The sequence below is a fragment of the Caretta caretta genome, chromosome 18, assembly GCF_965140235.1.
Source record: "Caretta caretta isolate rCarCar2 chromosome 18, rCarCar1.hap1, whole genome shotgun sequence".
Classification (NCBI taxonomy): domain Eukaryota; kingdom Metazoa; phylum Chordata; order Testudines; family Cheloniidae; genus Caretta; species Caretta caretta.
In genome coordinates this window covers 6,601,638-6,705,229 of record NC_134223.1, presented here as the reverse complement: position 1 = coordinate 6,705,229, position 103,592 = coordinate 6,601,638, and the positions used below count along the sequence as shown (strand labels likewise).

General features: G+C 55.2%; 2 protein-coding genes across 11 annotated transcripts; one reads left to right on the top strand and one right to left on the bottom strand.

The window, feature by feature from the left end:
* The first annotated feature begins 5,581 nt into the window (after nt 1–5,581).
* Nucleotides 5,582–36,967, top strand: MFAP2 (microfibril associated protein 2). 2 transcript variants are annotated; one of them, XM_048824814.2, is made up of 9 exons: nt 5,582–5,700; nt 18,629–18,735; nt 27,564–27,650; nt 29,505–29,531; nt 29,969–30,055; nt 30,585–30,623; nt 33,757–33,844; nt 34,492–34,565; nt 35,077–36,967. In XM_048824814.2, exons 2-9 carry the CDS (start codon nt 18,699–18,701, stop codon nt 35,178–35,180), a joined length of 543 nt encoding a protein of 180 aa, XP_048680771.1. In that variant the 5' UTR covers nt 5,582–5,700; nt 18,629–18,698; the 3' UTR covers nt 35,181–36,967. The 2 variants fall into 2 exon arrangements, with proteins under 2 accessions (XP_048680771.1, XP_048680774.1); XM_048824817.2 differs by having other exon boundaries at nt 5,587–5,700; nt 27,567–27,650.
* Nucleotides 36,968–38,234: 1,267 nt separating this feature from the next.
* CROCC (ciliary rootlet coiled-coil, rootletin) lies at nt 38,235–100,565 on the bottom strand. Of its 9 annotated transcripts, none has more exons than XM_075121127.1 (41): nt 100,521–100,565; nt 94,938–95,079; nt 93,676–93,827; nt 85,412–85,462; nt 84,643–84,693; nt 83,557–83,640; nt 81,803–81,988; nt 80,415–80,498; nt 79,719–79,816; nt 78,607–78,772; nt 77,862–77,968; nt 77,123–77,350; nt 75,890–75,986; nt 75,542–75,646; nt 74,235–74,483; nt 73,542–73,741; nt 73,123–73,305; nt 71,589–71,733; nt 70,375–70,521; nt 69,073–69,303; nt 68,345–68,538; nt 66,743–66,870; nt 66,184–66,353; nt 63,925–64,104; nt 63,418–63,552; nt 62,374–62,517; nt 61,813–62,051; nt 61,571–61,730; nt 60,617–60,784; nt 59,706–60,090; nt 58,847–59,058; nt 58,602–58,722; nt 54,139–54,302; nt 49,901–50,116; nt 48,784–49,008; nt 48,146–48,295; nt 47,207–47,407; nt 46,094–46,225; nt 44,493–44,534; nt 42,128–42,307; nt 38,235–41,843 (listed from the first exon to the last, which is right to left on the bottom strand). In XM_075121127.1, exons 3-41 carry the CDS (start codon nt 93,808–93,810, stop codon nt 41,757–41,759), a joined length of 6,180 nt encoding a protein of 2,059 aa, XP_074977228.1. In that variant the 5' UTR covers nt 93,811–93,827; nt 94,938–95,079; nt 100,521–100,565; the 3' UTR covers nt 38,235–41,756. The 9 variants fall into 9 exon arrangements, 8 of the variants coding, with proteins under 8 accessions (XP_074977228.1, XP_074977227.1, XP_048680754.2 ...); XM_075121126.1 differs by lacking the exon at nt 100,521–100,565 and adding an exon at nt 98,088–98,382; XM_048824797.2 differs by lacking the exons at nt 84,643–84,693; nt 100,521–100,565 and adding an exon at nt 98,088–98,382.
* Between the last annotated feature and the right edge of the window lie 3,027 nt (nt 100,566–103,592).

Here is a 103,592-nt window from a genome sequence, read left to right as displayed (position 1 = left end):
AACGATTCAACGATTGTATTATTCATACATTGCAGGACATTGCCACGAGCCACCTGTAAGTGGCAGTGGGCAGAAGCTCATCCCCTCACCCTGTAGTCCAGGAACCTGCCTTTGACCTGTGCAGCCACATCCTTAAATAGCTGTTCCACAAAAGTCTTGAGGAGGCAATCAGAGGACAGAGTCGTGGCTTGGAGGCCTGGTTTGGAGCAGATGGAGAGTAGGCATCACTGGTGACATACAGAGGATGCTGGTGCAGCAAGGTACATGTGCAGACGTTACAGAACGTATTTGCTTTCTGCAGGTCTGTAAGAGAAATATCAGTGTCATTGCAGTAGTGCCAAGGAGCCACGGTCGTGGCCCAGGCCCTCATTGTGCTAGACGCTATACAAACACAGAACAAAAGACCATCCCTGCCCCAAAGAACTGACAATCCAAGCAGATAGCAACAGAACCACATGTGGGCTAGTTTAAAGTTTCTTTGGGTTCACAGTTCCAGGCATCTGAATGTCTCTCAAAGGAATGCCCTTATGGAACATTCCTACAGAACTTAATAGGGATGAAACCCACAGGGTTCTATAGAAGTAACTTTAGAAACCTAGAGAATGGTATCGTCTCACTAGCATTTTTAAAGCGACTTACAGTCCTGGATAGAGAGCCCCATCCCTGTTACAGAGCTCTACAGGGTGGAAAAGTTACCATGCTCTGTTAATTTCTTTCCCCTGGATGCATTCTGGGGTTTCCTTTCACCTTCCTCTAAAGCATCGCCAGCTGTGGCTAAACTGGGATAGGAAACAGAACAGGGTGGACCACTGTTCTGAGATGATACAGAGAGCCTTCTTTCTTAGATGCGTGGCTGATGTCTTGCTCATATGTTTTGGGTTGTTCCTCATGTCCAAATTTGGGGTTGGGAAAGAATTCTCCCCCAGGTCAGATTGGCAGGGACTTTGGGGGGATTTCACCTTCTTCTGCAGCGTGAAGCATGGGTCACCTGCTAGGATCATCAACCTAATCATTTCCAGCTTCCAGCACCGGTGGCACTTCGGTCTCTCTTGGTCTCAGCCTGTAGCACACAACAGTCAGTCTCCTAAGGGCTGAAATGGTTTAGTCTAACCCAAGTTAACGCAGGGGTAACCAAGCCAAATTTAGTTGGGTGTGATATACAGGAGATGACCTAATGGTCCCCTTCTGGCCTTAAACGCTATGAAATTCCATAGGGCTTCTTGAGCAAATGTGAGGTTAACTAGACTTTAAATTGTTGACATTAAAATTTAATAAGCTTTAATTTAAACAAGTGCCTTTACTTGCTTATGTCTCTGATGTCCCCTGTTTTTCATGTACCTTTCAGCTGTATGAATAATTTTCTCTGGCAACTCGCATCTTTCATTTTAGTATGCAGTGTGGCTGTAGCTGTGTTGGTCCCAGGATACTAGAGATACAAGGTGGGTGAAGTGATGTCTTCTATTGGACCAACTTCTGTTGGTGAGATAGACAAGCTTACGAGCTTACACAGAGCTTGAAAACTTGTCTATCTCACCAACAGAAGTTGGTGCAGTAAAAAATATTACTTCACCCAACTTACCTTTCACTGTGCAAAGTTTTAAAACTTTTGTGTCAGTTGCTTTGAAGTTTTTATTTTTTCCAGTGAGAATAAAGCTCTCCTCCCTCATCTTGAGTTCTTCATCCTTATTACCGTCTAATGGATGCTCTCTTGGGGTGCATCTGTGAATATATGTATGTCCGGAAAACATAACCTTCCAAAATCAAAGTTTTCATACTTCCTATTAGGGCTGTCAAGCAATTAAAAAAATTAATCGGACAATTAATCGCGCTGTTAAACAATCATGGAATACCATCTATTTAAATGTTTTGGATGTTTTCTACATTTTCAAATATATTGATTTCAGTTACAACACAGAATACAAGGTGTACAGTGCTCACTTTATATTTATTTTTTATTACAAATATTTGCCCTGTAAAAAACAAATAGTATTTTTCAATTCACCTCAGACAGGTACTGTGGTGCAATCTCTTTATTGCGAAAGATCAACTTACAAATGTAGAATTATGTACAAAAAAAAACTGCATTCAAAAATAAAACAATGTAAAACTTTAGAGCCTACAAGTCCACTCAGTCCTACTTCAGCCAATCGCTCAGACAACCACATTTGGTTACAATTTGCAGGAGATAATGCTGCCTGCTTCTTGTTTACATCACCTGAAAGTGAGAACAGGTGGTTGCATGGGACTGTTGTAGCTGGCATCGCGAGATATTTACGTGCCTGATGCACTAAAAATTCATCTTCAACCACCATTCCAGAGGACATGCGTCCATGCTGATGATGGGTTCTGCTTGATAACGATCCAAAGCAGAGTGGACCGACACATGTTCGTTTTCATCATGTGAGTCAGATGCCACCATAAGAAGGTTGATTTTCTTTTTTGGTAGTTTGGGTTCTGTAGTTTCCGCATCTGAGTGTTGCTCTTTTAAGACTTCTGAAAGCGTGCTCCATGCTTTGTCCCTCTCAGATTTTGGAAGGCACTTTTGATTGTTAAACCTTGGGTCGAGGGCTGTAGCTATTTTTAGAAATCTCACATTGGTATCGTCTTTACGTTTGTCAAATCTGCAGTGAAAGTGTTCTTAAAACGAACATGTGTTGGATCATCATCTGAGACTGTTATAACATGAAATATATGGCAGAATGCAGGTAAAATAGAGCTGAAGACCTACAGTTCTTCCCCAAGGAGTTCAGTCACAAATTTAATTAACACATTATTTTTTAAGGAGCATCATCAGCATGGAAGCATGTCCTCTGGAATGGTGGCCGAAGCATGAAGGGGCATATGAATGTTTAGCATATCTGGCACGTAAATACCTTGCAACGCCAGCTACAAAAGTGCCATGTGAATGCCTGTTCTCACTTTCAGGTGACATTGTAAATAAGCAGGCAGCAGCATCTGTTGTAAATGAAACAAACTTGTTTGTCTTAGTGATTGGCTGATCAAGAAGTAGGACTGAGTGGACTTGTAGGCTCTAAAGTTTTACATTGTTTGTTTCTGAGAGCAGTTATGTAACAAAAAATCTGCATTTGTAAGTTACAGTTTCAGGATAAAGAGATTGTACTACGGTACTTGTATGAGGTTAATTGAAATTTTTTTTATCATTTTTATAGTGCAAACATTTGTAATAAAAATAATATAAAGTGTATACAATACACTTTGTATTCTGTATTGTAATAGAAATCAATATATTTGAAAATATAGAAAAACATACAAAATATTTAATAAATTTCAATTGATATTCTGTCAGTTTTCAAAGTAGCAGCCGTGTTAGTCTGTATTCGCAAAAAGAAAAGCAGTACTTGTGGCACCTTAGAGACTAACAAATTTCTTTGAGCATAAGCTTTCGTGTGAGCTGTAGCTCATGAAAGCTTATGCTCAAATAAATTGATATTCTATGGCTTAACAGTACAATTAATTGCGATTCATTTTTTTGAGTTAATCGCGTGAGTTACCTGCGATTGAGAGCCCTGCTTCCTATCCAGGTAAAGCCTGGAAGAAGAGGTAACACAAACAGATCCTCTGCTTCTGTGTTATTGGAATAGGTCCTGTTTGTACAACAAATGTAGTATCAGTTTAACACTCATGCAACCTCTACTGAGAGGCAATATGGACTATATTCTGCCTAGAGCTGGGCAGGAAATGGTTTTCCTGTCCAGTGAATATTTTCGGGTGTTCATTTTTCCCCCCATCTCAAATCAGGATCAAAAGTCAAAATTTCAGATATTTTGCAAACTGAAAATCCAATTTTTTTCCCCATGTCAGGTCCATTGAAACATTTGAATTTTGCTTTTTTTCTTTTCCATTTTTTTCAGTCTAATGGCTTACATTTCTAAATGAAAAGTCATTACAAACTAGAAAACTGGCATTTTTTGGGTGGAGAACGTCTTGACAATTTTTTTTTATTTTTTTTTTCCCTGTTGGTTTTCAAGGCAGGAAATGTGTCAAACCCAGCATTGTTTCGCGAACAAGTCGGGGTTTCAAAAAATGGGCATTTTTTTCAACAACAACAAAAAAGATTTGTCAAAAAAAAATCTCAGCCAGTAATATTCCTGCCTTTGCAGGGGGGTTAATTTAATCTTGTGTGTTCTATTTTTAGGGGAGCAGCGGGGCCAAGTGCTTTGAGAAATGGAGTCTGGGGGGTTCTGTTCCCAGTTTTTCTCTGACTTTCAGTGGGACCACAGACAAATCGCTCCCCTTTCTGTGCCTCAGTTCTCCCTTCTGTAAAATGGGGATAGTATCCAGTTTTGTGAAGTACTTTGCACTGCTGTAGTGCAGAGGAGCTTGGAGATCTGGGAATGGTCTTCACTTTCTTACTGCAATGTAGTGCTGCTAGTCTGTGGACTGCCATCCTCTGTTCAACCACAAAATGGAGCAGCCAAGGCCACAATAGTGCAAGCTCCCGCAGGCTGCTCTGCCAGCAGGGCCTAGGAGAAGTGACTGGGAGGGATGCCTCTAGGCACGGAAGAGAGCTCTAGCATGGAAAGAGGAATTCCATTCTGTCCTTGGCCTCTTTGCTCTCACTGCCAAACACTCAGAGCCTGATCCAAAGCCAATTAGACCAGCCATTCTCTGGGGCAGGGTTGGATGGTGGTTTGGTTGGGTTTGTCCAGCACTTAGCACAATGGGGGCCTGGTCCGTGGTGCAGGTTCCTAGGTGCTACCACGATACAAATCATCAGTAAGAGTGTATTCGGGTAGCCGACTCTGGGGCGAGATGCACACTGCACTGCCAGCCCAGCTGTGTGGGAGCCGCACTCGTGGACTCACTGTTTCCAGGCCTGAGCTCAGGCTGGACCCAGGCCTCTCGGCCGTCTGAACACATCCTTACTGTGCTACACGCAACTAATTTGGGTCTGCGGCTTGTCCTGCGTCCACACTGCAAAGTGACGGCTTGGCCCTGAGTCTCAGTGGGGCTCGGACGCTCACCGTCCCATCTGCAGCAGGCGCCGGGGACCTGAGCCTAGAGGGGCTCTTGGACCAAGGTCTGTGTGGATGGAAGGGGAGTTTGGGCCCAAAGCCAGGGTTTATGGTGCAGTGTAGACCTCTTAATTGGCCTGAGAAGGACTTTGGATGAATTATAATGGGGCCTTTGCTAGGTGCACACTAGTCTGCTGAGGCCTGAGCTAAAACCACCAGTGTTTTTGTTGTTCCTACTGAAAAGCTGGTGAAGGGGAACGATTCCTGACCACCACTGTGACCACCTGGGCTGTGCTGGCACCAGTGAGCCAGTGTGGGAGTGCTCTGCATCCCATTCCCAATCTGTTGAGCCTCTGTTCTTAGTATTTCAATTATCTGCCTTGCAAAAGTGCCTGAGAGCGCCCAATCATGGATCAGGATCCCATTGTGCTTGGCCCTGGACAAACAAAACCTCCAGCCCCTCTCTTCTTTCCTTGATCTCTCAGCCACTAGGGTTTGAGGAGTTTAAAAAATAATCCTGCAACTCAGAGACTGGCAGTAACTTCCATTTATATTTTCCCTTTAAAGGAAGCAGGACTGAGATTGCACTGGGTGTAGCATTAGGACCCAGTGGTGCAATCATGTTGGAGGTAGGAGCTACTTGTCCCATTTTGGAGCTTTTAGACCAGACAGAAGGGATCAGGGCATCTGGAAAGGAACAAACCGGCACATAGATCCCAAACTGGTAAGAGAATGAGAAGGGGTGAGAGGACACATTGGGATAATATCCCTTTGATTTGGGGAGCGGAATGCTTCCCAGCTGGAGAGGTGACATCTTTGGGTTAGACTTGGAGGGACGATGGGAGGTATGATTTTAGTGTATAGTTAGCTCAAAGTGCGGAAATGCAGAATTTCTCGGTTGAATGGGGGGGGGAGGGAAATCCCCTCAATTGCATTTTTTCTTCTTGCCAAATGTGTTTGTGTTTCTCCAGCCTAAGGTGGAGCTCAGCTCTGGAAAGCTGTACTCTGGGCTTTAAGCAAAAAGCAATTGTTCTGAGCAGCCAAAAAGTTTGATGGGGGGAAAAAGGTTTGGGGGGACGACGACATTTTTTAAATCTAGAACTAGACAATTGTAGAATTACAGATGTTTAGCCATGAAATAAATCTAAAAATATCCTAACTTTTGAAGGAAGCTCTAACTCCCCCCCCCAGAAACTAACTGTACAAAAGATAATTTAATGTCTCCCCCCATCCCCCAAAAAGTGTGTGCGGGATGGGGGGAATTAAGCCCACTTCAGTGAGTTTTACCTTTGGTCAGTGGCCAAAAAAACCTGAAACCTCTCTCATTCTCTTTGTTCTCTCACTCTCTGGCAGCTGGATTGCTGTGTAAAAAGTTGGGGGAGGGGGCCAGCCTTTTGGAAGGTGGGGTTTAACTGAATGAAAGAGGGCGACTGTGTTGTTCTTTCTCTGAGATTGATTGTTCCCAGATGTGCATTACAAAAACATCTGGTTTCTTGGAGCGCTAGACCCCTGCACAGAGCAGAAAGGAAAGTTCCTCCGTAAACTTGGGCAGATTTTCCCACTTCCAGCTCCCACCTCCCGCTTCCAGCAACAACCACATCTTTCATAGCAAAATCTATCCTCTTTCCAACTCTGCCTGGGTGTGGGGGTACATTTAATGGGGTTCTTCAGTTCGGTGAGTTGGAGCCTGGAGTGTGTATGTGTGTCTTGGTGTCTGTTGACTGATGATGTTCCATTGATTTGCTCCAAATGAGACACTGGGATGCATGTGGCTAGTGCCCGTCTATCGGGACCCTTCGACCACTCACTCTTAGTGGGGAGCAGGGGGCATGCCCAGAGTGAATGTAGCAGCATGTCACTGGGTGAGCTTCCCAAGAAGGGGCAGGGGCTGACAGCTGAAAGGATGAATTGAGGACTCAGAGCGGGGGAAGAGGGAGCTGGTGGCTCGAATGCGGCTTTGTGGAGAGTCAGAGCTTGTCTACACTTGGACGTTTTCTGGACTAAGAGGGATTTCAGTAAATTGCCAAGTGGAGACCGGCTCCAGCAGCTTGTGGAGACAAGAGGACAAGCTGTGACATTAACTAACCAGCAGTGGCCACCGTGACCAGTCTAATGGCTCAAAGGGCCATCCTTGGTCGTGGCCCTTTGTATCAGTAAACAGACCGTGCAGCCCAGGGACCAACTCTACAGAGCAATATTGTTTGGTTTTGGTATTATGGCAGTGCCCAGAGGTACTGATCAGATTAGGGCCCCGTTGTGCCATGTGGTGGCCAGACCCCTGATAAGAAATAGTCCCAGCCCTGAAGAGCTTAGAGTAGAAACGGGCAAGACAAAGGGTGGGAGAGGAAACAGGCACAGGGAGGTCAAGTGACTTGCCCAAGGTCACACAGCAGATCAGTGGCGGAACCGGGAATGGAATCCCCTGGCCCATGCTGCCTCCCCTAGGCAGGTTAGCTCAGAATTTTGACATCATTTCAGTTCGTCGCCAATCTTGGATGGCAGTGATGAAAATAGAGCTAATGGAGTTGATTTGTGCTTGCTGCACGGGGAAGTGCATTGGAAAGCTTATGCTTAAATAAATTGGTTAGTCTCTAAGGTGCCACAAGTACTCCTTTTCTTTTTGCGAATACAGACTAACACGGCTGCTACTCTGAAACCTGAGATAAATGCTGGCTTTTGAGGTGTAAGTGAATCTCAAAGAATTGATTAGAAAAAGATGAACTGACCGGGCGTTGCCACCCGCTGTTTAGGGATACGAATGTTCAGACGAAAGACGTGATCTCTGCCCACGTCCCCAGTCTACATCGCGCGCACAGCCACCCCACCTGAGACCGATTGATCCCTTTGTCACGCAGTCCTGGCTGAGAGGCTAAGGTCTGAATGGGCCGGCATGGAGCCTGTACTTACCTCTCGCTCCTGGTAGTGCTCTACCCACTGTGTGGATAGAGGACTTGGTGTGTGGGGTTGTCATTGTCCCTGTACCCTATGCCCACCACACTCGCACATGCTAACAACCCAACGAATTAACATATTTCAACCCTGTAACTTAAAGAAAAAAATAGAATAACATGACATCCAAAGTCTGGCAAATAGCAATAGCTGAAGCCTGGATTCGATCAGTCAGGGGGGCCCTTCCAGGCTGATGTTCCTGTGTGAATGGGCCCAGTTCTCCCATCTCTTTGTGAGAACTACGAGTCTGGCTCGGTGGAATTGAAGCACTGCGCCGCTCAGGACAATGCAATCAGGCTTGAAATCCAGGGAGGCAGAAGTCAGAGGTGGGAGTTAGATGCACCCTCCTGGATCCAGCCGCATGAGCGGTTGGATTCTGGGGTAGAAGAGATACAAGTGCAGCGCTGGACAAGTGCCAGGCTTGAGCTGTGCTTAAAAACAAGGATGAGTCCACGTGCTTCTCTCGTTGTGGCAGGTCAGGCTGAAGGATGGGGCTCCACAAGACCCAGTGCCTCTAGGGATGCCAAAGGAAGGGGCCCTGGGTCCATCTGGCAGTGGTGGGGAGCTGGGCAGGGAGGTGGCCCCATTTTCCTTCTCAGCACCCCCAGTTCTGGCAGCTGAATTCCAACGTCCCGTGCACGTGGGCTGACAACGGGGGTGTTCCTCCTCCTCACCTCACTCACTAGAAAAGGCGGGATTGGCCTTTTCCCTGCCCCTGTGGGACTCTGAATCTGTTCCCCTCTCCTTTATAGCCCTGGTGGGGTGAGAACTGGCTTGGAACCAGACCCCTCAAGCTTCAGAGCTCCAGATGCAGCCCGTGGGGGAAGGGTTTTTTTGAAACAGTGCCCAGCTCCAACTGGTCCCCCCTCCTGTGGACGTTTCCACCCCCTTGACCCAAGGCAGTTGCCCTTTCCTGTGATGCCACCCACATGCCTGTTCTCTGGGCTGCCAGCTGTGGGGTCCGAGCTGGCAGGTTTGCATGTGCAGACACATGTGTTGCACCCTGGGTGCGGAAGGCTCAGCCCTGGCGCCTTGACTCTGGGCTCTTAGGAGGAGTGAGAACAGAGCCTACAGACCATGTGCAAATCACAGCACCCTCGTCTATCGTAGACGTCAACGGGAGACCAAAGCAAAGCTTCGAGATGCTGCAGTACCCCTGCTGCATAGCCAGGGCACGGGCATTTTCTCCACTGGCCCGTGCTTTTGTGACGGGTGGTAACAACCTCCGCAGGTGTCAGCACCCATGCAGCTGCACCACTGCTGGGCCGTGGGCAGTAATCTTTCCGAGTGGAGATAAGGCCTGAAGGAGCGAGGACTGGCCAACTGAGGGCTTCAAAGACTCGCACCAAAACCTTGGAGCTAGTCCACTGCTGGCTGGGGTGGTGTGCGCTCTCATCAGCGGGTGTTGCCTACTGGGCAGGCTGCTGTCTGCTGGGTAGCTGAATCTTCAGTGTGAACCCCACATTAAGAGGCAAATGAGCCTCATTCACTCTGGTCTCTATGTGATCTTGGTCAACTCTCTTCCCTGGACTGTGCCTCAGTTTCCCCGTCTGTATAATGGGGACCATTATCCTTGCCTATCTCACAGGGGCCTTTGTAAGAGTTTGTGTCTGTAAAGTGATTGGACTCCTTCAGACACAAGAGGCAGGAAAAGAATTAAGTGTTTTATTAGGGCCAGGCAAGCTCATTTGGCCTGATTTCAAAGGCACTGGAACATGGTGGGCCTGGAAGTTTTGACTTGGATTTATTGGCTTCATATGCCTCTCAGAGGCAAGACTGAGACAAGAAAGGGAGAGGGGAGAGTGTAATTGGGAGGAGTGAGAACAGAGCCTACAGACCTTTAGGATGATGGGCTTGTCCCTAGCCAACAGCACAGGCTCCCTGTCCTGGAGCTAGGCCAGTGGTTATCACCTATTTACCATTGTGGGGAGCATCCAAGATGACCTGTGCCCCTGAGGAGGTCGCGTGGGCCGCAGCTGTGTGCTGATTGGGCTTCCAGAACGAGACACAAGAGGGTTTGCAAAACTCTAAGTGGCTTTGTCAAGCCAAAAACAAATGCCGGGGCTCTCAAACTCTGACCCCCATCCCCAGTGACAATATGTTGGAGGATTTTGTAGTCCTTGCTATTCATTCACCAGTGTTGTACAAGATGCAAAATACCCCTTGACACAAGGAGCATATGATCTAGGGGAGCAGTCGAACTCTGTCTGTTTCACCCCCGAGCGGGAGAAATCTTGCAATAAGCTTTCAGTAATGTTGTGTATTTCACTGCCAGCCGCAGGGGCTGCAAGTTAGGATGGTGGGGTGTAGAGACAAAGTGGTGGAAGGCCTAGGGCTGGAATAGCAGGAGGTGCTGGAGATCTGGATTGAGGTGTATTGGCAACGCGGTGGGTGGTGGAGGGCAGGACTGGAGTGCCGGGGAAGTGGGAAGTCGCAGGACAGGATTGAGGAGCGTGGGCAAACTGGAGGGGGAAGAGGAAAGGGTGGACCAGCAGGAGGCACTGTGTGTGGGGACTGAGGGGCATTGGCAGAACTGCATATGGAAGCTTTGCAGCACCTTCCGCGTTTCCACGGTTGCCTACAATTAACCATCAGTTGTTTGTCTCTTAAATGCAATTATCGAATCTCGCTTCCCAAAGCTATCCCGGCATTGCTTGTGCTTTGATGGGAGCCTGGCGTGACTCTCCAAAGCAAACTGCTCCTAGGAAGGGACACACAGAGCCTTCCAAGGAATCCTTCCCAAATGGGCTCAAATCTCTGCAAACCACTGAAAGCCAAGCACGTGCAAATAGCGAAGAACCTAGCATGGTCTTGTCTAGCCCGGTGTCCAGTCCTCAAATGCTAAGCTATCCCATCCTGCCTTGGGGCAAAGGCCCCACTCCCAGCCACCCCTGTGCTCAGACTAGGACTCCTGGCAGCCCAAGAGGAATCTAGCTTGCTTGCTTGAAAAGTGCTTTTCTGGATCATTGACCTCATTCTTTTTCCAGCTGACTGCATCAAGGGGGCGTTTGGCCCTGGATTAATTGATTGGAAGCTGGGGAGGGGCAGGGGTGGGGGGAGAAGAGCATCAGCATGGGCAGAAATGGCCTCCTTCGATGCTCTGCACACGCAAGCAGAGTTCCACAGCATTTCTTCAAAGGGGGGGAAATACCAGGAAACTTTCCTAAAGAACGAAGCGTATTACGTCCAGGCCTGTTTTAAGGACACTTTGCCCAGAGCATCGAGCAAGTATTTCCTTTTCGGTGAAGGACCTTGGGGGTGGGTAAGGGATGGGGGGGGGGAAGCATTCCAAGGAAAACGGGCATGGTCAGCGGGGGGAGAAAGAGGAAAGAAATTCTCCCCTCTGTAGCTCAGGAGAGCAAGTCTCTATTCATGCATGGAGAAATCAAAGGACACTTGGAAAGAGCTGCTGGATGCATTAGAAGTGGGACTTTCAACCTGTCCGCTGGCCCCTTAAATAGGAGGCTTTTGACCACAGCCTGTGCTAATTGCAGAGTTTGGCTATGTGATCCTACTCTACACACACCCACCACCCCTGTACCTCTGCTATTTCTTAAAGGGGCACACGCACTAAAGCGGCGATCTATGCCAGTGTATTTTTTCAGTTCACATCAGTCTGGAAAAGAATCTTTTAAAACATATCCTTCCCCCTCCCTCCCCATGTGATTTGCTGTTCCTGCAGCTGCCAGACTGTTTTTGGCTGCTGTTCTGCAAACCCCCACGCTGCCCTTGACTCATACAGTGGCTACTCCTGGGGGTTAAATTAAGCATGTGGGTAAGTGCATGGGGGAGCCGGGCCTTTGTTTTGAGGGTGGGGACTTGATAGAGGGGAATTCCCCCCCCCCTTTTTTTTTAAATGTGCTTAGCAAAGGTTGTGCAGAGGTCCGTTAAGCACAGGTTAGCGGTGCTGGTCACAAAGGAGTTTTGGGAAATAAGCTTCCTACGCTGATAACAGGGATGACTTGTCTAGAGGAGGAAGGACACGTTCCACCTTGCATTGGCACTAACGAGATACCGGCAGCAGTCCAGGCAGTGGGTAAGCCGTCACAACGGCATCTTTGCCAGAGAAGCTGGTAAACAGATGGGCAAAATATAGGGGAAAGACAAAGGGCGAAAAAGACGCGGTTTTTGTTGGCACGTTACCACCCCCTTGTCCCCCCTCCCTTTACAAGCTGCACCAGCAAGTCAGCTGTACAACCTGCAGGGTGTATTCGAGTCGAGGAAGAGCTCTGTCTTTCGCCAGCAGAAGTTGGTCCAATAAAAGATGTGGCCTCCCCCAGCTTGTGTCTCTGATATCCTGGGACCGGCATGGCTACACAACACTTACGCTTAAGCAGCGTCTGCTCCTATCAGTACTGAGGTGAGAGTTCTCCAACGAAGCCCCAGCTGCTGCAAGAACGAGGCAGCATCCTGCCGTCTGCATGAACCCACTGCCCCAGCAGGACGCCAGGGGGCGCTACGCTGCTGGAGTTGCTTTGTCAGGTGACCCATCGACGCGAGCTCCCTGCCGCTTGTAGCAGTTGAAGATTCCACAGCACTATTTCTGTTTGTTTCTTTGTAACCTTTTCAAATGAGTATTTGCATATCAATCTAAAATCAAGAAATTGGCTAGTTATTATAGTTATCCCACCGCTCCCACCATGTCAAGGTTCCTTCCCCACTCTGAACTCTGGGGTACAGATGTGGGGACCTGCATGAAAATCCCGCAAGCTTACTTTTCCCAGCTTAGATTAAAACTTCCCCAAGGTACAAACTATTTTACCCTTTGCCCTTGGACTTCCACTGCTACCACCACCAAACTTTTATCTGGGTTTATAAATCTCCTCACTGTATTTTCCACTGAATGCATCTGATGAAGTGAGCTGTAGCTCACGAAAGCTTATGCTCAAATAAATTGGTTAGTCTCTAAGGTGCCACTCATACTCCTTTTCTTTTTGCGAATACAGACTAACATGGCTGCTACTCTGAAACTAGTTATTATCTAGCACTCTTCATCCAGAGATCTCAAGGCACTTTACAAAAGTATGAAAGAATCATCCCTTTTTAATAAATGGGAAACTGAGGCACAGGGCGGGGCAGTGACTTGCCCAAGGACCCAGGAATACAACCCCGGCCTCTTTTTCCTACTCTCCCCCCAATTCACATCATTAAATTGAGCTGAACTCCAAAAGGAAACCCACTTACGCTACAGTGTATTTAATGAATCGGTGGGAATTATGCCAGCAATCCTTTCTTTATAGAATCTCATGTCCAAAACTGATTTTTCCAACCTGGGATCCACTTACTTAGTAACTAAGGGTACGTCTACACAGCAAAACAACACAGCGGCTTCCAGTTTCAGAGCCCAGGTCTACAGACTTTGGATCAGCAGACTCGCACTACAATTCTAAAAATAGCCATGTAGACGTTCTGGCTCCAGCTGGTGCTCGGGCTCTGAAGCCTGGAAAGGGAGATCAGTTTCAGAGCCCCATCCCAAGCCGGAATGTCCACATGGCTGCCAACCCAAGTCTGTAGACAGAGGATCTAAGACTCACTGCTATGTCGTCTTTTGCTGTGCAGATGTATCCTAACGCACCTTGGCTTTCAGTTCTCCATGGGCAAAACCAGGCTACGTCTTTGGTTTCATGCCCAAATCTGAAGTTGTTTTGGTGTATTTGTTAGTTCTGCAAGGGATACAGAACATCCATAGTTGGGCCTGGCTTCTCAGATTTTACTGGAGAGCTTGTTAGTTGCGGGAAGCGTTTACTTCCTTGCTAGAGCGTTTTGTACAGATATTGTAATACTGGTAGGTAGTTTAACATGCTGCAGAACTGGGGACCCTTCAAGAAATTTTTCCAAAAAACTTTCTGGCAAAAGTGAAATATCCAACTACGTTATTTTTCTTATATCAGGGTTTGCATATTTCTCTCGCCCCCTTGGGCATTGGGAATGACCCCATAGCAAGCACTGCTTAGCCACTCAAACTCCTCTGGGAGCAATGACCATGCTTTCTGCCCCATGATGTTCCCCTTGAGTTTCAGTGGGGTTGGTTGGTTTTCTTCACTTCTTGTGCCAAGCTATGGTGTTTATACTTAGATCTGAATTTTTTTTTTTAATGGAAAACATTGAATTTTTGCTGAAAAAAAAGAAAACTTCCACCCCAAAACCTCAAAATTTTGATTTGAAATGCTGCCCCACTGCTTAATGGGAATTTTAGTTTGGTGGTCTCATGCCTCCATTTTCCTCTATGGGCCAGCTCCCTGGTCAGACTACATCTCCCACAATACACCACTGTCACCCTTCTTGTTGAGCCACCATGGTGTATCACAGCAGATGTAGTCGGAACCTGCCTGTAGAGGAGAATGGGACCACGAGCTGAACACCAGCTCCCAGAAGGCACCGCAGCAGCATTCCTGAATCAAATTTTTTCAGGTATTCAGTTTTTCAACTAAAAGTTGAGATTTGCAGTGGGACTCAGACACTTTCCACAAAAAAACTTCTTTAGTCTATGCTCCAATTTTCCATCAAATAAACAGTTTCCACCGGGCCTTGTGTTGCTGCACTCTATCGCACAGCCATGACATTCCACCCCAGAGGTGGCTGCAGTTCAGTGGGAGGAGAAGAGAATGCTGAAGCATGTGATTAGTCAAGGACTACTGATGAACATGTGAGGACCATGCTGATATAGTTACCATCTTTAAGCAATACCCTGTGTGTTGAGAGAGGAGAACAGGGGGTTCAGGTGAAGGTTGGGAAGGCAGGGCAGCGATGCAGCATAGATGTGTGTCAGTGCTGAGGTTTTGGATTGAGTCAGAGGCCATCTTTGGAGGTGACCCAAGACGCACCCAGGGGTACTGCCTTGTTCTGCCTTCCTTTGAGGCTGATGCTACCTGGAGTCACTTCTCTGCCCTCCACGTAGGGCACCATCCGTGATGCCTCCACTGATTTCCCCTTTGTATGTCTCCAGGCTTCAGATGATCCTGGTGTTAAAAACAGCGAAAAAACAAACAGCTGAGTAAAGTCAGGCTAAGCATTGACAACCCTGGTCATGTTTTCCCCATGTGATGGGATGGGGATTGATGTAGACCAAGAGAAATCACATTCTCGCCACTTGTGCAACGTTCTCCTGAACCAGAGTGGCTGAGATGAGGTCCTTGCAGATGAGTCTGTTCCACTCCAAGATCAGGTCGCCATCCCACTCCTTGCGTCCCCCAGGGATGCGGAGGAGGAAGATGGAGCAAGTTCGCCTGTGTTGGCTTGGATTGAAAGCCATTTCTCTATTGAGACATTGGAAGACTTTCAGTTTCACATGAACGTGGGGGGAGGGGGAGGCGGCGTGAAAGGCTGGAAGATAATGCATTGGATTGGGACTCGGGAGATCTGGGTCCAGTGCCTCCCTGTGTGACCTTGGGTAAGTCACCTCATCTCTCTGTGCTTCAGCGCCCCGTCTCCACCGTGGAGATCATAATTCTCCTACCCTTTCTGGCTTGGATGCAAAGTTCACTAGGCAAGGACTCGCTCTTGCAGGGTGTATGTACTACCCCTAGCATAATGGGACTCTGATCTTAGCTGGGGCCTGTTAGGAGTAGCAGGAAGTGAACGGTGCTGGATTGACAGCACTGAAGGCCTCTGTTTAGCCGCAGGATAGAGATCACACGTTGGCGACAGTACAGGCATTCTCCAGGTTGCTGCCCTTCCCTCCCTGCTCTCCCAGCGTGCCTCCATCCATCCCCAGAGGGACCCTCCCTAGGGGCCGGAGGAGAATTCAGTCAAAAATGGTCCTTCACCTTGCTGGAGAAGTAAGTGCCTGTCTCCACAGTGGTGGCTTTGGGATATAGACACCAGTCCCGCTAGGAGCTGGACTGAGATTCCCCCCCCAATCCTGCGCTGAGGTGAGGATGAGCTGGTGACTCTGATGCTGCGCACAACAAACCGTATCAGAGATCACAGATCCTCCTCTCTGCAATCCAGCATCCGTGATGGGCTATTGCCAGGAGATGATTAGCCTGCTCCCCCCAGAGCGCTGTGACTCAGATAGGCATCTTGTTTTGGGAAGAAGGATGCTCTCGCTCACCTCCCACCATCAGGACACGCTTGGGGAGATGTTAAGATCCGCCAGCCACTTGGCTCGGTGTCAGCCAGCTGTTCACCCTGTGTGGATACAGTAAGAACAAGGAGAGTACGTGCTTATGTCAAGTGACCTTTGGAAAATGAGCCCAGCATGTGTTCTCACTTAGCCGGGCTGGGCTTGCCCTCCAGAAACTTCCATCACCCCAGTGGAAAGAGGCGGACTGTGTGGATTTTAATTGGGAACAGCCTGCCTTCTGCACTGGGGTTACCAGTGTGCACAGGCTGTTGAGAGCTCCAAGGAAAGTGGCCGATGGCATTGCCTGTTTCTTGTTGGGGAGCTCGGGTTCAAATCCAGCCCTGGTCACTTGTGCAAGGAGTTTGGCAGCATCACTTCTTGGCACCCTTTGGATACAGCATTGCTCTGTTCTTGAAGCCCAGTGTAGGAGAAGCAAGGGTTTTGCAGGCCAGGGCTGAGTGCTTTGTTGGATGGGGAGCTTGGAACTGGATTACTATGAGATGTTGCAAGACAAGAGTGTGGGGCAGTGGCAGAAATATGCATAGGACCCAGGACTGGGTAAGGTAGGGTTGCCAACCCTCCCGGTTTCACCAGGAGTCTCCCAGAATCAGGCCCATCTCGCAGAGGATACTGAAGCCAAACCGGGAGATTTGAGGCTGCTAAAAGTCTGGCAGTGCAGCGGGGCTCTGCACGCTGCCCCCGACTGCAGGCTCCCTCCCCCTGGCTCCACGCAGCTCCCGGAAGCTCTCCATTGGCCAGGAGCTGCAGGAGGCGGCACCTGCAGGCGGGGACAGCGCGCCGAGCCCCCATGGCCGCCCCTCCCCCTAGGAGCCGGAGGGACATGCTGGCCGCTTCCTGGGACCCGCCTGAGGTAAGTGTCACCTGGAGCCCACAGCCCTCAACTCCTCCTGCACCCAAACTCCCTCCCAGAGTTTGCACCCCTTCCTGCACCCCAACCCCCTGCCCCAGGCTCAGCCCAGAGCCTCCTCCCACACTGAAAACCCCTCGGCCCAGCCCAGAGGCTGCGCGCCCCCCCCCAACCCCCTGCTCCATCCCAGTGAGGGTGGGGGAGAGCAAGCGACGGAGGGAGGGGGGAATGGAGTGAGTGGAGGGGGGCCTAGGAGAAGGGGCGGGGCCTCAGAGGAGGGGGAGGGGTGGGGCAGGGGATGCCAAGGGTGTTTGGGTTTGTATGATTAGACAGTTGGCAACCCTAGGCCTGGGTTTCATGGGCCTGCCCTGCTTTGACCCCCACTAAAACCCCTGTCCTGGTTGAAGGGCCCCCAGACCGAGAGGTATACAGACCTAGTGCAGAGGATCGCAGTGCCACTCCGGTTTGGCCCGTCCAACCCTCTGTCTCCATCTGCAGCAGGGCAGAAAGGCCGAACCTCAGTGGCGGGGCGGGGTGCTTTAGCCATTGGAAATGTTGGGAGGGATGAGGAAAGGTGCGGTGGTAGAAGTGTGCGTTTGTGCGGGGGCAGGGTCCCAGCCTGCTAGCAGATGGTGCGACGGAAACCAGAATTAAAGTGCACTGGCTGGTCAGGGATAGATGCTGTCTGCTGTGTTGTCTCAGAGCAATGAAATTCGTCATGTTCTCCGACAATCCTTCTGAAAAAGAAATGGTGAAATATCGTCAGTTCGCTCTTATGGTGCACCTGATCTTTAATGCTTTACAAAGGAAGGTCGGTAACATTATCCTCACTTTGCTGATGGGGAAACTGAGGCATGGCAGTTGTCCGAGGTCATACATCTGCATCAGAGCTGGAAGCCGAACCTGTCTCTTCTGGCTCCCAGCCCGGTGCCCTATAGATCTAGCAACAGGCACTGGGCATACTCCTGGTAGAACGGTAGTCAGTGCAATTCTATCGGCGCTGGACCTCTCTTGTTAGAGCTTGGAGAAGAGCTTTCCAACGAGGCTTTCTACCATGTGCACAGAGGACACGCTCTGCTTCCATCAGGAAAGGAAGGAATGCTGCATGTTCCGGCGATTCACCAGCATCTGGGGGCTTGGGTGGGGGCTTGGGCCCATTATAGTAGACAGCATGGAACACGCCTTTAAAAAACAGGCTGGTCTTGGCAGGGAGCATGCACATGGAGGGGCTGCGGATGGTTTCCTGATGGGGAGGAAGGGATGGTCTTGTGGTTAAGGGGCGGGGGAGTCAGGGCATGGGTTCCAGTCTCTTTTCTGCCACTTACATACTGTGGGGCCTTAGTTAAGTCACTTAAATTCTCCAAGCCTCAGTGCCTCTGTCTGTGATGGGAGGATGATCCTCAAAGGGGGGGGCAGTTCAGGCTTCATTAATGTTTTGTCAAGTAGCTTTGAAACCCGTGGCTGGGAGATGGCACAGAAATGGCAGGTGTTCGGAAGTGTTAATTCTCAGTGTTTCTATGGAGGAGAGCTTAGAGCTAGATGTGCAGGAGCCGTTAATGGGTCAGACTTGTCCAGCCAGCGGCCCACAGTAATTCCACCCCCATTGGCCTGGGAGATGACGATGAAGCATCAAGAAGAGGAGGGTGTAGAATGCCCCTTTGGTATCTCGGCAGTATCCCTAGGAGACACCTAGGGATTGTCCCTGTAATGACATGGTTGGGACGACGTCCAAAGCCTCCTGCTAATCCCTTCTCCCATCTTCTTTTCCAGACTTCCCAAAGCTCCTCCAGCTACCTCCTGCACTGCACTGCTCCGCTCCTCCCCGCTGCCCCCCGTGACCATGAGAGCAGTCTGTCTCATCCTGCTGTGTCTGCCAGGTGAGTGCAAGGCATCCCAGCCCCGAGCCCGCTGGCATGGGCAGGCCAGCATGGCATGCATGTACCTTGGAGAAAAGTGACCTGGTGCACCTGGTAGAGTCACTGTGAGAGATCCACCCACCTGGTCAGTGATGGACCAAACCCAGAGGGTGGGGGGAGGCACAGTCCCTCTCCCACAGAGCCTCTGATCTAAGCAGAAGAATCACACCATTCAGGTGTACGATGCACTGACCGACCGGCTCTCCAAGTGTGGCAGAGTTTTCATCTCCTGAAGCTCGGACTCAAATGCCTCTCCCGGGACTGGCAGTCACTGCTCGGCCTCCCGAAAGAGGGGCATGGAGGGGGAGGAGTGATCCAAAGCGATTTGAAGGGGAGAGGGAGTTTGAACTCTATGGGGCAATGTGGCAGAAGGTAGAAAGTCAAGAGCAGGGGGAGGGTCCAGAGGAAGGGGCGAAGCAGTCTCCATCCACAGGGCTTCAGGGGTGAATAGAAAAAAGGGAACCGAGGACAGGACCGCCTAGTGGCTACAGCAGTGGTTTGGCCTTAATGGGCCTGGGTTCAATTCCCTTCTCTGTCACAGATTCCCTGTTTGTCACTTAGACTCTCTGGGCCTCGGTTTCCTCACCTGTGAAATGTGACGACATCCCTTCCCTACCCTCCGGCAGTGCTGGGGGGCTGGCCGCTGCTTTGAGATCCAGGGACACAAGGGCCTATGTAACAGCAGATTATTGCATCATTAATGACATTTTATGCACTTCTCCCTGTTGGCGTGTGGAGGAATGGGGGGTCGCCAGGGAGATGGCATCACTGTTGATTGTTGGTTTATGTGGATAATTAACGAGGCTGTAGGGTGTCTGTCCCCGGAGCAGGGCAGGAGGATGGCGGTGGCTCTGTGAGGTTAGACTGCATGTCTCCAGCCTGGGCAGCGAAGAGGCTGCTGGTCCTAGTTAGAGTTGCACACTTTCTATTTGCAGAAAACCGAATAACTGTGCCCCACCCCTTCCCTAAGGCCTCGCCCCTTCTCCAATGCCCCGCCCCCACTAACTCCTTCCCCCCTCCTTCCATCACTTGCTCTCTCCCCCAGTCTCGCTCACTCATTTATTTTCGCCAGGCTGAGGCCAAGGGGTTTGGAGTGCAGGAGGGGGCTCTGGGCTGGAGCAAGGGGTTGGGGTGTGGGAGGGGGTACGGGGTGTGGGCTCCAGGAGGGGGTTTGAGGTGCAGGCTCTGGGCAGCGCTTACCTTAGGTGGCTCCCGGAAGCGGTGACATGTCCCTCTGCCTCCTAAGTGGCCCCGGGGGCTCTGCACGCTGCCCTCACCCACAGGTGCTGCCCCCGCAGCTCCCATTGGCTGTGATTCCCGGCCAATGAGAGCTGCAGAGCCGGTGCTTGGGGCAGGGGCAGTGCACGGAGCCCCCATGGCCATCCATGCACGTAGGACCCAGAGGGACATGCCGGCAGCTTCTCGAGAGCCAACTGGACTTTTAATGGCCCAGTCAGTGGTGCTACCAGAGCCACCAGGGTCCCTTTTCGACCAGCGCCTGCACAGAGGGTAACAAACGTGGGAAACGTTCCCAAGCGGGGCCGAGAGAGACCAGAGCATATGTGCATTGGCGCTGGACAGGGAGTGGGGAGCGAAAGACTAGAGGAGAGGTGAGGGGTGTGGGGGGTAGGGGAAGGGACCAGGCAGTGCATAGAACAGCTGGTGACCCATGTGGTTCCATCTGTTAGAGCTTTCCTTACGTGACAAGGGTTGCAACAAGAGATCTCAGTGGAAGGCTGATGAACCCGCAGGATGCCCCAGGCCCAGCTACTCGCAACGCAGCAATTGTGCAATTAGGACCCAATCCAACAAGGCACTGAGCACCCCGCGCACCTGCCATTCAACAGCCACAGGGGAGAGGGTGCTCAGCACCTAGCAGGTGGAGACCTGATGTGCAGAGCGGGCCCGTAGCAGGTGGCATAAGAACCATGCGGCAGCCGGGCGCTTGGGCTGTGCCTTGGTCAAGCAGTCGGAGATGGGTCTTCCCCTCCAACTCCGGGCGCTCCCCTGAGATTGTCATCAGGCTGCCTACTGCCAAGCCAGCCCCGCAGCTGGTACCCCTGAGGGCAGGCCCAACCAGCCCACGCAGAGGCAACGCCGGTGGGGAGAAGGAGCCAACCCATCTTTGCCCGGCTGCCTGATGGCCACTGTCAGGTGGGGAGGGAGGGAGAAGGTGCTGCTCAGAGCTGGCCCATCCTGCCACACATCCCACAATACAGAACTGGTGGCAGGAACCCGGGCCAGGCAGGTAGAGGTGGGAGGGGTGTGAGCGGGTGGGCAGACAATCTAGGAGGAGATGGAGCCGGGAGAGAACTTTGTTGAGGAAACCGAGAGTGGGACATAACCACCAACGCCGAGGTGGGTCGGGGGCTAACTGAGCTGAGGCGCCTCTGTGCCCTTGTTCAGAGTAATTGGACTGTGCTGGGGATTTCCCTCTGTCTCTCTTCAGCCTGCCCTGTTTGGGATCCTCCTTGCAAACCGCCTTGCACTGCTGGAGTTTCTGCAGTCGGCTCCAGCTGGCAGCCAGGGGGTGGCTCCATGGCCGGCGTTCCTCTGAGGGACCCCTCTGGGACCGAGACGCTCTGTGCTCTCCAGAGGGGGGAGGGTTAACAGTGTCACCTTGAAAATGGGGAAGGGGAGGAATTTGCAGACACAGCAGGTGTCCCCGAGCCACTGAAGAGCGGGGAGGTGGGTGGTGGTTATATGACAGGAGCGCCCTGAAATCAGGGCCCCGTTGCATTAGGAGCTGCACAAACACTCAGTAAGGCAGTTCATGCCTCTGGAGCTTGCAATCCAACTAGCTCAGAAAAAAGGAAGTTTTGCTACCCTCATTCTACAGATCGGGGAAACTGAGGCATGGAAAGATCATGGTTTGCTCAGTGTCGCACACAAGACCTATGACAGAGCTTGGAAATGAACCCCAGTCTCCTGCATCTCCATCCAGTGCCATAAGCACAGGGCCGTCCTTTCTCTCAGGGTAAGTCTCCACTGCAGAGGAAAAACCCGTGGCAGCAAGTCTCACAGCCTAGCACTAGACTAGCCGTGTAGACATTCTCATTCGGGCTGGAGCCCCAGCTTTGAGACCCTCCCCCCTCACCAGGTTTCAGAGCCCAGGCTCCAGCCCGAGCCTGAATATCTACACTGCTATTTTTAGCCCCGCATCCTCTGAGCCCCATGTACTTGAATCAATTGACCCAGGCTCCGAGACTCGGTGCCCTGGGTTTTTCTTTACAGTGTAGAGGTACCCTCGGGCACGTGCCTTTCACTAGCTTGTTCACTGATTTCTGTGGGCTCCTGTCTCCACTATGAAAGGTCTCAGACCCTGTGATGAATCTCAAGATTGGGCCTTGAAAACACATTTCAGGTCGCATGGTTTTGATGGCTTATGTGGATGTGAGGAAAACTTTGAGACTAAAGTCCAAACTAGACCCAGTGCAAATCCATTGACTTCAGTGCAGCAACAGCTGCTTCCACCAGGGCTGAATTTGCCCCCACTTCTTAATGATTTTCCACAAGCTCTTCCCGTTCATTTAATTTTTGTTGTTTATAAAATGATGTGTTCCTGGAAACATTTCCATGGACTGATCCTGGAACGCCGTCCCGGGGTGAGAGGAGTTGCGTGGGATGAATCAAGTAGTCAGACCCTGGCTACATTAGCCAGGGGTGACAGGTGATTTCATGCACAAGCCCCCTGCCCATCTCCCCAGATGGGGTTGAAACCAGTTTGCTCCTGTCTACACTAATGACCAACTCACTCTCGACCCCAGTTAAGGAGTCTGGGAGAAATGGGGGGGGGGGCTCTTGTGTTGCACACCTGTTGTTAACCGTGAGTCATTCCCAAATACAGTCTACAGTTAACCTCTAATACTCCTCCTCACCTTGTCCCAGGAGGTGACAGAGCTCACGTGATAGTCTGTGGGCTACTACAGCTGAAAGATGGAAAACTGGCCTCTCGGGTGAGAATGAGTTTCTGGGTACAGCTGAGTCTAGACTCTTCTCCGTGTAAGGTTTTAACCAGTAGAGAGCAGATTCCCTTTGTGAGTTTTAGATAAATCCTAGGCTGACTAGGGCATGGGTGCCTTAGGCATTCATGGAGTCTGACCCCTTGCAAAGTCCCATCTTTCAGAAGTGTCTGATTCATAGATACTAAGGTCAGAAGGGACCATTATGATCAGCTAGACCGACCTCCTGCACAATGCAGGCCACAGAATCTCACTCATCCACCCACTCCTGCGAAAAACCTCTCACTTATGTCTAAGCTATTGAAGTCCTCAAATCGTGGTTTAAAGACTTCAAGGAGCAGAGAATCCTCCAGCAACTGACCTGTGCGCGCAAGGGAATACTGGTACCAACGCCAGCCCTCGCTCTGTGCTAGAAGCAGCTTCTACAATGTAGAGCATAGCTTCAGTATCCCCAATCCCAAGCGTTAAAAAAATCACGAGTCCAACCGCCAAAATCATGGGATTTGCTTTAAAATTGTGAGATTTAAGAAAATATATGTTGGGGGTGTTTTTTCCCTTCCCTTCCCTTCTGGTTTGTGAGCCTTTTGGATGCACTTGGCTGGTATTTGCAAGCTTTTCTCCATACTCATGAATGCTAGAAACTTTTTTTAAAATGATAGTTGAGATTCTCGTACATTCACATGACTCCTCAGGAGCTGGGGACTTTTAAATCCAGTATCACAAGAGCTGACAACACTACAGCTGTGTCCTCAGGCTTCTCTAGAGCTGAATTTGCTGTTGACAACAAATAACAGCTGTGAATCATTAAACGTGCAAAACGTCTCAGCAGTTAAATCCGATGCATAAGTGCTGTCCAAGCAACAAAGGCACAATCTCTGCTCTCAGGAAGAATCTGTCATGTACAGACAGTATGTCTAGACTAGGATAGAGGTGTTTTGGAGAGGGGAAAGGCGGTTTAAACATATGAGCTAAAACCTTTTAGCGAACATGGCTTTAAACCCTAGTGTAGTCAGGGCTCCCCTGCTGTGGAAAAGCTTTCCAATTTATAAGGACAGATAGGCACTGGAAGAGGTTACCTAGGGAGGCTGCAGAGTTGCTGGAGGTTTCTAAGAACAGGTTGGACAAACTCCTGCCAGGGATGATCTGGGTTTACTTGATCCTGCCTCAGCACAGGGGGCTGAACTTGGTGACCTCATCCAGCCGTACATTTCTATGATTCTATGAACCAGCTCGCACATCTCGTCTTGCCTACACCACGGTTTTAAAATGTGTTAATAATGACCCCTGGCGCATATCTGGCACTTTCCATCAGTAGCTCTCAAAGTGTTTTACAAGGGAGGCCAGGAGTGTTACCATCACTTTACAGCTGGGGAAACGGAGGCACAGAGTGGGGACATGATGTGCTCACCCAGCCCTGGTAGAGTCAGGGATAGAACGCAGCTTCCCTGAGTCCCCCTGTATGCTTGTGGATTGCTCTCCGTGCACAGAGTTGCTGTTCAAACCTTCTGCAAAATCAAAGGTCACTAGAAACATTTCTCTGAATTTCTTCAAATATTCTGATTGCGTCATTACGTTTTGGGCTGGGAGGGACCCCAGTCCCTAGCAGCATTTGCAGCCCTAATGTTGCAGCCTCCTGCTATTACATGAGATCCAGCAAGTGAAACCAGCCAGCCTATCTGATCCTTGAGTGGAACTGAAAGAAGCAAAGTGGCGTTAACAGTGAGAAATATGCGCCAAATGTGAAGAGTCGCGTTTGTGAAAGAACGTGCTTTTTAACACGGTGTCACTTTAAGACTGTGTGTACATGGGAGCTAGAGAGGAACCAGTTTTACCATCCCATGACAACTTTTGAGGGAGTCATATCCCAGGTGAGTCCTCTTCCACGCCATTGGCTCGGCTGCATCTTTCTCTCTCTGGTTGAGACCAGAAATTCCATCCTGGACTCTGCGAAATCTCCGTGGAAGTTTCGTCAGAACCGTACATGCCCTAGGAATCTTTTGACAAAATTGTTTTGACCAGCTCTAGTGTGTGCTTTTTCCGGCAAAGCTTCTTGGGGCATCTCCCCTGTGCCAGCAGGAGCACGAGTGTAGACGGCGCTCGGGCATTTTCACCATCATGTCATCTGAACTTGGCAGGTCTATAAAATACCTGTGGTCCCTGAGGCCTGTCTACGCTTGGGCTCTCGCTGCCACTGGCAGAGCTGTGCCTACAATCGAGGGTTGGCGGGGGAGAGACTTCCCCAAAATGGCTGATTTCGAGAAGGCTGAAGTTTGACTCAGATGACCAGTGGCAGCTGTGGCGAGCAGCGTAGGGTTGGGGTTCAGAAGGGTGGCAGCCAGGTGAGTACAGCGGCAGATTTCATAGGCCGGCAGGGGCTCAGCTTGGGCTGGGGTTCAGCTAGCCGGTTGTTTTGGGGGTCGGGCTGGCGCTCAGGGGCTGGAAGGCGGCCTGGGGGTTGAGGTGGTTTGGCGGGCGGGAAGGGGTGGGCTCGGGGCTCTGGTGGGCAAGGGGGCGGGTCCTCAGTCAGAAGGGGCGGGACTAGTTGGGTGTATTTTTTCAGCGATGCAGATAGGGAAGGGGCAGTGGGTAGTGATCTCCACTGGACGTTCGGCCTGTGTTTGTTTTATACATGAAGTGTGTGTGGCAGGGAGGAGAGACCCTGTGGGAATTTCCAGACTTCCATGTGCATCCCGAGGGGAAGTGTGTTTTCCAACCCCACTGAGGGGCCTGAAGATGGACAGGGGAAAACAATGGGTGCTGAGCAGTGATTCGGCTCTTACAGCTTCTTGCAAGGGTTGGGGTTTTTACCTGGTCTTGAGTCATGTTAGGCTGTTGTTCGTTCTGGGCCTAAGCCAGCTCTTCCCCTTCCTCCTCTGCCATCTGCTGCTTTGTGGAGGAGTGGAGGAGCTCTTGTTCACTCAATGACTTCCAGACGGAGGGAGACTTGTCTCAGTTTCCTGCGTCATTTGCAAAGCCCTCAACTTCCAGTGCATCGGCTTTCCTAGCTGCATTTGAATGCAATGGCTGAAGAGGCTAGCGTGCACGCATCCCATAAGCACAGCAGGGTTGGAGGTATGTTTCCATCTGGACGTGGGTACCCCATCGGCACTCAGGGGGCCGTGGGTGTGACACGTGCTCTGCACATCCAGAGGAGAGGGCCTTAAATGTCCACTTTGCTCTGCGTCCGGCATTGTCGGTAGCTCAGCCCAGATTGGACCCCAGGGTGGTTTTAACTTAGATCCAGCCACACGTAAATCCGTTGGGCTGTCAGTCAGGTGATTGTCTGTCTATGCACCTCGGCGGGGACGCCCATTTCTAATACACTCCCTGAACTTGTGCTTGACAAGACAAATTTACCAAGCTGCCAGCCAGCCAGTTCCAGGCACCAGACCTTGCTGTGGGTGTAGGAAAGGATGAGGGACAAGGATCAGGAGCAGACGGACTCTCTCAGTTTGCAGGCCTGCCCCACACTTGAGATCATTCATTTGCTGATTTTGGGACCTAGCACTGTTCGTTCTCTCTGAGATTGTGGCCCTCATTTGTGCTGTCTCTGTGTAGCATGACTCACCCTACGATTGGCCTGGAATTAAAGATTAATCTTTAATTAAAGATTATGTCATGTGATGAAATCTCCAGGAACACACCCAAAACTGGCAACCCTAATCCTAGTGCTTGAGTACACGGCTGGACGCATCATCCGAGAGGTGGTGGCTCACAGCTGGGTCTAAATGTTCACGCACTTGGCTAATTTGAGGCCTCATAAAGTTCCCACCTGCAGTGAGGAGGAGGATGTTTGAGGCAGGACAATGCCAAGCACACTCTCCCAGGACACCTGCAAGTCCCTGCCCGGGGCGGGGGGAGGCAGTCCACAGTGTGTGCATCTGATCAGCGGAGACGGAGAGCACTGGCCCATGTAGCTCAGTTCAATGCACTGTGCGGCCTTCGGGGTCGCTGCTATGTGAGTTCAGCTCCCGCTAGTTGAGGCTGCTTCGGTAGAGCCATTGTGGGACAAGTAACTGTCTCAGACTCCCGCCTGGCTTGCGCTGTCCCTCCTGGTTGTACGGTGCTGGTGCTGTTCGGGTCGACTTGGAGTCCTCTCCTGAGAATTCCTGCTCTGCAGGCGGCCCTGTCCAAACCCTGACAAGGGGCAATCACAGCGACTGAGCCCCTGCGGGCCTGAGCCAACCTTCCCAGCTGCCAGGAACGGTGGCTGGCCACGCTGCATGGAGACACGCTGGCGATCCTGGGGCTGAGCGTCAGGTCAGCTTTCTTCATGCAGACGAGCCCTGATGATGAAACTCTCAGGGAAACTGAGGCAGTGAAGGGCCTGTTGTCAAAGCAGCACAGAGAGGCCACTGCCTGCCGACCTTCCAGGCACTGAGCCCTTCACCCACTCAAAGGAGCCATTGCTACTGGTCTAGCATTCCCCCGATGGGCTGTCCCGGGGGGGGGGGGGGGGGGGCTGGTGAACCAGTTCAGACCACGACCACCCTCGTGTGAACATGGCGGTGGAGTCCAGTTGTTGATTTCCAAGAGCTTTGCTAGGCCAGCAGATTGGGGCTCTTCCAGGGCTGCTGAGGGTGTGGTGTGGGAGGGGGGATTGAACTCACAGACACCTGGATGTTGGCTTGTGCCTAGGATGCTGGCTCCCCTTCTACGTGTCCATCCCACGGGCAGTGGGGGCAGCTTTCTTACACTGTGTCTGCCCGCACTCAAGGGACAAGCAGCGGGAGGGGCGTGGGGGGCCGTTTTGAAAGGGTCAAATACTTTGAGCACTCAGTAAACCACAATGATTTCTCTCTCCTGTGTATGTATGCATGTTCCCAGCAGCACTCCTGGCCCAGGGACAATACGATCTCGAAGGACCCCCTTATCTTGACCAGCTGCAGTATTCCCAGTACGACCCTCAGTTAGGTGAGTGGTCCTGGTGGCTTCACGTATATATCTCCCCCCTCCGCCTGCTCCATCCCTCAACATACACACCTGCTCTTTGTGTGTCTCGGTGAGACAGCTTCATTGCGTAACAGATCTTGCCATCAAGGAGGGTTTTTTCCTGATGTTCAGTCTGAATGTCCCCTTTTTGAATTTCATTCCAGTTTGTCCCACGCCAACCCTTTCCTCTCCCTCCCTGGTATTTACACCTTTCGGGTCCTTGGCGAGATCTCCTCCCAACCCATGCTCCAATCCCAGTCCACAGATGTCGCTCCATTAAACTTCCCCCTAAACCAGTCCCTGGTAATCAAAGAATCTCCGGGTTGGACGGGACCTCAGGAGGTCATCTAGTCCAACCCCCTGCTCAAAGCAGGACCAATTTTTACCCCAGATCCCTAAATGGCCCCCTCAAGGATTGAACTCACAACCCTGGGTTTAGCAGGCCAATGCTCAAACCACTGAGCTATCCCTCCCCCCCCAAATGTCTGATGCACTTCACTGAACTCTTCTGATTTATAAGATTGTAGGACTGGAAGGGACCTTCCTGGGTCATCTCAGTGCAGGGGACTGGACTGGGCAGGATTTGTTGCTATCTCCCTGGTAACAAGGTGCCCAGAGACAAACAGAAGCACTCCCAATTCTACATTCCAGGATGTTGTTGCCTTTAAACTGCATGAAATGTTTCTCACTGTCACATCGCCCAACAAACTCACAACTGATATGCTGCCCACGATCATCCCTAGCTGATAGAGAAGGTTGGGCAATTTAGGGTCCTCCCAAGTAAAATAATCTGCCTTTTCCCATCTGGCAAAGCTAATTTAGTCCATTAACAGAAGTTTGGCTAACTCAGGTTTCTACTTCCCCTGTTCAGAGTGGCTCATGAGATTTCAGGGAAATGATTATTGCAATATAGCAACTAAACTCCGATGGTTCCTGGTATTCTGTTGTGCTAGGCTGCTTCCAAGAAGTGTATTCACTGCCCATGAACCTTGATCAGTCTAAGATTTGTTAAAGATACAGACGTGTTGCGTTCCAGTACGGTAACTGTCACTGAATTAAACTGAACGTGCTTTATAGCCCAATGCTCTTTGCAACACACTGGTTGGGGGTGGTACCAGGCAAAGGTAGCAGCTGCTATGCCTTCAGTACCTGCTTTCTCTCAGCCAGGGTCTTTCAGACGTTACAGTGAGTGAGTGTTGTCCAGGCCGCTGGGATTATCATTTAATCTGATCTGGAAAAAAAACAATTATTGGGATTTTACATTCCCCCTGGAGAGTCGCTGGAAATGGGCTGAAGAGACCAATGGCCAAGATTTTCAAAAGCGACAAGTAATTTGGGGGGCCCAACTTGAAACATCTTTCAGAAAGTGCTGGACACCTGATCTCTGAAAACTAGGCCCCGTACGGTGTCTTTATCACTCCACTAGTCGCTTTAGAAAGTTTTGACCTACTGTGTCCTCGCTCAAACCATGTCTTCCCCTACTGCAGTGGGTGAAAGTTTATGCCTTGATTTTTCCCCCAGAGATGCTGATCACTTCTCCCTCCCGTTGACTTGGGCGATCAGCAACTCAGAGCAGACTTGTAAACCCTAGAGTGGATTCCCTGTACAATGCAACCACCTGGGATTCCATTGCCCTTGGGGTTAGGAAATCTGTCAGTATCCCAGGCGAGATGCAGCCACCACCAAGATGACTGGGCTCTTCCAGGGCTGGGCGAGACAGGTTTTGTGCAGGGAGAACAAGAGCAGTTTGTTTCCTTCTTCCACATGCTGTGTTAGGTCTTTGCTGTTCCTAAAATGAGACCTTTCTCTGTGCTTTGTTTTTGTTTTGTTTTTTAGACAATCAAGATTACTATGACTATCAAGGTAAGCACTTTCTCTGTTGAGCACTCATCTGCTCTTCTGAGCTGCCCTGTTTGCTCCAGCTGGCCAGCACTGGCTGGAGTGTAACTAACGTGCCGTGGAGTCGGCATAATTGTGCTTTGTTGGGAATATGAATTCTGCCATTCCCAGCCTGGCTTCTGTTTTGCCTTGATCTTGCAGGGAAGGTCTAGTCCTCTGGGGTTTTATGATGCAATCTGTTGCCCCAGTTACTATGTGGCATTGATATGTCACTGCTGGATTCAGGAAGAAATGGAGGAGGATCCAAACTGCAAAATGAGGCTCCCGGGGAAAACTGGAAAAATGACCAATAAAACAAAGCTCCTGGGGAGGGAGAGTGCTGGGGTCTCTGGCCCCGTTTGGCAGAGGGTGTGTGTGGTGCCTGATTAACCTGAACTGAACATGTCCGTTCTCCATGGCAGATGTCACCCAGCGCACTCCCGAAGAGCAGTTCCAGTATCAGTCCCAGCAACAGACCCAGCAGGAGATCATCCCAGCGCCAACCCCCGGTGCGTTGTGGAGCCTTCGCCACTCCTGGCGGAGAGGGGCTGTGGGCAGCCGTGTCTGCTGCCGGTGTAGTCCTATTGTAGTCAGTATGTCCGCTGCCGTACACTAGCCGAGGAGCAGATCCGCTGTTTAAGTGTGGAGCAGAGTATAAACAGTGTCCAGTGTGTGTGTAGCTTTCCTGGGCAGTAGCACTTATCCCAGAGAGGGAGGATGGCACAGTGGTTAGTGCACTGGCCTGGGACTGTGCAGACCTGTGTGCTCTGCCATAGCCTCCCTGTGTGATCCCTGGGCAAGTCACTTGGTTTCTCAGGGCCTCGGTTCCCTATCTGCACAATGGGGATAATGGCCCGCCCTGCCTGGCAGGGCGTGGTGAGGATCAATACATCCGAGATTGTGAAGCGCTCAGATGCTGGGAAAAACAGGGGCCCTGTATGTACCGTAGATAGACAGGAGCATGAGTTATACCAGTTTGCAGCCCACTCCCAGCCTGGTGCTGTGTTCTCAGCTCCACCTATTGTCTTTCCCCTCCAGCTCTTCCCGAGACCGAACCCACAGAACCTGGACCTCTTGGTAAGACCCGCAGCCTGTTGTTCTCCGAACCGTAGGGTGACTCTGGGAGCTGCAGATGCCTGAAGTCAGCTCTGAGTGGGAGGAAGGGCCTGCAGGAGGCAAGGCTGGAAAGTATAAAGGAGGTGGAAAAAGCTGCTCACTCAAGCTCTGAAAGAGGAGCCAGGGCACTGGTTTCCCTCCTCCGCCCCCAAGCATGCAGGCAGGACAACCTGGGGTGGAACGTGCAGGAGACACCACAGCTGGGAGGTGGGGCTGGGGACTCTCTCCAGCTGGCAGGGGCTGCCTGGTGGATTTCTAGCTTTGATGATGTTTCGCTTACAGGAAACGCTTTAAATTGAGCAGGGAGTTAATGAGGCCACCCTTGTACCTTCTAATCCTTCAAACCACCATTGATCGATTGTGAGCATATCATCTGAGGTCTGCCAGAAGCGCAAGAAACCTGTATCTCCTCCGACATGGCTGCCCCACATATCAGCCAATCTGCCTTTGATCCGGGGCTGCCTTGAGTCTGAGAGAGAACCTGCGATTAACAAGCAAGATAGTAGATGGGGACAGAGCATTCTCTCCTTGGACCAGATCCTGCAGCCCTCCCTTCTGGGAGCAGCCCTGCTGAATCCAGCAGCGCTTCTCCCGGCATTGCAGGATCGGGCCCTTCCAGCTGATGCTCTCGGTGACCCTTGGTTTTTTAACTGATGTTGGAGAGTAGCTTAAAGACCCTGCACTGCGCAGCCACTCCTCTGTGGGGAGAAAATGTCCAAACCCCAGAGAAAGCACAAAGTCCCCCTTGATTTCCCCCCGCGTGGATAGATTTCCAAGCCGTGGAGCCCTGGAGGCTACGAATGAACCTTGTTACATTTAGCAGCATTTCTCTGGCTCTTTCACTCCAATGCACTTGTTTGACTTTCACTTTATTTGTTCCTCAATTCCTCTTCCTCTCTCTCCCCCTCACTCACAGCTTCAGGAGCAGTGGGGGGTGGTCTCCTCCGCCTTCTCCCTAAACTCTGCCTGCAACACCATCTGCCATCACTGCCCAAGAGTTAGACACGAACCAGCTGAAAGCCCCATGGAGTTTCCTTCTCTTGCCCACTGGTTACCGCTCTGCCTTTGGGTTAGGAATCGGACCTGTGCGTGTAGGAGGAACATTCAGTGGCAGAGCTAATAAGGGTGGGGAGCAACCGCCCCCCCAATAGCCGCCAGGTGTATGAGGGATGCCTTTTGGGGACCCTGCAGTCACCCAGCAGTGGCCACTCCTGTCCTGCAGGGCTGTACCCAGTTCCTCACTCGGAGCATTGCAACACGGTGCCCGGGGTCCCATGGCGCTGTGACCTCACGTGCTACATTGCAGCGCCACTCACTCCAATTTGGCCCAGCCGCCTGTCCATCATGACACCCATATGGCACTGCAATCCCACGCGCCAGCTTGTACCGCCCAGAATGGGGAGCCGGGCACAGGACAGGAGCCCACTCTGCTAGGTGGGTGCGGGGGCAGGCTCACCCTGCAGCCCACCACCAATGACCCATCACTCGGGTTGTGCCATCTGGCTCTGCCACTGGGAGCATTGCGATGTCGGGGGTGGACACATTGTTGAGAGCAGTTGAGAGGGTTAGAAGTCGGCCGTCTCCTGGTGACGTGTTGCAGGGCTGCTACACGTGCAGCTGGCTGACCGGCCGTGGTTGCAGGGTGGGGGCGGAGGGACAGCGCAGGCCAGCGCTAGTGATCCTGCCCAGCGTGCACAGAGGCCAGGGTGCTCTGCTCCGCTCCGCTCCAAGCTAAACACAGATCGGCTGCTTGCAGCACAATGGTCCCACTCTGGCACGTGTCGCAAAATCACATTTTTCCTTCTTTCTCTCCCGCCCCCAAAAAAGGGAAAATCGAGATCACCTTCCAGATTGAACCGGGCCAAACTAAAGGAGGCGGAGAACTCCTGAGCCCTGCCTAGGGAGGCCAGCTTTCCAGGAGCTGCTGGATGGCCCCACTGTGGCTCTGGCTTCTGCCAAGTGCTGGTTACCCTCCAGCCCCATGCAATTCAAGGCCCTTGCAAGATGTGGCTTTTAGCTTGTTCATTCTTTGCAGCAGGGTATTTATCTGTGAAGCCCCCCCACCCACGGTAGCAGCACGAGATCAGCACCTGCCCTTTCACCCATTGAGATACTAGCTGTAGGCATTCCTGCCCCCCTCCGGGGGGGGCACTTTGCCTCCTGGTCCCTACAGCTGTGCCAGTAGCAGGGTTTGAAAGCTAAGCAAGGCTCCGGCGTTCATGCAGTTGAGGGGCGCCCCCCTCTGGCAGCTGGGTCAATGCCCCAGCATTCTGCAGGGGGCGCTATTGTGCTTTGGAGATGTCCTCGAAAGCTGAGGTTCTGGCCACTGTGCTCTTTAAAGATCCGTGGCCCTCGCCACAAGAGGAAAGGCGTTAACTCGGCTGTCCGGCTCCAGTAACTAAAATCTCCTTTCCTGAAGTCCCTCCGCCCCGCCCCCCCCCCATCCAGTTTTCATTGGAGATAAAGTTCTTCACTTTCTGCCCTAAGCTGTGGGGCTATTTAACCAGTTGTGCTGTTCCACCCTAGAAGTGGCCGCATTTCACTGCTCCTGAAAGCAATTCCCGTGCACGTGGGTACAGTCGTTTGGGATCCTACGGGATGAAAAGTATAACAGAGAGAGGACATTCCTACTCCATCTCCACTCTGCTTGTGTGGCACTTCATTAACTCAGGGAAGCAGGACTAGGCTGAGGCTGAGGAACATCCGAGTCAGTGCCTGGCATGGCACTCCCATTGGGATGGTGACTGGGCCCACTGAAGATCTCCCCCAGCCCTGCGCTGCCCCAGACTGGTCCGAACTCCAGCTGGGCTCATGCTGCAGAACCAGCAGCCAGTGCAGAAGAAACAGGAGAGGCTGCCCTTCAGGGAAGAGTTAAGGGAGATGGGTGGCTTGCTGACCAAGGGATCTGAAATGAAATTGTGGGTCCCTGTTAAACACTCATCCCCACCTCTCAGCTTCCCCCCCGAGCCAGGCACCGCCCATGCACGCCAATGTCAGAGCAACAGCAGCTGCTCTTGAGTTTGCGGAAGTCAGCGGACTGTTCAATATGGTGCTAGTGCTCGGTCCCCAGTGCCTGTGTTCTCTCGTTGGGCAGATTGCCGGGAGGAGCAGTATCCCTGCACCAGGCTCTACTCCGTCCACAAGCCCTGCAAGCAGTGCCTGAACGAGATCTGCTTCTACAGGTAAGCGGCAGGCAGGGCTGCACCCGCATGGCCTGGCTGGAGGGCCAGGCCCCGAGTTTTCATAGGCCGTCCCAGGAGCATCCCCCAAGATGGCCCAGTTCTGCATTTAATAAAGGAAAACAAACAGTTCCGTCTGGGCTGCTCGGAGTTCGCGGTGTGACGAACCATGGTTGGGGCTGCCCCTTTGCCCGGAGTGAATCTGAGCTACACACGGGCAGGGGCTTGTAACGCTTGTCCTCACTAGCCAGTGAACCGGAGCTTGTAGCGTGAGTGGCCCCGTTCACTCGCCCCGTGTCCACGTGCACAACCCACTCGTGGTAACACGGGGGGGGGGGGGGGGCAGGGGAGATAGGGCAGTCCTTGAGTGAGCCTCCCTTGACAGCCACGAGCTAGTATGGACATAGGTACCAGAGAGCCCCTGGTGCTCCAGCACCTTCTCACGGGCCCCCAGAGCCTTTGCCCTGTGGCTTGTGTTAGAGGGGAAGAGTTCTCCCCCATTTTGCTGCTGACTCAGCTGCTGGCAGTGAAAATACAGGTCACTTTGCTCTCTGCCCGTGCTTGTGCCAAAGAGCCCTTCCCCCACTCTCAACGTCCAGGACTCCCTCCACCCTGGTGTCTCAGGCCGTGTGTTCTGGTCTCCCTTTCAGCCTTCGACGGGTGTACGTTATTAACAAGGAAATCTGTGTCCGTACTGTCTGCGCCCACGAAGAGCTGCTCCGAGGTAAGGAAGTGACGCACCAGGAGCCCTGAGCTGCTGCCGCAGTGTGAATTGGCCCATAAGATGGGACAGGTCCTGGTCTCTGGAGGACCCCGGGCGGGGACATTTCAGCTGGAGGTTGGCTGAATGGCAGCTCTCCAAAAAGCAGGGAGACTTGGCTCACACCCTGTGGGGACCCTAAACTTGTGCAGTGAGTGCAAATCACTCCTCAATCAGTACAGAGAGGCTGGTGAGGCAGGTGTGTAAGCTGGCAGAGGATCCAGCCACTAAGTCCTCGCTCTGCCCTCCTAGGACAGGCTGGCCCCTCTGCCCCTAAGATGCTAAACTCCAGGACACAGCTGCTCAGGAACTGATTTCTTTTATCCCCCGGGGGAGACAGGGATAAAAACAAATCTTCAGCTGTAGAAACTTTCTGGAGTTCTGGTTTTCAGTTTTGACAAAACCCTGAAATTTCGTGTTCTGTTCCCCTGAGCTCTGCTCTGTTCCTTCATGGTTCCTCGCCTCCCCTCCACAGCTGACCTGTGCCGTGACAAGTTCTCCAAATGCGGCGTGCTGGCAACCAGCGGCCTCTGCCAGACCGTGGCTACCTCCTGCGCCAGAAGCTGCGGCGGCTGCTAAGGCTGGACGGCGGCTGCCCCAGCAGACGCATAGGCCACGACTCTGCTCAAGGCCAGGCCAAGCCGACCCAGAGGAAAGCTCTCTCCCCGAGCTACCTTCCGTCTGCCCCGGTAGAATAACATTGTCATTGTGCTCATGAAATCAATGGTGCTAAGGAAACATGGTGCATGAAACAGCATAGAAGTCCATTTTGTGCACATAATATAGGGATTTTTATGTTTTTTTATTACTTTTTATGATATTGGAAGAGTCACCGGCAGGGGCTGGGCTGAGCCAGTGCAGTCTGATTGGACTCAGCTGGCGCACGCCAGCCCAGCCGGGCTGCTGGCTCAATTTATACGTAGAGTATCCAAGAGAACAAGTGTAAGGGGTTGTCTGAATTTCTGGTCTGTTCCCCCCACCCCACCCTTTTGCTGCTTTCTTAGACCGTTGCCCCCGTCTCTCCTTCCTCCTCCTCCTCCTTTCCAGTGGATTTGATGGCTGCTGCTTTATTCCTTGGTTTGGACCAGGGTGCAGTTTGAAGCTCATCCTGGATGCTTGCCCAAGGGTCTATTGTTTGGGGCCCATCTGGCCCCAAAATTGTGCCGGGCTTGGTCAACTCTGTAGCTGCCACAACGCTGCTGTAGCTGGGCTCTGCCCGCTGCGTCCCACCCCCACTCTGCCTCACGCCCCGGTCTCCTTGTGAACGCGCCAGCTGGCTGAGTGGCAGCTTGGCACATGCCCCCATTCGCCTCTGCTCAAGTGTCAGGATAGCACTGATTGTTACCTGACCCGCGGCGACTGCCGTGAGGGAAACAGTGGCTCGGCTGAAGATGTCTGAGCTGGGCTGCAGCAGGTACATTGTACTGCCCGAGAGGCAGCCCGGGGCGTATTTTGACAGCTGGCAGTTTCATCGTTGGGTGCTGCTGCAGAGATGGGAGAAGCCCATTCTCTCCGTGCAGGGACTTTGGATCCCATGGGGGAGATGACGGGCTAGAGAGGTCAGCTGCCAGAGCAAATTACTTACGCCCATTGCAGCCAACCGCAACTGTAGGAGCTCGGCCCTTCAGAAACTCAGAGCTCGGATGATGCTGGTGCCTGCTCCCACCTGGTCCTTACTTGAAGAGAAAATGACTCTTTTGAGGTAGACACTGCACAGACGGGTGGATGGAGGCCACTCATACCATCTCCCTCTGTGCTTTACCAAAGTCAGCCCTTTTCAGGTGTGGACTTTAACTCTTTCCCCATGCTCTTGCTCCTTCATCTCATCTGCTTCCTCGGACGGGTGCCAGCCCCCTCATACCACTCCCGGCTGTGTCCACCTGCAGGGGAGCCTTGTGGTCCACTGTTCACTTAAAAATCATTGGCCGTCTCTGCCTCAATGAGCCAGGAATCTCTCTTTCTTGCAGCTCCAGACCTGATCCAACCGGGGGACCCCTCCCCTCCTTCCCTTCCAGCTAGGTATTTAGGGTTACCGCGCTCAGCATTTCTGTGCGTAAATGATTTAGGAACCTAAATCCCATTGGCAGTCAGATTTAGGCTCCTAAATAGCAATGCTGAGTACAGCAACTGCAAAATAGCTTTTGTAAAAAAGGAGCTGGGCCATTGATGCAGATGTGGCCCTGACTGCGGGCGGTGAACTGGCCCAGGCTCACTTGCTCCCAGGGCTTAGAGGGGCCCCGCAGCGTTGCATTCTCCTGTACTGTTCTGGTTTTCTTGCTTTCGCTGTAGCGTTGTACGGATAATTCCTTTTTTTTTTTTTTGTACAAAATGAATGTTTTAAAAAAATAAACAACCCGAAAAGGTCACGGCTGGCGGCACTGAGCTTGCTCACAGCTTCAGCTGGGGGAGGAACAGCTAGGGCTGGTCAGTGACTTGCCACACGCTCTACTATGAAAATAGTTTGCATTACGCCACTGCGGCTTCAGCAAAATCCCAACAACAAAGGGCATCCTGCAAACATTGTAACAGAGCCAAATGCCAGAGTCCTGGTTAGGCTGAAGGGAGTAGCCTAGTGCTTTCTGCTGCAGCTCCCCCTTTCCTCTTCCAGCCCCTCATTTTCACTCCAGTAGAACCTCCAAGATATGAACACCAGAGTTACAGACTGGCCAGTCAACCAGACACCCTGTGAAACTGGAAGTAACCAATCAGGCAGCAGCAGAGACCAAAAAAAGAAAAGCCAATACTGTACTATGGCTGTATTGCATCTCAAAGGGCGGCAGGTCTGGGCAGCCTGTCTCCACCCCTTCACCCTCACGCAGGGGGCAGCCCCGGGAGGGGCTCAGCTGCTGTGGAAACCTGGCCTGGCGCGTGTCAGCTGCTGGATGTGGAGCCTGGACTCTGCTTTGTTCAGCGTTATGAACATTCCAGCGTTACGGACAACCCCCAGTCCCAAGGTGGCCATAGCTCTGAGGTTCTCCTGTACACTTCAATCCCTTGGCGGCCAAGCAGGAGCTGATTAAGCAGCAGTAACTTGTCCCTGGGCTCAGACCACATTCCCTCCTTGCCAGCCTAGAGAACCTCAATCCGTACCAAGACAGCGCTGGATGAAGCATTAGCTTCCACAAGTTCACCTCTAGCTTTCCCCAGCAGGAGCAGGATGATTTAGGTCTACATGGGAGCATGCTAAAAATGAAAGTGGAGCAGCGGGCTGGACTATGTATCGATGGTCCCGACTCAATTGTACTCAGGGCAGCTATCCCATCCCGCCACTGTGGGCACACTGCTATTTTTAGCGTGCTAGCTTGATCGGAGCTAGTGCAGGTATGGCTCCAAGAGTCAGATAGTCCAGCTCCACCTGGTGACAACCTGAAAGTGACCATCCTTGTCAGTTTCACCGCTAGCCTGAGGGGATCTGTATGACAGCAGTAAAACTATATACTCATGTTAACTCAAACACGAATTAACTCAGGAGGTCCTTCCTGGCTTTATAATCTATAAACATGAATCAAATAGCAATCTGCTACGGGGTAAGGCCCAGGATTGGCTCTTGCGTTACCCTCCAGCCCTATAATTCTAGTCCAATGGCAGCAACCTACTGCAGGAGAGAATGAAATCACACACACTCACTTGGCACACATTTTTCTTCCTGTTTAATGTGACTTTGGACCGGGTGCCGCTCCCTGACAGCAAAAGCGGGGAGACAGGCTGAGCACTGTCCTGTCTGTGGTGTGTTGTGGTTTTTTTTTTAAATCCCCCTGTAAAACATTTATACAAACTTTGGACATGTTTAAAACTCTGATGCAGAGACACAGAGTTCCCTGGTTGGTCTTTCCATTGCCTAAGCTTCCAGGGAACTGACCACTAGGGACTTCAAATGCCAGGTGAGCTAGTTGACAGTCTGACATTCCCCGCAGCACCAACCCCGTGTGGGGCAAGCTCTCCTTTTTCCTCCCCCAATGTCCAAATTCATCAAGAAAGTACCAATATAATCTATAAAAAAAAAACCCTCTTCCTGGCATGATTAATTGTTACGTAAGTGAAAAACAACAACAAAAAGTAGGAATTTCTAGTAGAAAACTTGGTCACTTTAAAAAGAAAACCATCCACCCATCTGTAAGAAAACTTTTGTGCTAGAGAACCAGGATTTCAGTAACACCCTCCTAGCACGCTGCTGCCGTGGGTGCTCAGCCTGAGCCTTGTCAATTTAGTGTCACAGACTGGCCGGGAGAGAAATTTTTCCAGGCGTGAAAGGACTAAAAAAACTACAGCCTGAAAGCATGCTGTTTTTTAGTGTTTTTTTTGTTTTTTTGTAATTAAGTCTTGGCTCCTGCAGGGCTAATACCGTCTGAAAGGGACACGTGCATTCTGGCTTCCTTGGGCAGCCTCAGAGCTGTTTGCTGGATTCCAATCAGTTACACCTGTGTCACTGAGCACGGACAGACCGAGGGCGGTTCCTGCAGAAGCGTTAGTGCTGATGCAGGCGAGGGAAAGGGCCTAGGTTGACTCGGAGCCTAGAGCAAAAGTTAGGTCATCTGACTTGTGAATGGAGCTGAGAAGGTGCTTGCCTGGGCCCCAGATAAGCTAGAGCTTGGCCAGGCGTTCTAAGTAAACAGCTTATGCTATGGCTGAGTGAGCCAGGCTCACTTCTGCCCTGGGCTGCCTCTATGGACTTAATTTGACTTCCTCCTTTCCAGCTGCACGGGCCGGGGGGGGCAGAACTCTGTGCTAGTGGGGGTTACGTTACACTAGTGCTGGGGGCTAAGGTCAGAGCCCTCTGGGTGCTGTTCTAGTCACCTTACCAAGAAAGCCGGGACAGTGGTTATTAGAGAAAAGTTCCCTGCAAATGCCACCTCCACTAGGTACAGTTCCTTCTCCTGCTCTAATTTAACAGCTGCCCTTCTTCAGCCGATTCTTTCATTTGACACACAACCAGAGCAGCCAATATGGCAGGAGAAAAGTCTGAAGAGATGCTCCTGTAATTAGCCTAGACAGCTCTGCTCATCAAACTGAGTGACGGGGCCACCGCTGGCTCAAAGGCGTGGCGTTTAACAATCACACTTTCCGATCTTAACCCACCCCCCCATAAAACAAGGGACACAGTGAAACTGACTAAACACACAGTGCTGTCAACTTCACAAACTAAACTTCGAGAAAAATAAATGCTCATGATCTTGGTGTTACCTGGAATAAGTTAAAACTTTTCAGACATCAGTACCCAAGCTGGCAGGGTCTCTTTAAATAGACACTGAGGACAAGGCTACTCACTCTAAGGGACACTAATGATCAACTTGTTACTATTGTGGAAAAAGAACTTCTTCAGGGTCAATTTGTCTCCTAACCCAGTTATCTCAGCTCTTCTGGGTTTCAGGGTCATTCAACTTTCCACGCCTTGATCACTAGCACTGCAGTAAACTAGGATTTGGCTGGCACAAATAATCACTATAGCTCTGATGGTGGAGTTTATTCACCTACTGGTTTCAGGAAGCAGCTACAAGCTCAGGGTGTACTTAGAGCACATATTGCTTACTACACTAAGCCGTCCCAGTGCAGGCGCTGGATGTGAGAAGGGTGCTGGGAGAAGCGGGGCCCTGAGATGGTAATGGACACACAGTCACGCTATGGGTACATTCTCAGACAACATGCTCAAGCAGAGCATGATGCTCCTGGAAAGGAGAAAACATCTGGAAAGGAGGAGCAAACATTCAACAGCTGTTTAGACTTGGGTTCTGTGAAACTGACTCTTCTCTGCTCTAAGAGAAAAAAAACTGGGAAGGCCAGCATAGAGCAGAGCACCCAACTCAAACACTCACATCCTTGATACAACAAAATCTTCCACCTTCCATTTTATAGAAAGGGTTATGGGGCTTCTGGGCAACACCACATTGGATGAACCAGAGCTGCAGAAGCAGGTTAGGACAAAGTATTGAAAAGTTTCCAAACCTCTGGTAAAAACTGCAGTAGAAAATGACATGTATCAAATATACATTCTCCTCCATGAGCGTATTACCCTTAGGAAAGTCCTGTTTTTTTAAAAAATGGAATGGCAGAAATGTCCTTGCTGAGAAGGTAAATGCTGGTTTTGCAAGACCTAGTTCAGCTTGGTTGTAGATTTTTTTTTTTTTTTTTGGTCCCCACCCACCCCCAAAATATATTTTTGCTTAAAGGGGCCTTTTAGGTTAATGAAATAGCGGGACAACACAGATCAGCAAACCCATTTCACTGGTGACTGAGCCCATGTTTGGTCTCCAGTCACCCAGGGGCATTCAATCGTCGGCCTGCAAATGCACTCTCCTCTTCAGAGGTGCATTTTAAATGTTAGCCCCCAACATGACCCTCTGGACAAAGAAGCCACTGTTTCTGTTAAACTTAATAATATTGCTTACGAATAAACCCATTGCAGAGCACCTTCTAGCAGAGGATCTCAAAGCACATCACGGGTAATTAGTTAAGCCTCAGAATTCCTCTATGAGGTCAGTATTATTAGCCTTGCATGAGATGGGGAAACTGAGGCACAGAGTGAGGCAATCATACGATGTGTCAGCGTCAGGAAGAGAACCCAGGAGTCCTCACACCCCTGCTCTGAATACTAGCCAACGTTACCTTCTATCCCCGCTTCAGAAGGAAGGGGGCTGCTATTCAGTGTAACAATTCACCCGCCATTGGAAAGATGCTACAAAAGGATTGAAGGTGGCTTCTAAGCAAGGCCACCGGGGCCCTGATTTCCCGGCGCGGAGCATCCCTAGCTCCAATGGACTGTACTTTTGAGCTGGGGGTGCTCAGCGCTGCTGAAAATCAGACCCAGGCTGACGGTTGTCACTGATTACCAAGCTACTTTTCATTCATAGTGTATCAGTAACGATACGTTCATGGAGAAGGCAACTTAGCAGCTCTGAGACGCTCCCCGATTCCACGTCAACCCACTGGGGCCCTGACTCGCTGCACGCTCAGGGGAACGTGTGTGCGTCCTTGTCTTTTGTATAGGGCTGAGCACCCAAGGAATCCACAGGGCCGTATGGGGAGGGTGGTCCCCATGGCAGGGGCATCCCCCCTCTATACAAACCCAATTTCCCCACCGCAGGGCTGGAGCATAAAGCCGGAGGGGGCTTAGCGCTGAAGGCTCCTTGGTCACAGTGTCGCTAGTGAGTGGCAGGGAGCCTAGTTCCCTGAGAGGAGGGAGGAGTGAGAGTAATGGGACTGGCACCGCTGCAGCTCCTGCTGCAGCTGATCCTTCAGCGTCGAGATCTGCGAAGGAGAGGGTTAAAAAAAAGGGGGGGGGATCCAGTCAGCGCTTTGGCTGCATGGGGGTCCCCCAAAGCCATGGCAGAGCCAGACGGTGCAGCAGGATTTCAGGGCTATTTCCCCGAATAGGCAAAGGAATCCGGAAGGATGGGAGCTGGAAGGGAGCGGTGGGAGGGCAGTGGCTGGGGGGGAACTTACTGCTCCAGTCTCAGCCTCTCCCAGCAGCGGGCACTGTAGGGACCCTGGCTGCTGGGGAGCTCCCGGCTAGTCAATTTCCAGCCGCTCACCTGCTCCTCCAGCCCCTTGACACGCTGCCTGTGTGCTCGCTCCCTGGCCTCCAGCGTGCGCTCTGCCTGCAGCTGGGAGCCGCGCAGCCGCTCGATCTCCAGCTGCAGCTCCTGCCGATGGCGCATGGCCGTCTCCACCAGGCTCTGGGACTGGGTCTGCTCCATCTCCGCTACCTGAGCCTGAACAAGGGAGAGGAGGGTCCATACATCCAGGCTTCCACAGACAAGGGGCCACTCTGATCTAGTGACCACACAGGCCCTCCTCTGAGGGTTGATTTATTCCAGCTTGGGATTTCTCCCCCCTCCCCCTCCCGCATGCAAAAAAAAGTCCCCTGCACCCCTTCTGTCTGTGAGTTACTGCTGAGGGCCACCGGCCTGCAATCCAGGCTCTGAGCCAGTCGGCTCTCTCGGGGCTGGGAGAGCCTTGGCTCCACGGCTTAAGCTGGTTAAGTATCCCTTCGGGGGGGGGACGGGGGACGGGGGGGACACGGCTCTTCTCTCTCTTGCAGAGACACACCCGCTCCCTTCTGGCTTCTGCTCTAGTCCAGGCCCAAACAACCCCCCTTGTGATCACATCACTCTGCCCTCATTAGCCACCACTGGCCTCGTTTCCCGCCCCCCCTCCCCGCTCCCTACTGACACAGCCCGCGCCGTCTCACAGCCAGCGCGGCAACAGCCCCCCCACGTGCGTCCTCCCTTGCTTGGAGACGCCAGGGACTTTAAAAGGAAACAGAGGCGCCATCCTACCATGCCGCTGTGTCTGACACAGGAAGGAGCCAGCCTCAGACCTCGGTTCATGTGGAAGGGCCACCATCCACCTTGGCGAGGAGTCACCTCCTCCCACACTCCCTCATAGGCTAGCGCCCTGTTTACAGCTCCAAGTGCCCTGCCACTGCAGCAGCATCTGATCGGTTACCCGCGCTGGGTTTGTCTCTGTCTGCAGCCTGGGTTCTTCCAAGTATTGGCTGAAGTCCGCTGCACAGTCCCTCGGCTTCTCTGCTGCCTTGGACGTGACCATTCGTCACCACACTAGGTCTGGTGGACCTCAGCACTGCACTGGCTTCAAATTTAACCCCACCTTCAAAGCTGGTTGCATGGCTGCTGTGCGATAAGGCGGCTATTTTAAGGGCCCTAGGCCCCGCCCAGGGTTCAACCATGATTACCCATGCCCACGCACAAGCATCGTTCCCCTTCCAGCCTGCTGAAGGTTTTAATGCAAGCTGGGGGACATATTTTGACCAAACAAATTTTCCTGGCAGAGAACAAAATTCTCCAGGGGACAATGGCAGCCTTGATTCAATGCTCCAAGCAGGACAATAAAACTAATGGTTTCAAAACTGACCCAGCGTCACTTCGTTTCGGGTTTTGGAAACCAAGACGGTGCTATTTTCTGTTGGGATTTTGAGGCCCTCTTGCCTCCTTCCCTCCTTTTTTTGAAAAGATCTCCCCCGCCCCCCCAAGTGGAAAAAAGTTAGAAAACTGAGTTTGTGGGAAGGGAAAACCCTTAACTGGCTCCCAACTGGAAGACATTTGCTGACCAGTTTTGGTTGCAACACAGCTGAGTGGCGATGGAGTAAGTGCTGTAGTGTAGACGAGGCCCCAGGACTTTATGCGCTCACACAGGCCAGCGACCGCAGGGGGCTCCCGCAGGCTCCGGTTCATAACCACCTGCTCCTGCACACCCGAGAACGTGGGACAAAACTCCCTTAGGGCTCAGCCGGACCAGAGTGGGAGCCCCAGAGCAGGCTCAGGAGCCAAAGTCCCCAGCGTGTCACGCGGCACCCTGGCTGCTGGTTTCTCAGAAACACCCACGGCAGCTTCTCGCCTCAGTCACTGCCTGTGTAACACACTCAGAATGCGTGTTACAGGTCCCTGGATGTCCTCACACCACAGAGGCTACGAAACCGTTAGAGCCCCCAGCTCAGGAGTCTGGGGGCTTTCGTACAAGCCGTAGCAGCTCATGAAGGGCCCCAGTTCAATCCCCAGTGAGTTGTTTGCACTCAACTGCAGCGTATTCAAACCGTGGCAGCTTCTACCCTATTCTCAGCTCTGCCACTGAAATGCTGTGTAACCTTGGGCGAGATACTTCTCTGCTCTGTGCCTCAGTTTCCCCTCCCACCCCCTGCCCATACAGATGGTAACCTGGCAAGGTGGTCTCCTACTCCAGGCCTGTATGGGGCCTCCCATGATAGGATCCTGATGGCAGTTATGCTGGCTGTAATATGAGTAACAATAATGCGCAGCAAGCCCTGGTCTGCTTTAGACTGGCTCTCTGTTAAGAGGGGAGCGTCGTACGGGAGGGGCTGGGTGAGAGGCTCCCGCACACAGGACTAGCTATAAGCACTGAGCCAGTGGCATAACTCACCCAGGAACATGTTATCGTCCTTCTAACCATGCTTAGGTTCTCCTGCAGGGACCAGCAGCCCAACCAAAAGAGAGAAGTCAGTAAGCACACCTGTGAGAGCCAGGGTTCAAAGGTTATCTGAGCTAGGGGAGGGGGTCAGGTGAGCGAGGCTCCCCGCTCCCAGGAGAGCCAAGGATTCCAGGTGACAAGGGGGTGAGGGAGTTGCACATGAGTCTGATCAATGAGCGTCTTTCAGTCGACCACAATGAGCTTTGGATCAGCCCCTGGGCAGGGATACAGCTGCAGGGCCCCTGCCTGCCTCAGTCCTGGGGGCTTTGCCGCTTCCTGTATCTGCTCAGTGCAGCCGTGCCCCGCGCCTCTGGTGGCAGCAGGGCATTCTGGGAGTCTGGACACATGCAGCACCCCAGGCTGGTCCTGGGAGGAGGGTGCAGGTGTGTAACGAGGTGATGGGTCTCAGCCCGTGTAGGGAGAGGCTGTGCCCCGGCTCGGGCAGCTGGAAGGGAGGGCGGCCTTGGGACGTGCCTCGCTAGAGCTTAAGGAATGGGGGGGAGGGTAGCTGGGAGGCGCTAGGGAGGAGTTTGGCAGCAGGGGCAGGTCACTGGCTATTAATCAGCACAGCTATGGGTGCTGCTCACCCAATGCTCTTCCCCCTCCTCTGCTCCCCGCTATCCGTCTCCCTAGAGGAAGTATTAACCCTTCAATGCCAGGGCAAAGTCGAGGCTGGGTCCCCCCTAAACTTCTGACGAGTCGCACTTCCACAGCACCTTGCCTCCAGAGCTCAGCGTCGCACGCCCCAGGGCGCCGTCCCCATCCCTGCGGAGGCACAGAGCGGGGAAGCGCCAGGCCCCAGCTCACATGGCGTCCCAGTGGCCAAGCGGAGAGAGCGAGCCCGGATCTCCTGACCTACACTCCGGCCTGGGCTTTAACTCCCAAACCACCTTCCCCCTCGTGTTATACCCACTGGCAGAGATGATGTCATGTCCACCCCGCTCGGCTCTGGGGCTCGTCCACCGGGCCGCAGCAGCTAGGAAACAGCCTGCAATGGGAGCTCGGGGTTTCCGCCGTTAGTCTGTTTGCAGGGAGAGGGCCAAGAAAACAGGCAGCACTAGCCCTTCCTAGCACACCTGCCTTGTAGATTAAACTGTATTTGACCCTTCTCAGACCCACGTCTTCACCATCTGTGTCCCTTCCCCCCACTTCCACCCTGTCCTTTCATCCCTCACCTGTCCCCACCCACCATTCTGGCCCCTCCTTCCCCGCACCCCCAGTGGTTTTTTGTGCAGAACCATGAAAATATGTCCTGCCTGAGGCCACAAAGACCCTGGTTAAGGTCAGGCAAAGGAGCCTATGAAGAGGCCCCATCAACAGCGCCCTGACCCTGCAGCATAGTCTGGGTAGGGTGCGGCACACCCTGAATCTTGGCTACGTCCTAACAGCCATGGCAGCGCGTGATTGAAGCTGCGAGCAGAACCGCGGGGTGTTTCCACCCCCAGGGGTCAGCAGGAACCAGGACTGTGTCTAGGGCTTTGGAAAGATGCCCCCCCCCCCCACCTTTGTCTGCTCAAGACAAAGCACTCAGTGAGGAAGGTTTGATGGCTGACCTCGAGCAGCTGGATCTGCCGCTGAGCCTCCGCCAACTCCTGCTCCACCGTGTTGAGGGAGCGGTCCAGCCGGCCCTTCTCTGCCGACAGCCTCACCGAATCCTCGTGCGTCTTCAGCTTCTCGCGCTCCACCTGCCGGCCAAGCAAGCCCAGGGAGAGAGGGTGGGTCAGGCCACACTGGTTATGGCTACACTCCACACTACGCCCTGGCCCGTGGCAGCCGGGCTAGTGGACTTGGAGATTCCAAGCCTGCACTTGAGCGTCCACACTGCATTGTAAACCTTCACTTCTGGGGAGCAATAAGGCCCCCACTCTTCACTAGAGCCCTTACACCACAGCTCTCGGGGGCGGGGGAAACGACTCCTCCAACAGGATTGGGTCCCCAAGCTCTGCTCTCCGGAGGATTGCAGGCAGCAGCTGAGGATCATGGGAGTCTGGCTATGTTTCTCTCTGCCCTGAGTGCTGGCTCAGAGCACATTGCCAGGCACAGCTTTATGGGGAAGTAATTGAACGTGGATCACTGTTGGGTGGGTTTTCCCCATGGCAGACGGGTGGGGGGTCGCTCAGGAAGGGGCTGTCTGCTACGGCCAGTCTAATTCCACGGGTTGCCAGTTGAAATCGCAGGCACAGGAGCACAAATGCAATGACCGAAGCGCCACTGAACGGACAGAGGAGATTTCAGGCCGTTCCCGAGTGTAATGCCCTGCGATGCCAGGGATAATATCCCTCACGCCCCAGCAGTCACAGCTGATTGGAAGCCAAGCTGAGCATTCACCCCCATTCGCTCTCAGTACAAATGCCAGCTCGGGATTCGAACCTAGTGCCAGACCCAGGATCCTGTGGAATTTTGCAACCCCTGCTTGTCACCCCCATACTCTGTCCAAGATCAGGCAGCCCCCTGCCAGCAGGGAAGATGGCATGGAACTAGCGAATTCCCAAAACAATCTCCCCATGGCTAATCCTGGTGCCATTTCGTGGAGGGACATTGGATAAGAAGCCTACAAACAGGCTTGTACCATTCCGACTGTGTGTGCCGGGGGGAGAGCACCGGGAGCCATGCATACGAGCAGAAGGAAAGAGGCACAAGCCCCAACCCCTGCTCCTGCCGCTCACCTTGTCCAGGGTCTTCTTCAGGGCCATCTTGTCCTTCTCCAGCCGCAGGGAGGAGCGCTCCGCCTCCCGCTTCTCACTCTCCAGCTGGGCCAGCGCCCGCTGCAGGCTGCCCAGCCGCTCCTGCAGCAGGTGCTTGTCCTCCTGCAGCTTCTGCAGGCTCCGCAGGGCCGCGCTCTCGCTCTCCTGGCACTGGTGCACCAGCTGGGCAGCAGGGGAAGAGAGACGTGGCTGAGCACAACATCGCAGGGCAGGGAGCCACTCCAGTGATAGGCACGTGGGATCGGCCCGGTAGCCTAGAGGTTAGAGATCAGCTCTTCCATGGGGGAGACCCGAGGTCAGTGCCTGTGCCCAGCATGCGGCTGTCGGCACAGAGCAGCGTGAGAGACAGCGGGGGTTTAACAACCGAGGGGCTCAGCCCCCTGGGAATGCTGGATTGCGGGGCAGGAAGGGCCCAAACACCGAGGAAAGGCAGCTTCAACTCCCAATGCCCTGGCTTGGACAGGCAGAGGTCACAGATCCACAGGGAGCCCTGTGTACAAATGCTCTCTGGGGGGAGCTACAAGTGACCCCACAGGGGATGCTCCAAGGAAAACCTCCCTCCAGCCCCCCATAACTATGTAGCACTGGGGTCACCATCCCAGCACAGGACATGAGTGGCACAGGGTACTCTGGGGAAACCGCTCTCCCTGCCCCACATACGCGTCCCGTTCTCTGTGCCGGTGGCACTCAAGTGATGCTCTCACTGGGATCACCATGGAAAGCCAGACATGACCCAGTGACCCACTGCAGCACTCCTACGTCTCTACGGAGTCAGCTCCCCTACTGCCTTCCTGCCCCGATACCAGCCCAGCTGATCAGCAGCAGGACGGTTCTCTGGCCAGCTCAGACTACATTCATGGGACAGTCACCCCCAATCCCGACCTGGTGCCGTGTCCTCACCTCCTGCTGCTGCCGGACCTGCCCTTCGAGCTCCTCCTTCTGCACCTCCAGCTCCAGCTGCTCAGTTTTCAGCACCTGGACCCGGTCGGCCAGCCCGCTGTTCTGCTTCTTGGCTTCTGAGACCGCCTGACGGGCAGCGTCCAGCCGCTCCTGTGACAGGAGGGGAGACGGTGACACCCCAACGGCACAGAGGGGCCAGGCTGTGCAAAACAGATCCCGGCAGAGCTCCCCGCTTCACGAGCTTGGACCGATTAACCCAGCGCTAGCAGGACGGAGCCACCCGCTCGCAGCAAAGACAATGGGGAGGGAAACCGGTCCCCATGTTGTATGGAGGGGTGGCTGGCACGGGGAGGATGGTGTGGGACTGAAGGAGGTGTCTACCGTCAGGCTCAGCGCCAGCAGTTTCCCCTACAGCTCCTGATGCCCCTGCAGCCCCTCCTGGCTCGGCCAGTACCGGCCCATCCAAGTTAGATCTACCAATGCGCCCAACCCCGACCTGCTGGAAGCCTTGGGGAACTCCAGTCCTGGCCCGATTCCCCGCCCACCTTTGCCAGTGTCCCTCAATCCTGTTGGAAATCTCTGTCCGGACCCCCCCCCACTCTGCCTCTCTGCACCTTGCAGCCCCGGCCAAATCCCACCTGTAGCACTCGGCGGTCATGCTCGCTGGCGGTCAGCGCCTTCTGCAGCTGGAGCGCTTTCTCCTGGCTGGCACCGGCATTGGCACTGCTCTCCGACAGAGACAGGGCCAGGCCCTGCACCTTGTCCTTCAGGGCGCTCTCGCCCTCCTCGGCCCTGGCCAGGGTCAGGTGCAGTCGCTCCACAGACAGCTGCAGGGCGTTGGCCTTCATCTCGCTGTCGGTGACCTGCAGCGGGATCGGCACAGTCCGGCAATGAGCCAGGGCCCCCGGCTGCATCTCCCGAGTCGCTATCCGATGTTCACGAAGGCTCTGCGGTCAGAGCCCTGCCCTTAGTGGCAGGGGCCGCACTGGGATGGCTGGAGCGCTGCCAGCCCTGCTGGCGTTACCCAAACCGGCTGCCGTTAGGGATCCTTCCAAGAGGAGCAGCGGGCGGAGCCGGCGAGTCCAGTGTGCTAGGCCACGCCCCCTAGCCAGTAGGCCACACCCACTCGGGACAGCAATGTAATGGACTCCTGGGGAGATCAAATCCACACCCCAGCTCATGGGTAGGGAGCTGCTGCCTAGGGGCTGGACCATGGTGCTCACGCACCCACCGCACCAGGATGATGACCCCAAGGCAACATAATCAAGTTGCAGTGGGGGAGGTTTAGATTGGATATTAGGAAAAACTTTTTCACTAGGAGGGTGGTGAAACACTGGAATGCGTTACCTAGGGAGGTGGTGGAATCTCCTTCCTTAGAGGTTTTTAAGGTCAGGCTTGACAAAGCCCTGGCTGGAATGATTTAACTGGGAATTGGTCCTGCTGCGAGCAGGGGGTGGGACTAGATGACCTTCTGGGGTCCCTTCCAACCCTGATATTCTATGATTCTAATCACAGACCCACTAGCCACGTCACTCCCTGCCCCCTACGCTGAGGCAGAGTCGGCCCAGAGCGCCGCTCTATGACACGCAGGGGCAGCCCGTCAGCAGCGTGGGCCTTTGTGCCTCCTCACGGCTCCTTCCCCTCAAACGCAGAGAGAGCCTGCAGGAGGAGAGGGCGCAGCCGGTGCCAAGAGGCTGCCACGGCCTCGGTCTGCCACGGGGCACAGGCCCGGCCCAGAAGCCACGGCGGCGCTACCTGTCTCTGCAGCGTGTCACCGCGGTCCTGCAGCACCTGGATCTCCACCTCGCGGTCACTCAGCACCAGCTTCACCCTCTGCAGCTCCCCCTCCAGCGAGCGCCGCAGCAGCTCCAGCTTGGTGCAGCGGCTCTCCGAGGCGTCCAGGACCTCCTTCAGGCGCCGCTTGTCGTTCTCCAGCTTGGCCTCGTTGGCTTTCATCTTGCTGATCTTCTCCTGGGGGACAGCGGGGAGAAGAGTCACCAGCCGCCTCCCCTCTCCCCAGGCTAAGGGCTCATCTGGCTCTGGGGCCTTACAGTGTAAGCTCAGGGCTCACGGAAGATGAATGGCATGGCCAGTCCTGAGCAGTCTCTGCCTCAACTTCCACACCCAGCCCTGCTGACGTCCGGCTGTAAAGATCTGCAGCCCCCTTGCTAGTCCAGCCCTAGAGTCCCTATACAGCAATAATGACGTGCCTGCATTCTCGCCTGCACCACCCCAGTGAGTCCAGTCCCAGCTCGGCTGATGTCGCTCGGTGCCACCCTGCAGCATCCCCTGCTATACCAGCTTGGGCTCCCCCCCAGCTCACCTGATGCCCCTCAGTGCCACCCTGCAGCATCCCCTGCTATACCAGCCTGGGCTCCTGCCCCAGCCCAGCTGATGCCCCTCAATCCCACCCTGCAGCCCCCTGCTGCTATTCCAATCTTACATCCCCCTACAACTCTGCTGAGGAGCCTCAATGCTCAACCCATGGTGTCCCGCCTCCCCCTTCCGGCACTTGGGCCCAGCCCCCAGGTTTGCTGGTGCCCCTCAAGCCTGACCCGCAGCCTCCTCCGTTATCCCAGCCCTACACCCCTTCTCCCCCTGCGACTCTGCCCATGCACATCAGCCCTGAGCATTGCATAGCAAGAGCAGGTCCGCTGCAGCGTGACAGGGGGGCCAATGTGAAACTGAACCGTGCGGCCGCTCACAAGGGTGCGCGAAGCAGCCTGGGGGGCGAGTGGGAGAGCAGCACCCAGCCCTAAGTCTCCATCTGCAGAGACTACACGGCCCCATTGCGAGCCCAGCTGGGCCCCATTCCACCTCCAGGCCCTTCCCCCCTTCGCTCCCATTCCAGGCATGCAGGAGGCTGGTTACAATAAGGCAGGAATTCAATACAGCTCCAGCGCCACACAGGAAGCCATGGCTTGGCTCAGCTGCTGCTCAACGCTCGGCCAGAGAGACTGTGGGCTCCCACGTCCAGCCGTCACCCCGCATCCCGACGGATGGTGGGGAGCAGGGGCTGACACACAGCAGTGGGGCTGGCTTCCCCTGCTATCGTGGAGGGGATAGGAGACAGCATGTGCTACAAGCCAGGGCTGAGGGGGGGCTGGCAGCCACAGCCCTGGCAGGTCAGCTCTCGGCATTGCAGGTGCCAGCAGGAATCTGCGAAGAGTGGCCAGGGCTGAGCCCTGGCCTTTGTGAGCCAAAAGCCTGAAAGATGCAGCACCCCTAGAGCCGAAGGGCTATCAAGAGATGGGGGGGCCCTATGAACTAAGCTCTTTGGGGCAGGGATGCTATCATGTTGTTCTGTGTTTGTACAGCACCTTGCACAAGGGGGTCCTGGTCCAGGACTGGGGCTCCTAGGTTCCACCACAATACAAATATTAAACAGTAATAGGCAGCCCCAACCCTGGGAGAACCCTGTGCTCTGCTGCCCAGCCTACTCGCCAAGTGACAGTCCCAGTTGCACCCAGAGACCATGATGGGGGACAGACTCCTCTCTGTCCCCAGGAGCGCAGTGCATCAGTGACCAGCGTGCCTGTTGGCCACCAATCTGCCGGCCTCCTCCCCAGAGTCAGCTCAGAGATCCCCGGAGCTGGAAGATCTTTGCGAGAACGGGGGAGGTGAATTATCCCTGGGATCCGGGACAAAGGCTGGTCGGGCAGGGGTTAATTCCATGCTCTAGCGCAGGGTGCAGGAGGGGGTAGTAGACAACAAGGATCCAGCACGCACTGCGACAAGGCCGGCCAGAGCAAGCCGCATTGCATGCTGGGCACTGTAGTCTCCCCAGGCCACACATCCAGCCAAGAGCCAGTGTGGCGGCAATTGGCTCTGTTATAAGGTGTAGCCCTAAGCGTCCGTCTGTGCTGAGCAGGGCCCTGCCAGCCCTACCCTGGACAGCCAGGCTCTCAGGGGTGCCCATCTGCCTGGCCTTCGCCTCGAGGGGTGCCCACAGCCCCCTCCCCTTTGAGTCCACAGCCCCAGGAAGTTCTCCTAAGAGACAAAGATGCAGCAAGTTTCCTCCTGCTTTGCAAGGGCAGAATGCAGGGAGAGCGGATGCGGCTACACCCTCCCCCGTCCCGGGACCTGGCCCTTCCCGGGGCTTCGAGCGCAGCTAGTGGCAGAGACCCCTGCAAGAAAGACAGTTCCTCCCCTTCCCAGACCGCTCCCAAGCTGCACGCTCAGCAGAACGCCTTCTTTGGCCTCCATCTGAGCCGACAGACCCAGGCCCTGCCAGACTGGCAGCCTCCCAGCGTTGTTCCTTAACCCAAAGGCATGGCTGGCCTCCAAGCCCGGCAGACATAACACACACAGCCCAGACACGGGGCGCCCCTGGGACCGTGAGCAAAGAGTTCCGCCAGGCAGAGAGGCCCCCTCGCTGCCAAAAGCCAGCCCCACAAGGCACAGCAAGGGTGCACGCCCGCTGCAGGCGGAGGATGGAGCAGACCCCCCTCCAGCCCCCTGGATTTAGCCCCAGTGCCAGCCTGGGGGGCAGGGAGTTACTGGAGGAGTCTCACCTCTCATGCCCTGTCTGTTGCCCAGTGCAGCTCAGCAGATCCAATACCCCGCTGGATCTCTTTCCCAACGCCTCTGGGAGGCCTGCGATGGCACAGAGCCCCGTAGCCTGACAGATCAGGGGCAGGCAGCTTTGTCTAGGGGACAGGGTACCGGACTGAGTCTCAGAAAACATGGGTCCCAGCTCTGCCACAAGCCTGCTGGGGGGATCTTGGTCAAGTCACTTCCCTTCTCCCACTATGTCCGTCTGGTCTGTTCAGCCTGTAAGTGATTTGGGGACAAGGAGTGTGTGTGAATGTGTGTGTGTGTGAATGTGTGTGTGTGCGAGTGAGTGTCCACATGTGTGAGTGTGTCCATGTCGGTGTGTGAATGTGTCCATGTCTGAGTGTACACAGGTGTGTGTCCGTGTCCATGTCCACGTGTGTCCGTGTCCATGTCCACGTGTGTGAGTGCCTATGTACATACACACACAACGCACAGTGCAATGGGGCCCTGATCTCCATGGGTGTAAGTAAATCAGAGGTCAGGCAAGCAGATCCCGGTCACATTAGCATGCAAAATTAAGCCACTTCTGAGTGGATCTGGACCTCGATCCACATTCTATCCCACAGAAACCTCGCAGAGATGGGGGCGCCCCAGCCCCATCAAGTCTAAGGCCTGGTCTACGCTCCACAATTAGGTCGACATGAAGCAGCCTACGTCGACCTAATTATGCCAGTGTCCACACTACAGCTGTGCTCCCGCCCATGTAAGTGCCCTACTGCACCGACATCGTAACTCCACCTCCACAAGAGGCGTAGTTAGGGCGACGCAGTGTCTGTGTAGACTTACATCGACTATTGGCCCAGCTCCCGGCTCCCCAGCCAGGCTGCTGCCCAGCCTCTGCTCCAAGCCAGGCTGCCAGACTCCCAGCTTGGGCTGCTGCCCGGCCTCCCCAATCCCTACACCCTGCTGCCCCCACCCCCCCAGCTCTTGGCTCCCCGCCAGGAGCACGGCAGTGGACTAGACTCCACGCCTGGATCTCCCACTGGAGGCAAGGAGATCTGCAGTAATGATCTCAGTCCCTGCCAGGAGCTGCAGGCACCGGGCATCCCCACTGCAGTCAGCCCAGGCCGTTCACCACCAGCCAGGGAGATCGAGCTGGGAAAACCAGATCCTTGCCCACCCAGGGTGAACGATGGTGAATCTCTAAGCACCCAATCCAGAGGCGGGTGCATCAAGCTGGTATTCAGTGCCCACTGCAGCCAGAAGAGAGGCCCTAAACACTCATTTTAACCCCCTGGTGCCCCAAATGGCCTTGATCCCCCCACCCCAATTCCGACCAACGAGCGCACACAGGGCTCACTTCAACCCATCTGAAATGCCTTGTTCCCCTGGTGTCCTCATTCACCCTCTCTTTACGTATTTGCCTTCAGGTTCTGCTCCTATCCCTGGTCCATTAGAACCTCCCCAGCCAGCGACCTGCCCCCGGCCCTGTGCACCTGGGTGGTTCGCCGGTCGCTGTCTGCCGACTGCAGGCTCCGCTCCAGCGCCGTCACCTTGTCCATCAATGCCTTGCGCTCCCGGTCGTTGCGGCGGAGGGTCTCCTCCTGCAGCAGGAGGGCGGTCTGGGCGCTGCTCAGCTTGCCATCCGCGCTGCGCCTCCCTGAAGCAGAGAATGCAGGCGCAGAGCCAGTGAGGGGGCATGCGGGCACTTTGCACCAGAAGCCAGCGGCAAATAGGAGGCACAGAGCACTTGGGTTCTAATCCTGGCTTTGACACTGATGCACTGCGAGACCTCGGGGCGAGTTCTTTAAACCCTCCGTGACTCAGTTTCCCCATCTGTAAAATGAGGCTAATGCTTGCCTACCCCAGAGGGCGAGGGAGAGAAAATCCATTACCAATGAAGATGTGAAGCACTCACTCTCAGAGCTAAGTTTTACTATGCAGCTTGAATAAACACTTGTCCCTGAAGGGGACATCTTCAGCACCTGAGTGGGGGCTGCCTTTTGGAGACTCAACGTATAAACCCGGTGACAGCCAACTTCTTCACACAGCACGGGCCACGTTTCACAGCACCGGGCTGGGATCCAGGAGAAGTGAGTTCAGTTCCCAGCTGCATGACGTGGGACAAAGTGGGAATTTTTGGTAATGTTTTTATGAAGCCGACGTGTGCCTCAGTTTCTCCCTATACTCTGCATTGTTACCAAGTGAGGGGAAGGATTACGTCTGCTCTCAGGGCAGACTAAGGATACGTCTACACTTAAACCATTGCTGCTGCACCACTGTATCGCTTCCGTTTTGGGCAGGTCTGCACTGCAGAACTACTTTGGTACGTTGCTCAGGGCAGTGAAAAATCCACACCCTTGAGTGACGTAGTTACTCCGACCCGTGTGCTGGGGCAGGCAGCTGCGGGAGAGCTTCACCACCTCTCACAGAGGTGGATTAATGATGCTGACGAAAGAGCTCTCTCCCATGGGCGTAGAGCGTCTTCATTAAAGTGCGACTGGCGCAACTGCACCGATGCAGCCTTTTAAGTGTAGACACTTAGACACTATGTACATGGATGGGAGGGGTTCTCCCTTTGGCACAGGTAATCCACTGCTCTGAGAGGCAGTAGCTAGGTCGACGGAAAAATTCTTCTGTCCACCTACCACTGTCTACACCAAGGCTTAGGCTGACAACACATAGTCAACCAGTGAAACTCTTTGCCACAGGATGTTGTGAAGGCCAAGACTCTAACAGGGTTCAAAAAAGAATTAGATAAGTTCATGGAGAATAGATCCATCAATGGCTATTAGCCAGGATGGGCAGGGATAGAGCCCCTAGCCTCTGTTTGCCAAAGGCTGGGAGTGGGCGACAGGGGACAGATCACTTGATGATTCCCTGGGGCACCTGGCATGGGCCACTGGAAGACAGGACACTGGGCTAGAGGGACTGGGCTAGGCAGCAGTTCTGCGGAAAAGGACCTAGGGGTGACAGTGGACAAGAAGCTGGATATGAGTCAGCAGTGTGCCCTTGTTGCCAAGAAGGCCAATGGCATTTTGGGATGTATAAGTAGGGGCATAGCGAGCAGATCGAGGGATGTGATCGTTCCCCTCTATTTGACATTGGTGAGGCCTCATCTGGAGTACTGTGTCCAGTTTTGGGCCCCACACTACAAGAAGGATGTGGATAAATTGGAGAGAGTCCAGCGAAGGGCAACAAAAATGATTAGGGGTCTAGAACACATGACTTATGAGGAAAGGCTGAGGGAGCTGGGATTGTTTAGCCTGCAGAAGAGAAGAATGAGGGGGGATTTGATAGCTGCTTTCAACTACCTGAAAGGGGGTTCCAAAGAGGATGGCTCTAGACTGTTCTCAATGGTAGCAGATGACAGAACGAGGAGTAATGGTCTCAAGTTGCAGTGGGGGAGGTTTAGATTGGATATTAGGAAAAACTTTTTCACTAAGAGGGTGGTGAAACACTGGAATGCGTTACCTAGGGAGGTGGTAGAATCTCCTTCCTTAGAGGTTTTTAAGGTCAGGCTTGACAAAGCCCTGGCTGGGATGATTTAACTGGGAATTGGTCCTGCTTCGAGCAGGGGGTTGGACTAGATGACCTTCTGGGGTCCCTTCCAACCCTGATATTCTATGATTCTATGATTCTATGACCCTTGGTCTGACCCAGTATGACCGTTCTTATGTTCTTAGCTATGTCTCTTAGGGGTGTGGACTTTTCACACCCCGAGAGATGTAGCTATGCCAGTCTAAGTTCCCACTTGTAAACCAGCCCTAAGAGACAGACATAGCAGTGTGTTTCTCCTCCCTGTCTGGGTGGGATGAATACAGCCGTTAAGGAACTGCCTGAAACTGACCCAGATCAACAATGGGTCCAGAGAGACAATGCAAGCATCGATGACTCATGGATCGACACTCAGTGGGCTGGACACTCCAGCCAGCAGGGGCCTGCCTGGAGAGTAAAGGACCGAGCCGTGACCGGGAGAGAATAAAGTGTTGACCTCCGGAAGAGGCTGGGAGCTCTCGGACCAGGGAAGCGACAAAGTCAGAGAGAGACAGAGCTTGAACATGGAAGCCCACTACAGCTTGGCTGGTGAGCTGCGGCTTGACCAGAATGGACGATGCTTTAACCTTTATCCTCTGTGCTAAGCTAAGGGCTTCCTCTGCTGTGTTCCAGCCGACTAATCCACCCAGGGGATCACTGCAAATACTGGCTGGGGTGCATTCGTCCCCAAAGAATGCATGCATCTCTCCCAGGAGTCTCTCTCAGTCCCACTCGCTGAGCACAGCTCACGGCGTGAAGCAGGAAGGCTGGAGCCCCGTAGCTCAGTCTAGGAAGCGGTGCGGGGCTCTGGCACACTGAAGGGGTTCTTCCAAGAGACAAAAGCTGGGGTGTAGCACAGATCCTGCAGATTTGTGACAAGAAGACACACTGTGTCTTGCTCCTCTCATCCCTGGGGGGATAATAATACTGACCGTCTGCCCCCTGCTCTTTGCCTTGGTTATTTAGACTGGAAGCCCTTTGGGGAAGGGGCCAACGCTCACTACCTCTGCACAGCTCCTAGCGCGATGGGGCCCTGATCTCAGTCTAGGCCTCTGGTCGCTACACGTAACAATAAGAAGGATCAAGTGGTTTTGAAGCCCCACGTAAAAAAGTTTTAGCCTCTCCTTGTGGTTCTCCCTCAACCAGGGAATTAATTTTGATGCTAAAATAATGCTTGAGAATGAATCGATCTGTACAGCTGGATTTCAAAATGGCCCCCTTCCCAGTGAACCTCAGAGGAAACGTTTAAGGGGCACAGACCCGGGCAAGGGGAAAACATGACACCCACAAAAGGGGAGAGGGCAGGGAATAACCAAGCATCCCTGAAATGCTGAGTTCCCAACACCGCATGTAGGAACAGGGCTCTGGGAGCCTGGGAAGATATTGCTGTCTTCTGAGCTTTCCTAGCTGTGGCAACTTAGAGAAAGGAGGAAAATGAATTGTCCCTTGAGGGGGGAGGGGAGCAGCCCAGCAAGAGGGCAGCCAAATACAGAACGTCAGAGCCGAGACACAAAACCCCAAGTGTCTGGAAATCCCCAGTTCAGGATTAAACCTCCAGTTGCAAGTGTCGGCAGGCGGCAGCCATACCAAGCGATGCCCAGGCTCTGCTGGGGGCTAGTGGTTCAAAACGAGGGCTGGTATTTCCTAGTGTTCCTCTCATTCCAAGTGATCCCATAAACTGTATACAGGGATCCTTTCACCCACCACTGAAATGCAGCCTCCTCTGGGGGGTGGGTGGTAACAAGCTGTTTAAAAGAGCACAGAGCAGCGATACACAACAATCTAGTGCTTGATGCAGATGCCACAGGGACAAGATGCAGGTGCATGGGAGAGATGGCACACACAGGCTTGAATGGGAGGGGACTCTGAAAAATCTCACAAGCCCTGGCCTGGAGACTCACTAACTGCCTCCTACGGTCCTGCTCTCGTTCTCTGGGTCTGTCCTTGCATTTCCAACAAGAGAGATGAGCTAGGGCCTGCTGCATGTTGCAATGGACCAAGCCTGCGTGCCTACCAGCTGGGTATAACCTCTGCATGGTAGCCCAGCCCACTGGCATAAGGGCATTAAAGCACCAAGTTTACAAACAAAAGGTACCACTGCAAAAAGTAAAAATCCAGGAGCACCATGGGTAACAGCATGCAAATTACTATGAAGAGACAGTGCAAGTAGGGGCTTAGAAGAGTGGGGACCCTGACCCTGCCACTGGCTGGGGCAAGTCATTTCCCCTCTCTGTGCCTCAGTTTACCCCTCTGGAATACGGGGCTATTAAGACTAACCTAGGGTAAGGGGTCGTGAGGCAAAATGCATCCATCTGCACACCGAGTGCTTTGAAAGGCCCTAGAGATGGGCCAAGCATTGCCAAGAGCGCTCATTATTACGATGGGCACAGGCCCCTCTGCACGCCCCCACCACAGCCCTTACCTTCCTGGCTTTCGGTCACTAGCTTCTGCAGCTGCTGCACTCGGGTTCTGGCACTGTCCCGCTCCGACTCCATCTCAGCCAGCTGGCGGGTCAGGCTGCCCAGCTGGGCCCGCAGGTCATCCTGGATTCGGAGAGGAGGGCGAGACAGGAGGGGGCGATCAGCAGTCGGGAGACCCGCCAGGCTGCTCGCCCTTCGGGCAGAGCAGCGTGGGCAGATGTTGAACCCTTCCTCCCCACACCGGTACCCGCTCGCGCTGCGTCTCCCGCAGCTCCTGCAGGAAGTCCCGGAGGGCGGCCCGCACCACTTCAGGGTCGATATCCGCCACCAGCTGCTCGCTGCGGCCGGGCGAGAGGGCGCGCTCCGGAGACAGAGGGCGCGAGCTGGGGCTGCGCTCGGGGCTGCCCGCCTGTGGGGTGGGGCTGCCGCGCCCGTCCGTGGTGCTGTACGCGTTGTCACCTAGGGGGAGACGGGCACAGGGGAGAGATGGTGGGCCCCGGCTGGGCTCCGGGAATCCAACACTAAACCTGTCAGGGTTTTCCTAGCTCCTGGCTCTGATCCCACAAGGAGAAGGGGGACACCTACTGGCAGGAAGAGGAGCTGCAGCCCGGCCAGAGAAGAGCCTCTCCAGTACAGCAGGGCCGCAAAGGGCCCTTCACCCCACCCCGAAGGGCTCAAGGCAGCGAACAGGGAGGACCTGAGGGAGAAGCCACTGGACAGGCATGAAGAGCAGTGCAGGGTCTGGAGTGAATCCCAGCCAGCCATTCAGGCCAATAGTTCTACCCCACCCTCCTCCAGGCCCTTCCACCTGGGCATCCCCAAGTGCTTTGCAAGCGTCAGTGATTGAGCCTCCCAACCCTGCCAGGACGCCAGGGTCTTACTATCCCCATTGCAAAGATGGGGTACAGGCAAGGGAAGTGACTTGACCAAGGCCCCATGGCAAGCCAGTGGCACGGCCAGGAATAGGACCCAGGAGTCCTGGCTCCATTCCACCAGATGCCACTCCCACACAGCAGGGCACTGAAGACAACCAAGCCCTCAAGGTTTGGGGAGGAGAGAAAGGGGCCTCCTCAGGGCTGCGTCCGAGGGCTCTCCTGACCCGTTACCTTTGGTAGGAGAGAAGAGTCTTTTGGGGGAGCTGCTACGCCCCCTGATGGCTGGGCTGGGGGCCCGGCCGCCCCGGCTGATGCCCAGGGTGCGCCTCAGGGCGGAATGCAGGCTCCCCAGCTTGAACTCCACGTCCCGCTTCAACCCCTCCACTCGAGCCAGCTCAGCCTCCAGGCCGAGGGCACGGCCCTCGGCGGCGCTCAGCCGGAGGCTCAGCTCCGCCGCCTCAGCCTGCGCGTTCTCCAGCTTGATCTCCAGGTTGCGGGCGTTGTCCAGCAGCTTCTTCTCATTGCCGCGGGCCTCCTCCAGGCTGCCCAGGAGGTCCTTCTCCCTCACCTGGAACTCGCCCTCCTGTTCCGACAGCTTCCGCTGCAGGTTGTGGAGCTGGGGAGGCAAGAGAGAGGGCTGAAAGGCATTCTGGGTAGGGAGAGCCAGCCCAGTGAGAGCACATGGGGTCAAGCGTGGCACAGCCGCCTCCGCGCAAAAGCCACATGTCCTCCTGGCCACATGGCTACTCCAGAAGGACGTGGTCTCCACCACTTTGGGCCACTCTCCTCCATTTTATCATGCCAAGTGGGACAGGCAAAGAAGACCAAGGAGGAAGCATGGTCGGCAAGTTCTGGAGGCAGGAATTACTCGGGAGGTTCTCTGGCCTGGGTTACACCAGGTGTCAGACTACAGCGCTGTAATGGTCCTTTCTGGCCTTAACCTCCATGAGCCTCCTTCAAGTTGCCCTGGAGGGACGCATCTGCTCCCCACACCCGGGCCACATGGGCAGTACACAGCATGACCAGTCCCTGGCAGCGGCAACGCGATGAGCCAGAGCTGGGTGGCCGACAGGCACGACCAGGAGAGAATTCCTGGGCGGAGGCAGGAGGACCATGCGAGACCAAAGGAGCCCCATGCTCACCTCCTTCCTGGCAAACTCCCTGCTGGCTTCGCTCTCCACAATCTTCTGCTTGAGGCCGAAGGATTCCCGCCGGCTCTCCTCCTCCCGCTGCTCATCCAGTGCCACCCGGGCCTGCAGCTCTGCCACCTCCTTGTTCTTCTTGGCGTTCTCACTGTCCAGCATCTTGATCTGGGGGCACCGGAAGGGGGGCAGGGAAGTACATGACTGCCCCGCGGATGGGAGTGGCGCAGCGCAACGGAGAGGCACCAAAGCTGTTCCAGGCCAGCGAGGGGAACTGTAGCTCGCCCCAGGGCCGGAAGGGCGGGATCCTACACACTCACGGCCCCTCCTGAACTACAGATGCTTGGCCCGGTGGCCCAGACTCTGCTATGCCAACTGTGCCCACATCTTCCTGTCCTCCCGACAGAGAGTCGTCAGCGTGGGCTCAGGGGCAGCTGGGCAGAGCCTCCTCTTCCCCGACGCCTCGCGAGCCCCTCACTCAAAGCCCTGCTTCGCCTTCCCCCACGGCCCCTCGGAGCCGTTCAACCTCAGACAACCCTGGGGATCCGGCACCATGGGCCTGCCCAGTCCCAGCCCTCACCAGGAGGACAGAGGAGCATCCACCTCCCATCAGCTCCGGCGAGGAGGGGCCTGCAGGGCACATTTCCTCTGGGGTTTGATTCCCTGCCCGAAGCTCCCAGCCATGGGAGGTCGAGCCCCCGAACGCGGGGGCAGCAGCCCCACAGTCCGGACAGAGGTCACACCCAGGGGGTAACTCGGGCACCGCGTCAGGGAAAACAGGCTCATCCGAGGAGCAGGGCCCTGCCCCCAAGCAGCTTCGCCCGCACAGAGGCCAGGTCCTGAGCACTTGGGGAAGGTGCAGGCCCAGTTTCCTAGTGCCGGGGAGCCTGCTCCTTCCAGCCACGTCCCCCTGTGCCCCCCCCCCCAACCCCGTGCACACACACACTCACACACCTGTCGCCTCAGCTCCTGCAGCTCCCTGCGGGCCTCCAGCCGCGATCGCTCCACCTCCTGCAGGCTGCTCCTCAGGTCGGCGGCTTCCTTGCCCACGGCTGCCCGCGCCTCCTCCAGGGTGGCCAGCTTCTGCTCCTTCTCCTCGTTGGCCCACTTCAGACTGGGGACCAAGGCAGCGTCAGATCCCAGCGGGACACAGCGACGTACCCCGCTCCCACCCCCCACGGCGGCTCCCCCCGCACCTGATGCGGTCGCTCTCAGCTCGCTTGACGGCAGCCCGCAGCTCCTGGTTGGAGCTCTGCAGTGCCTCCTTTTCCTTGGCCTCGTCACTCAGGCTGCGCCGCAGGTCCAGGATGTCCTTCCTCTGGACCTCATGGCCCTCCTGGCTCTCCCGTACTTTCCGGTGGGCCTCGATCACGTCCCGCCGGATGCTGTCCCGGGCATCCTCCACCATGCGCAGCTGGGTCTTTAGCTCCTCCACCTTCGTGGCAGAAAACGGGTGCGGCCGCCCTCAGATCCCTGCTGCCCCAGCACACATGGGGACTGTGTACTCGGCAGGAGGCGGCCCTGGCATGATCTCCAAGCACCTGCCCCCCCCCCCCGGCACCCTCCTCTGCAGGTGTCCCACCTGCCATCTCCAGTGCAACACTGTCAAGCCCTGCTGAAGGAGATCCACCGTGGTTCATGGCTCCACTTCTGTCCCCTGGTGACTCTCTCCTGCCCCCCGCTTCCATCCCCTTCTGGAAGGGGGAGGTTGGCAGTGGGGCCCAGCCCACTATCCCCCTCCCCATGCCCGCACTCACCTCGCGGAGGGTGCATTCCCGTTGCCTGACCAGCTCCTTGACCTGCTCCTGCAGCCCCCGGGCCTCCCGCTCGCGGGCCGCGACGGTTTCTTCCAACTGCACCCGCAAGCTCTTCAGCTCCGAGGTCAGGGCGTTGATGGTGCTCTGCGAACAAAGAACGGCCCAGCCCTTACTGACCTGCACCGGCTCCCCCCTCGCTGGGGTCACATTTACCAGGTTCACCCGGCCAGCTGCCAATCAGCAGTTGCCCACGACATGCACTGCACAGCCACCAGGTACAGGCAGGGGGCATTCGCCGTGAACAGGAATCAGCTTCTCCTTGGTGCTCCAGGAGGGGAGACGGCATCTGGCTTCCTCCCCCTCCTGCCTCACGGAGCTCAAGGCGAGGCGTGACCCAGCGCAGCAGCCAGTCTCCGCCCAGGGCTAGGCTGGGAAGTGACCTGCAGATCAGGAGCGAGGTGGGAGGGGACACTGGGGAGACAGGAGGGGAGCAAAAGAGGGGGCTGCAGGCCAGGAGCAAGGTGCACAGGCACTGCTGCATGGGGGGTGGCTGCAGGCCAGGAGTTAGGTGCAGTGGCATTGCTGCAATTCAGGTTTGAAATGTCTCAGCAGAGGACCTGAAACTGGCTCTGCAGATACAGATTAAGCATCTATGGAGGTGTGTGGGGCAATAAGAGGCAGTGTGGCCTAGTGGATAGGGCACTGTCCCGGGACTCAGGAGACCTGGGTTCTATTCTCAGCTCTACCACTGGCCTGCCCGGTGACCTTGGGCAAGTCACCTCTCTCTGTGCCTCAGTTTCCCCAGGTGTAAAATGGAGCTAATGCTGGTTTGTAAAGTGCTTGGAGATCAACTGATGGAAAGCGCTACCTAGGAGCGAGCTGGTGGTGGTATTTGCTTCCCGAGTTCTGCTTCGGTTCGGCGGCAGCAATCAGCACCCCCCTCCACAAACACTGCGGTGAACGTGCTCACCACCACCAGCGACCGTCTCATGTGCGTGTGTCCATCTCCCACCCTCCTGATGCCCGCATAGCACCCACACCAACCCGATCCTGCTCCTGCCGGCTGATGGCCTCTCGCTTCTGCCGCTCCATCTCCAAGGTCACGCCGGCAAGGCTGTGCTGGGCACAGGCCAGCTTCTCCGACAGGAGGGTCTTCTCCGACTCCTTGAGGGACAGGGCCTGTGTGGCCGGGAGAGATCCCAGCGAGGGAGAGAAATTCAGAGGGCGTGCGACAGGGGTGAGATCCAGGGGGTGAACTCCGGGGGGCAGGGATGGCGATAAAGGCGCAGAGGGGCTGGAGCTCCGGGATTCTGGGGTGTGGGTGGGAGCCGCAGCAGCTGTTCTGCCAGCTGGGAGCCGGCACATGCTGGGGCTGGTGTGGGGCCGGGCAGGCCGTGCTCTCTGCCCCGTTCCACCTCACGCCGTCTGCTGCTGCTGCTCAGAGTGCTGAGCGCCTGCCAGGACCGGCCCCAGCTCTCGGCTGGAGTTAATGGGAGCCTCCCCCAGGCCGGGGCTGGCAGCAGTGCCAATCCCCCGCACACCCTCCCCTACCTGCTGCTTCTCATTCTCCGCCTGCAGGAGGCTCTCGTCCCGCTCCTGCTGCAGCGCGGTGATCTCCTCGCTCAGCTCCTCCTTCTCCGCCTCGTAGCGGGCCAGCAGCTCCTCCCGCTCGTGGCTCAGCCGGTGCAGCAGCTCCTCCCGCTCCGACTCCAACTCCAGGCGCACCGTCTCCTGCACGGACCAAGCAGCAGATGCCAGAGCTCTAGGTGAAGGCTCCAAAGCTACGGCTCGGGCACGAGCCCCTCCCCGTTACCGGAGGGGATAGCAGAGCTGCACATGGGCTAAAGGTTCACAGGGCCCGCTGGTGGCGGGAGTCCAGGGAGGTGCACGTGAGCCCTAATACTGACGCAGCTGATGGAGAGTTCCAGGGCTGGAGGCCTTTGCTTTCAGAGCTGCGGGTCCCAAGGAAAGTAACCAGCAAACCAAATTGCCCAAACCCATGCTAACTCCTCCATAGGCCTGGCAGGCTCCGTGGCCCTTTCCCCACCAGGGTTGCCAACTTTCTAATTCCAGAAAACCGAACACCCTTGGCCCGCCCCTGCCCCAAGGCCCCGCCTCCCGCTCACTCCATCCCCCCTCCCTCCGTCACTTGCTCTCCCCCACTCTCTGTCACATGCTCATTTTCACTGCACGACCCAATCAGGCGTATTTCTTGTTTTGACCAATGTGTTATGCTAAGTTCAGTTGTTACTTGTTACAGGACACTACAACTGGCAGCAAAATAGTCAAAAAGGGTCATTTTTTTAAAAAAATGAAATTTCACAAAAAAGATTTTCTGATTCTTTCCCTCCCCTCTTCCCATTTGTCGTAACCAGCTCCATGGTTTTTGTTCACTAAAGTTATTGTAATTTTGTGTGTGGAATTAGGACACACATTATCACAGCTGCTCTGGGTCCATTAAAGGCCCACTCCTGAAGCCCAAATACAAATCCAGAGAGCACAACCGCAGAAATGCCCCTGTCCAGAAACCTATGTAAATAAATCTGTAGAAACTGACTCCCACACCTACATGCAGAACCACACGTGTACTCATGTGTACACGTCTAGCACGCACTAACACATGTACTTCCACATTATTTATTATTACAATTGTTGTTTAGTGCCTAGAGACCCCATCTAAGATCAGGGCTCCAGGGTGGTCGGTGCTGGACATACACATAAAAAGAGAGAGTCTGCAACAAAGCGTTTATAATGTCACAAGACAAAGGTGGGGAGATGTGTGTGATACATCGGCTCTTCTGCAATGCCTAGTCTACAACATTCACTCTTTAAGAAAGAATACGTTTCTTTTAGAGTTCCCTTCCCTCTTAAAAACTTGTTATGAAATGAATACCCACACATTTTAGGCCATACACTCTTTTTGTGGGCAAGCCAGTAAAAGGAATAAAAGTCAAAGAGTTAGGCTGAAAATTGTATTCACACAGGTATACACACAGGCGACAATACATGCACCTCCCTACACAATGACACACAGTCTCTTACGCACATACAATGCACACACACACTTGCCTACACAGAGTCACTTTTTCATACACTTTTCCAGGGGCTGCCTAAGTCACCCAGCTGGGAAGGGAGGAGGGTGGGCTGGAGGGGAAAAGATGGGGTGGGGACGGGGTGGAGGAGAGAGGATGGCGAGGGAAAGAGGCCAAGGACAAGAGCAGGGTGGGGGTGAGAGGGGGCAGTGAAGGAGAGAGGTAGGAGTGGGGGGGATATGGAGGGATGGGGATGCAGGGGGAGGCAGAAGGCTACAGGTGCATGAGGATGTGGGGGGGCACAGGGGCGTATGGGGACATAATGGGAGTGCAGCAGTGTATGGACGTGAATGGGGTGCAGGGCTGTGGGGGTGGCCGCTCTGGGAGGTGGAGAGAATGGGTGGGAGAGCGCTGTAAGGGGTACAGGGCTGGGATGGGTAGGGACTGGGGAGGAATGCAATGACTGGGGGATGGAGGTGCGGGGGGGTTGGGGAGGGATGCAATGATGGGGTGCGAGGGGTGGGACGGGGTTGGGACAGGGAGGGATGCAGTGAGTGGGGTGGGGGTGCAGCTTACTGCCTCTCCCCCTGAAACCCACAGGAAAGATTCGTGCACTCCCACTGCAGGGTCTCTGCCGGCACCATAGAAGGCAAGGAGATGTTGCCATTGACTCACTGGGATCCCTTCCCCCAACTGCCTGAGCCAGCCCGGCTGAGCCGCTGGGGTACGTAACATGGCACTGGTCTGAGTCAGAAACGGGGCCTGCCCTGTGCCGTACCTTCTCCTTCTGGAGCCGATCCACGTCCTCCTCATGAGCCACCTCCTTGTTTCTCAGCGTGACCTGGGCCTCCTGCTCCGTCTGAGCCAATTTCTGAGCCAGCAGCTCCTTATCCCTCTCCAGCCGGGTCACGTCCAGCTCCCTCTGCTTGCGGATGCTGGCCAACTCCACTGGGGATAGAGCAATGAGGATCCGATCAACATCCACAGCGTGAAGGGAGATCTGCTAACTACAGCCCTTCCCGAGGTCTGGGAGTCTTGGCAGCATGGAGGAGACAGGGACCCTGACTCTCTCACAACACTTAACTAGGGACTTGCAGCCACACAGCTCATTACAAAGGGGAGGGGATCATTCTCCCCAGCAGAAGCAGGACTAGAACTCAGGGCTCCCAGTCCTGTCTCCTACCCACTGAACCAGCCTCCTCCTCCCTCTCAATCCAGCCACCAGAGCCTGGTGGGCCTCAGGACGCCAGCAGCAGCTCGGCGAATGGGGGACAGACACTGGAAAGGGGTGAAGGTGGGAACTGAAGGAAACGGTAGGGCAGCCAGGCCCAGGTTACCCTGCAGCATCTCCTTGGCCAGGAGCAGGTTCTGGCTGTCGGCCTCCAGCTGCTCCTTCCGGGCGTCCAGCTGAGCACGCTGCTGCTGGATGTCAAAGAGGGTGGTCTCCAAGGCATCCTTCTCCGACCTGGGAAAGCGCGAGCAGAGTGAGTCCTCCCAATCACCAGCCCCTGCCCGCCCGCCCCAGGTCTCAAGCGGAGAGAGAGAGAGAAAACCACCGAGGAAGTGATGAGCAGGCCCCCAGTGTGCTAGGCGCTGGACAAAGCCGGAACAAAACGGCCCCTGAGCAGACGATCCACGACGAGAAGCACGTTGCTTTGACGACTGAACAGGCACGCCGTGGGTCCTGGCACATGGCGGCACCCTGGCCTCTGAGTGGGGGGGCAACCAGCCCTTAAAATCCCCATTGGGCCCCTCCAAGGAGGCGTGGAAAGCCACCCCAATGCACCCTCCTGCCACGGGCACAGTGGTGCATTTCAGAGTGCCAGGAAGTCGCTCCCTCTGCAAACCTCTGCCCCGAGGTCAGGAAGCTCCCGGCAGCGGGGCCTCAGGGACCCCTGGAGAGGACCGCACCACTGGGCACTCCCTGCAGAGGCACAGGTGTGGGGTCGTCTGCAGGGCAGCGGTGAAGGTGCCCACGCAATCTCACACCTCCTGACAGCGCAGGGGGGCGGGTGAAGGGCCAGCTCCGTCCCAGCCAGAGCGACTGCCCCGGCACAGATCTGACCCCAGGGCTGGGACGTGCAAGGGGCATAGAGAGGGCAACAAGGAGACGGGACAGGAAAGGCCGGAGCTGGGTGGGGAGACACTGACCTGCCTGGGGATTGCGACATGAGAGATTCCACCTGCTCCTACAGACCCAGGGCTGCCGTTCGGCAGGGCTCCCCCACTCCCTGACCTGACACACCTGTTTGCAAACACTGCTCCCTGGTAACCATCACACACACACACACACACACACACACAGCTGCTTCAGGGAGAGCTCGCTGGGCACCTGGCCCCTGCAGCGTGCGCCCGTAGCTCGCCACGCCTGGATCCAGCGGCCCCAGGAGCCTCTCTCGAACCTCACAGCTGGAGCAGCAAGGAGGCATGTGCAGCCTCCCTGCACCTCAGCTCAGGCCCCTTGTCCTTGTTCCGGGCCCACCTATCCCAGGGGGGTTGCCAGGGTTTCTGGACTGGTGCCAAGCACTCGGGCCTCGTCTCCACGTGCCGCTAAGCCTCACCCGGCCGTACTCGTGGGCGAACAGCACCTTCCCAGCGCAGGCCACGCAACAGAGGCCCGGGCGAGCCAGCAGTGAGGGGGGAAGGCAGGGGCGGCCCGGGCCGTGGGGACAGCCTGGCCATGGCAAGGGGACGAGCCCCCATGGGAAGGGGAGGGGAAACTCAGGCTGGCCCCACCATGGAGGGGAGGTGCCGGGGAAGCCTCCTCCCCCCCGAGCGCCAAGTCGCTCCAGGATGGCAGTACCCCTGTAGATGGTCTCAAAGGCAGGGTGCCCATCGAGGGATCCCCATTCACAGCACCCATGGGGAGGGAGAGGCCGGGGCTGTATGTGTCCAGCCGCAGGAGGGACCCCGTTGTTCCTGGCCTGCCCAAACCTTACCGGAGCCCAGCGATCTCCTCCGCCAACCCCCTGTTCTCCCGCTCCGACGCCGCCAGCTGCACCACCAGGCTGGCCTTCTCCTTCATCAGCCCCTCCTTCTCCCTGGCGGCTCGCAGCAGGGCCTCGCTGAGCCGCTCCTGCTCCCGGCGGGCCTGCCCCAGCTCCTCGCTGGCTGCGTTCCTCTGGCGGGACAGCTGGCGGGGAGGGGAGGGGACAACAGGCAGATCTGAGCCTGGAGGGGAGGCCATGCCCTGGGCACCCAGGCCCCTAGCAGCGAGAGAGCCAGGCTCCAGCCACTCTCGGAGGGACCCATCTCATCTGTGGTACCTGCCTGCCTCCCCGGCTCCCAGCACCCCCAGCCTGCTCCTCTGCCCCATGCCGGCCGTCTCCCAGCAGCCCCCGCCTGCTCCCCCAGCTCCCAGCGCCCCCCAGCCTGCTCCCCACCCAGGCCCCCACCACCACCCCGCCTGCTCCCCCAGCTCCCACCACCCTCTAGCCTGCTCCCCACCCAGGCCCCCACCACCTCCCTCCTGTTCCCCCAGCTCCCAACATCCCCCTGCCTGCTCCCCACCCAGGCCCTCACCACCCCCCAGCCTGCTCCCCCAGCACCCCCAACTTGACCCCCAAATCCCAGCACCCCTGCAGCTCCCAGCATCTAGCAATCAGACCCCCACATGCACCTCCCAAGTGCATGCCCTCCATGTGGCTCCTGCGCTCCACCCCACTACCTGCCCCAGCTGCTCCTGCAGCTGCACCCTCTCCTTCTGCAGGGCCAGCAGCTCCCTCTCCAGCCTCTCCCGGCTCCGCTCCACATCCTGCAGGGAGTGCTCCAGCCCCTGCCTCTCCGTGTCCAGCTCCAGCTTCTCCTGCTCCAGCCGGACCAGCTCATTGCGGATTGAGGCCTTCTCCTGCTCCACCTCCCGCTTCTGCCCCAACACGGCCCCCTTCTCCTCCTCCAGCTGTCAGGGGCAGGACAGGAGAGACCGTCACCTGCCTGGGAAACAAAGCCCCCACCCCAGGTACCTGGGGCAGCTCCTTGTTCACCCCCTGCCCATCGCTTCCTCCAGGGGCCTCAGCCATAACCCCTCTATCCCTCCCCATGGGAAGGAGCCATGGACCAGGCCAACCCTCCATCGATCTAGGACAGACTGGGCTAGGGTGCTTGTCCCCCATTGAGGCTCCCCCATTTGACTAGGGACCAAATGGCTCGGCAGCAGTTCTGCGGAAAAGGACCTAGGGGTTACAGTGGACGAGAAGCTGGATATGAGTCAACAGTGTGCCCTTGTTGCCAAGAAGGCTAACAGCATTTTGGGCTGTATAAGTAGGGGCACTGCCAGCAGATCGAGGGACGTGATCGTTCCCCTCTATTCGACATTGGTGAGGCCTCATCTGCAGTACTGTGTCCAGTTTTGGGCCCCACACTACAAAAAGGATGTGGGAAAATTGGAAAACGTCCAATGGAGGGCAACAAAAATGATTAGGGAACTGGAACACATGACTTATGAGGAGAGGCTGAGGGAACTGGGGATGTTTAGTCTGCGGAAGAGAAGAATGAGGGGGGATTTGATAGCTGCTTTCAACTACCTGAAAGGGGGTTCCAAAGAGGATGGCTCTAGACTGTTCTCAGTGGGAGCAGATGACAGAACGAGGAGTAATGGTCTCAAGTTGCAGCGGGGGAGGTTTAGGTTGGACATTAGGAAAAACTTTTTCACTAGGAGGGTGGTGAAGCACTGGAATGGGTTACCTAGGGAGGTGGTGGAATCTCCTTCTTTTGAGGTTTTTAAGGTCAGGCTTGACAAAGGCCTGGCTGGGATGATTTAGTTGGGGATTGGTCCTGCTTTGAGCAGGGGGTTGGACTAGACGACCTCCTGAGGTCCTTTCCAACCCTGAGACTCTATGATTCCCCTGGAAAAGCAGAGATTCAAGTCAATGCCCCTTCTCCCTGCAGGCTGCCTGCCAAGGTCAATGTCCCCAGACCAGAGCCCCCAGGAGGCGCTGGGCCGCACTGCCAAGCCCATGGCGGCACCGACCTGGCTGATGATCCTGTTGAGTTCAATTTTATCCTGGGCCAGCCCCTCGTTCAGGGAGCTCATCTTGGACAGCGAGTCGCGCAGCGAGGCCTCCTCCGCCTTCAGCTTGCTGGCGGTCAGCTCCAGCTCGGCCCGGCTCGCATCCGCCTGTGAACATGGGGCAGGGGGAGAGAGATCAAACAGCCGGGGTCACTGCAGCAACTTGGGCACAGGAGTCCCCACGGAGCACGGCAGGGAGCGGAGAGCCGCCCAGCAGGGGAGGACGCGGATAGAAGCCTGGATAAGCCAGGGGTGTGAATCCCACTAGCCAAGCTGAGGGCTAGGACCCCTCCCCCAGCCCTGGCGCAGCCCCCCTACTGTCCCAATGTGGCATGCATAAAATAAAGCAAACGGCTGCAAGAAACGCAGCGCCCTCCCATGGTTACAGCTGGGGACGGCATTCTGGGGTCTATTCCCAGCTCTCACACTGACTCGCTCGGTGACCTCAGGCAACTTCTCTTTGCCCCTCTGCGTCTCAAAGGACCTCCGAACACTGTCTAAATATTAATCAAGGCTACGACACCTGCGTGAGGCCGGGACGATCCTTCTCCCGCTTTGATGGAGGAAGCAGAGAAGGTCAGTGGCCTGCCCAAGAGCCCACAGCAGATCCATTGTTAGCTAATTATTTGTATTACCATCGGCTCTAGGAACCCCATGGCCCGGGACCCCACCGTGCTTGGCTCTTTGCAAACCCAGACCAAGATGGTCCCTCCCCCAGATTGCTGACAATCTAAGTGCAAGACAAGAGAGAACAGGTGGAGACAGACAGACAGAGGAGTATCATGAAACAATGAGCCAACAGCGATCAGCGTGACAGGCAACAGAACGCAGGAATCCTGCCTCCTGGTCTTGTGCTCTAACCACTAGGAAGTGCGCCCCCTCTAGAATGGGGGCAGCATCTGCCCATCGGATCAGGGAGTTGTGAAGGGCAGTTTTGTTTGCAGGCCTAAGAGGAGAGGTGCTAGAGAGGGGAGCATCCTTCGTCAAGATCTCCTCAGGGAGCTGCCTTTAAAACAGACCTGTAGATTGGAAGTGGCAGAACGAGTGATGCTACCATAGCATTATCCATCAGACGCACCCATACCAGCCAGCCCAACAGCTACTCCCGAGCCCCACTGTAATACCTGCCCCCTCCCTCCCAATCCCCGATTGCCTCTCGGGGCGCAAAGCCCTACCTTGGAAAGCGCCTCTGCCATCTCCACCTTCTCATTCTCAGACACCTCCTTCTCCAGGGTGGCTTTGTTCAGAGCCTCCTTAACAAGCATCAGCTCCTTTTTCAGACTGGATTTCTTCACTTCCAGCTGCTCCAGCTGTTTGTGGCTGCAGGGCACAGAGAGGGACTCACACACAACCCCCTGTGCTCTGGCAGCAGGGGACCTTTAACACCCTTTGTCACTGGCTATCCTTGCAAGGGAGCACAGCAAAGGGACTTCAAAGAGCTAATTAGTCCAAAGGGTGGAACTCTCCAGCCTGTGTTATGCACGAGGTCAGACTACATGATCCAGCCTTGGAATCTATGCAGGGCTTAATTTGTGCTGGGGCCTGGCAGTTCAGAGCCCCGGGCACCTCGGGGCCTGGCAGTTCAGAGCCCCGGGCACCTCGGGGCCTGGCATGTCAGTTATGAAACAAAAAAAATTGCTTGAGCCCTGGCATCTCTTCCATTACAAATTAAGCACTGACTCTATGGCTCTATTTTGTCCCCACTGCAAATTTTCCCTCCCCAAGCCTCTTCTGGAGTCCTGCCTTCGCTTTCTCCAAAAGCTTCCTTTTTGCCTGAAAACATTCAGGACAGAAATGAGGTTTTTGGAAATTCTGAAGGAAATCAACAGGGTCATTTCTGAATCTTTATGGCTCTGAAAAAAACGATCATTTTTCTAGGTATAGCCAGAATACACACACAAACTATATATATGTGAGATTATTTGCAGCGTTGTAGCCGTGTTGAGCCCAGGATATGAAAAAGACAAGGTGGGTGATATCTTTTATTGGACCAACTTCTGTTGGTGAGAGAGACAAGCTTTCGAACTCCACAGAGCTCTTCTTCACTCCTTATGCTAAACAATCTGTCTCACCTTGTATTTAGCTGGGACACACCAAGTCCCTTTCCCAGAACTGAAGAAAAGCTCTGTGTGGCTCGTGCTTGTCTCTTTCGCCACCAGAAGTTGGTCCAGTAAGAGATATGACCTCACCCGCCTTGTCTCTCTCTGGATATGATTGAGGAGTGGTTTGCCCTCTTGTGGTGCCTCATACAAGAACGTCTGCTTTTACCAGCCCTGCCCATCACTCAGCGCCCTCCCTTTGAGCCACGCCAACAGGAGATTAAGCTTAAACAAGCCAGGCAGAGGGTTTGGCCTAGGTGTCCGCAGTAAGAGAAGGGAAAACACCACTAACGGGGGTTGTTTTTATAGCAGCTCAGCTCAAATGACCCATGGAGAAATCTCACCTCGCCTGGAAGCCAGGCAGCCTGGGTCTGCAAGACCTCAGCTGGCAGGGAGAGTTGGGCCCCAGGATCAGGGCTGGGACGCTGGGCACGGGCACCAGCGGGGCTTGCCTTGGGGTGCTCAGGGGAGGAAGGCCTGGCACGTTGGAGCACCGGGCTAGGGTGCTGCTCACTGGAGCGGGGTAGCTACTGAGGAGCTTCTGTCTCTGGCTTGGTATTTCCTCCACACCCCTCCACCCCCCCACGCTGGCCACTCTCCCCATACCAACCCGCGCTCAATCTCCTTCTGCGCCCGCTCCTTGTCCTTGGCGATGTCCTCCTTCTCGTCCTCCAGGCGTTCTCGCTGCCGCTGCAGGTCGCTGTTGGCCAGCTGCAGCCTCTCGCTCTCCTGCCGCAGGGCCTCCACATGCTGCTGCAGGGCCTGCAGGCTTCGCTCCAGGTTGCTCTTCTCACTGACAGACGGGCACAGACAGACAGATTTCTGGGGGCTGAACAGCCCTTTAAGGAACAAAAATCAACCCTCCCCACGTTCCAGGGCCCTTGTTCTGTGGTGCAGAAAGTCGCCCCTAGAGCAGGCTCCGCTCCCAGGATGTCAGCAGGGCAGAAATGCCCATGTGACACCCGTCCCATCAGCCGGGATATGCTGGAGCACAGGGGGATGGGCAGGGGGGAGCGCCCATGGAAGTACCTGCCCAGCAGGTCAGCCGAGGAGCGGAAGCGGCTGGCATCCCGCACGGCATCATCCTTGGCCCGCAAGGAACAGTCAACATCGTCCTTCAGCTGCAGGATCTTCTGCTCCAGGGAGCGTCGCTCGTGATCTCTTTCCACCAGCTGCTTCTTCAGGGAGCCCACCAGCTCCTGGATGGCTTCGTACTTGCCGCGGATGTCCTAGCAGAAACCCCAGCAAGTCAGCTCCTCTCCCTCTGAAGCACTGCCCACCCCCTGTGCACCCCGCCATCCGCACCGCCTGCCACCGGGGCTTCCTGCATGGCTGATCACACTCCATGCCCTTTGGACGACAATCTCCCATGGGAATCCCACCCATTCCAAACCCCCCTCCCCAGAATCCTATTCCCTGCAAGGCACGAAAATCCCCCAGATGTTTCCAGCCAGGAACTACCCTGTCAGGCTGCTTTATCAAAAGAGCAACGCTTGCAATCCTGTTCGCTTCCCACTCCCCTGGTGGGCACCAAACAGCCCCACAGAAATGCAGCCTGAACAGCTATAACCCCACAGATGGCCCTCATGGCTCAGCGGCCCCACTCCACACAGTCTCGCAGAGCTGGGGAGCAGGAGTACGTCTGGGTGCCCAGTCGAGGCCTGGCCCACCGCCATGAAGGAATCCCATGGCCACGTGCTCTGGGAGGTCCCGTCCCCTCACCTGCACCTGCAGCTGCCTCTTCTGCAAGGCGGAGTGCACCACGGCCAGCGTGGAGTCGGAGAAGGCCGGCGAGAGGCTGCGCCGGGGGGAGGAGCTGCGCCGGGGGGAGGAGCGCCGGAGCGGGGACGGGGTGCGGAGGCTGGAGGAGAGGCCCCGCAGGCTGAATCCCGTGGCGTCGCTTTCCGAAACGTCCGTCGTTCGCTCTGTGCCTGTGAGGTGGATGGCGCTGTCGGCATCGGACAGGACGGCCTGAGCGGGAGAGACAATGGCGAGCCACTGGGTACAGGCACCAGGATGCCAAACCAGTCTCTAGGCTCCTGTCGCCACAGAGGCCGCTAGCCGGGGGCCTAGGCCGCCAGCCTCCAGAGCGCGACACCGCCACCGCTCAAAGCCCGACTGGAGCAGGGCAACGTTTTCCCGGAAAATTAGTTTTTTCATCAACAGCTTTTGGGGCCCGGAACTCCCCACGGGTGTCGGGGTGAATTCAACCACTAGCTTCAGGGGAAAAAAAAAATGTAGTAAGAGTCAAAACGTTTCATTCCGACCATTTCAAAAAGTTTGGTTGCGACTTTTTTTGTTTCAACTTCAAAGTTTTGCCAGGTTAAAAAGGGGAACCCCCCACCCCAAAACTGAATTTAAAAAAAAAATCATTTTGAGTTGACTCAAAACGTTCTGGGTCCATTCAAAACTTTTTTTTTTTTTTTTTAGTTTTTCGAGTGGACAAAACAAAACGTGAAGACCTTTTTCTTTTGGTTTGACTTGAATCTGATTTTTCCTCTGGATTTTTCAGTTCAGCCCCTGATGACTCTGAGAAAACAGCTTGCTCTTGAGAGGGGCAGCTCCTCCCTCCAGGTGATCCATTTGCTGCCCTGCCCATCAGCTGGGTGACAGGCCCGCGCCTCTCCCTGATCTTTCCCCACAGGTCAGACTGGCAGAGAGCTGGGGGGGTTCACCTTTCTCTGCAGCATGTGGGTGCAGGTCACTTGCCGGGATTACCTGGGTACATCTCACTTGATCAATTTCCTGCCACTGCAGGAGCCTCAGGCACTGGTGCCCCGGGGTCCCTCCCGTTCTCTGCCTGTGGCACAGAACAGTCTAGTCTCCTGTGGGCTGTAAAACGTTGGTCTCATTTCGGCTCTTGGGTTTATTGTACGGGTGCTGGCGGCTGAGCTATACAGGAGATCAGACTAGATGATCGGGTGGTTCCTTCTGACTGTCAATTCTACGACTCGGTAACGGCTCACAAGTCGGAGAACCCTGCTCTCTGGGGTACCCCGCCTCGCTCACGGGACCCGCGCGCCCTGTACCTGAGCAAGGTCTCGCAGCGTCTGCTGGAGCATCTCCGACTCTGTCCGCAAGGCCTCGATCTCCTCGGCCTCCAGCGCTGCCTGCTCCTGCACCCGCGCAGCCTCCTGCAAGCAGAGACACGGCATCAGCCAGGCGGCGCTCGAGACCCCCACGTCCGCTCCACGGCTCGTTTCTGGCTCCAGCTCGCAGCTCTCCCCAGAAGGCCCAACACTGTGCTGTGATCAGCCAGGGAGTGGCAGGCGGACTGCTGGTGGGCCTTTCGCTGGAGCACAGACACCAAGATGGATCGCTGTTTCAGATGCTCCCATCTCCTCCGGGAACCAGCCAAGTCATGCTGAGCCTCTCACCAGATTTTCCAGCTTCTGGGTCAGCGTCTCGACCGTCTTCTCCTTCTCCGAGTTCTGGGCTTTCAAGCGTTCCACGGTGGCCATCGTCTCAGCAACTCTGGAGCAAGGGAGGGGGGCTGGTCAGGGTGAGCAGAGGAATGGCCAGGGACCCATACTTCACGGCACAGGGCCAGAACTCAACGGCCATGGGCCAGGTCAAGCATTTGGAGATCCCTGGACCCCCAGCCGTCCTAGAGAGAGGTCTACCACTCCACGTTTGGTCCAGGGACCGAGATGCTTCATGCCGACAGTGCCCTGGGAAAACCCCCACCCCAGTATCTCAGCCCTGGCTGGAGCACATGGCAGCTTCCTCTCCTCTCCATGTCCCAGTAACATCCTCCAAGTACACCATGTCCCCTCCCCCAGCCCTTTCCCCACAGCGCTGAGCTTGCCCAGCTGATGTCTAGTAAGAGGCGGGGGGAGACCAGGCCACACCCCATGTCCTGGGCCTGGCACCTGTGGACCCAAAGGAATGGCTCTGCGGGGAGCCCCTGATCGGCTGGAACCAGGAACCATGTTACTCTCCAGCAGTGATGCTCAGACTGCGGCTCCGGAGCCACGAGCAGCTCGTTAATGTGTCTCCTGAGGCTCTTTGCTGCACACAATATTAAACACCACGGGATGTAATTATTGATCTAAGTTATTAACCAATCAGGAGGCTTTTCCGGTGTTATTAACCAATTGTAGTTGATAAAATAACAACACTGGGTCAGAATAACCAAGAATATATAAATAGTAAATGAAACACTGAACCCCCACGGCTGGGGCTCTTTTGGGTAATGCCAATTGCTAATTTGGCTCCTGGAGAATCCGAGGCCAACACCGCTACCCAGGCCCGCATGAGATTTGAACAGGCAACCTCCTCGTTCTGAGACCACCGCGCTAACCCCCTGAGCTAGAGAGCCAGGCCCCAGGCCTCTTGAACCACTGAGGTCTGAGTATCGCCGCTCTGCAGGGCCGGTGGGAAGTTAAGGCTCCAGGATGGTCATAACATGGGACAGACGGGTCCACCTCTGCCCTTCCTTCTCCCGTGAGCAGGATATGCTCAGCCCACTAGCCCCATCCACCAAGCCAAGGATCTCCAAGGAGGGGCAGCGCTCCCTGATTCCCCGTGGATGCACGGTGCATCTCCCAGACCGGCGAGCTCCAAGCTTCAGGGCCTGGGACACTGGCCCTGATCGGGGGCATCCGTACCTGGTGCCGAGCTCCGCTTTCTCCATGTCACACCTGACCTGCAGCTGGATCATGTCGCGCACCTTGTCCTTCAGCTGCTCCTCCAGCTGGGCCAGCAGCAGGGCCTGCTTCTCCAGGGCCACGCTGGCGCTGCTCTCCGACAGGCGCAAGTTGCTGCTCAGGTTCAGACAGGCGGCGTGGATGGTGCGGCCGGACCGGGACAGCTCGTTGCTCAGCTCCGACAGGTCCCTGCACCCGAGTCCCAAAGAGAGGGCCGTTTCCGGGGGCCCGGGCACCCCGAGGAGCCCACGCTGCGGGATCTACAGAACCCCATGCCCCATAACCTGCAGGGCATCTCCCTCCGAGGGGGCCTGGCTGGGATCTAAACCCACATGAGCCCGAGCGTTCAGAACCGACACGGCCTCCCCTGCCTGCAGAACTTACAGAACCGCCCCTGCCAGGGAGAAGGTCATTAAAGGCCCCCAGGCAGGACACGCAGAGAAGCGGAAATCAGGCCTGGCAGCCAAACATGGCTCCCAGAATGGGCTAACGGGTTTGTCTGGGGGGTGCGGGGGAGATCGGGAGGGCTGTTCTGCACTCAGGTTGTTCTCACAGGGATCCTGGAGGAGGCACTGTAAGCCACGGGGTTCTGGGCCGCTCAGGTAGCTTTCCCAAGCCCAGCTCCTTGTGCTTTTCAAAGAAAAAGAGCCCAGCAACCGCCCGCCCCACGCACACACCCTGCCCCCACACTCCTCCTGACCTCTCGGTCATGGTCTTCATCTCACTGAAGTGGCGCCGGAAGCCCACCACCTGTCTCCAGAGGGTCAGCAGCCGGCTGTGCTCATTGCTGAAGTAGGTGTTGAATGACTGGGAAGGGAGAGAAGAGGAGAAGCAGTGACAGCCAGATCCCCCTCCCCAGGCACCCCCCCCACGCTGCCACGCCCCCGTTCAGAGCGACGCGCTAACAGGAACGGCCAGCGCACCCCGGGGGAAGCATAGGGCACAGCAAGGCACTCGCTGCCTGGCTGGATACAGAGCACCTGGCCCTGACTGTCCATAACGCCCCACAAGTGAGTGAGCCCTGCTCCATGGGGCGCCCTGCATTGCTCTCGGTATCCCGAAGGCACAGTCACCGCTGACCTCAGTGGCAGCTCCAGGCAGGACTCTTAGCAAGAGCTAAGTTTATACAGAGTTTTTGATGCTGCAGGACCCCTTCCCCCACACAAAGGGCTTGAACCAGCTATGCACAGACAGCCCCACTGAAATGCAGCCACCTCTGGGGCAACGCAGTGACCGTTGGCACAGAAAGGCCCGGAGCAGAGAGACTTGGCTCCCACTGATGGTAAAGGGAAGTTGCAGGGGAGGGGACAAATCACCTCTCCAGGGACTGGTAGCATGCGTGCGGATCCGTCTCTGCCCAGCAGGACGGTGCACACACGTTGGGCATGCACAAGGGAGAATGACACATGCCAACCAAGGCCGCAATGAATCTCTCTGGCCCTAACCTCCTCCTCTCGCCTCCACTCCACCTCCCGCTGCTCCAGCTCGTTGCGTGCTTTGGTCCAGTCGGTCGTCAGCTTCCGGATGTCCTCGCTGAGGGCCTGGTTGGCGGCGTTGGCCTGGTCCAGCTGCTCCCGCAGCATGGCATTGACCTGGGCCAGGCTGGCGCTCCTGGAGACAGGGACACAGCGAGAGCAAGGGCTGAGAAGGAAATGAGGGGCCCGTGCAGAGCCGGCAAGGGACTGACTCTGGCATGGGGCAAAGGGCCCAACATGGAGGATGGGCCCTGACATCGCAGCTCTGAGACACCGAACAACACAGATCCAAACACTTCATTCAGAATAAGACAATCACTGCCCAATTCAAGCGCCTTCCAGCCGAGCGCCTCATGACCCTTTCCAGGCATTAACTGAGCCCATTGTCAATAAGGGAGCTACAGGGATCAGTTCACCCACCACTGCCAGGCAGCCACCTCTGAGGCACAGCGTGGCAGCTGCACACAACAAGAAGCAAGAAAAGAGCCTGTCCAATTGAATTTGAAGAGGAGATTTGGGGAAACCCAATGTAATAACCTGCGAGGGAATTTGGCCGTGAGGCTGGAGTTAACACCCTGACTCAGCTAAAGCACCAGGGGACCAATAGTGAGCAAAAGTGCTCAGGACAGTTTCACACCGCAAAGTACACGTCACTTCCAGTCGCGCAGCACCCCTAGGCCTGTGCTAGGGATTAGTACTGCAGTACTCCTGGGGTGGGGCGGGTAAAACCCGGCAACACCACTGCCTACAGTAACCAGGCATCCTTGGAGGTCACCTGTCCAAATATGAACCCAGCCGGACCCTGCTTAGCTGGAGAATCACAACCCCCGGTGGCTCAGCTGCAGGGAAATGCTGGGCCTACGTGCAGGCGATACCAGGAGCACGGACTCCAATGGTAGATTCCTGGCATAGCCCAGACTCCAAGGAAGCTGCTCTCCCAGCCCAGCATGAAGCCCAGCCAGGCAGCAGGTGCAATAGAGGCCCCGAAGAATGGGGCTCCAAGGATGCAGCAGCCCAGACCCACCTGAGCCCCAGGTGGAGCCCCGTGGACAGGACCCCTCCAACCACCTCCCCCGACACACCTTTGCTGCTCCTCCTCCAGCCGGATGAGCGCGTTCTCCAGGTCATTGCTGTGCTCTTCATCCTGGCGCAGGCGCGAGTCCGTCATGTCCAGCCGGCTCTGGGGGAGGGCATGGGCAGCAGCTGGTTAGCAGGGGGCTAGGGGCTCTGGATAACCAGGCCGTCCCTTTCGGCCATGGGATGGAGAAGAGCAGCGTGGGGCAAGCGCCCCACAAACACCACCCCAGGCCTGCCTGGACCCACCGCCACGAGTCGGTCAGGCCTTGGTCTGGCAGCCGAGGCTGGGACAAGGGGGCCAGTTAGAGCAGCTGCGGAGCTGGCTGGTGCAGCCTGGGCTCCCATCTACCTGAGCAGGAACTGGCCGGGGGGGACAGGCTCATTCCAGCAGGTCCAATCAAGCAGGAACACAAGAGGGCCGCCTGCCGTGACCGAGTCCCTGAGCCAGCCGGCCCCCGGCACGTGGGCAGAAAACAACGGCGGGTGTAACCCACCCCCACGCCGCCTGGAGCCATCCCCGCTAGTCACAGACTTGGCTCAGAGCTGGGCCTTTCCGCTCAGACAGACGCTGCTCTTACTGTTCGATCAAGAAGTCGCTGGTTCAATCCCACTGACAGGGACCCAGCCAGGGACATCGTTTCACTAGTGGGCGTGGGGTCCTTCGGGCTTTTCGCTGGCACTGGGAGGAGGGCGACACTCACCGTGAGTCTCTGCTGCTCCAGCTCAGTTGATTTCTCCAGCAGCTGCTGTTCCACCTCCCCACACTTCTTCTTGTACTGGAGAACCTGCAGGAACGCAGCAGCTCAGAGCCCGCCCCCAGCCTGGCTCCGCGGATGCTCGGCAGGACAAGGAAAACACAGCCACAGAGCTGGCCGGCCCCCCACCCTCCCTGCCACAACCACAGTGCCCTGCAAGGCCACTCACTCCTGAAATCCTAACCATCATCAGCCGACCCCCATGGCAGGCCCCTTCCACCCCACCTAAGTCACTAGTTCGGTAGGTTCAGCTACCTAGAATTAAGCACCAAGGCATTATGCACAGTCCCTCCAAGTGAGGGGAGGGGGACAGACTGGTCTCCACACCCCATAAGCTGAGAATCTTCAGCTATCTCCAGCAGGGCCCTAGCTCTCCCACAGCTAACCCCTTCCCCCTCCCGCAATGCCCCACCACCCTCCAGCTGACAGAGAGCCCTCGGCGATGGAGCAGCTCTTTGAGGAGAGACTAGTCCATGACTCCAGGGAGGACTGAGTCACCTCGAGGCCGCTGCACTGAGCCCCCGGCCATTTTGGGGGCCGGGGGCACCTTTCCTTCCAGCCCAGGCCCTGCCCACTCTGCATGGACATTACAGATCCCGGAGCACTTTGCCAGTTTTGCTCAGACATCCTTAGCCAAAATATTCTGTACAGTGCAGGGTGCTGGGTTGGCTGCCACTCCACACTCCCCCCCAGAGGTGGCTGCACATGGGTGCCGTATATACACAGCTAAATCCGCAGCCTCCAAACCCCAGCTATGCAGATCCCAGAGTGTCCAAACCGCGATGATCAGAACGACTGAAACAAGCCAGAGCTGAGTGGGCAGACGAGCTTGGAGAAAGCAGATGGGGCCTTCTCTGCAGCAGCCTCAGGGTTCCTTGCTTGGGTCAGGCAGCTTCTTCCTTTCCTTCAAGCCACTCTAAGAAGTCACTGCAACGCTACATCCCCTCGCCGCTCGTCTCAGAGCCCGTGCCGCCCTGGGCACACCTACACGGCCATCAGGAGGGGTGAGGGCAGCCTGGGTAGACGTGCCCAAGCTGGCTTGGACCCCACTAGATCAGTGGCTCTCAACCTATTTACCACTGTCGGTGGCATATGCAGCTCTCTGTGGGTTCGGTCGACATACTCCCTGCATGGCCCTGAGGCTGTCACAGGGGGCCGCAGCCGTGCGCTGGCTGGCGGGCGGAGAACCAGTGCGCGAGATCGCTGCTAGCTCAGGTAGCCAGGCTAGTCCCAGGGAGAGCAAAGCCAGCTCCGGTGGCCAGCTGCAGCCGCACCTCCCGCAGACAGACCCCCCCCCCGAGCAGACCCCGGCCCGTCCAGCGCCGGACACCCACCTTTGCCTGCAGCTTCTGGACGAGCTGCGCCTGACGCTGCTGGCCCTCCTGGTAGGCCTGGAGCTTGCGTTTGTAGGCGGCCTGCTCCTCCTCCAGGTGGCGCCGCAGCTCGACGTTCTGCTGGGCCAGGCTCTTGTTCTCCAGCGACTCCCGCTCCCCGGTCTCCAGCCGCAGGGCCTGCTCCAGCTGGGCCCGGAGAGATGGGGGACAGGGTCACTGCAGACGCGCCTGCCAACCGGCCTCCTGCGTACTCGATCTGGCCCCTTGAGCCACCCCTTTCCCCTGTCCCATTTCGGAGGATTAGCCCCCAGCAGAATCCAGGGCTTCCCCTGGGAGCCACAGTGCCCAGCTTCTTTGAATTCATGCTCTGTAGAAACCTGCTACCAGGACAGGGTTAAAGGGACATTCTTAGTACTTTTTACATGGCAATAGCACCTATGGGCCTGTCACGGATCAGCACCCCCTTGTGCCAGGCGCTGCACAAACCCAGACCACACACGCAGCCCCTGCCCTGAAGAGCTTGCAGTCGAAGTAAATATCCAGCAGCGGAGGCAGAGAAAGACAGAGCTACAAAAAACTAATATGAACAGAAAGGGTCATCACTATGTTTCAGGTTTCAGAGTAACAGCCGTGTTAGTCTGTATTCGCAAAAAGAAAAGGAGTACTTGTGGCACCTTAGAGACTAACCAATTTATTTGAGCATGAGCTTTCGTGAGTAGCTCACGAAAGCTCATGCTCAAATAAATTGGTTAGTCTCTAAGGTGCCACAAGTACTCCTTTTCTTTTCACTATGTTTCAGTGAGAACATGCTACGTTTGCACAGAAAGGCCTCTGGACCCTTCCTTTTCGGTGGCCTCCGCAGATCCTCCTGCTGCTGAAGGAGCAGAGCGTTACTGAGCTGTTCACACCCGGGAAGGAATCTCGCCCTCAACAGCCTTCAAGCTAGAGCAGAAGGCCTGGAAAGTGAAACTGACCAGTCTAGCCTCACCTTCCCCAGCTATGGGCAAAAGATCAAAGCAGCCACTCAACAGCGGACAGTGCTCTTAGGACCAGAGTATTTATCTTGGCAGCTCCCCTCCGCCATGGGCCAGAGCTTTGGGGTTCCCACTGGGGTCAGGTATAAATATTATTTCTCTGCAGCAGAGGCCTCTCTGAGTCACATCACATTCTGATGGCACCGTTGGTGCCAGCCTCCCTGGTCGGGGTTGGTTTCTTTGCACCGAACCCAGCTGAACCTCACGCCACCCTGCCCCCTCCTTTGATTAGCCACCCTGACTGTCGGGTCTCCACCACTTCCAGCCTCCCACATGCCTGCAAAGCAGTCCCCTCCATGCTGCTAGGTATTCACCTTTTGCCGGAGTCAGAGATACCAGTGGCTTTTCATCTGTAGATGCTACTGTAACAGAGAACCCAGCCAAGATCAGAGTCCCATCATGCTAAGCACTGATCACACGTTCAGTACAGTCTCTGCCCTCTTGAGCCTCAATACATCAGACAGAAATGGTGGGAGGGGAAACAGAGGCACAGAGAGGCAAAATGATTTGCCCAAAGGTGTCACAGACAGATCAGCATCAGTGGCAGAACCCAGGTCTCCTGACACCCAGACAAATGCCTTATCCACTAGGCCACACAGCCTCTCTAAATCCTTGATTTCCATTCATCTTATCTAAGAGAAGAGACTCAATGTATTACAGACCGGGTCCACTTCTGCTCCACTGCGGCCAACAGAACAGAGGCCATCCCGAGCTCCTTACCATTTGGTTCCTCCTCCTCAGCTCCATCTCTTCCAAGCGGTTGGTGCCCAACCCCCGACAACTCCAGCTGATGGCTTGCTCCAGCTTCCACAGCAAAAAACATTGCGAGATCAGTGCTTGGAACCACTCCACATACACAGCATAGCGCCCGGGTGACACAGGGGCTGCATGCTGCTAACCGTGCATGCTCTTCCCTGACTGTCAACAGAAAGAGAGCCCCGCGGCATGCAAAGCAAACCTTCCCATGCGTCAGAACACAGCAACGCAAACCATGCACCGAACCCCTGCCTGGGTGAGAAAAACGTCACTGCACGGTGCTCCCCAGAGTTCTGAGAGCAAAGACAGCAACTCTGCGTAGACAGACATCTGCATGCAAAGTTAAGATCCCAAGGGACTTGGCGATGAAATGTTTTGCTTGCAAAGACGACTGCAAAAAAGATCACATATACATAGCTAGCCTCCTGGGCTACCAAAGCCTGAAAGAATATACAGCAACCATACTGCTTAGCTGGGGGGGTGGCCCTGCAGGGGCAGCCGTTGTAAAGGCTAGGAAAGGGGTCTGGAATCTGTAGCAAGTGGCTGCAGACTGCTGGGTTGCTAGCCTCAGAATACATAATAGCGAGACCCCTTCCAAGAGCCATGGGGGACACAGGGCAATTCACATCAGGGCAACATCACATCTTGCATGATATGGGCAGGCAGACTCCTGATCGAATATCATCTGCGTTATCACATGACCCCAGAGTCAGAAACCAGGCTGGAGTGAACAGGACTCCACCTGTCTGCACTGGGCTGGGAGGGAAGGTTACCCAGCTAGAGGAGAGAGGACACACCTATAACACCAGTTCCCACTGCTGGGCACAGACCCTTGGGGAGCTGCATAAGCACAAGATGACGTGGGCCTGGCCGACCGAGGGGAAACGTAACTCCTGGGGACTTTATGCCACATTAACAAGCATTAAAAATACCTGGCACATATTCTAACAAGGGCAGAAAAAATAGATCATCTACTGGGGGGGGGGGGGGAAGATTTGTTAATTTATTTGCTGACCAAGATAAAAGTCTCTCCTGTACATGCACACAGACCTCAGTAAGGGAGCTCCCACCCAGGAGCCATCCAACCTCCAATGGGGATTCCTAGTATAAAGCAACGGTGACAGGACACATAAGCCACAGAGCTTTCCCTGGGAATGTTACACACAAGCACATGCTAGGTCGGGGTTTGGTTCCTTCCATGAACGTAAAAACGGGGCCAGGCTGATCTGACAAGGCAGAGGGAGCTGGGAACCCTAACGTGTGATTTATGAGCTACCATGCTCGAGGCTCAGCTGTGTCTCACGAGGGACACAAGGGCCCGGGAGATGGGGGCGAGGGGTCTACCTCCTGTCCAGTCAGTCAGAAGACGGACCATCTATGAGCAGCATCTGTAGGAACTCAGGGCCTGATCCACGCGGAAATCAATGGAAGCCTTTCCACCGAGTTCAGCAGGGTTTGGATCAGGCCCATCCCAGGGCCTGAGTGGGTGTTAACTTGGCACAAGTTATCCCGTAGAACTTTGTGGGTTACGGGTTTGGCTCCTGGTCCGTCATGGGGAGGAGAATCCTGCAGGGACCTTTGCAGGGATGTTGAGTGGGACATTCAGCCAGGAGGGGGCTGGTCCAAGCCCCTCATCAGCTATTCTAATCAGAGACAGGTTCGGCAGCATGGTGAGCCATGTACCCAACTAGCTGGGGCAGTGGGGAGGTCTTGAGTATTTTGAGGCACCCAGGGTCACAGGGCTGTACTCGCTACCCATGTGCTGTACGGGGTTCATGCCTTTCCAGTCAGCAACAGCCTTCCGCTGCAGGATACCCACGTCAGCATTGGTCACCGGGTCCGTCCCCTTCAGGCGCAAACTCTCCTCTAGCTGTGGCGGGGAAGCAGGTGGAGAGACAGAAAACAGACAGCATGAGCACAGACACCCGGGAGGAACCAGCCCCGCCCCGAGCACAGACACCAGCCCCGTGCCCACAACTGGACACAAAGCAGGGAGGGGAAGCACCAGATCTCCCCAGGAACGGTACAGCTGAGCTGCAGGGAGAAGGAGCGATGGAAAACTCAAAGAAAGAGGGGGGGAGAAGGAAGAGATGGGGGGGCGGCCTTAAGAAAAGCGGGGGAAGGAGTTTGACTTATTTGCTTGCGCAGCAGAATTTAATCATCCCCAGCCCATCCCCTGCAGCCCTGGGTGAGCCAAGCGCAGAGAGCTGCCATCTCCACCAGCGCATCAGGCCAGACGCAAAGAGCTCGTCCATTGGCTTTTCGTCACCCGGGGAATCCAGCTGGATTTGTTTTTAAATGGGCCGCCGACTCATTTGGTGCATTTTTAGGGTTCATTTAAGTCAGGTACCAACAGCTGATTCGCCAGGGCCAGCACAAGCTTCGCACATGCAGCTCTGCCAGGGCGTTTCCGTCCTGATCTGCAAGACACCAGTCCTGGGATCCCCCCCGTACAGCTTTGGCAAGATGCTTCAGTCGTCACCTGCACCATCTTCTGATGATATTTCCAGTCCTACCCTTTCCACACACAGCTCAGCCGGTGCCCCGCCACCCTGCTCTGATGCCCCCCCCCCCCACTATCCCAGCCCTGGATTCCCCCCCAACACCGCTCAGCCAGTGCTCCGCAACCCTCCTCTGATGTCCCCCCCCCCCCGCTATCCCAGCCCTGGATTCCCCCCCAACACCGCTCAGCCGGTGCCCCGCAACCCTGCTCTGATGTCCCCCCCCGCTATCCCAGCCCTGGATTCCCCCCAACACCGCTCAGCCGGTGCCCTGCAACCCTGCTCTGATGCCCCCCCCCCCCGCTAAACCAGCCCTGGGATCCCCCCAACACAGCTCAGCCAGTGCCTTGCAACCCTGCTCTGATGCCCCCCCAGCATCCCAGCCCTGGGATCCCCCCCACCTCACCCCCCAGCCCCTACTGAATTCTTGGGGCTTCTAGAGCGAAAACAGCCAATTGTGGCGGCCAAACCGCCCACTAGGGTTAAGGTGTCAACTCAGCCAGCACAAAGAGGGCTCCCAAAATCATTCCTCCGGGGCTGGAAGCAAGTTTCAAGCCAGAGACCCGGCGGCGAAAAGCCAAAGCTTATTGCAACCCCAGATCAGCAAGCCAGCAGCTGCCTTGGGGGGGGGGGGGGGCGGACGGACGACTGTGCACAGAACAAAATCCTCCCCGGAGAGCCCACCCCACTGCCCAGCAACCAGCTCCCACCACCTGCTCAGCCGGGTCCCACTACCCACTCTGCCTTCCCCAGCAAATGCCAGCCGGACAGGCCTATAGCCAGTGGGGGCCAGCCTGTCCCACAGAGAGAGGAATGGATTGGCTCTCCTGGCCAGCACACTCCAGTCCTGTCCCCCAGGCTGACCCAATGGGTCACCATAAGGTAGGGGGCCCAGGGATCTGGACCCTTGGTGTATCCAGCTACTGTAGGGGGCTCTTCCAGGCCAGAAGGAAGAGCAGGGAGATCACAGACCCTCTCTAGCCTGGAGGGCATCAAGGCAGAGCAGGGCCCCCTCTGCCGGGCTCTAGGAAGGGAGGGAAATGCACAGGTTGAAGAACCTCCCAAATTCTCTCTTTTCTACTCCCGTTTTCAAAGGAAGAGCTCCCTCACTGCCCCTGCCCCCATAGGGCACAGCCTGGCACAGCTCTGCTCCCTAGGGCAAGGCATGTAAGAAGCCAGCCTGTGTGCCACAATCCCTGGGAGGGGCTCTGCAAGTCAGTTCTTGCACCCAGTGATGGTCAGCCATGGCTGGCAATGGCATACAGCTCCCCAGGCAATAACCTCCCTGCCCCCCACCCCCAGGTTCCTTCCTGGCATCCCTCTGCAAGGGGACACGGCAGCCCCCACTCCCTCCCCAGCACCCCCCGCCCCAGGCATCCACCGGCGAGCCCAGCTCAGCCCAGGCTGTAGCCACTTGCCCGCTCCACTCGCTTCTTCACGTAAAGCCCAGGGGGGTCCTCGGGGGGCACGGAGGGGGCCGGATCCTCAGGCTCCATCCTGCAGGCAGCGTCGCCAGACATATGCGTGCCCAGATCCTGGCACAGCCCTCCCTCTCCCTGCTCCAGCGAGGCACAAAGCCCCGGCGCCTTCGAGACACAGGCTAAGAAATCCAGCTGCTGGCGGGGCCCAGTTTGTGCATTGTCTCCCCTAAGCCGCCTGGAGACGCATTCACATTCAAATGGGCAGCTCGGAAACGAGACACAGAGCGACTGTAATCCGTGGCCTGGCCACCGCTCCAGCCTGCCTGCACAGGCCCAGAGGGGGTCGCGTGACCAACCCGGTGCCAGGGGGGTCTGCGGAGCAGCCAGTTCATGCTCAGCTGGAGACTGCTGGCCAGGTGTCTGCACCAGACATGGACAGACAGACGCTAGCCCCCGTCCTCGGCATGTCGGCAGACCCGCCAGGCAGCCAGAGAGCGCCGTGCAGAACTCCCCCAAGCAGCGTCACTACGGAGATTCAGAGGAGTTCAGTTTCGTTTGGTATTGGAGAGCTCCAGTGATATTCCCCCCCGGTTCTCCATCCTCGAGGGTCTTGATCCAGGACACTGCCCCTCCCCACCCCGCCCCCAAACTAATCAGTGCCAGCCTGGGGGGGTGGTTCATGAGCAGGGTGCTCCCCCTCCACACTCACCGTGCCCCAGGGCATGTTGCCTCTGCAGGAGGGCTCAGGACACAAGGAACATGTCAAGGCTCATCACTCCCTGACATGCTCATCAGCTGTGCCTCGGTTTCCCCATCTGTAAAGTGAGCACGACAACATGCACCCACCCCATACGGCGCTTTCGTGAATGACGTGCTTCGAGGTGCTTGATGTGTAGAGAAGGGGGAAGGGCTCTTACGTCTACTCCAGGCAGAGGTGTTTCAAACCAAGAGACGCTGGCTCATTTCCCCAGCGACGGCGCTCGGGGGGCAGCTTGCTAACGCAGCAGAGAAGGGGCAACATCTCAACAGCCGGTGGCACCGCTCTTCCCATGTCCACTTCTGGACCCTTACAGCACACGGCCCCAAGAGACAATGGTAACTGGCACTTCAGAAACTCTACAGGCTTGAGAGACAGGCCGCTCAATACCCGGTGAAGGGGCCGCAGGGCCAATCCGAGCCTCCCCACAGAGAAAAGGGCCTATTAGCGGCTGTGCCTGTCTGGAAGTTTAACGCCCTGACTTCACCTTCTTTAAAAGACAGACTTGTTTCTATGCTTAGAAAATGCAACGGATTTTAGCCATGCAGCAGCCCCAGGAGATCAGGTCCGCTTCTTCTCCAGTCAGATCGGGTGAATCAAGCAGAGCTGGGTTCTATTCCCAGATCTCCCAGTGACCGGCTGGGTGACCTAGGGGTTGTCCCTTCCCCTCTCTGGGCCTCAGTTTCCCCATCAGTACAATGGGGTTAATATTATCGGTCCATATTTGCAAGGCATGTTAGGAGCACAGTACAAGAGCTAATATTAGAACTGATTCATATTTTTGTTTCTAATCTGTCCCTCTTCTCCTAGTCACACGCACTCTCTCTTACATCGAGCCACATACGAGCCTGAAACATACAGATTTGCTGGGTGTCCCATTTGCTCGGCTCCCTCTGCACCTGTTTGCTTACAGACGTCTTACCTGTTGCTGAAAATCCAGTTAAGCCATTATTTTGAACAGGGGCAGGAATCATGGGGAAAAGAAGAAAAAAATAAATTATCAGGCAAGCGAACAGATGAGCCAGATCACCTTGGGTCCTCCGGCTACAAAACGGGAGCTAAAAGGAAAATCATTTTTTCTCTTAAAAAAAAAATTAAATTGTGTAATAAAATAAAAACCCAACAACAATACGTAATGCTTATTGGGCAGTCTGCCATCCCTACATCTCAAAGCACTTTACAAAGAAGAGTCAATATCTTTGTGCCTGTTTTACAGCTGGGGAAACTGAGGCTGCAGGTCAGTAGCACAGTGGGGAATTACCACCAGGACTTCCGACTCCCAGTGTGGTGCCCCATCCCCTGGATTTTGTTGCTGCATTTGCGACGGCGGTTACATGCATCAAAACCACCTCTGTGGCCCCAGAGAAGCCAAGCAAGGTCCCCGAGACCAAGAAGCCAGAGTTACCAAGCCTCAGACATGTAGCCTTCATTTTCGGGTGCCTCCCATTCACATGGGGGGAAAAAGATTCCCAACTGCAGGGGCCAACCTGCTCCCAAAGAGATTTCCATCAGTGGCACCAAGATCTGGTCCGCTGGTATTTCGAAGCTATTCTCAATTGTTTTCAAGTCTCTCCAGTGTTTATATCGTCCCAGCTTGGTGGAGCCTGGAATAAACTCAAGGGGTGACCCCGCCCCACCTCTCTGCTCATCTCATTATTAGTATTATTAAGTATTCTGTAAAAGGGGCCTTTTCCAAAGGCTCAGGCCCTGGAATGAATAAAGTTTACCATCTCCCCTAGCAACTGCTGCCTTAGCAACCAGGGATTCCTTCCATTCTTCTGCCCCGTTGCCACGGACACCAGGAATGTCGCTAGCCCAAAATGCTCCCTCCAAAGAAGATGAGAAACCCTGAGGGGGCTCGCACCGCCCTGCCACAGCCCCTGCTCCCCCAGTTTCTGGGCTACAAGTGCGGAGATGCCGCCAGCCCCCATAATTTGGGGGTCTGGAATATAACGGTGCCAGGTTAGGCTGCACAATTCCCAACTGGCGTGCTGCCCCGGCCCTGCGGCACTCCGCTCTACCAGTCAGTGCCCCCTCGCCACTCTGCCCTTGGCCCCGGGGCTGACAGCAGGGGCCAGTTGGTGCCAGCTGTACCGGTGATTTCACAACGGGGACACTAATCCACCAGGAAATGGACAGAGACCCATCACAGTCCGCAACTGCTGTAACACGGGCCACGGCAGCAGCACCAGCTGGGAGCACCTGCCAGTCACCACCAACCAGGACGACACTTGAAATAGTGACTGAGAAAGGCAACATGTTCCTCCAGGGATGGGCTGGGCTAGCAAAGAGGAAGGTTGCCTCGCAGATCAGGCACAGGACTGGGACTCAGGAGACCTGCATTCTGTTCCCGGCTCAGCCACCGGCCTGCTGGGTAATCTTGGGCAAGTCACGTCCCCCCTCCGTGCCTCAGTTTCCCCACCTGCACAAAGGGGATAATGATCCTGACTTCATGGTTTGAGATCTACTGATGACAAGCACTATCCCAGAGCTGTGGTTTATTAATTATTATTATTTCCATTTAGCATGCTAAATATAGACATGTAGCCTCAGCGGCACGAGGGGCTAGCTGCCCCAAGTACATACCGATGGCCGCAGACAGGATCATTCTTGAGGCGGTGAGCCTAAGTCCCCTTCCCCACTCCAAACTTTCTCCCTTCTCCCACTGCCCCACACTTGGGAACAGCCTAATACCACCCCTGTCCACTCCTTCAAACAACTCCCAACCTTCGGCTCCCGCAACCGCCCCTGGGTTGGGGTCTATACTGTGACCTACTCATGCAAACTCCTCTGCACCGCATGTTATTAGCTGGGTGCAGTTCAGCTGCCATACAGCACTACAGATGCTATCTACACACCCAAGAACACATGCAACCACCACCCACCACCCTCCCACCCCTGGGGTCCAGAGCCCACCAAGGGGCTCTGACCTAAGTGCTTTTCACGGAGATTTGTTACTGCACTTGGAGAAATCCCTGCACAAAACCTCCATTCAAGCAGCCCGACGGGTGGGAGTTGGGAGTGGGAGGGTCCCTCTGGCCCAACTTCCCCCGCGGGGCCTTCGCTGCAGCCGGAGTCGCACAAAGGACGCGACTCCGAGCCTCCGTTATAACTGCTGGTTTCAAATCAGATGCTCGGTGTCACTGGAAGGGCCTTTTCTGTGGTTTAACCACCGCAGCCCACCTGGCTGTGTCGGGCGCAGGTCAGTATCCCATCCCCAAGGTGAATGCCAAGGACACCGACGGCTGCTATCCCAATCATTAACCACCAGGCTGTTTATTTCCTCTGGGACAAGCCCCAGCAAGCCCCGGTCACATTCCCTGCAAGAACATGCCCAGACAGGCCCGTGATCCCGGCGTGGACAAGAACACACACAACTTCCCTCGGGATCAGCCAACCTGCGTATCCCACCAGGTCACTGCCCCAGACGGGCCGCTGTGCACAGGGCCCCCCGGCAGGGAAACACATTGCATTGTGCGCTGCCAGTTTTGGTTGGACATGTTCCTGGAGGTTTCATCACATGACATAATTCTTTCATTAAAGATTAATCTCTAATGCCTGGAGACTCCAGGGCAATCCTGGAGGGGTGGCAACTCTACACGCATTCCGGGCTAAAGCCCAGGAGAGACGTGTCACCGCTCAGCCCCCGCAAGCATGTTCCCACCTTGGCACATCAATGCAAGAGAGCTGGGACTTTCCGCCCAGCAGGAGGTCGAGATCAGCCAGGCATGCAACTGCACGGGCCCCCCTAGCGAGGCAGGAGCAGCCAAGGCCGCTGCAACAATGTACAATGGTAGAGAAGCAACAACCAGGAGCCCTCTCTCCCCCCAGCACTTACTGGCCAGGGCTGAGTTGAAATGCTGCACAGACACTCTACAAGCTGGAAACTCAGCTGCTGTATGCCCTGCGATCCAACTATCAGAACATGCTTCCCAGCCCTGCTGCAGTTCTTAATGTGGTGGCAAAGGAGCATCATTGCCTGAGGACAGCAGTTCCCTGGTTCCTAACCAGCTCTCAGCTGGTTTCAATGTGTTTATGAAGGGGAAGAGTTGGGTTTAACACCAAGCGAGCTGTTCTGAGCACATCGGCTGGGGAAGAGTCTCGAAGCGATGCAGGTCCCCACACCAGGTCGCCAACCCCAAGAGACCAGAGCCAAACCAAATTGAACCTGGAAGATTTGCTTCCAAGCCAGAACACACAGGGCCCCATCCCCAGTGTATGGGCCTCCTCCACACATACCCTCCCAGCACAGAGGAGGAGGCTCCAAGCAGACCCCTGGAGGTGGGAAGGGCGGATGTTTCTTCAGACTCAGCTGCCCTGCTGCATCTCACTAAGGCCTGATGACTAGAGCTGGGCAATTAACTGATCGTTCAGTTCACTGCAAGTAATGCCAAAAAATGGGGGGATTTGAGTTATTTCGAGTCACCTGAAAAAACAAGATTTTTCTAAATTTTCAGCCAATCGAAAAGTTGGGAAAAAACGATTGTGGGTCGATCAAAGAAACATGGCAGCTCAACGTTGAGCATTAAGGGGGGATATGATAGAGGTCTATAAAATCACGACTGGTGTGGAGAAAGTAGATAAGGAAGTGTTATTTATCTTTCTCATAACACAAGAACTAGGGGTCACAAAATGAAATTACTAGGCAGCAGGTTTAAAACAAACAAAAGGAAGTATTTCTTCACACGACTCACAGGCAACCTGTGGAACTCCTTGCCAGAGGATGTTGTGAAGGCCAAGACTATAACAGGGTTCAAAAAAAGAACTAGATAAGTTCCTGGAGGATAGGTCCATTAATGGCTATTAGCCAGGATGAGCAGGGATGGTGTCCCTAGCCTCTGTTTGCCCCAAGCTGGGAATGAGAGACAAGGGATGGATCCCTTGATGATGACCTGTTCTGTTCATTCTCTCTGGGGCACCTGGCATTGGCCACTGTCAGCAGACAGGATACTGGGCTAGATGGACCGTTGGTCTGACTCAGTATGGCCGTTCTTATGTTCTTATTTTCCCTTTAATGTTTTTGTCATAAAATTCAAGGGCATTTCAAAGTGAAAAGTTGAAATGTTTTGTTTGGAAAACGTCAAAAGGAAATGTTCTGACATTTTTAGAATTTTTTTCAGTGTGTTCCTCCCCCGCCCACACTTCAAAACACTTTGGTGAAATCGACTGGAATCGGCGGAATGTTTCAGTCAACCTCACTCGTAACTCTTTTGGGGGGCAAAAAATGTTCTGAATGAAAAGTTTTGCCCAGCTCCAGTGACAACTTCCCCTCCCCACGCATTACAAAGCCCCATTTCTGGCACAAAGGACTTCTCCCTGAGCACACAGCACCTGCCTGAACACAGACCTGGGGGGCGGGGGAGGATCCACTCCCATCCGGACAGGCATGGCTTCCCACACCTACCCTCTCGCTGATGGCGTTGTATTTGATGGCCAACTCATCGCGCTCGGCCCGGCTCTGCGCCAGCAGGTCCTCAACACGGGACAGCTCCTGCTGCAGGATGCGGTTCTCCTCCTGGAGGGAGAGCAGCGACGACATCTCCCCAGGGCAGGCTGCTGTGGGGAGAAGAGCGAGAACCGTAGCAGAGCAGGGCAGGATGGGCATCAGCGCCCAGCTGGGGGGCCCACCCCAGAGCCACAGGGAGGCAGCTGCCTGGAGAAGAAGCTGGCCCTGTGGTTCTCCTAGCAGGGGTTCAGATCGCCCCGGTTTAAGGTCTTGGTAACAGGCATGACATCAACAATACGAGTGACGTGGCCGCATGGGTGATCACGCACGTTCCATGTGACGCACTCATCGGTGCCACAGAGTGAGGTGGGGCTAGTCCAGCCCTGTCCCCTTCCTGCCGAGCCCAGGGCAGCGTTGCAGCAGGGAGTTCCAAGGAGCCCTCAAACACAAGACTCCCAAGGCAGTGGCCAGTGGCAGCACGAGATGTAGAGGTCTTTGTGGTAAGACAGAGGCAGGACTGAATACAGAGGAGATACTTTACAGAGGCTGATGGATAGAGGCAGGGTCCAAGAGGTGGAGAAGAAAGTGGGGTCGGGGGCACTGGGGGGCGGATATCAACTGAGGTACAAGGCAGCCGTAGCTCCTAGCCCCTCCCTGGGCTGCATCGCTTTGCTGCCTAAATCAGCGACCACCTTTGGCAGTGGGCCACCAGGCTGGGCGCTCCACCAGCGCACAATCCCGGGCATTGAAAGGGTTAATCTGGCTGTCATGGGTGGCCCAGCTCTCCCCTGGCTTGGTGGGCCCCACAGCAAGGGAGGTTTTGTGCGGGAGGCCACAAAGCACCAGTTTTGCCCAGGCGACATTCACCTCTGCATGGGGGACGGGGGATTTAGCAAAGCAGCTGCCCTGCTTGGATCCAGAGGGATCACTGCAGGCTCAGGTCTAGTCTCTGCAAAGGCGGCTATATTCTACACCATCCAGGCTTGGTCCTGAGGCTCCTGGCAAGCTACCAGTGCAGCCATCAGGTGGGCACAGCCCGGCAAGGGCCAGGAGCCGAGAACCCACCGAGAAGCTGCTCCTTGGTGGCTGTGGTTTAGTGTGGCCGGGCAGAACCCACGTGCTGCCGCAGCACGAGGCTCAGCCCAGTAGGCTACGGCGGTGAGCGGGTTAGCCTGATGGACCCGGAGAGCGGCAGGGGGGCAGGACTGCCACAACCCTACCTGGGCTCTCCTGCTCCGACAGGTTCTCGGCGACGATCTCTCGGATCCGGGCGAGGAGGCGGGTGGGTGGCGCGTCCTCAGAGCTGCTCCGAATGGTAAAACTCTTCCCCTCCCCTGAGGTCAGCACGCTGCTCTCCAGCTTCTGTTGGGAGTGAACACAGCAGGCTGAGCGCGGGAGCCAGGCTAGTTCCCCCTACAGACAGGGCCTACCCCAGGAGACCTCCATAGCCCATACGGCCTCCTCCTGGCCCTTCGTGGCCCTGTGCACCTTGGCAAATCCCTTGAACTCACCCTGAACCTTCCTGGGACTGCAACTCTTGCTCCCCAGATGGTCATACTGGAAGGCAGCCTTGCGCTGCTCAGACACCAGTCAGTCAATCAAGACACAATGCCCGGCCGTCCACCCCTCCTAATCAGCTGTGCCTGGGATACAGGTGACTCACTGTGGAGAGGCCAAAGACAGGAGCGTGGGATGCTCAAGACTCCGTCTAGCTGGATTGGACCGAGGTCCACAGAAACGTCACAGGCAAAGCCAGCATGGAACCAGGGGATTAGCATCCACCCTGCTGACCTGGGTTCAAATCCTGCAAGTCTGGCGGGTTTCACCCTATCCCATATCCAGCCCTGCTGCAAACTCACTGCATGCACCTGCTCAGGAGAGGGCCAAGCCTGCAAGTGGCCCAGGACGGAGGAGTGGGGCAGAGATGAGGGAGGAGCAGCAAGAACAGCGGTGGGCATGGGGGAGTTTACACAGCCCCCGGCTACTCTACACGTCCTTTGCTTTGCTAAGAACAAAATTCACCCCAAACAGGAGAGGAAAGAAATGTCAGCAGGAGCTGGGAAAAGGAAATATTGGGGGGAGGGAGAGATTTAGCAGCCCCTAACCCGCAGATGCTAGTGTAAGAGATCAGTGCCCCAGCACCCCCACGATGGGACTCAGCCAGGGACAAATAAATAAACCGAATCCACTGGACTTTATGACATCCCACAAAAATCCCTGGCAACACCCAGGCTGCCGGCTACTGCGGGTTCCATTTTTCATCCTCATTTGCTTAAACGTGGCAGCATTTTTCCGAGGGAGGATGAGAGCACCTCTGGGGTCCTGGTCACATCCTGCCTGTCCTGGGTTCAGATCACGCGGGAGAAAGTCCACATCAGGCTCCTGGGTCATTTCCCCTTCACTTGTCACCAGCAAGGCCGATGGATGGTTGTTTCAGATGCAACAGGACCAACCCCACCCTTCCCCGAGGGAGATTCACGGGGCCAGGCCAGACCTGATAGTCACTGGGGTCAGGCTGAGAATGAGAGGACAAGAGGATTTTTACTGTCAGCCCCAATCAAGGGGGCGACAGATCCTAGCCTCCAGCTCCTGGCCCTGGGGAGAACAATCCTCACATCCCATCGCTCGCTCTCTAGTGCTGGGCTGACAACCCAGGAGGCTGAAGTCCTCAAGTAGGGCCTGATCTAAAGCCCGCAGAGGTTGATGGTGGGTCCTTCGCAGGCAGGGCAAGCTCCCACCGGGACACCATCCATTCAATCTTCGGCCTCACCACAGAGGCAAAGGGGGCTGGAGGTGAGAAAGGTTTTCGTGGGGCGTGGAAATCTGAGCACTAGGGACCTGGTCAGAGACCAACCCACTCGCTTTACACAGGCCACTGAACAGTCACCAGGATGGAAGCAACTTCCATCGCTCCTGGCAGTTCAGAACCCAAACCGAGAGCTTGGAAGCAAAAGGCTCCCGGTTCCATTACCAAGCCCCAGCCCCTCCACTTACCCCATGAGGAGCCTGGATTTGGACCCAAGCTACTCGGGGTGCAGCTCAGAGCTGTGACACCCCCAGAACCCAGGAATGGGCAAAGCACTTTGCAAACACTTTTGAGGTGCAAACTCCCCAAGAATCCCTTACAAACACGATCCTAATCTCTCCCTGCCCCACCACACCCGTCCCCGCCAGGGCAATACGGACAGGCATCCTTTACCCGTTGGCTCATCTCACACCTGAGAGCTCTACGGTATCTTCCAGAGAGACTCTCCCCCTGGCCTGGAATGGCTTGGACTTGGAGTCGGACCCAGCCCTGCCTCCAAACCTGGTTCCTTGGCAGCTTTCATTGCAGGGGATAAAAATAGTGCCCTAATACATTGTGGTGACCTGCACAGGGGGTAGAAAAGTTGGGCTCATGCCCTTTTCTGCTTCTTTCCCATTCTACGATAGATAGACAGATAGATAGAGGCCTCTAAAGGGGCCCTCCCCGGCTGTTTTTGTAACAGACGTCGGAGTTCTTGTCCACCCCGTTCCCACTGGAGGACTCTGCAGCCAGCAGGAGAACTTTGAGGATGATGCGATTACAAGCTTGAAACCGGAGCAACGGATGTTTTTTTAAAAAAACACTCATATAACTCCAATGCCTGGCACATGCTTGGAAGACAAACACTCCAGGATGGATTGAAATACACCACCGCTCCTTTAATAGCTGGCTCATACATCTCCCACCCTGAGTCTCTAGCTGTCCAAGCAACAAGTGGGAAGGCAAGATATAATATTCCAGATATTGTATGGTTAAAAAAAGGGAGGGGGGGAGAAAACAACCTTTCAAACTTCACCTATACATCCTAAAAGCTGCATCAGCTTGGCAGGTCACCCTTAAAGCAACCAGCATTTTCAAGGAGGCCCTTCAGGACTGGCACATACACTGTTGCTACCCAAACAGTCAAGTATCTGGAATATACCAGGGCCCTGATTCACCTCTCGTTGGCCCCAGTATAAATCGGGTTTCAGAGTAACAGCTGTGTTAGTATAAATCGGGAGCAGCCCACTGCAAGCAGTGTGAAACCGGTGTGAAACCCGAATCAGGCACTGGGTCCCCCAGCAATTCTCACTGGCACTGGGAGGTGTAAAACAGCTAAATAGCCACAGCAGGGAGAGCCGGAGCCCTGGGCAGAGAGGGGGAGTCGGCGCCTCACTTACAGGCTCCGCTTGCAAGACGAGGAACCGCGTTAATCCAGGACAGCCCTGGGGTCCTGCAGGCCGAGTTTCTGATCCGGAGTGAGACCAGAACCGGGCGCTCCCCCCTCCCCGCTAGTCACTGCCCCGGATCCTTTCAGCTCCGCGTCTGGACCAGTCCCTCGTAAAAGCGAAACCATCCCACCAACCTGGATCACCGCCTCCAGCTTCAGCTCGGCGTCCGCTGCGCGCTCGGGGGCGCTCATGGGGAGGGGGGGTCCCCCCGAGAGATCCGCGAGCCCCCCACCAGCCGGCCCAGCCCCTCTCCCCGGCTGCTAGCGGCTCAGGAGCGTCCCATCGCCGGCGGCCACCCGCGGGCTCTGCCCCGGGGACAGCGGCTGCTCTGCGCCCACGGCGCCACAACCGGGAATTGGGGCTTAGGATTAAGTCCCGCTCCCGCATGTGACCCACGGGCAGGGAGCCCCCCGGGCGGAGGGCAGGCGGCCTGGGAATCCCGCCCCTTCCTGCAGCTCTCGCTCCTGGACGTCCTCCCCCGGCTCGGGGTCCTAACGCTCCCCGGCCGCCTGCCGGCAGACAGCGGCGAGGCGAGGCCCGGGCCGCGCACACCGGGGCGGGCTCACTGAGCCGGCCGGCGCCCGGGGCCGGGACGTAACCCGGCCCACAGCTTTGGGCCGGCTGTCGCCACCGCAGGAGCCCCGAGCGCTGGGGGAGAGAGCGGGGAAGTGGAGTCGACGTTTACTGGTGCCCCCCAAGAACTTTGGGGAGACGAGGATAAAAGGGTGATAAAACGTGCTAATCGACACGTTTTAAAGCTGAGTGTGCATAGGGTGAAGGATTATACTGAGGCCAAGAATTCAAGATTCAAACAGGGAGTGGACATTTCTATCCAGATGGAGAATCTGCAGTTGCTATTACTGACAAGGAAAACTTTGGAAGGGATATTCAGCCTCGTGCTTCAGGGCTTAAGGCAATCTCTAACTATTAAAGAGCAGGATAAGACCCCGTGTGGAGGGCAGTTTACCCCACATCTGCCCCCTGAAGTGGGGGGTCTTGAACAGTGGCGGATTAGCCACTGGGCCAACGGGGCCCATGCCCAGGGGCCCCAGACAACTGGGGGGGGGGCGTAAAAATGGGATCCCAACCCACTCTGCACACCCACCAGGGAGCCGGGTCAGGGCACAGGGGCTTGCCCCACTCCGCCCGCCCGGCACGCCTGCCGGGGTGTGGGGGAAGCCCATCCCCGTTTCCCCAGCAGGAGCATGGGGGAGGGGGCAGGGAGACTGCAAGTGGAAGGGGTGGAAAGGGGCCCCCACTTGCTCTGGCCCAGGGCCCCACAAAACTGTAATCTGCCTCTGGTCTTGAACCTTCTTCTGAGGCATCTGATGCTGTCCACTATCAGAGGCAGGATACGGGGACAGACAGACTGATCCAGTCCAGCACCTGCTATCCCTCAGCATCCCGGAATCTCACAGACAGCTTGGGCCTGAAAGCACCTTCCTTTCAGTAGCTAGCAGGAAACACAGATTCAAATGATCAGACTCTTACTAGTCAAAGGCTGATGTGACAGATTAAGCCCCCAAGAAGGGTCCAGAAGAGAAATCACCCTGCTAGAAAACCCAGCACCTCTCCCAGGCCTGAGAATTTTGCTGTAAATCACACTATGCTTTAAAAAGTACAGTACTCTCAAATGTGTTCATTAACTCCTCCCCTTTCTGTGCCCCCTGCCACTAAGGGGTCGGGAGAATCAGACGAATACTTTGCCCTTCTCTGGAGCCTTTTGCCCAGGAAACGCCCAAGGCGCTTTACAGATGGTAATAAAGCCGCACAGCACCCCTGGCAGGTGGACTGTATTAGACCCATTTTACAAATAGGGAAACCGAGGCACAGAAAAACAAACGTGAATCGCCCTAGGTCACCCTGCAAAGTTGGTGGGAGAAGCTGGAAATGGAACTCAGTGAGTCCATCTCCCTGTCTCCTGTTCTACCCACTAAGCAACACTGTCTTGAATAAAGGCAGCTTCAACCTAGCAACCTGGTCTCCTGAGAAGCCAGAGGGATGGGCAGCAGGATTTACAACAACCGAAGCAACTGGCCCAAAAAGGCCATTATCCTGACCCAATCAGGTTAGACTGCGTCCTCTTGCCTACCGAGGCACAGTGCATCTAAGGGTATGTCTACACTGCACCGGGCAGTGTAACTGCAGCTCAGACAGGCATGCCAGCGCTAATCCTGCTCGCACAACGGAGAATAGCAGGGGAGACGCAGCGGCACGGACCCGCTGTACCTGGGGCTCCCGCTGGGCTTGCCCAGGCCGAGCTGAAGCCCGGGCCACCACATCTTCACTGATTTCTTTAGCCGTATTCCTAATGGGCATGCCTCCCCGAGCTGCACTCCCACCTCCGACTGCAGGGTAGACGTACCCAAAGACACAGGATTCACACGGTCTTTCTGGGCTCGCAGCTGGGACCCCGACTTTACACTTCTCAGCTGTCTCTGGCACAAGCATTTTTAGAAGAATTTCCCACTGCTGCACTAGTGCTGGGGAAACTCTGCTGGTGCTAGCGATCGTGCAAACCCCAGCAGGGGCCTGTCACTGGTGTCACCACCACTGCCTCAGCTCACCTGCCCTCCGGTGGACGAGGCTCCAAGGGGACATCTCTGGTGTCACCAGCATCATCCTCCGCAGGCAAAGCAGGGCGCACTAGGACCCAAGAGTAGCCTGGCTTTGGAGGGGGGGAAGGGGGGGATCAAGCCAATGGGGGAGAGGGATGGTGCTTCACCCAACCCCTAAGCAACCATCACTATGACAACTTCAAACCTCCATTCCTGTGGTGATACAAATGTGGGCAAACTCCAATGCTGAAGAATCCCGCCTTTTCAGACCTTGATCGGGCTAAAGCAGAAGAGAGGCCCTTTGATTTCAGTTTTTACTTTGCTAAACTTTCCTGGTAACTTATCAGTATTTATTAGTAGGGGGGAGGGATAGCTCAGTGGTTTGAGCACTGGCCTGCTAAACCCAGGGTTGTGAGTTCAATCCTTGAGGGGGCCATTTTAGGGATCTGGGGCAAAAATTGGGGTTTGGCCCTGCTTTGAGCAGGGGGTTGGAGTAGATGACCTCCTATGATTCTATTACAAAAATTAAACAGCGGGTGAAAATCAGTGCAAAAAATTAACAATTTTCAGGATAAAGATCAGATTTACTATCAGGAGAGGGGAGGACAGTAAAAAAGCAACTAATAGAAAAAAGTAAAAGTATTGAAAGTCAAAGCAGTTTAATATTGTGGTTTACTTCACAAATTGGACATGAACCGTATTTACACACATGCACACCCATGCGTGCATCTTCCACTACATTGCCTTATTTTAACAGACAGCCTCGTTTCTAACACTTTGACTGACTTCTTATTAACATAAACGCTCCCACCTAATGGAGTGATTAGATTTCCTTACCATAGTCAGTATTTTCATGTACCCAAGTGGTCCCAAATTTGGCTGTAAATCAGTAAAAATGGAACAACCGCTTTTGTGAAACCTGGAAATGTTTCCGTAAAAAAAGAGTAACTGAAAATGAAAGGCCCTAAGTAGAAGCAAAGGTTGGAAGAGCCCAGTGTTCCCCACCAGGCCATCTGTAGAGAGGTTAGGTTGGTAAGAATCCTTCCCAAACATAAAAGTATTTTCATCTTAAAATCAGCCTGTAAACTAAGAGAATCTCATACAAATAAACTGAGAATGAATGAGGTAGAAATTAACAGCTGCAGCTAAGCCCAGAAATCCTGCTGTCTCTGCTTGTCAGCATGTCTACACTAGAAACACCCTTTTCGGACACTGTTGTTAGCACTACCTATGTTGCCATGCTCTATACGTAGGTGTTCCTTTAGAAACTCCTACGACAGACAGACTGGTTCTGGAGCTGACTGCTCAGATCTCAAACACCCCAGATTTCATGGGAGAAATGGCAGACACTGGATTCAAACCCCCCAAAGGCTGTCCCGCCAGGTGCTTTGATCCTAAATCAGATCTCAGGGCAGAAGAACCCTGATTTCTAGGTCCAATTGGCTCCCAGTCCAAGAGGGTGGAAAGCTCACGAGCCAGCAAAACTTCTGCCATTTGAGGGATGTGGATGATGGGCTCTTCAAAGCCACAGGATTTTCTCCCCCAGAGTCCCATCCTTACACAATGAAAGGCTCAGGTGAGCCTCCGGCTGAGTCCCACTGAAAGTCAATAAGGGCAGCAGGGCTAGAACTCTGCATGAGCAGACACACACAGCCAGACAAACTGGGCAGAGCCAGGCCACTGTAGCCTCGATGCTTCCCACATCCATGGAAGGGGGGTTTCTGTGGATGCAGTTAATCCACCTCTCCAAGAGGTGGTAATTCAGCTGACTGAGGAATCCTTCCATTGACCTACCTGCATCTTTCGTGGGAGTTAGGTCGACTTCACTATGGCGCAAAATTTTTTCCAGCCCTGAGCAACGTAGCTTGATCGATCTGTTTTAAGATGTAGACCAGGCCTCAGTAACATGACCCGTGTGACATGACGATGAAATGTAGCCTCAGCTCGACCACCCTTATTATTATATTACAGTGGTGCCCAGATCAGGATCAGGGCCATATAGTACGGTGTACTGTACAAACAACATCAAGTCCCTAAACCAATGAGCTTGCAGCGTAATGCCCTGATCCTGCCCTAAAAATCAGGCAAGTGAGCCCTGGTGGTCACGCAGAACCACTCTGAGGCACCCGGGTGAGCAAATTGCAAGGTCAGGGCTCAATTTCAGACAAGATGCAGTAAGTGCCTAAGGCAGAGAGAGGGGTGCTCAGTTTACAAAGGGAAAACAATATTTTCCCCTAACTGCCACCCCTGCAGAATCACCCCAGACTCACAGTCAAGCTGGCCTCTCCTTCTCAGACATCACCAGGCATAGAGCTCCACCAGGTCACGTTTTGCCTTCCCCGACAGCTGTGCCATGCCCACTGCTTTCAGTGGGGTTGTGCAAGTGTAACTGACCGGAACTTAGCAAACAACACACAAGGAATAATAGAGTCCAACTCCCCCCTCTGCCAGACGCGTTGGCTCCTACAGGGAAACGGGAGTAAAAACTTATGTGAGGGTCTAACTAGTGGCGCAGTGATGCTGAGATGCCCCTGGGGCCAATCGAATGGGGGCCACTTGCCCAGATTCACTTTTTAGAGGAGACCCACATTGCAAACAAGGGTTGTGCTCTCAAGGTAACCAAACAAGAAGCCAGTGACTTAAAGCCCCACATAGATCAAGTACAGGTGTCACAGACCTATCCCTACCCCAACCCTTCTGCTGGCTTGACCTCAGCGCCTCTTCCCGCAGGGGGCTTTGCGGACGTCCCTTGGGTTTACAGGCAGCACAGCTGACTCTCGACCACGTAAACCCAGCCCTGCTGACCTGAGGCGGGGATGCTCATGATATTGTGAGCTGACCCTGCAGGGCAGCCGTGCAGGCCTGAACCAGGGTGATTCTGGATCTGGATCCTTCCCGTGCTGTCCAAGGTAGGTTAGGGAACCCCCAAGGCCCCCCCCCCCATCCCTGCCTGCTCTGAGTTACTCTTTGCAGGTCCCCTCTGCTGGTAAGAAGCAGTGCAACAATTGAGCGTCACCCAAATAAACAAAAGCACCAGCAGCAGATGGCTCAGCAGTGAGATGGGTTTACGCAGAACAGACA

Coding starts and splice junctions, on each gene's coding strand:
- MFAP2 (XM_048824814.2), top strand. CDS start 18,699: ATGAGAGCAGTCTGTCTCATCCTGCTGTGTCTGCCAG. Junction 30,056..30,584: donor CATCCCAGCGCCAACCCCCG/GTGCGTTGTGGA, acceptor TTTCCCCTCCAG/CTCTTCCCGAGACCGAACCC. Junction 30,624..33,756: donor CACAGAACCTGGACCTCTTG/GTAAGACCCGCA, acceptor CTCGTTGGGCAG/ATTGCCGGGAGGAGCAGTAT.
- CROCC (XM_075121126.1), bottom strand. CDS start 98,144: ATGAGCGCCCCCGAGCGCGCAGCGGACGCCGAGCTGAAGCTGGAGGCG. Junction 95,080..98,087: donor AGCTGGAGGCGGTGATCCAG/GTTGGTGGGATG, acceptor CACTCCCAACAG/AAGCTGGAGAGCAGCGTGCT. Junction 68,539..69,072: donor TGCAGGAGCAGCTGGGGCAG/GTAGTGGGGTGG, acceptor CCTCCCCGCCAG/CTGTCCCGCCAGAGGAACGC.